The sequence below is a fragment of the Gambusia affinis genome, linkage group LG11 (assembly GCF_019740435.1).
Source record: "Gambusia affinis linkage group LG11, SWU_Gaff_1.0, whole genome shotgun sequence".
Classification (NCBI taxonomy): domain Eukaryota; kingdom Metazoa; phylum Chordata; class Actinopteri; order Cyprinodontiformes; family Poeciliidae; genus Gambusia; species Gambusia affinis.
The window spans coordinates 4,242,810-4,353,277 of NC_057878.1; the positions used below are offsets into that span (position 1 = coordinate 4,242,810).

A 110,468-nucleotide genomic window follows, 5' to 3' on the forward strand; every position below is an offset into this window, starting at 1 on the left:
GGTGCTCAGGCATGTCTCATTAATGAAGAATGGAGACAATTACACTTACCACACCAGCGAGTTAGACCTCTGAATGAACTACTGGAGGTGGATACACTTATTGGGCTTGCAGCAAATCAGACACAAATTCCTTTTCTGGGCTGGGTGGAAGTGGAATTTAGACTGAGTAAAGATTCCCTCTCAGCAGAACCCCTGTTGGTACCAGTACTTGTGTCAAGTGACTCCAGTGTGGCACAACAGCCAATAATTGGCTACAATGTTATAGAGGAAGTGCTAGGAGACAACACACTTAAACACCGGAAACCTGAAGTCATCCAAAATGTGTGTGAAGCCTTTGCTGTCACTGTCCAAACTGCACAGACAATTGTCAAACTAATTCAGACATCAGATAGTCAGGTTGATGTGGGTCTTGTGCACACAGGGAGAAGTCGAATCAAATTAGCAGCTGAACAAATCACCATCATCCATGTTAAAGTTAATACTGGAACTCAGTTCAGAGGAGAGGACCTTCTTTTTGTTCCCAGGGAGGACTCGGTGCTGCCAGAAGGTGTCAGTGTTGAGGAGGGTCTCATGACAGTTCCTACAGAAAGCTCAGGATTCGTATCAATCCCAATTTCCAACACCAATAAGTATAATGTTACTCTACATCAGCGTGCAGTCCTGGGGCACCTAGAAGCAGTAAAGACAGCTTATACTGTAATTTCACATCAGTTGAACATCACTGTTGGTGAACAACAACAAGATGACCCTTCACCCAGAACAAAGCCAGCTGCAGCTCAGTCCCTGATTATCAACAGCAAAGCAGAAAAACAGAAGCCAACACAGTGGGATCCTCCAGTTGACCTCAGCCACTTAACGGAAAGCCAAAGACAGACTGTGAGACAGATACTGAGAGAAGAGTGTCATGCATTCGCCTATGATGAAGATGACATAGGTTTAATTCCTTCTTTGAAACTTCAAATCACTCTGCATGACACCACTCCAGTGAAGAAAACATATATGTCAGTTCCCAAGCCATTACATCAGGAAGTTAAAGAATACCTTCAAGATCTACTGAATAGAGGCTGGATAACTCAGTCACGTTCTCCATATGCATCACCAGTGGTGTGTGTGAGAAAGAAAGATGGGGTCTGAGGTTGTGCTGTGACTACTGGAATTAAACAAAAAATCTGTCCCTGACCGCCACCCTATTCCCCGAATCCAAGACATGCTTGATTCTCTAACTGGCAGCTCCTGGTTCTCTGTATTAGATCAGGGGAAGGCGTACCATCAAGGGTTTCTGGATGAAAAAAGTCAGCCCTTAACTGCTTTCATAACACCATGGGGTTTGTACCAGTGGATCAGAATCCCCTTCGGTTTGAGTGCTGCCCCAGCAGAGTTCCAAAGAAGTATGGAGGAATGTCTGATTGGTTTAAGGGATGTGATATGCCAGCCCTATCTGGATGACAACTTAGTTCACAGCCCAAGTTTTGAGGATCATCTCAACCACATGAGAACTGTGTTGCAAAGATATCAGAAGCATGCAGTGAAGCTGAGCCCAAAGAAATGTGAGGTGTTCAAAAGAAGAGTGAGATTTCTGGGACGTCTTGTCTCTGGTGAGGGCTACACGATGGATCCAGCAGAAGTGGCACCGGTTCAAGCTTTGAAGGAGAGAACCCCCAGAACTGTAGGAGATCTGAGAAAAATGCTGGGATTTCTCTCCTATTATCGAACATATATACCAAATTTCTCCAGAATAGCTAAGCCCCTCTACCAGCTTCTGGCTAGTCCACTGGAAAATCAACCTCAAAATCCACCATCAGGAAGGCAAAAAGACAGACGGAACACCAACACTGCAAGAAATAAAGGTAACCTCCCATCAAACACTCCCATTCACTGGACACAGAACCATCAAGAGACAATAAACACACTTATTGACAAACTCACTGAGCCTCCCATCCTTGGGTATCCAGATCTCACCCAACCATTTATTCTGCATGTTGATGCTTCCCAGGAAGGGTTGGGAGCAGTTCTGTATCAGAGACAGAATAACAAAATGGTTGTCATCGGGTATGGATCTAGAACACTGACCCCACCTGAGAAAAATTATCACATGCATTCAGGAAAATTGGAATTTCTAGCACTCAAGTGGGCAATATGTGAAAGGTTTAGAGATTATTTGTACCATGCACCTCACTTCACTGTATATACAGATAATAACCCCCTGACCTACATTCTCACCACAGCCAAGTTGAATGCCACGGGTCACAGGTGGGTTGCCCAACTTGCAGATTTCAATTTCACCATTAAATATCGACCAGGCAAACACAATACAGACGCAGATGGCCTCTCTCGCATGCCACTGGATATAAATGACTTATTGCAGCAATGTACAGAAGAAATGACTCAGGATGTGATTAGTGCTTCAATTCAGGAAGTGACTGTGCTTCAAGATGCCCCATCTGTCTGGATAACCACAGCTCACATCAACACACTGGACTTAGTAAGGGATGCTTCTTCACCTTCATTACCTGCCCCACTAACACCAGAACAAATCAGAGAAAGTCAAAAGAAAGACCCTCTCATCAAGCAAGTCATGCATTATAAAAGCCAATTCCCCCCCAGAGGAGTGGTGAAAACCGAGCCTGCAGATGTCAAAGTGCTCTTGAGGCAGTGGCGAAAACTGTATATGCAGCAGGATACAGAACATTTTGTGACCCAAGTGTGTGAGTGTCTAAAGTCAAAACGACCACAGAGAGCAGCCAGAGCACCACTGATGCCAATTGTGACAACACGTCCATTCGAACTGGTTTCAATTGATTTTCTGCATCTAGAGGCCTGTAAGCAAGGCTATGAGTATATTCTGGTTATAATGGATCACTACACTCGCTTTGCACAGGCCTACCCCACAAAAAACAAATCCGCAAAAACAGTTGTGGAAAAGCTATTTGATGACTTTGCCCTTCGCTTTGGCTTCCCGGAGAAAATCCACCACGACATGGGGAAGGAGTTTGAAAACCAGTTGATGGCTCAACTGCAGAGGTGTTGTCACGTGCGAGGGTCCCACACTACCTGCTACCACCCACAGGGTAACGGACAAGTGGAGCGATTTAACAGAACCCTGCTGTCTATGCTCCGTACGCTCACAAGTGCCCAAAAGTCTGACTGGAAAAAGTCGTTATGTAAGATGGTGCACGCATATAATTGCACCCGCAGTGACACCACTGGCTTTGCTCCATACTATCTACTCTATGGGCGATCCCCACGTCTGCCGATAGATCTCCTGTTTAACATACAGCCAAATGAAACACAGCAAAGCTATGCTGAGTATGTCAAGGATTGGCAAAGCAGGATGCAGCAAGCCTACAAGATCGCAACCAAAACTGCCACCCGTGAATCGAACAGAGGAAAAAAAGGATATGACAAAAGAGTTTATGGAGCTGACCTGCAGCCGGGGGGGCGTGTGCTTGTACGCAACTTATCAGAGAGAGGAGGTCCTGGTAAGCTCAGATCCTTCTGGGAAGATAAAGTGCACATCATCATGAAGAAGAAGTGATATCAGCCCAGTATATGAAGTAGTACCAGAAGGAGGTGGCAAAAGACGTGTGCTGCATAGGAACCTCCTGCTCCCTTGTGACAGTCTGCCAATCGACAACCCAGAAATAGACTCAAAAATGACAAGAAGGACTAAAAAGACTAAGTCTAATACATCTCCATGTCATCTTTGTCAACGAGAAGAATCTTCAGACAGTGAGAGGGATGAGGAAATGGAGCTGGTGTGCCATTTTCCTCCTGCTCAGCACAGTGGTCACCGAGCTGTCAGCTTAAACCCAGATGCTGAACCATTTACACCAGACCTTCCTGACCAAGACAAGGCACCGAAAGTGAATGAATCTCAGGCTAATTGGATGGACAACATACTAGAAGAAGAAGATGGAGGCCAAGACAGGGAGCTACACCAGGATCTTCCTGAGCCATCTGCAGAAACAGCTTCTGAGGAAGAAGAGGATGCAGCTGTTCCACCACCTGCATCCAGCTACCCAAAGAGAGAGCGTCGCCGTCCGAGGATGCTGACCTATTGTGCTTTGGGTGAGCCAACCATGGTGGAATTAGACATTAAAGAACTACCTGTGAGTATGATTCCAACCTGTAAAGAACTTTGGCGACCCTGGGTAGTTCCAGGTGTTAAAGTACAGAGTTAAAGACACACTGTATATAGGTTTAAGAACTACATTCAAAAGAAAAAGACTATACATGAATTCTCAAAAGACAGTGTATTGACTGTGCTGTCAAGACAAAAGACTGGTATCAGAAAAAAACTGTGGCTGAAAGTAAGGTTCTGTTACACTAGAGAGATGATCTGAACATATTTAGAAGTATTTGTAACTGGACATTTGTAATCTAAAGTGACAATATCCTCTTAGTGGTGGACACTATTACAATAATATGTAATGTATGTATGTAATGAATGTCATGTTAAGTACCTTACTTATAACATCACTTCCAGTAATAGGTATTTAAAAATGTCATAGGACATTTTTTTTTTTTTATGAGGAGGAGAGTGTGGCACACAGGCCATTTTGATGGAATAGTCGAGGTAAATTGATACTGTTTTGTGTTTCGTTGTGTGTTATTTACTAGTGGTGTCGCAGTTTGACGTGGTTGCGGAGGGGGGTGAATATCACTCCGCCGTTGCTAGGAAACGAAGGTTGTGGAACGGAAGTGGATGTGTTCTTTTTTTTTTTTTTTTTTTTTTAAACAATGGCGTGAGCGACAACTGTGTAAACTAGTACTCCAGCTCTGGACCCAAGGCTCTCGCTGGGCACAATTAGTGCAAACAAATGGTTAGACCATCAAAGGTAAAAGTACGACCTCATCTCAGCATTCTTAATGCGGTATGCAGGCCGGCCAAACAACAAAACAGCAACCCCGCACACAGTGCAACAATCCCCTCCCTTACAAACCTCCTCTGCCAGCTCCCATCAGTCCTCCTGACTAGGCATAATTGGGGACTCGAGACTCCCGATGTCCCTCCAGCGATGCCACTTCTATAGCTATGCTCGGGTGGTTCGCAACCGCGGTCCGACATTCCTCGAATGCCGCCTGCTCCTCCTCAGTCCTGGGCCCATGGACATGGCTGTCATCCTCCATCACCGCCGTGTAAGCAGCTATCAGCCGATCAATCAACCCTTCTCGTCGAGAGTCAGGTGTGACCCCACGGTAGCCAGCAAGATCACGGTCTCCGAGCTGCACCAGGAGTCGGTGGGCTACCCAGGTGATGGACCGGAAACGTGTTGCTCGCACAGCTCCTAAATCGTTCCGGAAGCCGTAATAAATCCGGCCGTCCACCTCTCGGAATGCTTGTTGCACATTGTCCCACTGGTCGGGATATAACCGCCTAATGGCCACCCACTCAAAGTTGGGATGAATATGAATGGCACGGGCCACTAGGTCAAGGGCGGTTATCCCGGACCCGGCAGCCTGAGCTAACAGGACCCGCAGTCGGATAGCCGCTTGGGGGACCTCCCTAAGCCACCGGGCCATGATGAGATGCGCATTCTCTTCATGGATAAGGTGTCCAAAATTCTGGTATGTCAGGGCCACGTCTGAATACTGGAACATTTGGACGACCGTGGGCATTAGCTGTCTCAATTCTCCCATTATACGGTCAGCCTTCCGATTGCTGATGGTCCCCCTAGTGGCGAATGCAATCAGCATGATGAACACGCCATAGAGGCATCGCTGCCGCTCTCGGCACTCGGGATGTAATATCAGCCGCCGTATAAGCTGTAGTTTTCCCTCCAAGGTTGCTTTTGGGTCCCAAGCCCCAGTCGCCTTGTCATAGACTCCAGCGAGGTCCCCGTCAGCTAGTCTAGCTATCCCGTCGGAGAACCAGCCGGCATCCCGCAATCGCTGAGTGTCTAGCAGCACCCGTTCCAATTCAGCACGGGCTTCGGCCTCAGCCAGAAACTTATTTCTTATTCATTTTATATTGAGAATTTGTGAATTTTATCTTATTCAGTTATTTTTATGTATTTTGTTGTTTTTTGCCTGCGGGGGTCGCTCTTCTGAACTCCGTCTCGTTTGTGTTTCCTGGGCTTCCGTAGTTGGTTCCAGCCCCCCACCCCCCTCACACTGACCTACCAGACTGGGTGTCAAACATTTGTGAGGAGAGCAGGACACGCACTGCAGCTAATGGGAATAGGGATAACATCCATTTCCTCCCTGAGATTGTGCCACAAATTAGAAGACTTGTAAGTTACTTACCACTGTGGACAGGAATAATGGTTTCACTCTTCAAAAGCACCGGCCTCACAGCGAACTCAGCCATTGTTGAAGCTGAATTCAAAAATGTAAAACATGGCCTGTTCAAACACGAGAACTTACCCATGCGAGTCGATGGCTTCATTTTGCAGAGCAATGCGAAAGATGCCGCATTGCTCAGCAAATCCGTAGAGCAATGTGTATTTGCTCTGCAAAAGCAAAAAAAAGAGGAGGAACGTGTTGCATCAGCAGTCCATAATTACCCACAATGCTGAAGGTAACAGAAAAATGGATTCTAGGTATTTAATGGAATCTGATGCCACTATAAACTTTTCCACAGCAGATGAAAACGTGGTTGAAAACTGGAGAGGACAAATTCTTCCATCCAAAAAGAGGAAGAGGACTTCATACCTGAGTTTCTGCACTGAATGGCTCCATGCAGATTCATCATCTGGGGCCAAAAGAGTGAAAGTGGGACTATTAAAAAATGGAAACATGCATCAGCCTGTTAAAGTTGGGAAACTGTCACTCTCTGTGTTAAACACATGCTCCTTTGATGCCTTTTGTGCTTATGCTGTGTTTTCTGTGATAGCTCCGCATTTCAACATGTTGCCATGAATGACAGTGATAACCCACTCTTGCAGCTGGTGAGATCCATAACTACAGATGGTGTGACCCCAAAGACATACTGACAGAGGACAGATCTGCCTAGTTCAATGTTTGCAAAAACACAGTTGAGGTCTGGCACCCACCAAATTGCTGCCCAGTGCAATATTGCCACTGTTATTGAGAAATGTATCAAGCGTTTACCTCTCAAAACACTGCTCTTCACAGTACAGCCACGCAAACAAAGGAAGTACCAGGGAAGTACCATTTGTTTCACCTGAATCCTGGCATGGCTCAGTTTGACACTTCAATAGAAAAATGACTCTTCCTTCCAGTCTCCCTGCTTCCGATCACTGCAGAATGAATCAGAATGTCCATCTGATTTCAAAACAGGAGCCAGTACCTCAGGAAATGTTCTCTGCACAGGAACTGTTACTCTCAGCTACAGCATTGGAGAAATAGCATGGATTGACACTGACCTTCCAAATCCAACTGAATTTGCCTTGAGTGAATTTCCCTCCATGATGGTTCTCCAAGGAAAAACACTTACTTTGAGAGCAGTCTTTGCTTTCAGGGGAAGCTTGACCAAAGATGGCCTGGGACATTATTCTGCATATTGCCAGAGAGCTCCATCTCTGTGGAAGCTTTATGATGTCCTACCAAATGTTGTGAAGACAGAGTTTGAAAAGCCATGCCATGTTTACATACACCTGACCAGAATTTATTTTTTCCTTTTTGAAAGTTCTGATATGGCAAAGCATTCCATATTTTGACTTTCAGTTGGGTAAATGTTTTGATATTTGAAAGAAGTTTTCTATTTAAGACGAGATAAATTAATTTCCAATTATCAAGACACTGCTTGTTGTTTTTATTGTTTGATAAGTTCATTGTTTAAATCAACACCGTTTCTTATTTGACTGTCAAATTATATTGGATTTTCAAAACAGTCCCTTTCATGGTTCATTAGTTTTCAAATAGGATAGAAACCCTTGGTCTCACAATACAGATATTTGGGTGTGTCAATAGCAAACCATAAGGCACATGTATGCAAGTTCATACATCACCAAAAAAGAAAAAAATTACCAGAGATTGTCCTACTATAACTGTATTGATTATGCCACGATTTCTTGCAAATAGTCCCTTTTCTACAAAAATAGAGGAACCTGAATTGCATAAAAACGACACTGAAAATAAGAATTACTGTCATGTTTAAAGAGAGAGAGAGGGAGACAGAGAAAGGAAAAAAGAGAAACTCCTATCCTGTCCCACAGCTATCTTAAAAATCCTAATATAAAAATTAAAAACTTTAAAACTAACTAACCAATCCTATTTGTAATAGTGAGATTATTAGTAAAAAGTTCAAATTAAATAAAGAACCCAATTATAAGTCCTGAAATAATAAAGTCTAAAATCATTAAATATTAATCCCAGAAAAATAAATAAATAAATAAATAAAGGGGGAAGGGAAAAAAATAATTTAGATCAATACCTTGCTTATATCAGAGCAAATCTGCTTATGATGTGTGATGATGGTATTGGAGTTCAATATAACTCGAGTTAAATCAGGTGGTGAAAACTCACGTATCCTTAATATTACAATTAAAATTAAAAATAGGATAGCTGTGGGACAGGATAGAATTTTCTCTTTTTTTCTTTCTCTGTGTCTCCCTCTCTCTCTCTGTGTGTGTGTATGTATGTATATATATAACTTTTAAGTCTTTCTAGACTTTAACATCAACTTCTTCAATATCTATAAATATTATTTATTTGTTTTTATTATTAGAATATTTTAATATTTGTCTTTGAGTTAACATCTATATGTATGTTCATGTTATTTGTTTGTAATAATAATCATATTTTTTTTAAAACTCAACCGATGCTCGTCACAGTCGTTCCTGTCTTCCCAAACTACAGGAGTTTTCTAGTTGTTCTGCTGACGAAGTGACATCAGTTTGTGACATCACGCAAATTGATGTCACAAATTGATGTCACAAACTGATGTCACAAAGGGCCAGGATGTGTCACAAAGCTGCACTCCTGAATTCTAGTCATAACCGCAGCAGAAGAGAGAGAGAGAGGACGTGAAACGATTGACTCCAAGAGAGATTTTCAGCGCCATAAAGATTCATCGTCAGAGTATCAACAATGAGTAACAGCAACACAGCATCCTTTTCCGATTCAGAGGATGAGACAACTGTATGGACCTTGGCAAGAGAGACACAGGATATTGATGAAATATTGGAACAAGTAAACACAATGACCATTGAAAGACAGTCGCTAATCAGAACAATCGAGGAACTGAAAATTAAAGTTACAGAAACGGAAAAGGCTTCACAAGAAAAAGATGAAGAATTAAAAAAACTGTTTGATGAAAACAAAAATTTAAAAGAATGTAATACCACCCTGGAAGAAGAAAAAAGTGCCCTAGAGCAGAAAAACACCAACCTGGAGAATGAAAACATCCTTTTTAAAGAGATAAATACCTTCTTGGAGGAGGAAAACCTGTCCTTCGAGCAGACAAGTGAGGGACTGCAAAGAGAAAAGACTGCCTTGGAACAGAGAACGTCCAGATTAGAAAATGAAAACACAGCACAGAGAGAAAGAATATCCGAATTAGAACACGAAGTCAGAGATAGGATAGAAACAATATACACAATGGAAAATCAAAACATGGCTCTGAGGGAGAGAATTTCTGAAGCAGTGAGGGCAAATGGCCTCCTGCAGAACAGAATAGATGTTTTGGAACCGGATAATATTACTCTTGACCGCGAGAACAGAGATCTTCATTACATTCTAAATTTGAGAAGACGGGAACGGGAGGGAGAAAGAAACACCTGGATGGTAACGGTCAGTGCTCTGGAGGTGACATGCATTGAGCTGGGGCAGAAAAACATTAACCTGGAGGAGGAAAAGACCGCTCTAGAAAAGAAAAACACAGCTCTGGAACTTGTAAACAAGGTCTTTGAGAAAGTAAATAGTAACCTGCAGCTTGAAATGGAACAGCTGAACAAAAGGTCGAGGGACAAAGTGGAACAACAGAACCAGCTGACTATAGTCACTGCCCTGGAGGAGGAAAAGTCTGCCCTGGAGGAGGAAAAGACCGTCCTGGAGGAGGAAAAGACCGCCCTGGAGGAGGAAAAGACCGTCCTGGAGAAGGAAAAGACCGCCCTGGAGGAGGAAAAGACTGCCCTGGAGCAAAAAAGTGCTGCCCTGAAGCAGAGGATAACCAACTTGGACCAGGAAAACAAGAGTTTGGAGCTGAAAAAGGCCTTCCTGGAGCAGGAGAACAGCTCTCTGGAGCTGAAAAGCATCTCTCTGGAGGTTATAAATACTGTGTTTGAGCAGGTAAACACCAACCTGCAGGTTGAAATGGAACAGCTGAGCGAAAGGTTGAGGGACAGAGAGGAACAGCAGAACCAGCAGCCATCTGGAGAGGAAACACACAGCCAGTCGGATTCAGACCAGCTCCAGAATCAGCCAAATGTTTTCAGACGTGTGATTGGAGGCGTCTCCAACATACTTCTGAAAATGCACCAAACAGGCACTCTGAGGTACTGGATTGATTTATAAATAAAAACATAACATGAGGGCTCCAAGCTTTATGCTTGATTATCGGTGCCCTCCAGGACTGACTGCCTCCAGGACTGACTGCCTCCAGGACTGACTGCCTCCAGGACTGCTTCCCTCCAGGACTGCCTCCAGGACTGACTGCCTCCAGGACTGACTGCCTCCAGGACTGCCTCCAGGACTGACTGCCTCCAGGACTGACTGCCTCCAGGACTGCTTCCCTCCAGGACTGCCTCCAGGACTGACTGCCTCCAGGACTGACTGCCTCCAGGACTGCCTCCAGGACTGCCCCCCTCCAGGACTGCCTCCAGGACTGACTGCCTCCAGGACTGACTGCCTCCAGGACTGACTGCCTCCAGGACTGCCCCCCTCCAGGACGGCCCCCCTCCAGGACTGCCTCCAGGACTGCCCCCCTCCAGGACTGCCTCCAGGACTGCCCCCCTCCAGGACTGCTTCCCTCCAGGACTGCCTCCCTCCAGGACTGCCTCCCTCCAGGACTGCCCCCCTCCAGGACGGCCCCCCTCCAGGACTGCCTCCAGGACTGCCTCCCTCCAGGACTGCCTCCCTGCAGGACTGCTTCCCTCCAGGACTGCCTCCCTGCAGGACTGCCTCCCTCCAGGACTGCCTCCCTCCAGGACTGTCCCCCTCCAGGACGGCCCCCCTCCAGGACTGCCTCCAGGACTGCCTCCCTCCAGGACTGCCTCCCTCCAGGACTGCCTCCAGGACTGACTGCCTCCAGGACTGCCCCCCTCCAGGACTGCTTCCGTCCAGGACTGCCTCCAGGACTGCCTCCCTCCAGGACTGCCTCCAGGACTGCCTCCCTCCAGGACTGCCTCCAGGACTGCCTCCAGGACTGACTGCCTCCAGGACTGCACCCTCCAGGACTGCCCCCTCCAGGACTGCCCCCCTCCAGGACTGCCTCCAGGACTGCCCCCCTCCAGGACTGCTTCCGTCCAGGACTGCCTCCAGGACTGCCTCCCTCCAGGACTGCCTCCAGGACTGACTGCCTCCAGGACTGCCTCCAGGACTGCCCCCCTCCAGGACTGACTGCCTCCAGGACTGCCTCCAGGACTGCCTCCAGGACTGCCTCCAGGACTGCCCCCCTCCAGGACTGCCTCCAGGACTGCCCCCCTCCAGGACTGCCTCCAGGACTGCCTCCGGGGCTTCGTGGCGAGTCCTTCCGGTCTCCGGGCTGTAGTGATGTTACGTGATGTAGCGAGGCTTCGAGGCGTGTCGAGTAATGGAGGGGGCGTTTCCGTAAAGCGTGTATCGAAGCTTGCTTCATTTAGGGGAGGAGCCAAAACGTCCGAAGCCTCGCTGCCCGGCTGTACCACGTGACTGCTTCAGGAAGTGGCTCAGATTTTGGCGCGGGGTTTAGAAACCACACAGGCTCCATTCAAAATGTGGGTTGTTGTAGGTGAGTTGCGGTCAGTTGAGAGAGTGGACAGAGTTTTGATAGTTTGGATTGTGGTTATTTAGTTTGAGACAGGTAGGGAGAATATATATATATAAATAAATATATCTACATACATATATATTACTAATATATATATATATATGTAACGTTGATATATATATATATATATATATATATATATATATATATATATATATGTATATATATGTATATATATACATATATGTATATGTATATATATACATATACATATATACATATATATATATATATATATATAACGTTGATATATATATATATATATATATGTATATATATGTATATATATACATATATATATGTATATATATGTATATACATATACATACATATATGTATATGTATATATATATATACATATACATATATACATATATATATATATATATATATAGAGAGAGAGAGAGAGAGATATCAACGTTACTAAATGGTCTACAAAAAAAAAATCATTTATCAGTGACTTCATACACCCATTTAAACAGAAAATGGTGGGCCGGCCCTTTATGAGTAGCTTTTCAGCAAGATATAAAAGCTTGTTTTACGTCAATAATTCCTTAACATTCACGAAGAAGTACTTGCTCCTTTGTCAGATAATTTCACTTATATAAAAGACATTTTTCCTATGTGGTAAGTGAAATAATTTGCCCTTGGAACTAGAACATTTTCATCAATATTAAGGAATTCCAGAAGGTACAGAATATTAGAGTTGCAAAAGCGGCGACTAACACTGGAGCAAAAGTCTTAACAGAAGATGTACAAATATCTTCAATGAACCTGAATATCGGAGAGATTAAAATGGATTTTCCTCAGCCAATAATAGCCTCTTTCAAGAGATTTTAAGTCATTTATCCCTCACTCCATCACTTGGATCTCCTGGTTCATGCAGACAAGCACTCTTGTACAAAAAAAAAGCCAAGTGGAGCCATGTTCTACCTGCAGGAGTGCTGGTGGAAGACCGTGAGGATCTAAACATGTAGCATGAAAAGAAATGCTTCAAAACGTAGCAGGTTTAATAGAGATTCCTGATGTAACTTGCAGAGAGCCAGATATGTCTCTAGTGTTCAAAGATTCAATAGCAAATACACATCATCAGCTCATCTTTGCTTTGATATAACAAAAAAATATTGTACATGAAAATGTCAAGATCTGACCTGAATCAGTCAAAGGCAGGGTGTGAAGGGAAGCTAAAGGACGAGTCACACTTCCCTTAGATGTAGATATTCAGGAACCTGAAGCAGTCTGTTGGCTCACAGTATGTTTTACTGTTGCTATTTGCATACTTTTTGACAGAGGAAAAGCTGGTGCCTATCTCCTGGACAATAAACTCTACTGAACTCCAAGGGATATTCAGAGCCTTAGAGATGAATTTTCTATCCATCCCCTGACTTATACTTTTCAGTAACCTTATCTCTGGTTTGTTTGGAGTGTTCTCTTTCTCTTCGTGGTGCACTTATCAGGAATACTGATTAACCAGGGACTGGGCCTCTGCTTTGAGTCTGGCGCCACCTTCTGACTGGGACTATTATTATTATCCTTTCCGGCACATACAGTTATGCTCACAGGTCTGTGCTGGCTGTAGCAGAACCTATTGGGGACGGATGGACAAATTTACATCAGACAGACTTTGTGAATTAAACTTTATTTTGACGACAAATTTAAAGGGGCAGCATTATGGAAAATCACAATTTTTCAGCTTTACTCCATGTCGTACTGTTATTCCCTCATCAAAAACATAGCTGAAGTGTTCCATGCATGAAAAACCATTTACTTTCCTGCCTCTCAGAGCAGTCGCCCCCTGCAGCAAACCCACTCTGCTCCTTCAGACTAGCCAGCTGTAATTAGCAAACACCCGATGGAACTGAGCGTTTGCTGAGCTGATTATAGGAGCTGCTTCTCAGTGAAATGGTACTAAAAACGTTAAAGGATTTATAGAGGAGCCATGTTGTGATGACTTTCTGAAAGCGGACTTTCAGAAAGAACAGGAGCTTCTTAAAGAGACAGAGACCCAATTTTAAGGCGTTAAATTAAGAAGTCAAATTTATTTTAAGTCACATTTCATGTAGACTGCATATTTGTGACAACTGAAGGTAACAAGGTATTTGATTGTGCTATAAAATGCCACTATGTTCCTAGAAAGCATCTAATGGACCCATGGCAATTTTGAAAAACTCATGTTTTTGGATTAAAAGTTTTGGCATTAGGATGGTGTGGGGGTTCTTTTTTTTTTTTGGCTGCATCAAACTTACTGCAATTTGCAAAACTGCAATGGAAACACTTCTTTGAGCATCATAAATGGAAAAGACGAAGACGACAGGAAGCAGTAGGAGGACGATGCTTTTTAGCAACTTATCACATAAACAAACTGATTCATGTGTGATTTTTATTTGCTTTTCTTGTTTAATGGAAACACCGCCGTTGCGAAATTGTTTTTCGACATTAGCGGGAAATCAAGAGTTTTTTATGCACATTTGGAATGGAAATGCATCCAGCGAGAGGGTAAAAGCAGCAACTGAAGCCTGACGCCTCTGAAAGTAAAACGGGAGTATCTACCCTGAGGTATCTACCCGTTTTCAAAAACCAGACTTGAAACGCTCTCAGCTGCTCTTCCTTTGCACTTTGTTGTCATAACTGTTGTGTTTCACTCTGCTGAACGTCTGGGGAGCTTTATTCTTGCGGAAGAGGCCAAAAGTCAAAGTGCATCAACTCTTTGTTGCATCGTCTGTGTTTTCGTCTGCATGGACAGTTTTCTGGAGGATTGTGTTGTTTGTGTGTTACGGATAACGGCTCCTGTTTTCCTTTTCATTCTCAGTCCTCCCCCACCCTCTCATGTCCATCTGTCACCAAAGTCTCGCATCATCTTTATTTTCTCTCTTATCTTTGTCGTGCTGCTCTCTAAATGCTAAACAAACACTTTGCTCCAGTGTGCATCTGTCCGTCCTGGATATCTAACATACATGTTTTTGCAATATGTTAGCGATGGGACCCTCTTATTGTCCCCACACAACACAGAAGGAGCCCGGCGGCACCGTTTCTACCTGGAAGTTAGAGCTGTCAAATCCAAGTTTTTAACTTTGAATTGGGTTTGGGTTTTCACAGCAACCCCCCCTCCATTCGCCAAAGCCAAATTTTATTATTCATTAAATGTGCCTTCTAGAGACTTTTCATGGCACTGATTCCTGCTGTCGCTGCAAAACAGAGACGGGCAGCAAACAAATGAGAGAAAGGCAATGCGGCATGGAGTTGACAGTCAGTCAGCCAGGAAGAGAATGAAAGGGAGTAAATGATGGAAAGTGAAAGAGACACTTGAAGAGTCAGCAAGTGGACGAAGGCGACTGTAATTACCCCTCTGACTGAGAGGGAGCATAAGGGAGCGAAAAAGATGATGATTTAGACGGACTGGATGAAAAGTGAAGTCTGACGGCGGAGGCTTTGATGTAGTTCTCGAGGAAAAGCATCCCGAGTGGATTGGAAATCATTTACATGGAGAGAGACGACAATGATGTTTTAAGGCAGAGGGAAAAGTAAACTTTAAATACCGCTTCAAGTCCCGATTAGTGAGGCAGTCGACTAATCTGTGAAGGATTATTTTAATCCATGTCTGATTCCCCCTAGTTTGCACCTACTGTTCTCAGTACACCTACTCAAACCTGCACTCCGGATTATTGTACACATAGACACGATAACTTACGAAGGATGTATTTGAAACAAAAGCTCAACGTTTTCCTCCTCTGATCAGCTCTACTTGAACTGGATCATTCCCTACTGCCTCCTTAAGAGACGATCCATCCTGACTAAATGCCTAAACCATCTTATTGACTCCATTCGACGTTGAGGCATAGTGAGTAAATTTAGAGCTTTACTTTCTTCAACATTGTGCAAGTGCAACACTTGCTCTGCAACAGACAAGATATTAATTCATTAACTTGTTCTATGCTATATCTTTTTGTCACCTGTGAATGAGACACTGAGAGACTTAAACTCCTCAGCTTAAAGCAAATATTGACCCCCAAGCCAGAGAGAGCAATGCACCGTTTTCCGGTTCAGAGCCACAGTATTACTCTTACATGAGCTGACTCTTCACACCTACCTACCATAAATCATTCTCCATCACCTCACCAAATTGCTTCAACACCCCAGGTTTTGTCTAATTGTTGCTAAGTAGCTTAGCAATCTCCCATCTTCTCTGGCTTCCACCAGCTGGTGTCTTCCTTGCAGCCATAATACACAACAATGTTCTTAAAGTCACAGCTCCTCAAAGCTGCATCTGCGATGGAAGACCTCAATATCGAGTCCATGTATTCCTTTTTCTTTTCCTTGGAAAATGAGAGCAAATCTCCTGGAGCTGTAAGTTGAACCACTGTTTTGGGTTCCCAAGGTCTCTCTAGTAGTGAATCTAACTAGTTATTTGCAAGTATCAGTTGACAACTCCTGGCCCTTTCTTCACTAGAGAGGCAGATACAGTTACAGGATTGACCATCCAATTCTGACCCAAGGTGGCCTGGTCCCAAGTACACTTAAGAACCACCCTGTGTTCGAACAAAATGATTAAATATGAGAAGGTTTGCTACTGACCAAACCTTCTCAGATTTAGTGGGATTGGGCCATTCCTCCTAATCCCACTCCTCCTCTGGGTAGCACCATCATTGCCCACAAGGGGATGAACTGGGGTGTCCTCGATGGCCCCCCTTCCAGACCACCAATTACTGACTAAAAAAAAAATCACATAACCTGAACTGCAGTTCAGTCCATAAGCACAGAGTCAGAACCTTCCCTCTTGGAACTTGTAGTCCAAATATGATGACCCACCTGGGACAGCTCTGACACTAAGGTTCTTAGCCGGGTATTTGTCAGTATCCTCACACCTGTTTGTCACCCATTTGATGGACAAATAGGAAAAGTAAAAACCGAATTGTGAGCCCAGCTAGTCCATCACCTGACCCACAGCTCAAACTGCGCCCAGCATCTTTCTCACATGAAGTAAAGCCTCCTGTTGCCTTTTCAGGCCGCACTAAGTGAGCCTCAGGATTCTGTTTGACAACTAGATGTCCTCCTGGTTTCCTTAGTTTGGACAAATGCAACCTCATTATAGGGATCATGGTTCATCAAATTCTGAATCACTCCTCGTCTGTCCCTCCCCAAAGACCAGTTCACCAGGATACACTCCACCTTATGCCAAAGTCCTGGACGACATAGCCCCTAAAGGACCACAGTGGTTTGCAAAGCCCTCCGTCGCATGAAGGTGATCATTCTCAGAAGGGCTATCTGCTTCCTAAATAGAATAAAATATGTGATTGATGTGACTTTGCTTTGAAGAGTAAAGAGTTAAACTGAAAAGGGAAATTGTTTCCAACCTCGCATCTGTCCTTTCACTCAAAGGAAAGCAATTTTGAATCACAATGTAAAAATGAGGCAAACAAGGCAGACTATTAAGTAATTAATTTTGATTCACCACATGTATGTGCCATTGTCAGAACTCAATTACCAACTAATGGGAAAACGATGCCTATCAGAAGCAGTTTTTACACAAAAACACAACGAACCAACAAATCTGAAGCTCCATCTATGAAAGCCTTTTCTTCCATAAATGACTGTGTGATTGTTATTAAGAATGGCCTTTTCTTTAGCAATACTACAAAAAAACCCAACAAAAAAAACATGATGAAAAAGAGATGAATTATGCCAGCGCACATCAGGTCCATTAAGTAGACGTGAGTCATAGTGGGAGAAATCAGAAAAGGAGGGGGGAAGAAAAAAAAGAAGCATATGAGCCACACAGACACAGAGAGAAAATGTTTTTACAATTCTCATTTTGATTTTACTCTAACAGCATCTGCTTGCCGACTGATTCTACTTCACCCGAAGGAAATGAAAGGAAAACATCGGGAGCACCTAGCAACGAGGCGGAGAGCGACTTCACCTATCCATTTGGAGCCGAAACAACAGCTGCTGCTGCTTTCACTTCAATTAGTTGCCGGTACTATACATCCCTAACACAAAAAGGAGGCGAATTTGAACAAAGACAAAAATGAACAAATAATGGCAGGTTGCTAAGCGCATTGGGGTAGCAGTGTATAAATTACCAGGTTGGAGACTCGCATTCAGAGCTGCCTCCCTGTTGCCTCCCAGCTCAGGGTCTGTCAGAGAGCACACCTACGTGCACAGCAGTGTCCCCGCTCTGTTATCCTGGACACAGACCTATTAACGTCTCAACGCTCGGGGCTATTCTTTTTCTTTTTTGAATTTCCACCTGAACATACACCGGAGTTTGAGTCAATAACAGCTCGACGTGTGTGAGGCTAAAACGGACCAAGAAGATCAAAATTTTCACAAACAATACGTCTGTCCGTCACCAGCAAACAGGACAGTAGGCTGCTTGACAGCTAAAGCAAAAATAACACGCTCCGGATCTGCTGTTCTCCCTGTTGTGAAAGGGGTTAAAAGTGGCTCATGTTTTAACTATCTCGGTATCTTCCTTTAAGTACATATAAACTCAGACGAACTAGTCCGAAAAGAGTCAAAAATGGAAACAGACTTCCTAACTCTAGTCTCATAAAAAGTAATTCAAATTTGTCTAAATGGGATCTTTTTCTCTTTTTTTTTTTAAAGCTGCTGCTACATTTGGATTGGGAGGAAAAATCAGTGGAAAGACACAAGTACGTAGTTTTAAGAAGTATAGCTGAAGTTTTGTCAGTCAGTCCTTTTTAAATGTCTTAATTCAAACCCACCTCTTTTGTTTGGGCTTTTGGCCAGTAAAAGTGATCACAAAGAAACGCTGTGGTTGAGATATTTCTTCATTTAGTTTTCTTATGTCAGGTCAAGTTAGGTTTCACCGTAGAGCTGGGAGCCTAAATGAAAAAATGGTAAATGGCCTGTAATTGTATAGTGCTTTATTAAGTCCAGGGAATCCCAAAGTGCCTTACACCAGTGTTTCCCAGAGGTTTTTCTGTTGTTTCCTTCAGTAGTTCTTGCTGCAGCGCCACCACAGGCCAGGAGGTCAACAGGTTTTTCAGTTAGTTTGGATCGTTTGACACAGAGCAGTGTGAAAGTGAACCGCACCAGCTGAAAATATAACCAATGTTGCAGTTTTGGTTCTCAATTGAACCAGATTATCAGGTGTGAAAACACTCTAAGGAAACAGCTGTTTGAAGTTTAATAAAACTGTTTACATGGTCGGCTGCAATGTTTTAGAGACTGAAGTTGTTTTTAGATGGAAATCTGCTTTGGACCGGTACCATCTCTGTCTAGTTATCAGCCTCGGCCTCTGGGACCAACTAACCTGGATTTATGCCGAATGAAGACACCAAAAGAGTTACATTCTGCATTACGAATATTACAAACTAAACTAAAAAGTAATATTACAATTGTAAATATACAGATGTATTTTTCCTTCAGACGGAAGGAAAAATACATAAAGGAAAGAGCAGCTCACTTGTGGTCTGTAAACAAACCCCACCCATGATTTAAAAATGAATATGAACTCCTCGTGTAAAGTGGAAAAGTGCTTCATGATGACTAAATAAACTGTTCAGTTGTGTGCGAGAGCATTATTAAAATTTAACCTGCATCACGGCTTTCCTGACTTACAGTCTGCACGGCTCAACTTCTCTGAAATCATCGGGGATTTTTATTATTAGCCTTAAAAGACGACTTTAAAGAAAATGAACCTTTTTTTTCCTAAGAGGATTTAGTAAAATAAAGGGTACAAACAGTGGCCTCAAGGCGAGGATGAGTTGACTTTCGCCATCCATGTGCAACACGATTTTAGGTCTGTGATTTAAAATCTGCAATGCAAACAGCGTGGGCCGGTCTAGCTAAAATATGCATACAAACGTGTGAGGGAACACAATTATTTTATGATCAATTTGACTAGAGCGACACGCCGGGGACCAAAACGCGCTGCAGTGCTGACGCATCTGACCAATCAACATGTTTTTTGCTGGAACTGAGCAAACAGCCAGGAGGATCGTTAGCATAATTTATTTTGTTTATGTTTTACAACAGTGCGATAAAACAAGATGGACGCCAGTGGGCGGTAAATAAATATTAATGACATAAAGATGATAAAAGGGACACAAAAGGCAAAGAGGACGAATGTGTTATATGTTGGACATGGCATTCCTCATTTAGGTAATCCTTTTTTTTTTTTATAATATACTTTGTTAAAATTTCAGAAGCTGTTTGTTTTTCCAATTGAGACGTGAGTCGCTCATTTGTTGCTCTGTGACAAATCTACACTTTAGATCAGGATGGAGATCCTCATTATCGCATTGACTTTGCTACAGTTGTTACTAGACCAGTCACAATAATCAATAAATCAATTAATTGCATGATGATTTAAAACAAAATCAATTATTTCCGTTGGCATGATTTATTGTTTGTCTCTTTTTTTCAGTCTATTTTTACTAAAAACTGGATGATAAAAGTCTTCAGTTTGCTGCTTTGGTCTCAACTATCCCATTTTTAAAGGACAACTATGTTTACAAAGACTTCAAAATTCTTTTTGTTTCTTGTTGTGTTTATTTATTTTATATATTTAAAATGTCTTTCAGTCCCAGTGTTAAATATTTATTAGAATTTAAAGTTTACTGATCTCTTAGGATATTCTCTTGCATTATTGTTTTGCCATTACTAGTATGTCACTTCAAAATGGTCTCTAAACAACAATATTATTGCTCACCATTATAACTTCTGGAACAATTTATTGTCCAGCATAATTTGTCGTGGTGACTAGCTGTGATAATATCAGAACTTCTGAATCAAGTACACAACAGAATCCAAGTCTGTAATTCCAGACCACGCCGTTATCTGACTGCTGGTGGGAGTTGCACCAATACTTTTATTTTTCTTCCTGCAGAAATCTAAATCCAGCGGAAACATTATAAATAGATCCGAGGCAGACAGTTTATGTGAGAAAACCCTCCATCTTGCCAGAGTTGAGGCTGTTCTGGAGAGAGCAAATGGAATAAATTCTTCCGAGAAGTCTGTGCAAGACTGGTCAGGACTTACTGGAAACATTACAACCAGCAGACACCACATATTGAGAGCAAATGTGTGCAATCTGTCTCCTGAATGATATGCAATACTGCAGTGTACGGGCTCTTAATTCCTTATCTGTTTTTATACCTGGAAGTGGCATTTCTTTCTGTCACGCTTTAATGAAAGTTATCCATTCTCTAATAGGTAACGGAAGGACATCTAGGCATATAGTACCTGCACAGTGACACTAACCAGCTCATTATGGGGGACAGAAACCCGTTACCAGGGCAGAAGGGATACATAGTCCCTCCAGTGTTTCCTACGTCGTACCCACAAAACTTCTAAAGGAAAATGCCCAGGAGGCATCCTGATCTGAAGATTAAACCACCTCAACCGACTCCTGTTGAGGCTGAGAAGCTCCTACAATAGCTTCCATCAGAGGATTGAGATTTCATCCGATCTTCAGCAGAGCCAGGTGACTTTACAAAGCAAGCTGATGTCCACCACCGGTATCTGAGATCTCATTCTTTTTGGTAATGTCATTAACCTTGGTCAGGGTTGGAGAGGTAAACAGGCTGGTAAATTGAGACCTTTGCTCTCGATGTGTTTTTACTGTCTCTTTTGGCTGCTGATACAGTGCTCTACACACCTTTGAGTCCATGACAAATTTCCCCCTAGGGGACGACAAAGTATATGATCTTCTATTCATTGCCTGCAGTGCTGCAGATGAACACCAGTCCATTGGTCCTTCTTCTACTCCATTCTGCCATCGTCCATGAACAACATTTTCCCGTAAGGCAAAGACTACGTGGAGGGAGCAATCAACATTTTTCCATCAGTAAACCATGAATTCAGACATCATCTGCAAAAACTGAAGATAAGAACCGAAGTTTCCCTGACCAGAAACCCTTCTCTCCATGACTACACCTTGAGACAATGTCTACACCCGAAACAAACCTGGTATAGGGGATTGCTTCTGTTCGGCCATGCTGGACCCTTCGGTTCTTCATCAGGCATAGCAACAACTTTCTTTACTGCTGTTAAATTCAGAAATCACTTTTGTTTTTATTTAGGCTGTCACATAAAATCCTCCTCAAAAAATGCTTAGAAGTTTGAGATTGTACCATTACAAAACATGAGATATTCAAGGGGTGCCAATACTTGCAAGGCAATTATTGCAAGGCAAGGAGTGCCTTGCAATACTTGCGATACTCCTGCTTAGTATCGCAGTCTGACCATGTCAGTAAAGCCTGTTGACCTAAGAGGAAACAAATCAAATTCATTTACATACTGGACACGATGAGGGGAAGGGGGGGAGGGAGAAAGGCACAATAGAAGAGAGAACAAGACACATCAGAGAGAATGGGGGCCAGCCAATACAATTCAAGGGAAAGACATCCTGGGTAGAGAGAGAGAGAGAGAGAAGGAGCGAGTGAAAGACTCAGAGAGTGAGAGAAAGGAGATCCCCGCTGAGAGGAAGAGAGGCTGCATGTGGAAAGCTGAGAGCAGAGCAAAAGCGGAGAAGCATTCAGCTCTTGGCCACCACGGAAGACGACTAACAACACTCTTCTGGAGAATCGAGAGCTCTTCAGTCAGCCGCGTGGTTCTTTGCCTTCTTCCTCCACTTCTTTGAAATTGTTCTAGGAAAGTGACGAGACATGGGAATGTGCCACGTGGGAAACATGAAGGTTCGCGCAGGAACGTTCAGGTTGTTGGCGGACGTGGATGGAGAGTGAGAGTGACTGACATTTTTCCATCGAGGTATGGATCTGGAAATGAGTAGGAAAAACATGGAATACTTCAGATTCCTTGGAGGGCTGACATTCACTCTGGTTAAAAAGAAGCAGTGAAATGTTTTGTTCGTCTTAAGGGAGAGGGGAAAGTTAGTGATGCACGGACAAAGCCATGTTGAATGTAGTCATGACCACCGTCCATCCCGGTCAGCTGCTCATGCCATCTCACAGGTGTGGGGACAAGTTGGGGTGAGGAAGCTTTTTAGGAAATTCCACCCAGCTTTTTAAGTTCTTTTCTCCAAAGTGCAAATATTGTCCTCAGGAAGCAACATATTTGCCGGAAAATTCTGTCAAGACAGAAAATTAAATTTTTTAAAACACAGAGCTAATATTTTTAACATGAGCTCTGCTTTAACAAGCTCAGGCTTCAAGGATGTGAAACCTGCGACTTCCGTTCAAACACCTTTCATAAGGTTCTTCTTTTTCTTCTCTCTTTTCCCAGGTTTGGATTTGGTTTTTTTTCAGTACCTGAAGCACTTCTGTCTTCTTTGTTTTTGCTCATTTTTCCAGACCCTTGAGACACACGGTGACGGTATCACCCAAGCAATTACATTTTTAGGAACGCCCTATTGTCCTTTAAGATCAAACAGCTGCTCTTTTCTGTCGCTCTCAATTCAGTAGTCTGCTATTTTTGTTTCCCTCTGTGGAGGATCATCTGCTAATCCTGACAGACATTTCAAGGTTTCAGTTCCCTCAGAGGTGCTGGAATACCCAACACACGTGTTGCATTGAAGGGTACTTCATAAATGAAGAGACGCTTTGCAATGCTTTACGGTATTTTAAAAGAAAATGCTTCTTCAAATTTGAATTCCCTTACTCCAGTCTGGGCTGTTCATCGTTAGAGGCACTGGGGTGAAACCATGAACCTGCGAGGCGGCAACATGTCTGAGTTGATCTCTAACACCATCAGGACCTTCAGTGCTCTGGAGTCCAACCCTTGGCCTTCGCCTTTGCCCGATAACTTGACGCGCTTCAAGTGTCAGGGGAGCAACCTCGCCCGCAACGGCATCGAGACGCAAGCGGCAAACTGGTCCCAGCACGGTGGCGTGGCGGACTTCGGATCTCGCTGCCTCCACGCCGCCTCGCGGGTGGAGAAGAACTGGCCGGCGCTTCTGATTTTGGTCGCCATCGCCGTCACGGTCATGGGCAACATCCTGGTGATCCTGGCGGTTTCCCTGGAGAAAAAGCTGCAGAATGCCACTAACTACTTCTTGATGTCACTGGCGGTGGCTGACATGCTCCTCGGCATCTTGGTGATGCCGGTCTCCATGGTGACCATTCTCTACGGTAAGGCGCGCATGTCACTCACATTGGGCTTTTATTAAGTTGACATTTGGTGTGTTGCTGACTCCACTCCAAAGTGCCTCCCACAGTCTTTGGATGGAATATCTTTAGGACTAAACAGATTACACCTGTCTGCATGCTGAACGCTTCAGTCACTCTTTTCTGGTTCAAATCAGCCTTCCTCTGGGTTTAGGTTTACCTCTAACCCTGTGTTTGGAAGTGTGGTAAATAAAAAGAAAGAAAAGAAAGGCTTTAGAAAGCATGCCTGGCTCTGTGGTGATGGTGGAGGACAGATGGAGAGCAGCAGTGTTGGAGGTGGTCAGCCCTGTTGTTGACAGTGATGTGTTTATTTGGCGTGCCGCTTCAACGGAAAAAGAAAGTGGCACAACTTGCCTCCGCAGAGAGATGAATGAAAAGGCTCACAGGGCCATGTTTCTGCCGCACAGACACAAACTCCTACAGGTAGACTCTGTTAATACAGCATGCATTATATAAGCTGTCAGAACTGCAGAGCCTGGTGAAAGTATTCACACTCCTGGAAGGTCTGATCGTCTTTCTTTGTCAAATTTGAATGTATTCTATCAAGATTTTATGTGACAGATGATCACAAGTGGAGCACAACTGCTACAGATGTGTTTCCATTGAACTTAAATTTGGAATTCCCAAAAAAAATCCAACTAATGGAAACAAGGCAATTTCGACAAAACTGAGTTTTTGTGTAAAGGTTTTGTGTAAAGTTTTTGCGCGTGGATGAGGTGTTATGGGGTTTTTTTCCCGGCCGTATCAAATTTGGTGTATTTTGCATATTTTCATATCGTGTCACATGATCAAGAACCAGATGTTACTACTGGCGGAAATGCTGAAGAAGACTACAGGAAGTGGTAGGAGGAAGATGGCGCAGCATAATTTTTAAGGACTTATCGCATGAACAAACTGATTTTAATTCCATTTCCTACTCACGGTAAATAAAACAATTGCAAATTGTGTTATTTACAGTTTGTTTTTTTTGACAACTTTGTAATGACACAGCTTTTGATATTGCCAAAAATATAGCATAAGGTGGATTACATCCTGGTGAACTGGTCTTTGGGGAGGGACAGACGAGGAGTGATTCAGAATCACCAGATTCCCTGTACATGTGGACTTCACTGCAAAACACACAAAATACCCCAAATCTAAACCATCCTGTCCCAGCTGGATCAGGTTTTACCACTAGATCAGGTTTCAGGTGTTCGTTTTTTGCATGTGAAGAACAAATAATTCCCCGCTGAAAAGGCGACGTCGCAGTCTGCCATTTCACAACCTGCTCACTTTCTTCACATTTCACAGAAATACAAATATAACACGGTGTACTCTGACACCAACACCAGTGATTAGTGTGAGTTAGACAGAGAAACATTTCTAGAAGGTGGTGATGAGAGAAATTTGGTGGCTGCTTGGAAAAAGGTGAACTGAAAATGTCAGGAAGAAGATGGGCTGCGTTCTTAAAACGCTGGTTAAAATATCCTCGTCATTTATGTGAACTTTTTCTTTTAGACATTTTTTTTTTTTCGTGAGTCTTTCAGATGTTGTGATTGGAGAATGTCATCTGACTACTTCAGCTGGAATGTGAGGTTAGACCTGTGAGTATTGGCAGGAGGCAAAAAACGCTGAAATAACTCAACATTTTGTGAACAGACTGCAGGTTGGCTAATGGTGTATCCACATGCAAAATCAGGTTGGGAATTGTCGCAGTTTGAATCCCAAAGAATTGGACTGCCTTCCTTAAAAAGCAGTATTGTAATGTATTTAAATTACAGAGAGTTCCTCTGGGCTTTATTCTGGAATGACCTCCTGCTGTCTCAGCCTTGTGGTCGTGGTTGACGGCTGTCATTCAGAGCAGGATGGAGTCACAGATCAGAGCTGGTATTGTTTCATCAGACATATCCTCAGGCTTCCACTTTGAAGTGGAAGCCTGACTATTAGGTTTTCAAATGGGAAAGAATAGAGAAGGCTTAATGTTACAATGTAATCAATTATTAAAGATAAAATTTGATCTCTACTTTGCTGTATCCCGTTTTTTGCGATGATTACTAAAAGATTATGTCTTCTAGGAGGACGAGGCTTGTTTTGCAGGGATAGACACGTCCACTGTGTTGGTATGCAAAGTTGACTGAGTTTGATCTTGACTTTCTCCGTTTTGTCCTCAACTCTCCAAAAGGCTTTGCTGAACCAGAAGGTGGTGGAAACGCACCAGAAAACAAAACGATTAACCAAAAGAAAAGACAAAGAAGTTGCTTCAAGATCCACATAAAATGGAAAACGTTGCATAATTTATGTGTTTTCTTCGTGGTTTCTGATCAGTTTGTCAGCAGTGAACATTATCTAAATACATTTCAAAGAGGATTTTTTTTGTCTTATTTTAATATGTTCCATTTAAATCATGTTTTACTTGATATGTTTTATGTACCATTCAAGTCAGACTTGGGAAGGACGTCATAGTGGAACTCTTGAAGCATTTGCTAGTTTTTAAGATGAGTTTCCAGAGTAACTACTGTAAGCAATAGAAACTGCATCATGGTGTCTGTACATCTACACAGAGATGCATGTGTGTAATTTACTGAGACACAAACATTTAGAAGGGTAAAAAACCCAATGTGGCAGCGGCCATATTGGAATTTGACAACTCCGCCATGAGGAACTTTGGTTTTTAAGAACAGAATTGTGATTTCAGGTGGTTTTTTAATTCATTTCTCTGACATTGAAGTGAAATCTTCCATCCAATACAAATGGAGTGAAGTATTACTGAAAGTACGGGAGCAATATTTACGTTTTAGTGTTTTTTTCAACTTCTGTTATGTCACTGCTGGGATATGAAAGGGGAAGCACGGAGATGTAGCAAGCTGCCTTAAAGAAAACAATTTCCCCCACTTGTCTGCAGTTCATTCAAGCTGCGGGACAGTGAGAAAGAGCAAGACCTGTTCTGCAGCTAACAGCAAGGCTGAACGCATCACAAGTTGCTCTGGTTTTTTATGTTGAGCTATTAAGTGTCGTCTGGTACGTTGGACATGGAAATGTTAGAGTTCAGAAACGTTCTCTGCATTCTACATGCTGCTGGAAATACATGAAGAGGCTGCTGATGTTAGCAATGCTAGGTGTGCTGATATTGCTAATCAATGATAAAAGCTGCCAGTTTAATATCTGCACTTTATAATTATTTCATTTGGAAATATGAAAATCTAGTTTTTTTACCAGCTTTGACTAGGCCTGTCGCAACACATCATTACCATGATATATCAGTTTTCTCTTCTCTCTCTCTCTTTTCCTACCAAAGCTGGATGATGAGACTCTTCAGTCTGGTGTTTGGTCTCGACTAACCATTTTTTTGAGGGATAATTGTGTTTAGAGAAACTCCATAATTTCTTTGTTTTGTTGTTTTTGTTCATTTGCTTTGGATTTTTAAAATGTTCCAGTGTGAAATGTTTACTGATCTCTGAGGATGAGTTCTTACATTATTATGCAACTACCATTGTATTATTTGAAAATGGTCTCAAAGTAACAATATAATCGTTTATCGTGATATCCTCTGGAACAACTTATCACGTTATTGTCCTGTCTCTTGATCTGTCACTCTCCCGTCACACAAGCTGAAGCACGCACACACACACGCACACGCACGCACACACGCATACCTACTAAAATGTATTCTTTGTTGTTGCCCTTTCACCAGTGGGGCCTTTTCTCCTCCATCGCTCAGGATTCTGCTGCTCACGCAGGAAACCTTTAAAAACCCAAACAGCAAATTCATTTGCATGAGAAGGAGAGCGGTAAATAAGCAAAAACTAAAAAATAAATGAAAAAATGGAAGAGTGCTTTCAACAGGACGACCTACAGCACTTCAGAAGTCACTTTTTCCCCCCGGCTCTTAATGAGATGACAAAAGGACTAATTAGCTATGCTAACTCAAGACAAACAGCGCTGTAATTATTTTTACCGATGTTCCTACACAGCCTCAGATTTGTTTACTGATTCAGGGAGCGAACGCAACACTGTTTTCAAGTGCCGGGCCGCACTGATTATTGAGGCATAGAGACGATCTTACAAATTCAGATGATGGGCCTGATGTGAAAAAGATGATTGGGAAGCGGGATTAATGAGGCCACAGATTAGATTATCACCGGGGTCATCCCCGACGTTTAGGGAGGCCCTGTTATGTTCATAACATATAGAAAGATCAAACACATGGTGAACATTTTCACTTTAGTCATATCTACAACGGATTTTATTGGGTTTTTGTTTGACCGACACACAGTCAGTCAATCAATCAATCAATCAATCAATCAATCAATCAAATTTTATTTGTATAGCACATTTCAGCAGCAAGGCATTTTAAAGTGCTTCACATCAAATCAAACACAGAAACACAATGCAACACAGAATCAACAATGAAAACACAACATTAAGTCAGATTCCGTCAATAAATTTGTAATTGATTATGTTTCAAATACAATCCTAAACAGGCTGGTTTTAATTCAAGATTTAAAGGACATCAGTGTTTCAGCAGCAGCACGATTTCAACGGCGGCACAGGGGGAAACCGGCTGTCACAGGTTCGATTCCTGTGACAGCCTGGTGACCTTTGTCGCATATTTTCCCTCTCATTACCTCCTTTTCTGTCTGCGTGCTTTCAAATAAAGGCCAGTAGAGCCAAAAAACCTTTCAAGAAAGGAGACAGAATTTTTTAAAAACGGGAATCATATTTTCAGATGAGGCCTATTTTTTTTTGTGAACAAAATTACCTTTAGCAAATAACCTTTAAGCAGGTATTAAGCACACTTTTCATTTAGCACACGTTTCTGTATTAAATGTTTTATTGATCTGGAAACATTTTCATTGCCCTGCAAGCAGAAAAATCATCGTAATTAACAGAAATAAAGGCTTTAATTACATCAATTTGAATCTATTTAACATGTTTCTCTTAGTGATGAAGTTTCTGAAATAAATGGACTTTTGTGCAATATTCTAATTTATTGATTAGTTCTGTATGTGTGAAAAGAAAACAACAACAATGCGCACCATGCTGAACAGTACAACGCAGCACAGTGGTGGCAGCATCATGGTGTGGGGATTATTTTAGTCCTCAGTAATGTTTAATAACGTTATAAAATACCTGAAAGTGTCAACGCAGAGCCGACTGGCTGTGGAATAATTAAACTTAATGGCTGAAAACAGGAAGGAACAACATTCTTGACGCGTTAATTGTTTTAAAAAAATCCTTTAGTCTTTTAAGGCGTGAAAAGGTTTAACAAACTAATAAACTGTTGTTATCGTTTCCAGCTGATTACACAAAGTGATATAGGGACTCAGCAGAGGTCTCTGTTTATCAATCCCTCAAAGCCACGTTTTTAAAATATTCATAATTCTGTGTGAAGTGTTTTGAAGAGTTTTCTTTCCTATCTGCTTATTTCTCCTGAGATGATCCATGAATCCCTGTAAAGATTATCTTTGTACCAGAAGTGCTTTGTTATCCTCTTTAAGTAGCGTTGATTCCATTGACCATAAAACTGGACAATTTTACATTTCAAAAGTACATTTGCATAATGGAATTGCGTCAGTTTCTCATTTGCTGGGACGACGCGTCGTATTGAAGTTGTTGTATTTTTTTTTTCTTCTTTTTGTAAAACTGCAACAGAAACACTTTTCTGGCTTCGTACGAGTCACTCGATCAGAAACCGTTTGTTTCCACTGGCCCAAAAAACGAGGAGGATGAAAGAAAGCAGGATGTTTTGATTTTATTTTATTCTATTTTTAGTAGGAGAATGACGGCGAGGAACAAATGGAAACTCAACAATTGTTAAACTGTGTTTCTTCGACATGCGGGATATCGACCAAGTTTTTGTCATTCATTGGAGCCAACGCCTGCATCCACCGTTTCTACATTTGAATGGGATTCTTTTTTGTTTGTTTTTATTTATTTATTTTTACCACAAAACCATCTAATTTGTCATTACCAAGACAGGTGTGTATAATCATCCGACATGTTTTGTAAGTTAGCTTATCGACTATGAAGAAACAGAACAATGGCTGTTTTTTGTTACATATATTAGATACTTCCAGTAATTTCCGTTTTTTCTACTCTAAAATAAAATATAAACATTCCTGGTAGATATTCCCTTAAAGAGAAAGAACTCACTGGTGTGAAAACAATAATGTGTTTTTAATTAAAGTTGTCCTATTCAGTCAGCACTACTCCTTATTAATTTACATTTCGGTTGTTATAATTCCAGCTTTGTCTTTTTTCCTTCGTTCTTTTTGTTCTTGTCTTTTATTTAACGTTTTGGGTCTGACAGGTGGCTCCGTGTGGAGCTCGGCCACCGTTGCCGTGGAGACGTAGAATCCATCAGTCAAAGCTCCTGCAAAGTCACTGAAGTGATTTACTGTAAGTGGTGGATTTTTGAAATTAGTTTCCATTGAAGCGTAATCTTTGGCTTCTGCCTAAATGAAGCCATGTGACTGGAGATGAACTGCTACTGGAGGGCTGCGCAGTCTAACCTCACCTTTTTTTTTTTTTATTGAGAGGGCGAATTACCGCTGGAGGAGCCTGAAGGGGACTCTCAGCTGGGGAAGTTTAGTTCTAACAAAAAACGAGATTAAGAGTGCTGAGGTAGGCGCACACTGTCTGGAAGGAGATAAAAAATGTTGTAATAAAACGAAAAATTAGGAAAAAAAAAAGAGAAATAGACATTTGTGTTTGCGGAAAGACGGCTTAAAAAAAAATCACATTTTTTTTTTTCTTTTATAAGTGGAGATGCTAAGAAAAGTGTAGCGAAATAAAGCTGTAATTCAAATTTCCTTCTTCCTCTGATGTGATAGTAAGAGTAACGCAGCCGGTCCTGAGGCAGCAGAACGCTGTGAATCCCCGCCGTGATCCCAGCAGACAGAGAGGAAGACGTCACCAGTAACACACACCGGACAGCAGAGACACTTTCATTTCTCCACATCAAGAAATAAGCAACGCCCAGTTACAGTTGCACTTCCATTGACCATATGATTGCGCAATTCAACTTTTCCTAAATACATTTGGTAAATGGAAACGTGCCAAGTTTGAAAAACTGGATTTTTGATCAAACATTTTGACCCTAGGATGAGGTATCGATTCATTTTGCAAAACTGCAACAGAAACCCTTTTCTCTCATCACACCTGTCACACCATCAACAACAGGACGTTTCCGCAAACCGAAGAAGACGACCCCAGGATGGAGTCGGAGGATGTTTTTTTTTTAAAACAATTTATCGCACAAACAAACTTAACAATTCTTGTTTAATGGAAACAATTGAGAAATCGTTTTAGCAGAATACTGACAAAGTTTTGCTCACATTTGGAATGTAAACTCAGTTGGGGTTTTCGTCAGTAAACAGAAACAGATTTTAAAAAAGGAGAAAATAGTTTTTCATTTCAATTAGTCGAGGTCTGGTAGATCAAAAAGGAATCTTTTCCGTCTTTATGACATTTAAGTAACACCCAGCAACATTTTGGGTGCCTGTTGTAAATAATAATAATAATAATAGTTTGTGTGTATCTACGGAACCAGTCGGGCCATCTCTTCTTTCACGGTGGAACACTTTTATATCTCAGTGAGCTTTAACACATATTCTCTCCAGTGTCAGCTGTAAAAATGTAATATTTTTGATCTGATATGAATCAGTGTGCACAGCTTGGGGGGCTTATGAGGCAGTCCAACCGGCTAACGACTGATCTGTTTCAGCTCATGCCTCGTCCGTCGTGTCTATTGACAGACGGCCTAGCAGTGAGATTTAGCTCAGTTGGTCAAAGCCGTTTGCCTGAAACAAACATTCGACGTCCACTGGGCAGCCTGGAGATCGAACCTCACACTCTGTCCCTGCAGCCGCGGTGGGGACGGGCTCGGAATCAGGAAACACAAATCCGTTTCTTAACGTGCTTTTTGCCTTTTATTTCTCCGTGTTTTTCGTCGTGGCGTTCCCCCTGGGACGAGCCGTCACAGCACAGCTGACAGACTGATGCGCTTTCTCACCTCACATAATCCTCCTGATACCCTCTGCAACGCTTAAAACAGCTTCAGTAACTCAACTTGACTACATAATGGTTAAGTATGCAGTGCTGTCTCCTCTACGCTGACGGGTTCTACATGTTTTCGTGGAGAAATTAAGGAACTTCAGTGATTTTTTCCCCCATGAGGTCGACTGCGTTCTGAAATCAAGCCGCTAATTAAACGGTGACGGTAAACAGTTTACTGTTCAGGCTGCGACAGAGTTCAGCAGTCGGTGCATTCATGTGTCACATTTTGAATTTTTGCAGCTCATCTAATGTCATGATTTGTAAATATCAGGGCTGCATGGGAAGCAATAATAATGTCACTGCAAACCATTTACGAACCGCTAAACTTTCTGAGTCCTTCCATCTAATTGGCAAACTTAGGGAGTGAAGTCAGAAATAGAAATTGGGGTAATTATCTTTATTATTATTTTCCTGGGTTGGGAAGGTCAACCACTCCCAATCAGACACAGTTAACATTTTGGTATTTAATGGTGACGAGGGACGCACGATATATCGGCACTAAAATCGATATAAACCAATGTTAGTCATTTTTTAACATATCGTTATCAGCCAGATAAAACTGATATTAAGAACTGATATTTATTTCTATCTTGCTGCCATATGTTTCTGGTTGTTGTTTTTTTTTTCTTTTCTAAGATGTTAAAACAGTAGAGAAATAGATATAGTATTGGTTATCGGCCAGAACAGCAATATAAATATCAGATATTGATATCGGCCCACGTTTTCATATTGGTGCACCCCTAATGTGTTTTCATAGTAAGTTAAATGGATTGTTGGATTTATTTTGAATGAGGTTCAATGAAGCAGTTACTCTAGAGCAGGGATGTCAAAAGTGCAGCCCGAGGGCCATTTGTTTCTTCCTCCACACCGAAGCTGAAACCGATGATGGAGGCATAGAAACCTCTCTTTAGGGAAATCCTTCAAATCAGCTCTTCAGACACTGGGTCGTTTTCTGGTCCTTCTGTTGTTGCTCCTTGCTTTCATGGCAACAAAACAGATTCGTGGTCTAGTAAATACCCAATTTTGAAACTCAATTTTCTGACAATTATTCCTTTCAATCTCTCTGGACAGAAAAGCAGACATGTAATGCTCCCTTCATGAACCTGACACACTGTTTGGACTGAGCTAACTTTGACTGACCACCAGCAGCTGGCGCTATTTCACGCTGCCAAAGAATTGTTCATTTTGGACGAGGCGGAGGATTATCAAGTCCTCTAAGCGGCCGGCTCAAATCTTTGCTCTAGTTTAGTTTTCTCTGCGAATTCAATTCCGAAGTCGCGACATCAACCACATAACTACATTACTTTATCTCATGCTACGTAAAGCAGATGCTCTGTCTGCGATCATGAAAGTTTACACACTTAGGCATTCTGGATGGATGGTGTGGCTTTCACTAACTGCACACTGACTTACCTACAGATTATTTTAGCTAATCAAACTGTCGTGAGAGGCCTGTGCACCGATTCCCAAAATGTTTCACCAACGGCCATTCAGTGTAATGGCAGTTTCACCAAAACATCTAAAAATGACTGAATTAAAGAAAGTTAAAACGTTAGTCCCCTCACAATGTTCTGGTATTTTGCAAATAGTCAACATTTTGGCAATCCAAAGTGGCCTGAAACAGGAAACGTTTGGATGGTTTGATGGTTTGGTTTCCGACAGTTACACAAAAATTGTTGTTTGGTTTCAGAGATATTAGAGGGGAAGGAATCGACCATCTGTTGTGAAAGCTTCAGAGATTTGTCCTCATTCTTTGGACAGACAGCTGTACAGGATGAGGCTCACCCTGACGGATTATTCACTGTCTTTTGTTGATCCTGCAATGTTTCACTCTAGAACCGAGTCAACACTCTGGAACCAAACATGTTTCAACAGGAGTGCTTGTTTCAGACAAGTTTTACCTCCCGAATAAAGAGAAAAATAAATAACTTGTTGTTTATCAAAGATGCAGCTTTGATAAATGGTCAAAATCAGTTTTTGCATTGCTCTCTGTTTTTTTTGTTTTTTTTTTTTTGTTTGCTGATTACGTTGCGCATTAGAAAGTAGATAGAATCATAGAATAATACATGTATGTTTTAGAAATTTTCTTGCTTCAACACAGCTATTATACATACCCCCACTCCCCAAAAAAATGTTGTTTAATGTCTTCACTTATCTTTGTGGTTTTCTCTGATGTTCATCTGTGAAAAAACGGTGCCAAGGTTTCCATTAATGATGTAAATGAGCGTACAGGGAGAACAAGATCTACAGCTAGAAAAACAGGGAGAGGAAACCCAAGTCATGCCTCCACATGAGATTCTGTATGCGGGAAATGCTTCGTGTTCCCAGGAGCATCAAACATTCATGAAAGGGAAGGATTACCAATGACCTTTGTGAGCCACGAAAATGAAAATGAAGATCTGAGAAGTTAGTCTTTAAATGTGGAACAGATTGTTTTTATAGATCCAATTCAGAATACTTTACAGAAATTAGAAGCTAATCTAACTCTTTTAATTAAAACTCTTCTGTGACGGCTGTGGGCAGGACGGATCTCCTGTAGCCGTCAGTATCACAACGGCTTTGAAGAAGCCGATTCATGCGAAACCCAGACACATTTCTTGGAAATGCTGGGTCAAGACATTATGATAAGGCTGGTGGATTGAGTATTTTTAACATTTATTTTGACTGATGGTTTGTGTCCAGATGTTCACTGATGAGCTCCCAAAAAGTGATTCTCTCTAAGACAGACTTTAAATAGGTGATGGGAAAAAACATCAGAGAGCTGCATGCAGAGAGAATCGTGGCTCAGATGAGCGATTATAGGAGGTGAAATCCAGACAGACAAAATCTGGGACTGAATGGTTTTGAGAAAAGTTATGACAGCAAATGGAAACGAAAACATGTTCACAAAATTAGCATAATTAGCATGTTAGTTCACGTTATTCGAACACCGTTATTTATTTTGTTAAATGTGCATTTAACACAACTTTGCTGCCATGGCGCCGCCACTCTGAGAGCATAAAAAGAACCCCAAAATTATTTTACTGTTGTAGACAAAACAACGCAGCAAAACCTCATTTCACATGAAGCGAGTCACAGCTGATGCAACAAAACCTAAAAAACACAAACACTATTAGATACATGAGAAACAATTTCATATTTTGCCTGTTTTAATCAATTAACAGCCCTAATAAAAATGTGTAGTACTAATATAGTAACTCATTGTCTATTTTTTAACTATGAATTGTAATTAAATGTGATTAATTATGTTATGAGCTGACATTTTTCTTCTTGCCCAACCGGTTTTATCTGTTCTCTAGGTCCAGTTATCTAAAGAACGACGATCGAGGATTTAAAGGTTAAACCAAAGAATAAAAAAAAATAAAAAATAGAAGGCGCAACATCCATAGAGTGCAGCAGATGTCAGATTAATTCTCCGTGAAAATGTTGTGTATTTTGTCACTTCCAGACAGTCTGAGGCCAATCTCAGCCTTTTTACGTTTTCCACAAACCCAACTGAGTTCCATGAAAGACGTAACTCTGCAGGAAGACCAAGGCCTCTTTAACAACACGCCTCCGATCGCCGGGGAAACTCTTCAACAACCTCAGGCTGCCGTGCATGAGTCAGTCCTTCAGAATCAAACAAAAAGCAGTCATGGAGTGCGGTCTCACCCTCGTCCTCTCTCCACATATATTTATATATATAAAGAATGTAAAGAAAGCTCAAAATCCTCCATGATTTCCTGATTCCACTCACACCATCTGTGACCTTAGAATCCCAGGAAACACTTTAATCTGCTGCTCTGCTGCGTCTTTCCAGCATCACTTGACAGATTTTGAGCCGTCTTCAGTCAACACACTAAAATATGAATCGAAAGCCTCCATTTGGAGTGTTTGCGGCGTTATTGGTGTTGAAGGGGTTCTCAGAGGGTTTTTCATCTACGTCAGCTAAACACTTTTTTTTTTTTTTTTTTTTTTTTACCAGTTTAGTTGTGGAGGCTGGTTCTGTTATGTAACTTGAATGTGTCAAAAAAACAAAAAAAAACATTCTGTTAGTTAGCAAAGCTCCAAAAAAATTTTTCTAAATGAGCAAAAAATATTTTGTTGTGTAAAGTTGATTATTTTCTTGAATGTTTTCCACTAGATTGTATTTTGACCAACTTTACTCTGAGCTGTAAAACTCTGTTGTACTCTACATTACACACAGTAGTCCCAAAATTATTAGGATCAGATTAACTACAGGGTTGCTGTGAATTAATGACGACTAATTGATCGTTTAAAAAAAGAAATAAACTGAATTACTAAATGGGTTCTAATTTTTTATTTTAGGACAGTCAGTTTATTAAAATAGGATGCAAAAGGCAAAAATATTTCTTTTGTTGTTCATAGCAGTTCAGTTGTGAACAGCTGCGACTGAAAGTTGTTTTGTCTACAACAGTAAAATAATTTTGAGGCTCTAGTTGTGCTCTGAGCGCCATGGCAACCCCACAGAGCAGCGCCGAGTGAATGGAGAGGTGGAGAGGAGAGAGTGTGGAGCTTTCATGTTTTTATGGTAGAGGAGGGCGGGTCAATTGAAAATATTGATCATATCGATATTAAATCGGTATGATTATGGGATCGACACTAATGTGAATATGTATACTGTGCTTTCAGATTGCCTCTTGAAAGTTAATATTCTTTTTGTTTTGGAATCTCCCAACCACAGAAAAGACTTTGTTTTGATTTGCTGTTAATTTAATTGATGGATTCGTTTTCTATTATTTCTCTTTATTATCTGAATATGTGATTAAAGTCCAAATTCTTGAAAGAAAGACGAAAAAAAACACAAAAACTCTTGAGTACATAAAGCTTAAATAACAAACGGTTATTGGTGATTCTGGGTCTATATTGACCCGGCGTTGGATCAATACCAACATGTGTAGTATCACACATTGTTCTGGGGGTGGCAGATGAGGGGTTAAACATTTTTGCAACTTTATGATTATGTCAATAATGAATTTGCAAAACATGTTTTTGATTTTCTAGTTGTTTCATTTTGTTGTATTGTGAAAACCAATTACACATTCACACGTTTAAACATCTGTACGTCAGAAAAACATGAAGTGCCCATAATCTTTTTTCTTATTCACTTGACTAAAGCTTTGTTGCATCACTGTAAAAAAAGAAAACTAGTAATAAGCTGAAACGTGGACCTCTGAAGACACTGGACCCATTCAGAAACCTCACTCTGACTGAACAAACCTTATCAGTCAACCAGAGTGTCACCGACTCCCTTCGCTGATGCTGGATGGCAGCTGAATGTCCTCAAATCTCTGCTGCAGATTTCTTATTTCCAACAAAACATTGAAAGCAGAAGACGGAGAGGCTGTTTCAGCAGCAGAATAATGATTTTATTGTCATTTCACACAATCTCTGTCGATGTCATTCAGACAGCAGTAATGACTGCAGCTCTCCTCGTCTCCATTCCCCGGCCTGTTTTATATGATATCTCCCTGTTGCCGCTGTCTTAATGGGTTTTTTATTTTTCATTTTTCTCTTACCTCATTTAAGTGAATGTCGACTGTTTACATTGCATCATCAAGCAAAAGACCTAAAAAAAAAATAAAAAGTAAAATAAGGCAGCAGTTAGGGAGTCGTTTCTCCTTTAGCTCCTAAGATTGTGACTGCAATGAGAAGGGGCTTAGACATCCGCCATGAGGTCACACACACAGTTACATCTTATTGGTCATCATCTTTGATTCTTCCATGCATGCTTGAGAAATCCTATAATCTCCCACCAAAGAGCTGTGCAATACACCTGCGTGGACCTAGCCCCGCCTTCAAGGACGAAGCTCCTCCTCGTTTGTGCTGCAGTTTTCATTCTTCTGAGCTTCTGCCTCACAAAGCAGCCCTACCCCGCTGCTGCCCCACTCAACTCCTTCAGACTAGCCAGCAGCAATTAGCAAACACCTGGTGGAGCTGAGCATCAGCTGAGCTCAACATAGGAGCTACGTCTCATTGAAACGTTGGTAAAAAACGTTGCTAAAGGAATAATAGAGGAGCCATGTTGTGACGACTTCCTGAAGACGGAGTTTCTGAAAGAGGAGGAGCTTCTTAAACAGACAGAGGCCCAATTTCGAGGCGTTAAATTTTGAAGTTGAATATCTTTTATTTAATGTAAATATCATTTTAATAACAACTGAAGGTGACATAGTTACTTTAGATTGCTACAATATATTGCTGTAAAGTACATAATGCTGTCTCTTTAAAGATAATTTTTTAATTAATAAAAACAGCAAAAGCAACATTTTTATGTTGTTTCCTTGGCTACATAAACATCCAGTCATAAAAACTGAACATCTGGACATAATGTGCTCAAACTGGATGAACTTCAGCACAGAATAACATCAACTGGGGTTAACCGAGGCTTCATCCCGAGGTTCATTGCTAAGATGGAGATACTCCAGGGAGTTTCTCTCTTGCCTCCGGGATCTCGGTTCATAATGACACCAAAGAATATTTAAAGTGTCTGTTTTCCACCCGAGCGCCTAAATACGCCCCACTTCTGATCTTCTCCCAGGGGATCTGGAATCCCTGCACGCTCTGCCGTCATGCAGTTTCTATTCTATCTTTCTGCAACACCTGATGACTTAAGGAGCGTCGGAAGCTCAAGCCGTCTCGACTGAAGTGCCAGCGGCGCTGAGAAAGAACGGCGTGAATCAGAAGCGGGACCCGAACAAAACGGCCGAGGCTGGAAAAGGTTAAACAGATTAAAACATGGCTGAGGAAACGGTTTTCTGTCGCTCCGGAGTCTTTTCTCCAGTACAGATAAAGACTCGGGCTTTGATTATTTTAGCCCGACAAGTAGGGCGGCTGTAACGAGGGTTACACAACAACAGGAACACTTCTCGGACGCTCGGTTAGGGATCGCTTGATGTAGCAGCGGATCGCCTGGAGCAAGAAAAAATAAACTCTAATTCCTCCTCTTGATATCGGCGGTGTGGGGAGGAGGAGGGGAAAATAAGCAAGAAAGTGACACGTAGGGGGTGAGATAGTAAAGTCCCCCGAGTTGGGGGGAGGAAATCCCTGTGTTGTGCTCATCCAATTTTGAGAAACTGGGTGAGATGGAAGAGATTCTGATTTTTATGATTCCAGAGCCTCGAGCCTCTCAGCGGCTCGGGGGACAAAAAAATAAAACATAAAACGGCGGCAGCAGCAGGCAGGCGTTAGGCTCATCCCTCTCCTCCGCTGCTCGCACAGCCAGGCGGAACAAAACGAAGCGGAGGCAAACGACAAGGGCAGCGGCCATCATCGGGCTCTGCTGGCCAGATCTGAGACAATGAGAGATGTCAACAGGAAGGGGAAGAAAAAAAACAAAACAGGGAAAACACAAGCACAGACAGACTGGACGGTGGAGAGCTGGGAACTGAAGCTCCTTCCTACATGTTGAGATACATTCAGGCAGTCAGAGTGGACTGATGGACCTTTTGTAGCATCTACCAATCAACTCACCTTTCCAATCGTTTCTGTTCCTTCTTGGCCATGAGACGCTTGAGTTGGAACGTCTTGTTATGGATGAACCATCAGTTCATCACTGGTCCAATAGAGAAACACAACCATACAAACTTACAGTTTTATCTAAGGTAGAGATATCAATGCCTGTATCTGGGGTTTAGTGTCAGCCAATAGTGATCCAGTACAGAATGCTGAAACATCAATTCTACATTTTATCATGTGAATTTCACGTTTTTAAATTTGACGTTATGTTATGTTACTCCCCTGTTAAAAACATACATGGAGTGTTTGGGAAGTCCTTTTAATCTCCCGTGGCAACCATTCAGATGTGCAAAACGCCTGGGTGGATGTAGCCCCGCCTCCTCGCAGCTGCTGCTTCCAAGCTACCAAGCTTCCACCTCACAGAGGGAGACTTCCCTCCCTCACTCTGCTCCTTCAGACTAGCCATCAACAATTAGCAAACACCTGGTGGAACTGAGCATCTGCTGAGCTCAGGAGCTGCTTGTCAGCTGATAAAGGGTTAATAGATGTCGTGATGACTTCCTGAAGGCGGAGCTTTAGAAAGAGTAGGAGTTTCTTAAAGAGACAGAGACCCAATTTTAAGACGTTAAATTGCAAATTCCAATGTCTTTTAAGTAAAATTATATATATATAACATTTTTATGACAACTAAAAGTTATGTAGTTACTTGATTGTGTTCTAAAATGGCGCTACGTCCATAATTCTGCCCCTTTAAACAACTGAAAACCATACAGCTTTTTTTTTTTCCACATTGTCGAAATTAGAAAACAAAACATTATCAGTGGTCAAATGTTTCTCGATTCATCAAAGATTTTGAGAAGAAAGTAATAAAGATGTAATTACTTCATATTTCAAAGCAAATATGGATCAAGCAAAACAATGAAATTATTTATCTTATTTATCTTAATGCACAATGTGACGTGAAATCCCTTCTGAGTGGAGTCATCTAAAAGTTTTCTCATTAGTCCAGACAGAGGCGAATAAATAGTGTTGAATAATTAGAGCTTCTGATGAAGCTCTGCTGTGGCGTCGACTTCAGCCGCTTCAGTCCCCGAGGAGTGATGTCACTTCCTGAGGACCCGACTCACCACCCACGTTGTCACGTGTGCAGGTGTGTCACAGCGACGGTGTTGGGGAAAAAAGGTTGAAAGTTTCAAATTATTGACATTATTAAATTTTTTTTTTACGTCTCGGACGCATTACACAACATTTGTCTGATTTTTATCGCTATTATTATTCAATTTGTAACTCATGTCTGCTCTGAGAATTTGTTTTTATTCTCTGTGCAGAGAACAATCATTTTTATCTTGTGGACAGCAAAACAAAATAAATAAATAAAATTATGACCACAGTGTTGCTCCTCCAGGATCATTTCACCTTCTTGCCGTCTTGTATCCATAAATTAAAACATGACATTTAATTACAGATGAATAAACAAACAACTATGGAGTTATTTTAGCCTCATTCATGTTATTCACCCTTAATTGAATTTCATTAATGAGTTAATAATCAGTGCGGCTCAAGATTCATGAAGAACGTCTGCAGCGTTTAGCATTGATTGGAGTCTGAGTCACATTAGGACCAGGAGTATTTATTTATTTATTTATTTGTTTGTTTATGTATTTATTTATTTTAGATCAAAAGCAGATGGCCGCTCAGCGTAAAGCAGAGTGCTGGAGTTTCTGAAGTGAACACAACATAAAAACACAATGTGAGACCAATAAGTTATCAATTTTTCTTTACCTTGACTTGTTAAATACTCATAAATATAGACACGGCATGAAGGATTTATTACAAAAATCCTTACAAAATCAAGAGGATTTTCTGTTACATCAGTCAAGTCAAACATTTTCCAGAAAAAAGCTCAACTTTTTAAAAATTCATTTATTTATTTTTTTGAAGAAATTGACCCCTCCTTTCCTCCCTCTTGTATGTACAGTGGCTCTATGCAGTATAATGCTTACATCACACCTCAGTGACACTGACATCGTCATATTGAGGTGTCTCAGTACAACAGATCACATCATTTAAATGAGTTTGAAAAGAAAAAATAAAATCTCTGGCATGGATACAGAAGCTGGATGGTTTTTTTTTTAAAGTTAGTTCCTTTTTTCTCTCAGAATTGTTATGATTTTTATATATTAGGATTTGTAACTCTTCCTTTAAAGTTGCAATATGTAACTTTTGTAAAGAATATGTTTTTTGTTTACTTGTTAAAACTGTCACCGTGTTGTGACACGTTGCTATGAGACGGATAATCGGTGAAAAGATAAATCTCCTCCTCTTCCTCCCTGAGTTACTGTTGCAGGTCTGAAGAAATACACCGCGCACCGTCAAAAGCAACCAATCAGAGGCAGGAGGAGGCGCTTAGTGCCGTCAATCAACATCATGTACAAGGAAACAGTTTTTCGGTGGCTATGCTAGCTAGCCTCAAATTCCCAAGAGGCGCTGCAGCATAGCAGAGAGCAAGACAGCGATAAGCCCCTCCTTCTGGCTCTGATTGGCTGTTTCTGGTTAGAACTACAAGAGGTTTGATTCTTGTTTCACATATTATCTGTGTCCTAAACTATCACAACATAGGAACAGTTTCAACAAAAATGTAAAACAATACTTTTTATAAAAATACATTGTTCAGGTTTAATAACAAAAAGGATTTTTATATATTAATAGGCTCTAAATAATGTCAGAGAAAACTCTGCTCTCTGTTCAGAACCAGAACTCCTCACTGTGTCATCGCACCGCGCTTGCAGCTAAACCGAGCTAACGTTCAGAGTGTTATCATCCCTCTGCACATTTCCTGCATGAACATAAACTCACCGGCCACTTTATCAGGGACACACCTGGATAAAACCAGGCTGGATCCCCCTTTTCCTTCAGCTTCAGATGAATCCTTCTCATCACAGATTCTACAAGGTCCCAGAAACGTTCCGCTGATACTTCGCTCCATGTTGGCAGCAACATAGCATCTCAATATTCCTGCAGATTCAGTGGCTGCGTATCCATGATGCTACTCTGCTATTCCACAGCATCCCTAAGGCGCCGGATTAGGATTTAGTGACGGTGAAGGCCGCCGATTTACAGAGAGCTCATCGTCACGTTTTAGAAACCAGTTTTACATGATATGGTGCATCATCTCAGTGGAATCAATCACAAGACTAAAAGTGGCACAACTAAAAAAAACAAAACAAAAATAGTCATGAATAACACAATTTAAAATGTGTTATTTCGTAAGTTGTGCAATAATACAGTTTTTACTTAATACAATTTAATTAGACTAAATGAATAAGCATTTCCACTTACAGAAATGGGCAAATTGAAATTCCAACAATAAATTTGCTTAACATGTCAGTTTTAAAAAACAAAAACATGTTTTTCCACTAAAATGAGGAGGTTTTCTGCCGTACTAAAATAGATGCATTCTTGCAAAACTGAAATGGAAACACTTTTCTTGACTCACATGATCAACAGCTGGATGTTGCTACTGGTGGAAACGCCAAATAAGACAACAGGAAGCGGCAGGAGGATGATGGTTTGTTGATGAACAAGCTGAGTCACGAGTGACTTTAATTTCATTTCTTAGTTAGTGAAAACACAACAATTGCAAAATTGTGTTTTTGGATTTTTTTCTACTTTAGAAGAATATCGACAAAGTTTTGTGCATATTTGTAATGGAAACAGCCACTGTGAATGTGAGCTCATTAGAATCCAGGGCTGCAGGTTCGACATCCTGCAGCTTTTATGTAGCTTCCTGGTTTAACACACCTGACCCACATCACTGGATCACCACACATTTTGGTCTTTGGTGTAGTTTTCTGTCATAATTTATTTCTTTTTTTCCGAAAGAATCTTGATCTGTTCAAGACAGAGTTTATCTCAGAACACCATGTTACAAGTTTGGATGCATTTTGTTTCTGCGAAGCATTCCTCCTCCGCTGGTTCAACTATTCCAAGCAATTTCTAACGTTTACTTGACTTCCATATTGGGACATAAAGACTAAAGATGAAACAGTTATTCTGAAAGCCGTCGTGCCTCCAGGTTGAGTTTCTGCCTCACAAGTTGATGCTCTGCTCCAGTTAAGGCTGTCCTGGACGAATGTTTAAAGTAATATGTGACAATAATCAGACGTTCCTGTTGTTAAAACCAAATGAGTCTGAAATTCGTCCAGCCTGCTGAGTGGATCCCTGTTTGGATCCGAAGCGGCCCGGGGCGGGACCAGAACGTGCTGCATGGATTATCGCTCCCATCTGGCCTCTGAGTCCCAGGAGGAGGAGGAGGAAGAGGAGGAGGAAGAGGAGGGCCGCGCATCCTGATGTGACCGCAAACCCGACAGAGAGAGACAGAGGGTGAGATTAACGGCAGACAATAGACGACAGGCTGATATAGCAGCTGTACTCTGACCCGTCGCTAGAGAGCAACTACAAAACATCAAACACTGAGAGCCACTGGATGTAAATCAATTGGTTGTTTTGCTACCCTACGTTGCTTCACTTTATTTTATTTTATTTTTTTAAAGAAGAAAATCAGGATCCCTGCGACAGACTGGCGACCTGTCCAGGGTGAACCCCGCCTCTCGCCCGGAACGTAGCTGGAGATGGGAACCAACAACCCTCCTGACCCCATTAGGGACAAGAGTGAACAGAAAATGGATGGATGGATGAAAATCAGGATCAGATGTTAGTAGTTTATTTTAAATGGAAACGAGCCTTTCCTTTTTTTTGACTAGTAGCGTTTGAATTCGTTCACGCTCTGATCTCTCGGTTTGCAGTAAAACATGTTCTGAGATAATGAACCGTCTGTTTACTTCCAGGTCCCACTGGATGATTTGTTTCTATAAAACCTGTGTTCAATCTGAAAAATTCCTGTCCATTTAAATGAACTGCATCAGAACGCTGTGGAACACAATAAAGACCATTAATGTCATGTTTTAAATACCTAAAATCAATAGAGAAAGGAGTTTAATATGATAAGGTGATTCTGTTGGTGTCCATTCACAGCTGAAACTGAAACCTGGAGACGGAGCTATTATTACTATTATTACTATTATTACGCCACAGCTTTCTTCAAAAGAGAAAAAGATGCAACTTCGTCTCCAACTGACCTGTTGTTGAGAGTAAAAACAAAATGTTTCCAGGATTTGTTATTCTTTTACTCGTTGATACGTTCTCAAGAAACCTCTTTGAAAACTTCCAGCCGCCCAGTTAATCCCCAATCTTGAATTCCTGGAGATTGTTGAAAACCTCCTGGGCTCTGAGGAACCGCAGATTGATTGAAGTCGATGTTTGCGTCACTTTACCTGAAGCTCTGAGCGAACGGCGCGATCTGGAAAGCGTTTGGAGCAAAAGGAGAAAAACCTAAACGGTACCGACAATTTGACAAACACGAGACTAAAAGCTGGAACGTAATTGTGTTTGACATAATCCAACAAATTTTGCACACGCACACACACACACACACACACACACACACACACACGCCTGTAGGCTTGGTGTGTGACGGCCCGCAGAGTATAAACACCTCACATTACAAACGTGCAAACTGACAAACTCTTGTCCTGTGTGATGTGACTCAGACTGCAGCCTGGTGCTCTGAAAACACACAACACCCTACCAAGTATTTTGGGTCTAGTTTCTGTTTCTAGCACCTTTAAAATAAGGCCAAAGTATTTTTTCAGCAATAAACAGGAGCTTGTTTGAGTCAATAATCCTTAAAATTGGATTATTGACTTCCGTAGAAGTATTTCACTTATAACGTGGGGAAAATAAGTTTACTTGGACGTTCAAAGTGCTTTACATGATTAAAACAAAAATAAAAAGTCAAAACCAGCATGTGGTCGACAATTGAGGAACCAACATAACATTTTGATGGGAGCATCATCAAAATCATCAATGCACGTCCAACATATGGGTCAATATTCCATTTATTATCAAAATCACCTTTAAGCAGGTCCGTTTTTAGGACAGAACTCAGTGTTTCAGCTGGTTTGCAGTTTTCTGGTAGTTTGTTGGCTCTTTTTATAAGGAGAATAACCTGCCAATTGAACTAGTATTTTTTCATTAATATTAAAGATTTATTTACTCCATAGCAGCTCCTATTTCTAGCTGAAAAGTTCCTTGTAAGTTATTTCTGTTTCATTTCCAGTGTACTAAGATATTCGCAGTAGAAACTAAACACAAAATCACTTCTGCGGTTTAGAACAGAGCACATCCGTGAAAACGTCCTCTAACCTCAGCGTCACGTCGGCTCAGGGTCAGAGCAGAGATGTAAAAGTTAAGCTACATGCTGAAAACCGTTGATAAAATCAAACTGAGACGAGACGACAGAAATGAGAAGGACGACAACGGGCACCTCTGAGGACAGCTGAGGAGAAACACAACAAAGATGTTACAGGAAGTCTGTCTGACTCAGACGTACCGACGGATCAATGGTATGAGTCGGCGTGGCAACAATGGGTCTGATGATGGCTTTCATGCTGTTTTCATTACAGAAAGTCACCTTTTAGCAGTGAGTCAGTAACGGTAATACGTTTTTTATTTTTTTAATTCTTGTTATCTGCCCATCGGCGCCGCCGCCGGTCACATCCCCGGCAACCAGCTTCCACCCGGCTGACCCCGGCGAACGACAAGTCCCGACTAGGAGCTGATTCCCAATTTCCTGACGTCTGTTTTGTGGCAAGCTGGAAACTCTGAAAAGTTCTCTGCTGAGAAAGTTCCCAGAAGGCGACATTAATCCGAACGGCGAGGGAGGAAGAGGAGGGGAGCAATAAGCCCTCTGCAATAAGATGTCATGTGAAAAAACTCACTGTAACTCAGATTTTCCCCCCTTCAATAAATCCCAAATCAGTGTTGTTGTTTTTTTTTTATCGTAAGTCTTGTTCTCCTTGATGTTTGTGTCCAGAATTGTGACGTCGTTTGGAAAGGATTGAAGGTGGAAGACAGTAATTACAGACACATATTCAGAAGACAGGATCTGAGCCTCGCTCTGTGCTGACAGAATCAATTTTTAATGCGCATTGGAATGCAATGTTGTCAAATTTGTGACCTTTATTTTCCCTTTCAAGATGTAGAGCGTAATAAGCACCAGTGAATAAAACCCTTTATGCAGTTTTAATGCTGCATACATATCTGGCACGCCTCCCTTCGTCCCAAGCAGGGTTTTACCTTAAAGTTTAGCTTTTGCAACAAATCTCAAGCTGAATGTTTCACCCAGAGCTGGGCAGAAATCTAGCAAACCGATATACATGAGACATAAAGTTTTTGCTTTTAATACCATCTTAAAAACCTCCTGAATCTTTGGCCAAAAGCAGTAAAACTGGAATGTTTATGAATGGACGGTGTGGTTATTGTAGGAGTCATTTTTTACATGGCCGGGTTCTCTTTTCTCTTGCAATGAAATCGTTTTAAAGGAGCAGCGTTATGTAAACATACCTGGTGTGTTGGCTTGATTCTTTAATTTAAGTATTTCTTGACGTCTAAGAAATACTTTTATCTCCCATGGCAACCATTCAGCTGTAGAAAATTCCTGGGTGGACCTGGCTGCCCAGCGACTCCCGGTCTCAGCTCCTTCAGACTAGCCAGCAGCAATTAGCAAACACCTGGTGGAGCTGGACATCTGCTGAGCTCATTATAAGAAATACTTCTCAGTATAACATTGGTAAAAATGTTGTTAAAGGGTTAATGGAGGAGCCATGTTGTGATGACTTGCTGAAGATGGCGTTTGCATTTATCGTATTAATTATCATTTATCGTGCACCATTTCTTATGATAAAAAATATATATATACTCATCACTGTTACGATAAAATTTCAGGTAATGTTAAAAAAACTGACTCAAATGTTATTTTGATGATTTTCTGCTTTAATTTCCCTCTAGAGCTTCAATAAATATAAGTACATTTGAAAACATAATTAAATAAAGTCTCTGTGTTCAGGTTAGTGGCATTAATCACATAGTTTGTGTGACTGGAAGAAGCAGTATTTGTGTTTGTGTGAATGCCATTTTTACCAGTTTTATCATCATAGTAGTACTTCAAAGTGTGGTGATAAGAGTCCATGTCGCCTCGGTGCATCTCTAATATTTGGCTCTGAGGTTTTTCACACTGAGACACATTCAAGTCTTGTGTGATTTTTTTGTTTGTTTTGTTTTGGAGGTTTAAGAGGTGAAAATTACTGTCTGACTGAAAAAAACTAAATAACTTGCATAATTTCATTGTTGTCATGGCCGGTTATCTAGCTGAGCACGTCTGTTTTCCTTTCTGTTCTGCTCGGCTCCTTTTGTTTATCGTCATCCGCTGTCAGAAGGTTACGCGCAGTTAGCCCGATTTCCCTGTCCTGACTCGACGCCCGCTGCTCTCATGGTTAACAATCCTCTCAGAGGTTTGGCTGAATGTGCAGCTGATTAGGTCAGATTGATCGTTGGCTCAGATGACGATCTCTAACACGTTTAACACAAAGCCTGTTCCGGTTTCTTTTTTCTTTCCTCTGATTGAAACTGTCAGCCAAACTAACAGTTCGTTTAATATAATTTCTCCCCGAATTTCTGCTGCTTGTTTCATTTTTTATTTTATTTTCCCACTTCTTCGAATTTTGCTGTTTTGTTTTTGTTTTCTGTCATATTCAAGATTCTTCTTGTTGAGTTTCCTTTAAATTAATGTTTTATTCTACTGTTCTTTTTAAACCCTAACCCTAACCCTAACCCTTGGGGGAAATAAATAATAAAATTATAATTATTTACTTAATTTTATTTATTTGAAGTATACTGGTTTGTCAATGCAATGTTCACTAATGGCTACCCTCTAAAAACATGAACGACTTTATGTTGGTAATAGAATTTAAGTGAAGATGTTCAATCAGCCGGTAATCTAATTTGGTGTGAAGTTGTTTTTTGTGGATTCCTTGATTTAATTTACAGCCTAAAGCTGCAGTGTGTAACTTTCATTAATATTTTTCTCATGTTTTTAAATCTGTCACAATCCTGTGACAGTCTGGTACAGGATAGATAATCCGTGAAAAAAAATCAAACTCCTCCGCCTCCTCCCAGTTCTACGATTGTCATCTGTAGAAAACTACCACTGCCCGGTCAAAGATAATCAATTAGAGTCAGGAGGAGGATCTTAGCGCCGTCAATGAAGCACATGCATGCGCTGCTCTGTGTGCTGATGGTGCAGAAACAACTTACTGTAAACCTGAGGATTCACACCAGGCTCTGCTGTCGGGACAAAGCCGTCGGCTAGCAGTCTGTGATCAACAGAAACATGTTGCTACTGGTGGAAACCACAAAGAAGACGACAGGAAGTGGTAGGAGGATAATGATTTGTTTTTGTTGTTTTCAGACAACGTGCAGCTGGCTCCACCAGAGCTGTCACAGCTTCACACAGTTCATAAAAAGTTGTCATGTTGAAGGTGTTGAATCCATGACTACAATTTCCTCAAAACGCTGCAAACCCAGCTGCTTCCCAGCATCAGGAGCTTGTTTCTCCAACGGCTGAATATAGACGCTGAGGTCTCCTCTGATTGGCTGATGGATGATGAGCAGCAATGCCATTAGCGCTGAATTATGAATATATTTAATCTGTTTACATCCGTCGCTGCCATGAATTTGAACACCTGGACAAACGTATTAACATGTGATTTTCATTTTGTTTCTTATTTAATGGGAACACCACAATTGCAAAATTGTGTTTTTTCAACATTAGAGGAATATAGACGAAGATTTACCCACATTGGAAATGGAAACGCAGCTAACGGCTCTCATTTTACCTGTTCAGTCGTCTTTATTGGCCATTACCTTCCTGCTGCCTAAATCAAACTCAGCATGATTTCTCTGTTCCTTCATTTCTTCTCTCACTGCGCTCTCAGTTGTCTGTCTCCTCTCCTCTCCTCTCCTCTCCTCTCCTCTCCTCTCCTCTCCTCTCCTCTCCTCTCCTCTCCTCTCCTCTCCTCTCCTCTCCTCTCCTCTCCTCTGCCTTCCTTCCCTCCTGCCTCTGCAGAAAGAGAGAGCTCAGTGAATGTACTTTTCACTATAAACATATTTGGATTGAACTGTGGTGCAATTACTGTCACCTTTCACCTGCATGATGAAATGATAGTTCTCCACCCAGGCTGGCTGATGTTACTCTCTGGGAACAAACAACGGGAGGATTTTATTTGCAGTGCAGCTTCTTGCTGTCTGACTTACGTGTGCTGAGAATGATGGGAGTAAATAAAAATAAGTCTATATTGACAAACTATTCTTTCAGTTTTGCATCAAAAGCACTAAAGAGGACAGGGTGAACCCCAAGTTCTTGTTCACTGGCTGCAGTTTTGCTGCGACAGACTGGCGACCTGTCCAGGGTGACCCCGCCTCTCGCCCAGAACGTAGCAGGAGAGGAACCAGCAATCCTCCTGACCCCATTAGGGAAAAGGGTGGACAGAAAATGGATGGATGGATGGATGGATGGAGTTTTGGTGGATTCTGTGTTTATTTTTGTTGCCAGCGTACTACAGCTGCTGACAATTTTAAGTATTTCTGGTCTAGTTTATACTGCAAGTATCTTAGTATTCTTGAATTAAGACAAAACTAACTCAGAAGTAAGATATAATTCCTTGATATTGATGAAAATATGTCATCAATATTTTCCATTGGGAGGAAAATTGTCTTGTTTTATGTAAATTTATCATGCAGGGTTTTGTATGTAACAGCGTGAACCACTTTCTGTCGATCCACCGCCATCCCTTAAAAACAAGAGTCTTTTTTTTTTTTCCTTTCTCTTCTTATCTGATGTCTGACTGATCCAGACTTTGAAGGGGGGATGCTGCTGTCAGTGTTACTCCTCAGAGTCACCAAAATGTAGGCCAAATGTGTGCCGACGTTTGTGGACCATCCCGGTGGGCAACAGTGAGCAGCTACAGCAAAAACATTTTCAAAAATGCCATGTAGTTTTGACAATCAATCAGCCTTGAAGGTGTACATTTGTCTGTGTTATGTAAAATATTACTATTCCCTGGCCACAGTTGAGTTTTTTTTAATTATCAAGACCTGACATTCAAAGCTCCCTTAAGGTTAGGAATGTATTTTCTGGAGTGGCAGAAATCCCCGAGATGAAAGAAGTCGACAGAGTCCCCACAATCCCAACAAGCAGCGGATGCGTGGGTGTGTGTGTGCGTGTGGGTGCGTGTGTGTGTGTGGGTGTGTATGTGTGTGTGTGTTCTCAGCCTCATCCTTTGAGACGTGGAAGATCTAGCAGACAAATCCAATTTGGTGGTAAACAGGTGTGTTACGCCGAGCCAAGCCTGGTTTTGGAGTGTGGGAATCTGGAGTATTCAGGTGTGTGCATGTGTGTGTGTGCGTGTGTGTGCTTCCTGTGGGTGAGCCGCTGCGATGTGCGTCGTCTTCATCGTCAGTGTGTTTCTGTTTGTTTCATCCTCCTTGCTCTCCTTGCTCCTCTGCTCTCCATATCTCGGTGGTTTCGGAGCCTATTTCTGATCAAACCTTCCTGCCCCCTGGGGAGCTCATTTCCCTGCTTCCAGTTTTCACTCCTCCTCCATCAGTTATTTCCATATTTCTTTGCTTTTCAAATGCGGAACACTTCGTCGCAAACAAGGTCATCCCAAGCCTTCGCTCTTTATTCTACCTTCGTTTCCATTGTTTTGTTTACGAAAAGTGGCACTAAGTATAATCTTAGTTTGATCACGACTGATAATTCTCTTTAGATCAGAGCTGAATTGACTTAAAGGGGCAGTATTATGTAAATTTACGAGCTTTGTGATGTTAAAATGTTATTCCCTCATCAAAAACAAACCTGGAGTGTTGCTTTGATTTCTTTGAAAAATCCTCTCATCTCCACAGCAACCATTCAGCTTAACGCCATGGTGGACGTAGCTCCGCCTTCGAGGACGCAGTCAGCTTCCAATCTTCTTTGTCACAAAGCAGCTCTCCCTCCACTCTGCTCCTTCAGACTAGCCAGCAACAATTAGCAAATCTGCATGTTGGAGCTCATTATAGAAGCTACTTAGGAGTGAAACGCTGGTAAAAACATTAAAGGGTTAACAGAGGAGCCATGTTGGGATGACTTCATGAGGGCGGAGTTTCAGAAAGAGCAGGAGCTTCTTAAAGAGACAGAGGTTCATATTAAAGGCGTTAAATTACAAAGTAAAATGTGAAAAAGTCATATTTGATATATATAGCCTTTTTATAACAACTGAAATTTACAGGTTTTTTTTGGTGCTATAATATGGCTGGGAAACCCATTATACTTCAAACACTTTTAGGATTTTTTTTGTCTGTTTTTGTGCCTCGACAGATTTCACAGTTGCAGCTTAAATCTCCAGGCTCCAGTGTCTGAGTCTATTTTGTTCTAGTTCCTTCAGACTCACCTCAGGGGAAGAACAAGGATCTTCTAGGTTTGGCTCACATTCCCTTTTCTCTTTATGGAGGAGATCTGCGAGCACATTGTGTGGCCTTTGGTCACCTGGAGGCAGTCCAGGATATGTGTGTCAGCCGGGCTGGTGACTTTCATGCCGCCTCACTCCCAGAGAGCATTCATAAATGTTAAAAAGTGAAAGCCCGGAGGGCAGCAGGAGCCAATATGGACAGATATGAGAAATATTGGACCTGATCTAAAATGAGAAAATTGCAGAACGGAGCCGAAACTGAGACGTCTCACACACACACACACGCACACACGCACGCACACGCACACACACACACAGCAACCAGCTGCAGAATGGTTTCCGCTATGGAAGAACTGTGGCATAATGTGAATGATTTTCAAAACTAAACACACTAACTGAGCCTGTCCAATGTTGATCACTAAGGTAAGCATTCGGTTCCTTAGCTAAACCATGGAAAAGTGAAAAAAGTACAACAACAACACAGTCAAATGTGTTACCAAAATGCTTATTAGCAAGTCATACAGTGACTGGTTAGCAGTGAATGGAGGCATCATAAAGTCTTTATTTTCTACACATAATCATTTGTCTCTCTTGCTACTTTTTTCCACAATTAGAGTTTCCACATGTTTGAACCCTAAAGTCACTCAAAGCTGCTGCTACACGAGACGATTACCAATGTGCTATTATCCATTTAGCTCACGCACTGAGGAAGATGTGAATCCCTGTGGAGTTTGCAGAGAGCAGTTATTCATTTAATTCACTTGCAAAATCTGTGGAAACTTTAGGCTCACAAATAACTCCCACAGTCTCCTTGATGACCTGTTATCTACATAATGTCACCGTCCATATATTCATACTGTAATGGTTGTTCTGTTGAAGAGGTTTTTCTCTAAAGGCTCTTATTTTGGATTAAAACAGTTTTGAAAAGATGTGTTTCAGAAATAGCTGTCTACCTTGAAAAAGGCTCTTTTCTCATTTCTACCTTCAACATCCTGGTCTCTGCTTTTACAAGTTCTATGAACTTACCTTCGTATTTATGTCCATGTAGATATTAATGTAACTTGCAGCCTGTATAGCACTCTTGTGTTCCTATTGTCCCTCAAAGGCTTTCCCCCCTACATATAATGTTTATTTATACACATCTAAATTTATGCTGCAGTTCTTATTCTGTTTACGAAACACTTTCCTGCTTATACACACACTTAAACATTTATGACAGGGGATTCAGTACATTATGCTGCAACAATTGGATTCTGGATCAAGGCACCACATCAGACTGCTGCCCGTAGGCTTGTATGCATATTGTGCAACTTAAAATATGTTTTTTCCTTAAAGAATGTCCACCAAGAGTACAGTCAGTGCATGTTTAGGTTAACATTATCAGTATGCTTTGCTGCTGAAACACAACAGCTTAGAAAATTATGTCTTATACAAGAGACTTTTCACCAACATTGTAGTTTGACATTTGTTTCAAAACTTTGAGAAGCTGCTGAAGTTTTTGGCTAACACTAGCATTGACTCGTTCCAGTTGACCATGTGTGGACAAGTCTGACAGAAAAAACTTGGCCTCCTGTTTTATAAAATGTCCACATTGCTATAAAATGCCATTTGATTTAATGATCAAGTCATACAGCCACTTCAGACTCACCTCTACTGTCGACGTCCCTTTAAAATTGGAAAATTGTACCGTTTTGAAAACTATGAATGCTGAAATGAGCTGCTTTTTATCTTAACTGCCTTTCAGATTGCAGCTGGATACATTTCTGAGAGTGAAACCGAACAGAAAACCAGGGTTTGAGTTATTTAACTGGAACTTGTTTTTTGTCTGTGTATATCCAACCTGCACTGAAAAGCGGTCCCAAACATTAGGTGCAAATTCAACCCTAAAGATTCTCCTTTGCTATTATTAAACTTCATACTGTTTCTATTAGGCTTCCAGATGGAGCTTATCAAGAGTTTAATATAAAAAAAAATAATAATAATAATTAGCTCGCTCTAAACTGAATCTGCATTGTTGACTTTTGTGACTTTATGAATTATTTTACATAAACCAGCTGTAAGCAAGCAGTGTTTACAGTAACAATATAACCATTTGGGTCAGATTTTAAACAGTCATGCATTAAGAAGTCAACTTGTATTTCAATCAGCCTATATATGGTAATGTACGTTCTTAAAGGGGCAGTACAATATTTTTTCTAGCCACATAGTGCCATGTTATGGCACAATCAAGAAGTCATGTCAACTTCAGTTGCTATAAAAATGCTGCATATGTCATTTGACTTTGTAAAGTCAAATTTCTTTACTTAATTCCTTGAAATTGGACCTCTGTGTCTTTAAGAAGTTCCTGTTCTTTCTGAAACTCCGCCTTCAGGAAGTCATCACAAAAATATTCCAACGTTTTTACCAGCGTTGCACTGACAACCAGCTCTAACACGTGTTTGCTAATTGCTGCTGGCTAGTCTGAAGGAGCTAAGTGAGAGTGAGGTGGAACTGCAGCTCAGGGGAGGAGCTTTGTCTGTGAAGGCGGAGCTACGTTCATCCAGGAGTTTTGTACAGACAAATGGTTTCCATGGACATTAAAGGATTTCTCAAACATTCATAAAAGAACCAAAGCAACTGTCCAGGTGTGTTATTGATGAAGGTAAAAAGGTAAAAAAAAAGTCAACTTTACATAATACTGTCCCTTTAAGAACGTCTGAGATGCAAAATTGGCCATTTAAAAACAAAAAAACAACAACAACAATAATAATAATAATAATAATAATAATAATAATAATAATAATAATAATAATAATAATAATAATAATAATAATAATAATACGCTTTTCCTTTTTTATTTGATAACTTCAAAGTAATTATTTTCACATATATAAAATGTAAAACAAAATGTAATTTCTGCTAAATCAGTAAGCCTGTGTGAGCTGGAGGGCAAATTTCCTTTTAAAGTCAGGTAATCACATCACACCAGCAGTACATTAGAGGAGGATGTGTTGTGAATTTGTTGTTGAATAATGTCCTGGTTGTTCCATTTAGAACAGTAAAAGAACAATGTTAGAACATTTATGCTTCACACTCCCCATTTTAATTTTGAACTTTAATGCTTCGATTATGCCACCACAAAAAAACCAGACACTGTTCCGTCTCCGGTCAGACTCCATCATCCTCTGTTTTGTTTCCGGAACCTTAAAAATAAATTAATGAGTTTAGTTTGTCTGTGTGTGAAGATCCTAATGAGGCGCTGTTTGGCTCATACACAGGGTGAGATTCATGGAAAACGAAACAATTCATTCAAAATAAATACATTCCGGTGTAATAATGAGCTATCTGTTAAACACAGAGCCGAGTGTGCGGATAAACTGAATCAGTAGTGCTGCTTTTCTCTGTCGAACCGTCTTCAAGCTCCTAACATGACACCTGTTATGTTACTGTTGGTTATGCCACATAAACGCTTTTGATTTACAGCCTGCAGCTTTCAGATGGTGCAGCCACCCAGATTTAACCTCCCTGAGAGACTTTTCAAGTGATCGAATCTCTTTCTGCCTCTGTCCATTTGCAAATCGATGCCCTGCGCTCGGCTGGCTGCCATTCCTTTCTCCAGCCGCATCAAATACTGAAGATGTTTGATTCACTGTTGGCCCTGAGGGTTACACAATGAAAACACAATCATCCTGCACTTCCACTGTGGACGTCTGACTTGTCTGCTTCACCCAATAAAGGGTAAAACAAGAAGAAAAAAACCCAAAGTGTCAGTCAACAAGCATTTATCACACTGGCTGCATCTGCAACTGAGAGACAGTTGATAGGTGGACAGATTTTTCTTTTCTTATCGCAAGTAAATGTTTAAGATCATCAAAGGACTATAAATTTAAAACCAAATGTATAAAACACAAGTGCCCACTAAAACTAACAAGCCATATGTGACTTAGTGACATATGACTTGTTAGTTTTTTACATGTCTGTTCTTCGCAACGTAGTTTCAATTCAGCCATATTATATTGGCTATAAAGGTGCCAATAACTGTTATGTAACTGTTATAAAAAATAGATTTATCTTTTTACATATTTGTTAAAACTGTCACCACATCATGTCAGTTTGCTATGAGACAGATAACATGTGAAAAGATGGATCTCCTCCACCTCCTAGTTGCCGTCTGAAGAAATGCACCAAAAACAACCAATCAGATCCAGGAGGCGGGGCTTAGCAATAAAGTTGGTAAGTTGGAAAAAACAGCTTATGATCTCCTGGCAACAAGTGAAGTTAAGTCAACTCTTGTTCACTGGAATGAAAAAGGATCAAAGTGATGTAACTCGTTCCCCTACAGTCACCGTCTCAGTGTCCTGATCGTAGGTTATGTTGTGCCAACAGTTTCCAGAACAAATGTCCCAAAACTTTGTCAATATTCTGCTAATGTCAGAAAACACAATTATTTGTTCACTGTTTGAAGTGAAGACACGCCTCGCCATCATCCTCCTACCACTTCCTGTCGTCTTCTTCATCGTTTCTGCCAGTAGTAACATCTGGCTGACTTCACATGACTTGTGTGATACAAAAAAGTGCTTCCCATGCAGCTTTGCAAAAAACACTAATCCTAATATATTGGAGAAACCCTTTCCATCCAGTGCATAAACATTTTAACAAAAAACATGTTTGTTTTTTTCCCCGAAATCTGGGCGTTCCTATTAAGGAAAGTTAGTTTCATAATTCCAATTTGTGGAATTACTTGGTCAATGGAAACACAACTAGTGTCTCACAATAGGGAAGAGTGGCTAGACAAGTCTGAACACTCACTAAAGATAGCAATAAAGTTGCCAAGTTGGTTAAAAAAAAACAGCCTATGATGATCTGGCAACCAGTGCAGTTAAATCCACTCTCATTCTTTGGAATAAAATAAGAACAAAATGATGTAACTGCACCACCTACAGCCACCATTTCAGTGTCATGATTACAGCAAAGCATCTTGTTAAATTATACTATCTATGACACACAGGCACATGCAGTCAAAGGCAGAGCTGTGTCACCTAGAGCAGAGAAAATCCCACTTTCTTCTCCTGGACCTCTTGTGCAGCTCTCACTGTGTGTCGAATGTTTGAGGCTGGCAGTAAAAACGCCACGGCTGCTGTGGCCTCCCTCCCCGCGCTCTCACCCCTCTGAGGCGGCCGCAGCGCCGCACACCGAGGGAACTCCCGGCAGCTCTCTTCAGACGAGCGAGGCAGAGGTGACAGCGCTGAGCAGGAGCCGCAGAATCTCCAGGTCGGCTGACGGCCATTGTGAGTGGAGGGTCACGTCCCGGCGGGTCTGCAGGGAATTTACCGGGACTTTCTGGATTGAAAGTGAAGGAAATCTCCTCGTGGAGGATAAATCACTATAGATCTGGGTCATGGCCGTCAGAGACTGTGGAGCCTGGAATAATGTGATACTATCAGTCCCTGAGGGGGGAATTGTGTTTTCTCCTCAGTCTTTGTTGGGAAGTGAGAATGGCAGGTCGGAGCGTCTCTCCTCTTATTCAGATGTAAACGGAAAAGGGAACAAATAATTAAAATAAATCTGTAGATTTTGTTTAGATTTTTATAGTCGTGTAGCGTCCATCACAAATGGATGTTTCCAAATAGGTACAGTTTGTTTCCTCTTAATCTTAACAAGTCTTGCAAATTCGCGTTTAAATTTGTCAGTTCTTATCCACCTTATAAGGTTTTGACTCCTTCTCTGCGTGAATTTTTCTTCATATTCAGTTTATTGTTGCAAGCAATTAATCGATTTATAATCAGTTGTCAATTAATGGTTTATTAGATTAAAAATATCTTAGACCTTCTTTCAGTGTTGTAGTTTGGCCTCCACCCAGAAGAGGGCACTGCTGGTCATCTTTAAGCAGATTAAGTTGATACAGAAACAAAGATGGGGGAACCATGCCAGGCAAATAACAGTTTTTGCAGTTCGGTTTTGGAATATTAATACTTGACTTGCTTAATAATTTGAGAAGTTTAAAAATGTGGAAAAAATAAAACATATTTCTTTCTGTTTATTCAGTATTTAACACAGCTGACACAAAATATTATTAAAATTGAAAGATTTTTTTGTTCGGTACAACATTTTTTTACATAGAAAAGCGGTCAACCCTGTTGATGTAAAAGGGATCTCGGGTTTTTAAGAAAATTGCCGTTTGTCAATTAATCGTCAGGTGATCATTAACATCAATCAACTCCAGAGAAACTCCAGAAGTTTTTAGATTAACCACAAATGTTTTTTAGGAAAAGAAATTGGAAGTTGTCAAAAGTAAAACCTTTTTGAATCCGACTTTCCAACACTTCGATGTCGTGAGTGTTGTAGTGGTCTGAGGTTTGGGACCCACGACGCCATGACTTATGACAAAATGACACATTCTGCTGAGTCATAAAATATAATATAACATTTGACTCTATTATGCCACATCACAAATAATAATACAATAGACATTCAAGGACTGTTGTATTATTTAGATTCAGTAACTAAAGGAATATGTCACTGACATCTCAGCAAAAGGAATATATCATTGACTTGCTCCTGTTTTTTAAGAAGGGGTTTTATAATGCAATTTTTTTTACTTTCATTTGTTATGGAAATGACTAAAATATGGCCGCCCGCAAAGCAGAGCAAAAACAAAATGAGTGAAATTAGGGGAAGTATTCTGGTTTCACGATGACATCCAAACAGAATCTGAGACAGGAAAGAAGAAAATGGAGAGGAAGAATAACAGTGTAATGGACTGGTTTGAGAATGACGACAAGTAGAGAAAATGATAATAATAATAATAAAAATCAATCATCTTACAAAAACAGCTTAGAGAAACAGTGAGGGGAAAAAAAACAAGATAGAGGAGAACAGCAACAATGACGATGATGAGGAGGTGATTGTAGAGAGACTGGCGGTGACCATGGCGACAGCGAGCTGCGTGGATGAGTCATCTCCTCCCCAATAATGAGGGCCAGCGTCGGGTCGACTCTCACCTGTCGGTTTGGGGGAACCACACAGTCCTCCATGACCTGAAGGCAGAGACCTTCATGATGATCTGGATCCGAGGCCCTGAATTACATCTAGTTCTGTCAGAACACATCACCTCATCCACACACACACACCCACACACACACACACAGGAAACACCTCCAATGAAAACAAATATTTTATTTTAAATTTTGACACTAAAAATCCCTTTCCGTTGGCTAACATGGCCGAATTTCTTAAAACAATGTTAACGTCTCAATTAGAAAATGTGTATTGAAGTTCTTGTTGAAATTCAGTTCCAAATGTGATTGAAAGGTTTTTTTTTATTTCTAAAGGTTCTATTTTTGTTGGAATGCAAAAAAAAGAGAGAGAGAGAGAGAGAGAGAGAGAATTATTTTTAATATAAGGTCAGGTGATACAATAATTGGTGTCCTGATAATACTTCTCAGAAATTTGAAAGAAGAGAAAAATTATTATGAAACGTAACATAGGCTCCCTTGATATTCTGTGTAAGAAAGTTTTCACTCTTTGCTGCTATTTTTTATTTTTAGGTTGTTACAACCACTGTACAAGGCACAGTGGTGAAACATGAAACTGTTGCTGCGCAAGTTACTCAGCAGGTTGTTGCTAGGTTACCAGAATGAGTGAGTTAGTTGATGCTAACAGCCTTGTTTAGGTCTTAGAGGTTGGCAGCTAAAGCCTTTCCTCTGCCTACATCCCCCAGAATGCCAAGCAGTTTTGGATCAGAGTTCGGGAAAATTATTGAACATTACATCAGACATAATATCTATTGTTATTATCTATGGTGGTGGATATTGTTATTGACTTATTGTTCAGCCCTAGCTGAAAGAACTGCAGCTGGAGATTAGATTCCCTGTTGAAACACATCAGTCAGAACCTCCATTCAGGTTTTGAGTAAGTGGTGGAAACAAAGCAGCTCAGCTTACCTGACTGCTTTTAAACTTGGACATTGATGTGGAAGAACCACAAATAATATGATCTAAACTTTAAATAATGAAGTGTTTTCTTTTTCTATTGTCTTTTCTGTATTGCACCTTTCCATATTCAGTCCCTGTGCTGCGCAGCTTGAATGACTGTAATAGAACTGGCCCCTAAAAATAGACTCCCCATGATGTATTTACTTTGAACACGTGTCACATTCACTTTTCAGTATTGTACCGTATCAGCATCTGAGTGGTTCCAACAACAACATCTATAGTGACAGCTGCTATAGAGGCAGCCATGAGTGTGTGTGTGTGTGTTTAGGAGCAGAAGTGTAGTCCAGGCCTCACCTGCAGTGGCGTGTTCACAGTTTGTCAAAGATTTGGAAGAATTTGGAAGAATTTGGTTACGTTTCGTTTGATTCACTCATTACCAAAGCAATTATTCATGATTTTCTTCGAGGTATTCCTGTAGCGTACCACAAATGTTCAGCAGCTTTTGTTTTCCTTTTTCCCCGTCCCTCCTCTGCAGATTACAAGTGGCCCCTTCCCTCTGACCTCTGTCCGATCTGGATCTACCTGGACGTCCTGTTCTCCACGGCGTCCATCATGCATCTCTGCGCTATTTCACTGGACCGCTACATCGCCATAAGGAACCCCATCCACCACAGCCGCTTCAACTCCCACACCAAGGCTCGCATCAAGATCATGGCCGTCTGGACCATTTCAGTGGGTAAGCGCACTGGGGGAAAAAAAAAAAATCTAATCAGATCAAACCTACTCAGACTTACGAAAAGGTCAGATCTCACACTTCTCCTCAGAACTTCTTGGATCAGAAAATAAATGTGATTGGGAGGGAGTTTCTAAGGTCCAGCCTTAGCTGATTTGGTGTAGTTGGAGGAAATGTTTGTTGGGGAGAAAAAAAAACCTTCTCAAGAAGAGACATGCTGAGGAATGGATAAATACTAAAATCAAAAATCAAAGGAGCCACTGGGTGTTTTCACACCTGATAGTCCAGTAGATTTAATTCAGTTAAATCTAACTGAGAACCAAAATTGCAACATTTGTTACATTTTCAGCTGCTGCGCTTCTCTTTCATACTCTGTGCCAAACGAAACAAACCCTTTGAAAAACCTGTTCCCCTCCTCACCAGTGGTGGCGCTGCACCAAGAACTGCTGAAGGAAGAAATGACTCAAAACCCTCTGAAGAAGACACTGAGCGCAACTGAATGTAAACAGAAATGGAGCAGCGTCTCATTTTAGCGGTTGTACGATTTCTCTTTTGTCTTTGGTAAAGAACTACGAACGATTTCTCCTGCTAGCGTTAGACTGTCACGTTTGTCTTGGCTGTATTTACCCAGAATGCCTTGCGCCGTTGTCCATTTCATGCTTTTGTAGGGGTCTTCGGTCTGCTTTTGTACCATATGCATTCCAACCACGCCGGAGTTCACATGAACCAACCTGAGACCTGGGCTTTTAGACGGACCAGAGTTCATTGTTTTGGTCCACATCATAGTTCACATCTCCCAAATACACTGGACTTTCTAGACAAACAAGTCTGAGTTCAATTAAAGCAGGCTAACCAGGGCTGGTGTGACTGAATCAGAATCTTTACTTTGTCCAGAATCCAAACTGCAGCACAATTTTTTTGTCCCAGTCTAAGAATAAAAAAACAAACAGGTTGGGTTCCATGGGATCCGCCATCGCTGCCTCATTTGAATTCAGCGAATTTCTCAAAGTCGTCCCAAAGCTGCGGACGTAATCTGGGCTTGCAGAAAACCCTCCTGAACAAACTTGCTTCAAACAGTCTGGACCCAAACAGGCTAAAACAGATAATTCAACCCGACCGTCGCTGCTGACGGACGGCCTCAAGCAAGAGATAGAGAACGAGAGAAAGAAAGAGAAAGTGTCAACGCCGGCAGCAGAGTCAGGAACTGTCAGGACACGGAGCATCGAGCAAAACACTGCGGACGGCAGATAAGTTCAGGCAGACAGAGCGGGAAAGTGAGCAGGGAGGAGGCCAGGGGAGTTATTTAGACATCAAAAATCTCTGTCACATGGCTGTTTGAGGAATAATTACAACATTTTAATTGCAGCTATTATTCATTTTGATCAACAGACTTAAAGCTGCAGTATGTCACTTTTGTAAAGAATCCATTTTTTAGGGTGACCAGATTTGGGTTTCTGAAAAGGAGGACACTTTTTTTGTTGGGGGGAGGGGGTGTCGAGAATCGGCGGACACACACACACACACTCGCACACATAATGCAACATGATTGGATTTGGGGAGAAGGGCGGGACTAATTTACCATACAAAGAAACCTGGAATGGAGTAGTGGAACGGAGTGGCAATGTAATCACAATGCACTGTAAGCTATGCAATGTGTTTTGAGGCAGTTGACCAAAATCCCGGACGATTTTGAAATTCCCCCCGGACATTTTTTTAGGTCTGAAAAGTAGGACATGTCCGGGAAAAAGAGGACGTCTGGTCACCCTACCATTTTTCCATTTGTTTTTGGTTTTACACTAAAGATGATGTTGCTTCCTGGTTCATTATCAAAATGGCTCCATGTGAAGCACACGATGCAAAATAAAACGTATTTAGTGCAATCTGAAAAAGCAGTGACGTTTTCATAAAAACAGCAAATAGAAAGCAAACATTAATCAAAAATAATTTGACAGAATCGTGCAGACACTGTCTGTTTGCTCAGAGTAGATTCCACTTTGAAATATATTTCATGTTACTATATATCACGTTACAGACTCAGTTAGCGTCACACAAACGTCTCTGAATTTTTTTACTCTGAATTGTGAACTTTTATTTATTTTTTTACAGAGGACAATCAGGTCCTGATAAATAGATGTTGCCTGTGTTTCCAGCTTTACAACTTTTACTCTGCTGCTCTTCTTTTATTGACTGCTGAGTCTCAGAGAAGTAAATTTGACCATTTGCAGTCAAATTTTTATGAGCGCATTGCAGCTGTAAACCTCCTGTGTGAAAGGTGGCGCCAAACACACGAGTTGAAGAAAACAAAAGAAAAAGAATAATGGAAAAGTGTGGAAATACATCTCTTTTTTTCCCCCATTTAAACTTTCTATGTCCCAACAATTACAAGACACACTTCTAACATTTGAAGCCCCAGAGCAGAAAAAATAAAAATTCAAACATTAAGACATAAAGCAGACCTGTGACATCCTTTTTCTAAAGGGATGTGTTGATCCCTTTTCCTACAAAATGTATCTCCATTGAAGTACTGCGGGTTTCATAAACTGCTGAACAGGTAAATGAAAAAAAAAATCACAAAATATTTTGATATTTTTATTTTCTTTAATTGTTGCCCAGAAGTACTTTGTCAAAATTGTCCCACAAGACCAAAACTGTAGCTACCGCTGATCTCGAGATTTTATTAAAAGACTCTCTTTATCAGGAAATAGATAGAAAACTTTAGAGGGTAAAACAAAAAAAAAAAGGCATTTATATTGATGGAGCCCATTTAAAATAGAAGAGTGATAATGAGAGGAACTTCCTGCACTGACAATAAATTAATGAATTTAATTGCTGCCCTCCTCTAACACTGTCCAATAAAGAAACGGCTGCTTTACAAATGCTTGTCACGTTTTGTCCTACTTTTGAAGGACAAAAAGGTAATTTGATTCAATGGCTCTGTTCCTGTTGCAGCTTCCTGCAATAGACTAACTGATGAAGATGGATGGCACTTCTTGTCCACCTAACACGCTACAAAAATGGCTTTTTAAATAGGTTTCTTTGACCTAACAGTGTCAAAAAGTCTAACAGTGTTGTTCATGAAATACAAAAGTTTGTTTTGTTGCCGTGTTGTGAAACATGTTACATTAATCTCAATAGATTTGCATTGAAAAGTGAATTTATTTTGGCAGTTAACATCCAATAACAATAATATAATTCAAGTTTGTCGTCGTCAGTTAAAAGTTATTAAAGTATATTGTATATTTGCTGAATATCTTGCTTTGAGCTCCTTTTGCATGAGTTCAGTTTCCAACCAATCAGTTCTAGTCACACTGTCGGCATCAATACATCGAGGTTAAAGTCCTGCTGGAAAATAAAACCAGCATCTACATAAACTTTGCACGAAGCACGATGAGCTGCTCTACAACTGGTTGCTAGCTGTTGCTAGGCGATGACACGGCTGCATCACTGACTATAGGAACTTCACACAGGACCTGAAGTATCTTGGATTCTGTGCCTCTCTACTCTCTCTCAAAAAAAAACAAAAAAAATCTTTCATCTGAAAAGAAGATTTTGGACGTCTGAGCAACAGTCTGCCTTTTTTTTGTCTCCACCCTAGTAAGATATTTCTGACGTTATATATCGTGATAAGTCACATGATTATCATCAGTAGTTAAAATGTCTGATCGGATTTTTTTATAATTTCACTGAACTCCGATTCGGGACCGCACGGCATTCTGGGGGATGCAAGTCTTTAGCCGCTCAAATTCCCGCAGCTAGCTAAGAAAAATTGGTGGCATCAACTAACTCACTTACTGTTTGGTTACCTAGCAACAACCTGCTGTGTAGGGTGCGTCGCAGCAGTTTCATGTTGCTCCAAACGTAGCCGATCGTAATTCTCATCCTGGTGTTCTAGAGGTAGAACAATGAGGACGTCTGCTGGACAAGTTCTCTCTGCTTCACGATTCACACAGGAAACATTTCAGCGCCAAACGGTGTTTGCGTCAAACTGTTTCTACTCAGACCTCGTCGCAAACCGTTGCAAGAATGTGTAACGTGACTGCCGCCCTAACAGCGCTAACAGGTGTGCGGCGGCTGCTCTGGTGGAGAAGAAACCAGACTAGACGCCCAACTAGCTCGTCAGATTTCCTGTCATCCATTCGGCTTGTGGAAATGAAGGAATTTTAAGAAATGTGGAAAATCTGACTATAAAACCTCAGCTGTCTGCAGTTTCCCACATTTTAAAGCCGCAGTGCTTCACAACTGCTTAAAAATATAATAAAAAAAGAACAGGGTTAGAGTGGAAGGAGAAAAGGAGCGCAGCAATTCAGGAAGAAATTGTGCATAAACGACAAAAGGTCACGTCGCTAGTTTGGCGGTACTTTGGATATTTGAAACAAAAAAAAAAAGAAAATAGAATTATTTATATCGACTGACATGATATCAGTTTTTCAGCCACATCACTCGGCCCTAACAGAGTGAAGGAGACGGCGGTGGCTCAGGATGCCCCTCCAGGCCACATTCTTGAATCAGCTTTCCTTCAACAGTCCTTTAAAGGTCGGAGTCATCATTGTTGCTTGTGCACCTGTTTCAAACACACTTCACTCCCACTCACCTTTTTATTAATGTAATTGGAAACAGCACATGAGCAGCCGGCTTTTTTTGAGCAGCGACCTTTAGTGGCTGCGGTCTCCTCACGGAGGAAACTGTCTGCTGAACAACTTTCAAGTCGGCACTCTTCCTCCTGGCTTTGTAGATTATGACATTGTCATGAGATAACATTTCAGTGTGAAGAGTCAGTTGTTGTTGTTTTTTTCTTGGTCTCCAGGCAACATTTGAATTTTCTGAGGATCTCAATAAAGTTTTATTACCTGTAGGACACAACATCATGAAAAGAAAACGATATTTGCCTTTAAAGATCCTATTATTGGTTTTATGTAACATTTCAATCTTCAAAGAAACTACATTTCGGGGCTTTATTAGCTGTAGGCTATCATCATGTAAGTGAACAGAAATAGACACCTAAAAAAATCTACAAATACTTGTGCTTGTGCCACCCCAAATTTACTCTGTCAACACAAACTCTTATGAAGTATTTATGGTCTAGTTTCCAGTGCAAGTATCCAAATCCACTTGAAATGAGACAAAACTAACTTACAAGTAACTTTTCAGCAAGATATAGGAACTTGTTTTAAGTCAACAATTCCTTAAAGTTCTGATTCCATCTGCAGATTATTTCACTGAAAACACAACAAATGTCTCGTGAAATAATCTGCCAGTGGAGCCAGAACCTTTTCATCGATATCAATGAATTGTTGACTTAAAACAAGTTCCTCTATCCTACGTTATCTTGGCTCATGTCAAGTGCACTGAGACGTTTGCTCTAGAAAGCTGACCAAAAATATTTGATAAGATTTTGTTTTTCTGCAGAATGCAGAAAGTTTCTCTTCCAGAGGAATTCATCAGATGAATACTTCAACATGTAATTCTGACACACAGTCCAGCAGCGGTGGGGGAGAAATTAATTCTCCAAAGTATGTCAATTTGGCAGCTCTATTATAAGTCCAATTAAATAAGTTCAAAGAAATAATTGTGCATGAATAAGTTAAACAGTGGCTCGTCACACTGATCACCACTAAGGGGTCCAGGTGGGAAGGAAGACGGGGCCAAAGCCGAAGATAGAAAAACGGCCAGCGACCTTTGAGCAAAACCGCCGCCAGAGACGGTTTCCCTCTGAACCCCGGCGCTCATTAGACCTGACAATCCCCATTTCATTCGTCGTGTTTCCTCTAAACTTTATCGACCAGATGCACGGGGACTAATTCTTGGGAGTCGGTTGTCAGCCTCAGTTTAATTCCCGCGCTCTCCCCTAGGCTCCGGGGTCTGCTCTGCGTCGCCTTCGCTTCATTACCGCCGTCACTCGGAGCTGCTGGGACTGCTAATGACCGACTCCTGGCCCAGACAAACGGGTTGGAATTAGGCCTTCCTTCCTGGTTCTGATCCAGATAAGAGAGTGACAGCTGGAACATGTTCATCATCCTCACTCTCCTCATGAAACAATTTCAAACTTTTTGTTCACTTTGGGGATCATTTTTGACTGTCGACCAGCATTTAATTTAATTCATCTTAAATTCAATTTCACACCCTAAAAATGAACAAAGGTTCTTCTAGACACGCTGCATGTTATTGTTTACACCCAGAAGTTTTGCACATTTGCACAAAGCTGGGGGGTAAAAAACTATTCTTATACTTCCTGTCCTTATTGAAGAGGTAGAACAACCTCATCATCTGAATGAAACCTGGACATGTCGGTATTATTAGTTTAGCATCACAGAAGACGGGAAAATATTGCAGAAAAACCATTGAAAAACAACTCAAATCTAAAAGGGTTCTTTTCTCTCTCTCTGTGTCGGCTACGCTACACTCAGACGCGTTGCCGTAGCAACTGACTGACAACAGCTCCGCTAATATTTCGGGATTGAACATCAAAACTCACACAGACGTTTCCCAAACGAAGAACAGAACATTCAGTCTGTTACAGTTTTATGTTGATGCTGATAAGTGAGCGTCTGGAAGCAGCGCTGGTTCGTTAGCTAATTTCAAACACCTGCTCTACTGATGATCTGTCAGCGCTGGTGTGTTGGTCACCTGTTTTTTCTTTTACTGAACTGAAACACAATAAATTCTACAGCATATCTACATGTCAAAGTTGTCAAAGTCAAGCTAGCCTAACTGTTGCCTGTCCATTTCTATTCTTTTGAAAATGAAACCTTGTTACTAACCTGTGAAATGTGATAACTTTTAGACTTTGTTCTCTAGTTGTCATAGTGATGAAAGCACTGCATCCTGTTTTACATGCATTTAAGATTTAGCTCGTTATGTTGACAACGTAACAACTAACCGATGGTAGTCATCGTCGGCGAGGCTAAAATGACTTAACCACACAGATCTTGACAACAAACACACACACAAAAAAAATAGCACAAACAGTAAATAAAAAACAAGGAAGCTGGAACAAAGTTATTATAAAATGTATAAGAAGTAATTAAAATCAATCAAGCCTTCGTTTAGATGTCAGAACACATTGCGACTAAGTGGAGGTATTTATTTTTGAATAATAAATTGATGTTATGAGCCGAATTTATCCAATTTCACTTCAGCTGGTGAGACATGGACTGGTTTTAATGAGGAAGCAGCTCACATCTACCATATATATTTAAAAAAAGAAACAAGTTCTGCTCTGTTTTGGCTCTCATCTCCTCTACTTTGTGCTCTCCAGCCCTGACAAAGTGACTCAGATACAACGCGGTGTAGATGATGCAAGAACAGACTGTAGGAACTTTACTCCTCCTGCCTCGCACACAAATATTTTATGTGTGCCTTAGCTTCATGCCTTAGTGACTCACTAACAGAATCTAAAGAGACTCTAGAGAAAGCAGTGCGTTTTAGTTGGAGCACCGTCTGCATGTTAACACGGTGAATATTTACAACCACGTCTTGTTGGAACATTTTCACCGAAAATCTGCACACCGGAGTGGTTATATTGTCTAACCCTACCTGATTAATAACTCAAGAAAATGCAAAATTTTCAATAATTAAATAGCAACGGTACGTGCCAGATTCCAGTTCGCTCCTTTCCAGGAGACCTAGAAACACATTGGGGTTGTGTTCAGTGTGTTCAGCTTCATTTTTCTGCTGAAAATGAAGCTGGTTTAGTTTTAGTTCAGTTCTGTAGAAAAACCTGTAAATCTGCGAACATTGGTGTTAAAAGTGCCGACTTCTCAGTCTGTTTATAGAACCTGAGTGGCATTTGACCATTTCAATCCAATTTTTAAAGAAATTGGTTCCACTTTGCTCTCAATTATTTAGAATACAAACAAATAAAGAAAACCCCCAAAATAAACAAATGTCTCTGTTGCTAAGGTGTTTACATGCAGCGTTTTTCCTACAGAGGAAGAAAATGTTTCATCCATGGAAAGAAACTGTCTCTTTGGCTGTTTTATTTTTTCTTAAATAGCCCTTTGATTCGCTAACCTGAGGCTAAAAGCCTGAATAGTTTATGTCCAGGATGTGTGGGGTCTGCAGAGTTATGAGCACAAGTCCTGGATGGAGGGAAGGTCACCATGATGATCTGATGTGCAGATTTAATTGTAGCTCTGTTTGGATTGAGAGCTAGCAACAGGGGGCTAGCTTCTTTATCTTAATGTTGAACTCTGTTTCAACAAACACCTGGACAGTAGTGGATTCCACTCACTTTATTTTTCAGATTTACTCACTTCAACCATACAAAACCTACGAAGGCAGTTCTGGAAAAAAATAAATAAGGGACCACTGCAAAATGATCAGTTTCTCTGAGTTTACTCTTTATAGGTAAATATTTGAGTAAAATGAAAATGGTTATTTTATTCTATGAACTACTGGCAACATGTCTGTAAAATTCCAAGAAAAAAAAAACGTAGTTTATTTTCAGAAAATGAGAAATGGTCAAAGAATTGAAAACGATGCAGTGCTCTCAGACCTCAAATAATGCAAAGAAACATTCATATTCCTTAATAAACAATTATATTAATGTTTTAACTAAGTAAGAGTTCAGTAATCAGTATTTGGTGGGGGAACCAGGAGGTTCAGTGCAGGGGTCTCTTCTTTTTCTATAGAGCTGTAACTATATATAGATAGTGTTTTTCTGTCCTGGATAAAACATGAATACAACACAATAGTGAGGATATGTACAACCATCTCCTCCAGAATACCAATGAAACAGACGCAGCATGTCTTACAGGGCACTATGGGGGGAAAAAAGGGACCCACACGGGGACCCAATCAGCAAGCTGTAGCAGCTGCAGAGTGAATACAGACTTTAATAACATCCTGGTGGAAGAGAAAACACAGGACCATACATAAGACAACAGAAATGGGACAGGAAGTGGCAACGATCCAGAAGAGAGCAAAGGAAAATAGGCTCAACACACAGCATGAATTCTGGGAAATGACGAGGAGGTGTGGCACGATTAGGAGTTAAACTGACTGAACTGAACAAAGTCCAATAATTTAAAATGAAACACATAAAGCACAGGAAAACCTAACGAATAGAGAACTCCAGATGTTTGGTTTTTTGTCTGCTTTAGTTTCATTACCCGCCTGACTTTTGTTGTTACCAGGACATTTTAAATGATATCAAATCATGTCTGTTATTTTAGCTTTTAAAGGAAAATCTTTCCCAAGATCAAGAACTGTATAAATAGACGTGTCCTGTCATTTACTGCTCACGTTATTCGGGTTTAAATGAATATTTGTACCTCAAAAATAGAACAGTTATCTGAGAGCTTTCTAATTCACCATGTGATCAGCTGTGGCTCTGCTCTGCTCCGCATAACGGAGGAAAACATCAACTCTGTTCCTTAAATAGCTCTCGGTCCAACGCCTTCTTTAATTTGCTGAGCTTTGATATTTCTGGCTTTATTTAGCAGAATAAGTCAAGTTGCGTTGACATGTTCATTCATTTATCTCCCTTTTATTCTCTTGTCTTTATACTGGGTTGTTTTTTTTTTTAGTTGATTATTGTTCTTTTGCGTCGTGTTTTATTTTGTCTTTAATAAGACAAAAAATACTGTTTTCATGTCATGGTGCGAAACAAGTCCATTAACTTCCTGTTATAGGTGATTATTTCTGTGGATTCCTAGAAACAAAAGTGTCCTGTCTAATATAGAACATTAACACCACATCGCTGCCAAAGCAAAGAAAGCACTGACACTGAAAACGTTGATGTATTCGTCTTCATATTTTCATAACAACAAAAACTCTAAAGGTTAAACTCAGCACCTTGTAGACCAATGACACGTTGTTAAAAAATATTCAATTCTATTGTTGTTGATCATCATAGCCTTTGTTTCACAGAGAGTGGAAAAGTAACATGTCAACTTATAAAATAGCGTATCTGTTTTTCAGTTTTTTATATCATCCAAAATAACTTTTGGCAAAAAATGACTTGAGCTATTTTTTTAATGAAGGTGGGGAATTAGTGAGCTAATTTAGTGATTTAGTTTGTATAATATATTGTATGTGGTTGTTAAAATGAGGTCTGAGTCTGAGGTTTCTGGCATATTCTGTGATTGTGTGACTAAAACAATTTCTTCTGTATCTTCTGCATTAGAATGGATGAAATGCTGATTCATCCACTCACCAAAACTCTGGACACAATTACACCGTGAGCGAAAGCAGCTACGATCATGTGGTGACACAAACGTTATGTATCATCATTAACATCAGTGTAGTAAACACTCTGCAATCTGAGCTGAAGAAATAAATATGGACTAGCAGTGGTCTGAATAGAGAGCCCTGGGGAACCCCACATGATTTTATCTTACCTAAATGTTATTCCAATGTGAAAGTCAGTTAGAAAACTCTTAGTAATGGCGCAGGTGTGCAGTTCCACCAGGTGTTTGCTAATTGCTGCTGGCTAGTCTGAAGGAGCTGAGTGGGTGCAGATGGCTGCTCTGTGCATTGGAAGCATGGAAACTGCAGCTTGAGGGAGGAGCTTTGGTCTCGAAGGCGGAGCTAGGTCCACCCAGGCGTTTTGCACAACTGAATGGTCGCCATGGCGATTAAGGGATTTCTCAAACATGCATGAAAGAATCAAATCAACACTCCAGGTATGTTTCTGATTGGGGAATAACATGACAACATGATGTAAAGCTAATAAAAAGTTCATTTTAAATGACACTTCCCACGTAAAACCACTGTGGTATCAAGTCTCCTTTCATTATTCTGCTGTTTTTGGCTCTGTAAATAATTGGCAATCCTTTCAAAGATAAACCTTGATAAACATGCAATGTGAAATTGTTTTTATAGTGTTATTACACTAAACAAGCGAATGTGACTCGATGAACACTGAGGCATAAAAAATACAAGTTAGTCGTGACTATTTAGTTTTATTTCTGAGCACCGTAAGATTACTTCAGGGTGTTAAACTTTTTTTTAATTAAAAAAAAGTCTCTTGCAGACACGTTGGGCGTTAGAACCAGGGTGCAGAAATGAGGCTGCTCTGTGACACAACAGCTGTGAAGTTGCGCGGAGTCGACAAGGAGGCCTTGCTGAATAATGTAATGTCGCGATTCCAGGCTGCAGGTCCCACCCTGCAGGTCTGAACACGCCTGAGTGCCGTCCACACGCCCAGCGGGATTATGTCACGGTCCTTACTGAGCCCAGCTCTGCTTTCAGACTCACTCTTACGTTGTCTCTTTGGGTTCGTCAGGAGGAGGCTGAACGGAGAGAGCGTCCGTGGGAGTGTTGTGGATGTCAAACCATGCCTTGCTAATGTCTCCCTGGGGGAGCTGAGTCTCGCTCTAACCCGATTGGCCCAAACATCGGCACTTGTGCACGCCTCTACAAGCAATGGGACACATCGTGACCATGCGATCACAAATGCTCGCATGAAAACACGTGTTGTGCAGGCGTGTGCGGGGGTGTGTGTGCGTGCGTGTGTGTGTGTTTATGTGAGAACATCTTTAAAAATGCATAAATTACATGAATTAGAAATGTTAAAGTCCCACACAGCCTCTGGCTTATTGCGTGTTGTAAAAGAGATAAGTCATTTTGAAATCGGTCACAATTTTACTTGTTTTGGAAACGATGAAACAAGCTGAAAAAATGCTGGTTTCGTGTTTTTGTTGTGATGGCACAGTAACTTCCAGCAGCAAGACTTAGAAATAACAAATTTCAAAGAAAACCACACGACCAAAGTCACCTCAGATCTTTATCACTCGAGAAACTCTTTTATTCATACGATCATCGTAATTTTTTTGGTAAAATTGTATATTTATTCTGCTAATATTATGACTTTATTTTTATAATTACACAGATATTCCCATAGCCTGGCCCTGATACTCTGTTGTACAACTCAGAGAAGGGATTGTTGGAATAAAAGTCACTTTTTGAAAAATATTTTCTCTTTGCAATTTAGAAAAAGAAATAATAAAATTGTATTGGGTACGTAAAAAAAAAAATGCAGGTTTTATTTCTGAAGGGGCAGTTATTGTATGAAATCAATTTTGGAGCTTAATGTCATGATGATGATGTCCCCTCATCAAAAACACACCTGGAGTGTTGCCTTGATTCTTTCATATTTGTCTGAGAAATCCTTCAATCTCCATGGCAACCACTCAGCTGTGCAAAATACCTGGGTGGACATGGCTCCGCCTTCCAGGATGAAGCTCCTCCTCTTAGCTGCAGTTTCCAAGCTTCCGAGCTCCCGCTTCTGAGAGCAGCCCACCCATGGACTCCCCCACTCAGCTCCTTCAGACTAGCCATCAGCAATTAGCCTGGTGGTGCTGAGCATCGGCTGGGAGCTACTTCTCAGAGCAACGCTGGTTCAAACGTTGTTAAAGGGTTCACAGAGGAGCGATGACTTCCTGAAGGCGGAGTTTCAGAAATCGCAGGAGATTCTTAAAGAGACAGAGGCCCAATTTTAAGATTTAAAATTATAAAGTCAACTTTATTTTAAGTCATGTTTGACAAATGGTATATATGATTTTTATAAAACTGAAGTTAACATAGTTACTTGATTTTGCTAAAAAAAAAAAAAAAGAAGTTGGTAAATACATAACCCTGCCCCTTTAAGTGCAAGAATAATCACATAAAAGTTCCTACTGTAGCAAAGTTCTTTAAAACTTGATGTAGCAGGAAAACTACAAGATGTTAGAATGAAACCATGAACTAAATGTGCCTGGGAAATAAGACAGTACTGGCCCTTTAAACTTCTAAATAGCTCATCGTTTCATGAGAATGTTTCATCTGATGAATAAATATTGCTCCAGCTCAGAGATCTCTGCGGTCAACATACACACACGCACACGCAGCGCAGAGTGTGTGTTACTGTATAGAGGGGGATTAGGCTGCAGCAAGCCAGACAGACTGGTTTATCAGCTGGTCTGCTTCCAGTTCCTGGTCGGCCCACCGTAGCACTCCCACCGGGCCCAACACAGAGCCGTCTGCCTTCCAGCGGAGACACACTTTACGTCCGTGTGTGTGTGTGTGGGTGTGTGTGTTCATGCTCAGCTCACGCCTTCTGCTGCGACTCACACACAGATGGTTATTATTTTCTATAACGAGGTGAAAATGTTGCTGCTTGTGTCTGGATTGAACAGGCTAACAGACCCCCGTCCTCGCTCCGGCGGTGGCGGCAGAATTAGACCAAAAATTGGATCTGAATGAATCAAATAACTTCATACATTTTACACCATTTTTTTTCCCCTTCCATATGTGAAAACGATTTAATGAAGACTGACCGGTGAGAAATGAGAGCGATAATGTAATGCAGCCTCGGTCTGATACCATCTTTATTTAATTAAGGTTTTAATTCAGATCCCTCTGACACTTTAGCCTGAGGTCTCAGCTGCATAATGAGTTATTACAAAAGGACAGGCTGGAATTGCTGATTATTAGACATTGATCTGTAGCTCTTAGTGCAAGATTTTAACAATCCTGGACCTCGAATAAGAACTGCAGCACTTTGAACCTCTTCTAAAGGAAAGCAAAACTTTTGATAATTACTTGTTAGACTCACAATGATACAAAATATAAAGATAAGAGGACATCAACTCAAAGTTTCACACACTTTGTAGATCATAGAGAAATAATTTGTTTCTGTTGTTCTGATGTGTTAACTTGCTAATATAGTTGGAAGTGAGAACAAAGTGGAGAGATTTTAGATATTAACGTTTTGAGCAAACTTGACAATTAAAAAAATCAATGGATGGATGGATGGATGAGTGGATGGATGGATGGATGGATGGATGGGTGGTGAGTTCTGAATTTTACTCTGTAAAATCAATAAAAGGTGATCTTGGTTTAAAAAAATCTAATTCTTGAGACACAATATCATGATGCGATAAAAACACACGAAGTCAGTAAAACTGATGCCTAAATGGACATTTTGAAATAAGCGATTGAGTTTGTCCTGATGGAACAGGACAGACTTTACTTAAATGAGGAATTGTGAAGAGAAAGCTTGGAAGAAGTATTGTGGAATATTGTGGAAATATTCACAAATTTTTAAGGTTGTTAGCTTCTTTATTAGTTGGTTCCACCCTTTGCTTTGTCTTTACCTTAAAGCTGCAGCATGTAACTTAAAAAAAAATCTTGTTTTTGCATATTTGTTCAAATTGTCTCTATGAGGAGAGACAGGAAAAAATCCATCTCTGTCTTCTCCCAGTGCTAACTAGAAACAACCAATCAGAACCAGGAGGCGGGTCTTAGCGCTGTCAACCATGCCTGTGTACACACCGCTCACCAGTTCCCCTCCCCCTCTCTTGCTCTCTGCTACAATACATTTTTCCCCATTGGCCTGTTATGAATGCTAAGGCTAGTTAGCATAACCACTGATGACGCCGGATAAGCAGTTTTCCTGTAACAGTAAGTAGTTTCTCTGCCTTTAGCAGCAGTTGCATGAGGTGATTGACAGCGCTAAGCCCCTCCTCCTGGCTCTGATTGGTTGTTTTTGGTGCATATCTTCAGACAGCAGCTCAGGGAGGAGATGGATCTCTTCTCAGATCGTACCGCACCGTCGCGACATGGTGACAGTTTTAACAAATACGTAAAAAACAAAAGTTACAGACTGCAGGTTTAATGTTCCTCAACTTTCACTGTCGGAAACAAATAAGAGGAGAACTTAAATTTAAAAGACACAACTTTTTTCAGAGCAAACGAGTCTGACATGAATGTTAAACGTAACAATATATAACAGTTAATGATGGAGTTACACATAAGAAATAATAAACATTAAATAGGATTTAACTTCAGATAATTTAATTTTATTTACCGAAGCAAAATCTTGGTGTGTATATTTATTTTTCTTCACATTGTTGTCTTTTAGCAAAAATAATAAGAAACAGTTTATCTGTGACCATAAACCAACACACTATGATTCATTTTGCGTAATTTTCTTTTTTTTTCTGTAACTGGCATGATGATACAGTCAGTTATTTCACATTTCCTTTGCATCTCAGAATATTGAACCAACACTGCTGCCGCTTTCCTATAAAGCAGCTTTTCTTGGAGAAGTGAGTCAGACGCTGCCAGCTCTTTGCTCCTGTAGGAATGACATCTGGCAGAAATGAAAAGACAGAAAAAACCCCTGCAGTGCCGACTCTCTGTCATTAGAAGAGCATTTGTCAATTTTGCAGCCACTTGTGATCCACGTTTGTTCTTGTGCTGGGAATCAGGACAATGCAGCAGGATTTCAACGCTGTAATCCGACCACAGCTGCTGGTTATAAAGTGAACAGACAGTGATGTTCTTTTAAGTTTTTTTATTTTCCTTTCCTTTTTTTGTGGGCTCTAGTGTCCCTTATATGACAGTAGGCTGACAGGAACGGGGAAGAGAGAAGGTGGGAAGACATGCGGCAAATGTCGCCGGGTGCGGGAATCGAACCCGCGACGGCCGCGTCGAGGACTCAAGGCCTCCAAATGTGGGTCGTGCTATCCCCTACGCCACCACAGCACGCCCAACAGAGAGTGATGTTACGCACACATCTGGACAGACACGTTACACAGCGAAAGGTTAATAAAGAGAGAGGGAAAACAAAGGGCTGTGTGTGTGTGTGTGTGTGTGTGTGTGTGTGTGTGTGTGTGTGTGTGTGTGTGTGTGTGGATAACAAATAATGGCTATGTGTGGGTAAAAATAAAAATCTCTTTTTATTGTGTACTTAAAATATTCTTGTCATAACACTGAGACGAGGCTTGAACTGGGTGATTCATCTCTGTAATTATCTCTTGTTTTTTTGTGTAACTTTACATTTAATGACTCTTCATGTCTTGGTGAGATGTAAGCTGTGTCTTCACAGAAAAACATGAGAAAATAGACACTGCTTTTAAAAAGTAGTACACCACGGTTCACTGTATCTATTATACATTCTGGATTATTTTCTTTGGCCCGTTGATCACAGATCATCAGATGAAAACTGAAGAATTTTGTCAATTTTGAAAGGTATATTGTTTGTTTAACATGAACTCTGTGGGATGAGTTTGGTACCTTTTGGTTCTGATTGCAAGTCTCCTGTGATTACCAGAGTTTAAATATGGGCCATCGCAACGTATTGGCGCTCATACAACAATGTTAAAACAAAAACATTTATTTCTAAATGTCAGAATTAAATGTTTCAGATCATTTGATTATATAATCAAACAGGAATAACCTGACTAAATTACAGGGTGTGTTTTTATATGTTGATTTCTTTTATTAAGGGAAAAACAATCTGGCCTTACATAGAAAAGTAATTACGCCCTTGTTAAATCATGAATTAACTTTTAGCTATATTTTTTTTAAAGTTAGGTTAGATTGATTTTTCCTAGCGGCGGCGAGAAACGATTATTACCCAACATGTGGATTGATGCTGTTTCTTCTTAAAGGGGCAGTATCGTGTAAAATCATCGTTTCTGAGCTTTACATCATACTGTAATGTTACTACCTTGTCAAAAACATACCTGAAGCGCTTTAAATATTTCATGCATGTTGGAGAAATCCTTTAGTCTCCCATGGCAACCATTCAGGGGGCGGAAAACGAGTGGTGCTGAGTTCATCAAGACGTTGCTGAACGTTTGACAGAGGAAAGTTGTTGTGACCACTTCCTGAAGGCAGAGTGTCAGAAACAACAGCAGCTTCTTAAAGAGACGGAGGTCCAATTTTAAGGCGCCAAATTTCAAAGTTTGATTTGTACAACATTTTTATAACAAGGTTATATAACATAGTTACTGTGGCTGGAAAATACATAACACTGTCCCTTTAAGTACAAAAATATCCATGTAAATCTTCACTCAGTCGTAAAGTTCTATAAAACAGAATACAGAATAGAAAGAGTACTACATGTTGTTGAAAAGGAACCAACATAGACCAGAAAACGTACGTGCTGTCATAGCAACAGGAAGCGTATGACGGCAGGTGCAAGCTGTCACAGGGGAACCGTACCCTTTGGCTAAACTGAACGTCGCCTCAGGCTCTCAGTCTTCAGAGGAATCATCGCCTCTCCGCTCGTCGCTTCGTCAGCGGCTGGCAGAGCCGAGCGCTGGATTTCCTCTGTTGGAATTGTCTCATGCCTACAGTGTGTGTCCTCATCCTGAAAAAACACTGGAAAAAAGAGCAAAAAGATGATTCACTCTGGATATTCTACAGCTGGTAAAAGGTCGTCCATGTTGCTGTGGACCAGAGAAACTCTGTAAACGTTCTGCATGCTGCAGCAGATCATTGGATATTTAAAAATAAATTTTAGCCACTGAAAGAATTCAAAGTGGTCATGAAGGAAGATTTATTTTTACACCAAATGTGCCAAATTCTGTCACAGATAATATTTTTGGTGTCAACTCAGACATGCTTGGACCAATAAAATGATATTTACTGATAATATTTTGATTTTCAGAGACAATCACCATGGTTTCCTGGAAAATTAGGTTTCTGCATGTCCTTTGGTGTCAAATCGTAGTTTACTTGTCTTGAACTGTAGAAAACATATTTTCTTGAACTCGGGTTTTCCCTTTGTGGTGGACATTTTTCAAAATGGCTGCCATGGTTGTAGTTGTGTGCACAAAATTAGGCAGTTGTTCACGCCAGTGGTGGCCACAGCAAACCAAAAAGTTACGTTCACTGACCACTAAACAAGAATCTGAGCTCAACTACTGATAAACTCCTAAACATAGACGCGTTAGCACAAGAAGAAGGTAATGCTAAACCGTTAAATGCATAAAAAAATTAGCTCTGCTAACGCTAAACCACGAAACTCATAAATTCATTAGCAGATGCTAACGCTAACCACCATTCAGTGTCACACAATTTTATCTCCTTCCTACCAACGACTGGTGTGAGACACACAAGGTCCAGAATTTCAGTTTTGGCGTCTGATTTTGCTTCATATTATCACTTTAAGGTTGCATGAAACATGATAACCAATGATAATGTAAAAAAAAATCAAACATAATCTCTCTTTTGACTGTTAAATCTCAAAAAGCAGCACATCGTCTAACTCTTGAAATTGTTCCAAACCATTTCTAGTCATTTGTGATGTAATGAGTCAAAGTGATAGCCACAATCCGGAGCACTTTGTCACCTTCTTACATCACTAAGTGCATCACGTTGGTGTTGTACAGACTTTTCTGCTCGAAAATATGTGGAGGCTTGATATTACTTTCCTCTGTGAAACATTTGTTGTTGAGGCGTAATATTTAAAACCCCTTTATGTTTCCTTAAGCAGCAGTGTTCTTTGATAAATTATCTAATAACTTCCAACTTCCACGGGCTTGTAGAAACGTCACATGAGACCCAGTAAAGACAAATGTCCAGGCAAAATATCCCCGCGCTTTATTACCGTGACCATAATCACACCGCGAAGCAACATTCACATGTTTATGAAAATATGATCAGGCCATTAAGCAGCGCGGACGGAGCTACGACAAGATCAGCACTTCAGACACAAATTCTGCTTTTCATTCCAACGGCATCATAAGTAGTGATAATAAGCATTGTTCTCACACTTCACATGCGCTAGCTGGCATTTACTCTAGAGCTGGGATTTCCTCTAAATGGCTCTTCAGTTTACAGATTTCCTACAAAAGAAAATATACGATCAAGGAAAAGAGAGGAAAACATGAACGTCTTCAGGTTTTCACTTGTTATTCACCTCTTTGCTCCGTCAGTCCAGATGAAATTAACGCTGCCATTTTATGACTCACCAGTTGATCATTTATTATTAAGGAATCTGAATCTTTTTTTGTTGCTTGATTTGGTCAAACTTTCACCAAATGCAACAAAAGCCATTTTTTGGTATAGATAAAACATTTTATATTAATTGGTTGTAATTTTTTCTTTTTGCTTTGTGGTGAGCTGGTTATCTAATTGTAGTATCCTTTTTCAAATAATTGAGCATAATTTTTACTGCTGGTTCAATTCAGATGATATTTTAGCTCTTCATCTCAGAGTTTCTTCCAGGCACAGCTGAAGCAGATTGATGCTTTTCTAAAATATTAAATATATTTTTCAAATTGTCCACTTTTAAAATGACCTTTCCCTGTTACTGAGTGTTATGTTAGCTTACAGAGTGTTGCCTGATCAGTTTTCAGGCTGCTAAATCCTCTTCCCCTTCGTCTTCTTCGTGACTCTCCCTCCTCTTCCTCCTGCCACTTGATCTCTTTTCATCTTCTCCTTCACTTCTGTCAGGTTTTCTGCCGTCTTGTGTTCAGAGAATATTAAGTGGAGGGTTTTGCCATCCAGGGGACTTTGGGGAAAACAGAAAACACAGAAAGTAGCTTTAGGGTGTTTGTTTTTTTTTATGATTCCAGTGAGATACACCGAAAGGGTTTTTGACGAATCAAAAAACGTGTATATAAATAATGCCACTGTTACCAATGACATCAATCATTGTTGGTCGACATGCAGGTTTTGCTCTCCCTCAAGATTCCTGAGGATTTGTTTTCTCATTAAAACCTTTTCCTGGCATTTCTTAAAACCATCTCTGACATGAAGTAGAGACATCCTGGTGTCCCTTCTGCAGGCGAGTGTAAAACACTAAGACAAAAATAAGAAGAAAAACAGAACAAACAGAATAATTATTTCTCTAAAGCTGTCTATAGATGCATGTTTCAGACAAATAAGTTAATCGGAAACATCTACAAATGCTGCCTCTCCACAGTACAAAGCAATGCTAAATCGGGGATGTTTGTCATTATCTTGAATGGACTCTGTGGCTAAATAATTACAGCCCAAAATGTCAGAACACACACACACACACACACACACACACATGCCAGTTCTCCAGTGTTGATGGTGAGCAGTCGAACATTTGCAACTGAAAGTCATAAATGCTGCTCTTGAACTCAAAAAGTAAATGTTTAGAACATTTGCACCATGTTCAGGTGAAATCTTTGCTAAATTTACTGTTAAAGTTGCTGCTGAACTCTTTCGTATCACGCCACATTTGGTGGGACAATAAAAATCTTTTTAAGCAGCCTGAAGATCTGCAGTATATATGATGTGTGTGAGTGTCATTGAATGAATGTGTTTTGGGACTGACAACCTGCTGTCAAGGCAAAGTAAATTACTTTTAATTATCTGGAGATGAAGGTTTTAATGGTTTCTACAGTCTGAATGCCCCAAAGTTGTGAAGTAATTGTTTACTAAATTGGTCAGAAAATAATGATTCTATTATAATGTCAGCTTCATATAACCGTCGGCATGTGAAAGTGACAGGTGTGTGACAGGTTGCTCCATTGAGTCAACAACTCGATGCAATCTGCTGGGTTTCCTTACATAGAAACGTTTCTTAAAGGGACAGTATTATGTATTTTCCACACATCTAGCACCATTTCACACCACAAACTTCAGCTGTAAACAACATAAAATATTCCAGCAAATATGACTTTAAAAAAAGGACTTCTGTCTCTTTAAGAAGCTCCTGCTCTTTCTGAAACTCCGCCTTCAGGAAGTCGTCACAACATGTCTCCTCTATTAACCCTTTAACAGCGTTTTTAGAAGTAGTTCCTATAATGACCTCAGCAGATGCTCAGTTCCATCAGATGTTTGCTAACTGCTGCTGGCTAGTCTGAAGGAGCTGAGTAGGGGAGTCACGCCAGAGGGCTGCTCTGTGAGGCAGAAGCTTGGAACCGGCAGCTTTGAGGAGGAGCTTCATCCTCTAAAGCAGAGCTATATACAAATCTATACAGTGTGCAGATCAACTATGTGTGCTGTAGAAATACATGATGGGAGGATCTACATTCCTGTTGGGAGAAAACAGTGAACCAGACACTGACAACAAACAATGGAGTCACAAGGATCAAAACAGCTGAATGTGATTTCAGAAAGATGGGAAAAGGCAATAAGAGGTCCAGTGAAACAACATAGTGATGGCAAATAACTTAATAAAGCAGCAGAACGAGGGCTAAAATGGCAGCAAATGCACATATGGAGAGAGGCACACGAACAGAATCTGATAAAAGGCTGCAGGGCTTACAAAACCCAAACAAATTACTGCACCTTTTCATACAATAATTGCTCGAAGGTTGATCCGTTTAAGTGGAAAAAATGACAAGCTGTCCTCCCACTTACTCTGAACCATTTCCCACAACAGAGAAATTCTGCTTTATGATTCCAAATTACACATAAAAATGCTGCGTTATTTCACTGTCAGTTATTGCTTCCTGTAGACTTTGATTCCTGGGCTCATACAGATGACAAAACATGCTGAAAGTGAGCCGTCGTTGACCGTCTTGTTGTGAGTCACAGTTTTAGTCTGCCAGAGCTGATGATCTCCAGCCTCCACCGCAAAATACTTCCATTCCCTTTATTCTCCACTCGGGTGTTTTCTATGTTATGGATCTGGTAATGAGAACACACCAGGGGGGGGAAATTGCTCAGTTTATGTTCTTCAGTCCTAATCCTGTTGATGTCATGTACAAATTCTTCACCATCATACAAAACCTCTTGGCTAAACAATATTTATTAGGTTTACCCAAACTGATCTGCTGATGTGGGAGTTTTGGTATAGGAAAGCAAATAACACTGAAATAATTAATCGACACCATAACAAAAAACTGGAGGTATCCAGTCTAGTTTTACTTTAGGAAAACAAAATGGAAGGTCAAAGAAATGGTAGGCAGTGGACAGAAATGAAAAGGGAACTGCAGTGGTCACCTGATCCCTCAAAGGAAAAGTCAATAAAAAACAAACAAATCTTGAAAGGGAAATTTGATACAAATTGCTGTCCTTGTCAGGAGATTTTAAGCGATGATGACTCAATGGCTACTCTCCCATAGGTAGATTGTTTTTGCTGTGTGAGTAAAAAATGTAATACCGCAAAATTGTCAATCTTTCTTAGCAGGGTTGCTAAGGATCCCATTTACAGCTGCAAGTATTTTTGGGTCTGTCTCTGTCAGCATTCAGGACATTGTCTTTAAGAAATGGCTCAGTTTCAATCAGATTGGATAGAGTGGACATCTGTTTCCACGTCTTGCTACATATCAGTTAGATTTAGGTCTGGGCTTTGAATGGCTCACTTGAACCCGTCAATATGTTTTGATCTAAACCCTTCCACATCAATTCATTTAACTCCATTCATCTTCCCGTTAACACTAACTATTTTCCCATCCTTCCTGATGCAAGGAATTAGTTTTCTGCCAAACGTAACTTTGTGAAAACTAGGTCAACAATGTCTATTTAGGTCTCATCTGACTAGAGCAACTTTCTTCCACATTTGCTTTCACCCCAACTTGACATGTGCAAAACTGCCTCGAATCGGCAAGACTTTCTTTCAAAAATCATTGCTTTTCCCACCTGAGTATTGACGCTTGAATTGAAGCTTTCTGACATTCTCTTCTGCTTCCTTCCCTCTCTGCAGGCATCTCAATGCCGATTCCCGTGCTGGGACTCCGAGACCACTCCAAAGTCTTTAAAAACGGAAACTGCCTGCTGACAGACGACAACTTTGTTCTGGTGGGTTCCTTCATCGCCTTCTTCGTCCCGCTAACCATCATGATCGTCACCTACTTCCTGACCATCCACGCCCTGCAGAACGAAGCCACGCTCTGCTTGGACCAGCTCGTCCCGCGGCCCAAATGGAGCACCACGTTCACGCTGAGCTTCTTCCCTCAGAGCTCCCTGTCCTCCGAGAAACTCTTCAGGCGCTCCATTAGCCGAGAGGCCGGTGGGAGAGGAAGCGGCGGCGGTCTCGGCGGCGCCCGCGGGAGCATCTCCGGGTCGATGTTCGGACGACGCACCATGCAGTCCATCAGCAATGAGCAGAAGGCGTCCAAAGTGCTGGGAGTCGTGTTTTTCCTCTTCGTGGTGATGTGGTGCCCGTTCTTCATCACCAACGTGCTGATGGTCGTGTGCCACCACAACATTTGCCACCCGGAGGTCATGGAGGGCCTGTTGAACATCTTCGTCTGGGTCGGGTACTTGTCTTCGGCCGTCAACCCGCTGGTCTACACACTTTTCAACAAGACGTACCGCACAGCTTTCATGCGGTACATCCGCTGCCAGTACCAGCCAGAGAAGAAGCCTCTCCAGCTCATACTGGTGAACACCATCCCGCCTCTGGCCTTCAGCTCCACCCAGCTGCCCCTGGGCGACATGGGGAGGTTACGCAACGGAATGACGTACGGTGAGACGGAAGGAAGGGAATTCTCTCTGCCGGGGAAGGAAACGGAGAAGAGCAAACAGGGCAAAAGCCAAAGAGACAAAGATGAGAGTAGTGTGTAAGGAACATCAAAGAAAAGCCTTTGTTGAAGGTAGATGAACACACATCAGATAAAGGCCTACACTTCATCTGTTTGGTCTTTTTGAGTGAAGTGTTTGGTACAGAGACTGTCCCTACCGATTTAAAGTGTAGAGAGTTGAAATCTTGTTGTTGTACCAATCAAAAAGGCACAAGGTACTTATTGCATTACAAAAACGCTCTGAGCAGCTTCAGTTGTAAGTGCACAGTTCAGATTAATCCAGCATTTGATCAATTGACAAGACCTGGAGCAACTGAAGTAAAAGTTAATTTTCCAAAGTGACAATTGCAGATTTAAAATTTAGATTTTAAATCTAACTGGTTTCTAATTACAAGCTTCCACTTAAAGGAAGAAATTTACTCTCAGCCACACCAAAAGATGTCACTTTTACTAAAGAAATTTTTTTTTATTTTTGTATAATTTCTCTTCCCTTGGGCAGTAAACCCTCACCTGCAGTAAACCCAGCAGCCTGTTAACTCTGCCAGCTGCCTGGCATCCCACCTTCCATCAAACCATACCTCTGGGTGGATCAGAGGGGATTATGTTGGATTTGCTCCCACTTTGTGGAACGAAGGTGTCAGAAAGGGAAAACCTGGCAAACCTTGACTCAAAACACTCACAAAGGTCAGCTTAAGCTGCCAAAAAAGAAGAAGAAAGAAACTTTCTGCCTCTGTTTTGTTGAAACTCTGTATGAATAACTTTTAAAGGTTTATATTTTCAAGCGTGAAGATGATTGTTGCATTGCAATGCTGATATGAAGACTGCAAAATGAGATTATATAACAGCAGGAAATGAAGAGGGTTTAAATGTTGATGTATCCCCTTGTAAAAGTCCCAGCTCATATTGTGTTCTTACCAAACTATGGGTGCACATTTGGAGTCGTTCCAGTCATAACACATTGTGTTCAGTGCTCTGATAGGTGGCTACCACATGTTAAAACTTCTGTATGAAAATCTGTGAATGTGGAACTGCAGTGACAGACTGAATTAAATGACTTGTTGATGCAGGACGGGTGTCCAGGCCAGAGTTGGACATTGTACGTCATCTTCTGGGACTTGAAGCTACGACAGCGTAGCAGGGCTGTTGTACAGAGAAGAAAAAGAAAGAGTGAATTTCCACCAAAACAAACTGAGAAATTTCGAGATTGATTTCAGAAATCTTCTAGAAAAAGCTCTAAAATTTAAGTAAAAAAAAAAAAAAAAAGAAAATTGACTGAGAAAAAAATCTCAGAAATGTTGAGATTAATTTCAGATTTTTTTGGGGGAAAAACCAAGAAAATATGTATGTTTGAAAATTTGCTAGAAAAAGCTAAAATTTTCAAATTAATAATAATATATAAAAAAAAAAATCTGTTTTCCCCCCAAAATAGGAAAACAAACATGGAACTTTTTTACTATCAAAAGTCGAAAATTTTCAACTTTTCAAACCATTTCCAAGTTTTTCCTTGAAAATTTATGAAATTGATTCTAAAATTCTTGAGCTATTTGGCAGAAATTGACTCTTTTATCTTTTTATCACCAATGGCCCTAACATGCCACAGAAACATGTAATTTTTATGTTATTAACATTGTCAGAATGTGGTGGAAGCACTAAAGGTTTAGTATAATATGGGAAAGTGAAATCAAGTCCTTTAGTTTAATCTTCTTCTTGTGAAATAAAGAGCAGGAGTCCACAATGTGAGACCAACCAGTGGCAGGAAGGACCTCTTTGTAACCAGTAGCGATCACTGCCATTTGTACAATTGCTATGGTTACTTGCCCACTTGTGAATGACAGCCCTCTCCACTGAGAGGGTCTTAATAGGCACAGATGAGAGGAGAGGGTTCAGGGACATAAAAGCTATCATTTTTGTAAAACATTTTAAAGATTTCATGCTCTGCTGTTTTTTGCCACTTAGCAGACAGATGTCATATCACAGTGAGTTTGTGGAAAAGTGAATAAATCCTAAGAGATGTAAAAGGCTGACGGCTAGTCCGACTCTCACAGCTGATTTTAACAATTTAAAACAAATGAAACTGTTCCTAGCTCTGAGATAAAATACTATACTGCCAGATATTTACCGCCTGCACTTTATTAAGACAATAATGTCAGGATTGAGGCTGTTTTCTCAGCTTAACAACTTCCATGTTACTATGTTAAAGTTACGTCAATAGCAGCTTCAAAATATGTCAATCATTAGGTCTGCCGGCGGAACAAGCCACCAAACATTCAAGCTAACGTGGCAGATTGTTAGCGTAGCAACAGGGATGTTGTTTGGCAGAGGAAACAAAACCTTTTTTTTTTTTTTTTTTTTTCAAATAACTGTCTAAGAAATGGTAGACGGTTATTAACTCTAATGTAAAATCAAATTCAGTGGGACTGGACATCTTCAGTTCGAGTTGCTTCACTTTGCTAGCATGAAAGTGAAAGCAGCTTCCACCACTCAATGATTTCTTTAATTTTCCACTGACTATTTCTGAAATAAACACAAGAAATCCCATTTCAGAAATTCTCTATTCCGATAAGATGTGACCAAAGTTTAATGCTAGATATTTAGCATTAAATATCTAGCCAGATGTTTAATGTGAGGTGAGCAAACAACCTGCCCACCTCACAGACGCTAGCTAGCTACCAGCAGTTGCACCATCCGACCTCTTTGACTGTTCACATGTAAAATTCACATCCGTTGAAGGCGACATCTCAGCTTTTGATTCACTTTGCCTCAACAAAAATGTGTTACGTTTTCTTTTGTTTGCTTCTTTGCAAGTTACAGGGTGATGAATGGGCATGAAGTCGTTTAATCATAGATAAATGAAAGACCTTTCTACACGTCAGGGATTGAGTTTGTTAAAAATCATTTACTGTCAACTGATCACTTCACTCTGTGTCCAGCTCTCAATTCAACCGGGACTTGAAGACGGGCCGCCATAACCTTACAGACTGGAAGATAAAAGCAGAAAAGACCATTTTTAGATATATTAAAACATCTCTTAAAGAATGTGAAAACCACATAACTTTAAATTTTGGAACAAATTTGCACAAATTGTTTGTTCAGAAATGACCAAATTACCGCAGTAGGTTGTGTCGAATGGCTAACATCTGGAAGAAGAAAGGCTGTGAAAACTAATATGTTACAGTGAAACGTATAAATAAAATTCATTCTTAAATATATACTTTCATCTAAATAGTTAGAAAATATTTTCTCCAAATGAAGACCTTTTAATTCATGACTGAAAGTTTATGGAAGTTTTGTTTTTATATAGAGAGTTTTATATTTTATATATATATATATATATATATATATATATATATATATATATATATATATATATATATATATATATATATATATATATATATATATATATATATATATATATATATATAGTCAGTATATAAAAACAAAACTTCCATAAACTTTCAGTCATGAATTAAAAGGTCTTCATTTGGAGAAAATATTTTATATTTGATATATATATATATCAAATATATATATATATATATATATATATATTTGATATATTTTTTCTTTTAAAAAGAAACAAAAAAAACATGTTTATGATGGTATACTGAAATCAACTATAAATAGTCTCATAATAGTCTCAATACACTAAAATGACACAAAATGTAAGCAAGATCACATTTTTTCCCCTAATTTTTTCGGTAGACTATCAGAATCTGAGCCATATCCTAAACTGTGATGCATTCTTGTCTAAACACTAATTACAGGTTGTTAAAATATTATTTTCCTTTCATGGAATCAAGAGTTTGGGCATGTCCGAGCCACTGATCAGCCCCAGAGCCACATATCACATTTTCCTTTCTGGCATTTGATCTTATGACTCTTCATAACAACCTTAACTTTCTGCATGTTGATATGTTAGTGTCAAAGCTTTTTGCCATGATAATAGAAATCAACAAGCATTTATGTCTTGTTAAATGAAAGAAATCTGTCTATTTTAAAGGCAGAGAGGCTTAAATTCTTATGAACTCATTAAACATAAAGGTAGCTCAGCAAATCTCTGTAACCAAAAAAAAATAAAAAATAAAAAATGAAACTCTTGTTACACTAAATTTCATGCTGTCACAGTAAAGTGTTATTTGAAAACTGCCAAAAGCATGATGTATACAAATTATTTATTGTCAGCACAGGTGTTATTACCACAGCAGGTTGGGAGCTTTTTTCACGTCAGCAAAGGATTTGGTTTTTAAAATAGCCCAAATCTGTCGTAAATAACAACAATAAAGCTCAGCGGGTGTTTTGCTTTTTGCTCAGTGGAGAACAGACACAAACATTTCATTATTTTGCCAATAAGTACAGGTTGCCGTGTGAGTCAGCAACAACGATGAGGTTTTAATTGCTGCGATCACAAACAGAAATGCTAGACTCTGTGCACTTCTGAGGAAAAATCTGTTCTGTGGCATTACAGAACTTAGTCACTATTCAGATATTTTATTCAGATTCATTTCCAAGTGAAATGTTCCCCACTGAGACCTGGAGAGTTTCGCCCTGAAAAGAAGCGAGGGTTATAAATTACCAAGCGACAAAGTGTCACAAAGTAATTCCTGTGATTCTAGTTCCTGTTGGGTCGGGCCCATGCTGTGGTGGTGTATTCAAAGTACCGTCGTAATCAGTCAGAATGGCCATTTCCTTTCCTCTGAAAAAAGAAAAATTCTGGTTTCAAAGCCTTTTTTTTTTTTTTACATATTTGTTAAAGTTATCACTGTGTTGTGTAAGTTTAATATGAGACAGATAATCTGTAAAATGATCAATCTCCTCCACCTCCCCCCTGAGCTGCTATTGCTATCTGAGGAAAATGCAGCAAAAACAACCAATCAGAGCCAGGAGGAGGGGCTTAGCGCTGCCAATCATCCTCTTGTACTCGCTGATAAATGTGCCAATGGCAGAGAAAAAAGCTTATAGTTACAGGGAAACCGTTTATCTCACATGAGAACAAAAGATACTCTTGATCGGTGCACTTCACCCAAAGCTAACTAGCTTTAGCATTCACTACAGGAAAAAGCTACTTTGTAGCAGAGAGAAAGGGGGAAGACGGCCATTTCCAATACTGCTCCTATTGGTGGCAAACAAAACAAGTTTTAGTTCAAATGAAGCTGGACCCAGTGTGACGACGTGACCAGCCTCTTTGTGTTGATGTGAAGATCATAAAAACTCTCTACTGATGTAACTCTGCATCTACAATGTGACTCTGGCTTGGAGGAGATGTTTCTTTCTAATTTATTTTTCACTAGTGTCTATTTTGGGACTTGATGTTTAATGGTGACATTTATTTTTGCTATTTTGTTTTAAAGTAAAAGTAAAGAGGAAAAAGTGGGAGAAATGTGTGAGATCCTTCTTCCTTAAACGGATTTAAAAAGAGTTAATGATGAAAAATTTCAGGGGGGAAAAAATAAATAAAAATAAAACTAATACTCAAAATTCAAAACTAATACTGTTTACGTTACGAAAGAGAAATCAATATCTTGAACACCAAGAGCCCAAACAATCTAAGCCCTTTGGGCTGTTTGCTGAAGGTTTTTTTCAGTTAACTTAAAATTTTCAAATCTGTTTTCATGTAAAACTTCCTGCACACAGTATCCTCAAACGCTCACTACTTAAAAATTCACCAAAAAAGAAACTGGGTCACTGAAAGAAACCAGGCAGGGAGAAGGAATCAGAGATCGCTGTGGAACGAAAACCAATCTTTACATTCATCTACCAGGGATTTCTCTCCAATCCCTGAACTTTACCTTTTTATTATATATGTATATATATTTTTTTAGCAAAACCACCACGTCTAGAGCATTAATAATGGATAATACATTTGCACAATAAATGTTGTTTTCCTTTCATCCTTTAACCTTTTACAGAACCTGAACTGAACTATTAGGAAAAACGCCAAAGCTGTTTAACGAGTTTTATTCCTGCAGTGGAAAATACCAGATGAGATCATAATGTCTTTATGTGACCTGTAACCCTTTAGCTATTAAAAAAGGGATCACAATCTTGTAAAATATCAAGAACAGTTTAGGGATTTTAGCTTGAAACGTGAGAATCAGAATTAAAATGTTCAAATTTATTATTCTTGGTGTGAAAAGATGAACATTTAACATTTTATTGTTCTCCCAGAGATTGAATGGAGACAGATTTGTTTTGCAGAAAATACATGAGATTAGAAGATATTCTTTTGTATACTTAACCCAGGAGGCAACGACTAGATAAACCTGCTGTAGCTTTGTCAATTATTTTATTTTTCTGTGAGTTCCTCATTTTATTAATGATCGATCACAATATATTTCTAAACATAATCCACTTTTCTTCAGTATTCATCAGCATTTGAATTTGACTTGCTTTAAACAGACTAACATGAGTAAAATAAAGGGGATGCTCCAGGCCTTAATGCAGCTCAGATTCCTATTGATGCATATTCAACACATACCTTTGAGACACTTTATCTAACACTTTGTAGTTGTTTTACAAAATTGAATAAACAGTTTTAAAACTTATGATGTAATATCATTTCACAGTAGCGGCTTCAAAAACGTATTCCTGTCTTGAACATTTGCTGTTTAATTTGACAGCAAAATCAATGTATTTCTTATATGATAAGAATATATGAGGGCAGCAATAGGTTCACAAATAGCATCAACATTCATGCAGACATTTCCTTCTGGGACTTCATGGTTGAAAGTCTACAATTTATACACATTTAATGGTTCTTCGCACCTTAAACTGTCTTCAATCTTTTTTAAGAAACATTCAATATTCGCATAACGACAACGACTGAGAATGGAAACACTCAAGTTGTCATGTCGGCCATATTGAGAGTTGCTCCTGATGACTCAGACATAAAACCTCTATAATCATGTTTTGCTATGCAGACACAGGTAGAAGTAACAGATGTTAAGACGAGGATCTTCTTCCAAACTATTAGAGGAGCAGGACTGCCCCCGCTGAGGAGTTCTCCAGCAGCGTAATCCTTTTACTCTCTGATTCATTAGTGATGATTTCCTTTCAGACAGAACCAAATTTGGAACATTACAAGTATTATGCTGGAACCAGTGATTTAAGAAGAAAGAGAGGTTGTCATATTGAACTAATCTGTTTCGCCCCGAGCAAGAGCTGCCCAACCGTCCAATTTATCTTTATAAAACAGTGGTGGGCAGCCCACTCCATCTGTCTTCTGTTCAAAATAGCACCAGCCGAGAGCGTTTGTCCGCTCAAATGAGCACACAGAGAGTGTCATTTCAAAGAGAACTACAAAGTACCGGTTTTAAATGACCGATGGGAATTATAAACAAGACCACCTTCATTTTAACATAATTAATTACAAGGCCTCTTTAACATTTTTGTTTACAAAACCCCAACAATAGAAAAATAACCCCATTAAAGTTTGTTTTTACAAAGACATCTATTTGTGTGTGTGCCGTTCACTCTGTGCATAGCCTTTGTTATCTGGCTGCTTAATGTTCTTACACACACATGCTAGCAAAGGATTTTCCTGGCCACATGCATAAACAGGTTTTAGGGGTAGTAATTCAAAAATAACTTTCTGTAAACCCAGGAAGCAGAATGCATTTGGGAAAGGAAGAGAAGTTAGAGAAGTTAGCAGGAAGGTGAGTATTTTCAGGTGATGTTTATGGAGCCGTTTCAACGCCAGAATTAAGACTGTTGTGGACCCAGAAATGATTACTTCCTTATTGTGACTATATCCACTCAAGCCAGCTACCAATCTGAATAATGATAAACTGGGACTGGTAACTGAGCAGAAGCCTACTCACTGTCGTTAGCTTTCACTAGCATGCTAGCCACTAGCCTATGCTAGTCACCCACTGATGTGGTGTTTTCCTCTGCTGGCTATTAGCATAAATAGGTTCACATTGGAGAGGCTGTGAACTGACCTGCCTGGGCTGGTCACCCACAACTTGTACTTTCTTCTCTAAAGAAAACTTAATTAAGAAATAGTTAGCATACAACACCTGTAAGCGACATCCACTGGATGTGTTAACATGTGGATCTATTAGGGGAAAATGAACCACATTTAGCCTCATACAATAATCTGACTCACCAAAAACATTTCAAAACATTTGCTTGTTAAAGATCGTTGACAAGAATAAATAAGTTTGGGGTGTTTCCTAAAGAGTGAAAGGAACTGTCTGAAATACATTCTAAATGTTGCTTATTTGTTAACTGTGTCTCTAACAGGAGAGTTTAGTTTTTCCTTTGGGAACAAAGCTGCTGAAAAACTGAAGAACCTGCATGGGTTTTGTCCTCCGATCTCCTCACAGATGGCGCATTACATAACCGTCCTGGGGGGAGAGCCCCTTTCCAGAGGACCGAATTAAAATTTTGATGACCAGGTGACTGCTCCGCTGCTGACCAGTTCTCTTCTCCAGCTCATCAAACGGGACCCAGCAGCTTTCTTCTAAAAACCAGCATCTCTTTGAAGTGGCTCCCAATTTACTAGAGAAAGAGCTCAAATACTTAAGCACACATGTTGAGCACAGAAAAACTAATGAGAAGCAACGTTTAGCCATCACAAGAGGTCAGATTGGACCCTCCAGCTCAGACTGCTAAGGCAGAAACAGAAACTTTCACAGCTGTATTTTCTCTGTCGGTCCGAACAGAGTTTTCGCAAAATAAATAAAAGAGCTTAAGCTTTGTTTTTGCAATAAGGAGAAACAAGAAGGAAAATGAGAGTTGCAAAAAATTAAAAAATAAATAAAATAGAGTAAGTAGTACACGGCTGTCGGCGTGTAGGGAAACGGTTCGCCCACACGTGTTTATTTTCTATCGTACCACCTGGGTGGCAGCATTGTAGACTTTCATATGTTGGGTTTGAAAGCTTTGCATCTCAGTCCCAGAATATGTCAATCATGACAACTCCTGCTGGATCTCGTTGAAACTGGGGGACTGAGAAGCAGCAGGGGTCGTGTGGGAAACAAGGATTCTCAGCGGTTTACACCTGAAAGATGAGAACATTGGCTCTGCAAATATAGATTGGTGAAATGTGGAAAGAGTAGAATAATTTTCTAAAAAAAAATAAATAAATACCCCAGAGAAGTCACTTGAATTTAAACCTCAGATTAGTTGCAAAGTTGTATCCACTTGGTCTCTATAGTTGGTTTTGGTTTCAGTTTAGACCTCAGACAACTCTTTAAAGGTGACAGTTTGACCAGCTGCTCTTTTTTTTTTTTTTGTCTACTCATCGGTTCCACCTCTGGGACGCTGGGCCCTTCTGCCTGTGCAAACCTTTTACTTCTTAGTGTCTCGCTGGCATCACAAAGCCTGCTGAAGAACGTATTCTTCAGAGCCACGCTTAGAGGAGATGGGAAGTACTTTGAACCTGCAGAGGAAAAGAAAAGAAAGTCCGACGCCTTTAAAGTCTCACGTTAAAGGTCAGTGCTGGAATGTCAGAAAGGAAATATGTGAAAAACTCTTAGCAAAAAAGGAAAGGGACAGAGATGTTAAATATTAATCACATTCAAGCTTTTAGATTTTCTTGACTCAGCTCATTGATCTTGCCGTTGTTTTGTTGCAGGTTTAATCTTTCAGAGGTTCCTCCAAATCATCTCTCCTGGGTTTGAGGCGTCCTTTAAAATGTCCTGATGTGAGCAGAAGGCAGCTTTGCTTTCCATACTGTTGAGCAGTATAGGGTCAGTAACGAGATACTATATATATATATATATATATATATATATATATATATATATATATATATATATATATATATATATATATATATATATATATATATATTATGAAGTTCCCCCCCTACCTCCCCGCCCGCCAACAAAAAAAAAAAGTGTCCTCCTTTTCAGAAACCCAAATCTGGTCACCCTATACTGTAGACTCTGTTCAATTTGGGACCAAAATTGCAACATTTGTTACATTTTTAGCTGGTGTAATTTGCATTCACACTGTACTTGTGTCTAACTAAAACTGTTCCCCTCCTCGCCTGTGGTGGCGCTACATCATAGGCAACACATAAACTTCTAAAGAAGACAAGAGCGCAACTTCCTTCTTCACAAAATGTAAAGAAAAATGGAGTAGCGTGGGAATTTAGTGGTTATAGGATTTCTGTTTTGTCTTTGGTATAAGACCACAAACCATTTCTCTCGCTAATATTAGACTGGCATGTTTGTTTTGGTTGTATTTATCCAGAATGCCCTGCGTTGTAGTTCACTTCCTGCTTTTGGGGCGTTCTCTGTCCACTTGGCTAGCTTTCAGATTTGGTTTAGGGGTAAGTTGTGAATTGTGTTTAGTTAGGCTTAGGGTTTGGTATCTTCTGACAATAGTTAGGTTTAGCACTAGGGTCAGGATTAGGCTACAGAAATGAATCAAAGTCAACGGCAAGCCCTTGTGAATATAGAAAAACATGCTGTGTGTGTGTAGGTGCGTCTGCGTGCGTGTGTGTGTGTGTGTGTGTGTGTGTGTGCGTGCAAATTACGGTGGTGGAAATGTCAGTCAGCATGGCTGCTCTGATTGGTGTACCTGTTACTGCATGCACACACAGCCCCATCATCCCACCGTTACCCTTTGAACAAACACTTCCACTTTCTTTTTTTTAAGGCTTGTTCCTGTTTGAGCCATAAATTATTCAAACAGGCAATCACTTGAATATTCTCCTTTCCAACAGGCGAATACATATGAGCGATCCAGATTAATTCACAGAGAAACACACAGTTTCACTGAGGAGCAGAAATCAGTTTTTGTGACATAAGACTGTAAAATGATGAGTCCAATTTAAAATAGATTTAGTAGCCATGGATTAATTAAAGAATTGCTCACAAATTTACTTCATAGATATGAGAGGGAAGATTGATTGTAAACCAGAGACCTAGAAGAATACAGAAAGAGGTAGAAATGTAAAAAAAAATGTAAAAGTGGATCAAACATAAAATGCAGAAAAGTTGGAAAAATAAGAAATGGGGAGATGAGAAGAGATTTAAGGTGAATTAAATCAGAATATGATGAAAACTACTGTCAAGAATATAAATCAAAAGTAGCAAAAGAAGGATGTGGAATACGAATAGAATACGTTCTCTGCAAAAACCACAAAATCTTACAAAGTATTTTGGATTTATTTTGTAGTGCAAATATCTTGAAATAAGAAAAGAACTCAGAAGTAACTTTCCAGCATGATGTAGGAGCTCTTTTTAAGTAAATAATCCCTTAATATTGATGAAAACGTTCCAGTTCCACTGGCAGATTATTTCACTGGTAACATGGGAAAAATATATTGTGATGAGTGAATTAATCTGCCAGTGAAACTAGAACATTTTCATCAATATTCAGGGATTCTTTACTTAAACCAAGCACCTGAATCCTGCTGAAAAGTTACTTGTAAATTAGTTTTGTCTTATTTCAATTATACTAAGATATTTGCACTATAAACTAGGCCAAAAAATCTTAAGATTTCGTATGTTTTAGTGTAGAAAACAGCAGTAGCAAAGAAACAAGGAAAACTAGCAGAAGAAAAATCAGGGGGGGAAAAGTACATTTGAATTTAGAAATACAACAATTATTATATTGAACAATGATTGGGAGGCTTTATTTGTTATACTTGCCATAAATATCCTCTTCCTGCCTTAGACAGGGTTTGTAGTCCCACGGTTCTCTCTCTCTCTCTCTCTCTCTCTCTCTCTCTCTCTCTCTCTCTCTCTGAATAAAGTGAATAGACATCAGAGAGAAAAACAAGCATGGTGTTCCCTCAAGTCTCACACATGAAAAAAAACGTAACATTTATAGCGATGTAAATCCATCCACAGATGCATAAAAATAAATGTTGTTGCCGGGTTTGGATTTAATTTTGCTGGTCTCGGCCGCTTTTTAGTCTAAGTAGGCTAAATATATTTCTGAACCCACCCAGGCGAGATTTATCGAGCATTTAATGCCCACACCAGGAACACAGCTAGGAAAAACAACTTTCTTTGCATTTTTAGTTTACAAATAAAAATATAACATTTAATTTTAGCAACCTAACAGGAAAAGTAGAATTATTATAAGAGGATCTGTTAACTCCTACAGACTAAAATCAGAAAGGTTGTTTATTGTGATTTTGTTTTGATTTATTTTATGGTTTTTAGCTTCTTCTTCTTTTTTTTATCACATTCTTATATGTTCTCAGTATGACGAGTTTGGTGGAACAAAGCTGAGGAAAGTTTGTCAGATCATTTTGTGCCTTTAGATCTCAAACATAATCCTAAAACACTTTAATTTGCTTCTGTTGACAAATTAGCATCCCTGCCTCCTCCTGTAGATTCAATTTAATTGGAGAATGCTAATGCTAGACGTTTGCCCTCCTCTAAAATGGAAAAATATTTACAATGACACAAACTATATCAAAAACAGAGTTACTAGGTTTAAATCCCAAAGTTCTTTCCAATTTCATGACTGAATATGAAATAATCCTAGCCCTTCATGTCAAGAAACATGGATTAGTGAAGATCCTCTCGGATGTGCAGGTGCACCGTTAGCCTGTGTTGATGTTTGTGTAAATTATTGGTTATCTGCAGAGATGTTTAAGACGTGACAGGTGTGTTGGGAAGTGTAGACAAACCAACTGTGTTTCCATTATAGGAATACCTTTGCAAAACACTACATAATAATCTGGATTAAAATTTGATTCCCAGATCTTTAGTTCTTTCCATGTTTTTCAGCCGTGACCTTCTAGCCTTTTCTTTCAGTTTTCGTTCAACTTTTTCCTCAAACAACAATTTTTTTGTGTGTGTTCATAAAACAAATAATGGCTCAAACGTTTAAGAAGCTTTTGTTTCCGTTCCCATGGTAACTCATATTGTATGCAGGGCTCCGTGTTCATCAGAATCTCCTTTAGGTTGTTGACATCGAGGAACGCAGCCAGCAAGTTTCCCCAGGCAGCCATTTTGAGTGTTTGCGACATAACGGGACAAGCAGATATAGGTGAGCCAGAGGCTGTGCTGGCAGGAGATGAAATCACGAAACGGATCCGAAGAGTTTGACTCCTTTACCGGCTCCTCATCCTTCGCCTGGTTCTTCCCCCCGGAGAGCTGAGCTGGATTATGTTTAATCTCCGCCTCTCCCTGTGGGTTAAACAATCATCATCATGCAGCTTGTTTCATTTTTTCCTTTAAACTCACAGAGCAACCTCACTGATCTGCATCATGTCCACATTGGTCAAAATGTTTTTACAAGACATATTTTGGTGTGTAGAGATCACAGAGGACTGTAAAGTGTTTTTGGGGATAATGTGCTGAACTGGAGCAAATAAACCCGGTAAAAATTATCAAAAAAATTTTTTTTGGTTCTTGTCACATTTAAATGTTTCAGATTAATGAGAAAATTTCAAATTTAGTTAAAGATGATAGGAGTAAAAAACAAAATGCAGTGTTTGAAAAAAATTTATAAAAAATATTTATTAATATTAAGAATATGTAACCAGAAATACCTGGCTTATGGAATATGTTTTTCTCATTATTTTTCTAAATACAGATTTATTTTTAATTCAGTCCCCCTGCACCATTTTTTTCACCTTGAACAGCCTGCTTAAGGAAATGCCAAACCAATCAAATTTAAATCTAGATTTTAACTAGGCCACTTCAAATCCTTCTCTTTTTTTCAGCCAATCAACATCAGACCGTCTGTTGTGCTTTTGATCGCCATCCTGCCTCATTCATCAAAGTGATTGTTTGAATTTCTATATTATGTGACGAGATGCAGAAGAACACAGACGGCTGGATTTAAGTTTGAAAACCGTTTTCTTTGAGATTGTAAGTATCACATGTCAGAACTTTTCTTTGTCACAACATCATTCCCCAGAGCAAACGTCCTCTTCATAACGCCGAAGTTTTATCATTGTTGGACAAAGAGTAAAGAATAATGAGAGGGAGGCGGAGGAGGAGGAGGAGGAAAGACTCGTGTGTTTCAAACAGAATAAAAACTATTCTCTTCTCCTAATCTCCCACAAACTCACTCCCACATGCAAACATGTGAGTACAGAACATTGTAAACCTGAATATTTGTGAGTCGGAGACATAAAAGAAAACCAGGTACAAATGTGTCCATGTGGCTGTAAGAGCATTGTAACAACCCTGTTGGCCCGTTTGGGAACGGCCTAGCCAAAGTACAGTTTCTTTTAACATCCACTAAACATGGCTAGGTGAACTTTTTAGATTCTCGAACATTTTGAGCTTTGAGATGTAAAAATTAAAGGTAGCAGAATTCACACTGTATTATGTAGTTTCATGTAAACTGATTAAATACAAGGTCGGAGCTTAACCATTTTAATGCAGCCCTGCTGTGATTTAAGCATTTGTTCGATCCTCAATATAAAACCTAACTTTAACTGGGTTAAATATTTGCCATTGAAACTCAAACTGGAGATTATTCTAGTGAGTCATTACTTTTAATCACTGAGAGCAGCTTCTCCGCTCACTGGACAGGAAACGTCCTGTTTTCATTCAGGATTCACATCCTCACTCACAGCCTCTCTGCCTCCTGTTTTAGATTTTTTATTTTAAATTAACTCTTATTAATGATGTTGATTTTTTTAGTCTGAGTTTTTATTACCATTACTAGTCAGATTAATATATATATTTTTTATTTTAAGAACCAATCAGAGATGGAATCTGGGACACAGAAACAATGTCACATTAGGCAGCCAACAGTAGGAAAGTTGTTTATTTTGTCAGGCAGAGAGATAATGAATGGAACTATGTACTACAATACATAGTTATATAATATAACGTGTGAATATTTACTATAAACTAATCATGCATTTTTTTTTTTACAAAAAAAACTTAAACAAAAATATATATACTCTAAAAATCAAATAAATAAGTTGAAATCAAATCATTTCCAAAGCATAAAAAAATAAAGTATTCACTGGAAAGATGATCAACAAAGACAGAGATCAAACTGAACATATTCTAATAATAACAGCTTTAATAAAAAAATAACAAAAAAAATCATGTTTTGAAGACTTTGGGACCTCCTACGTAAAATAAGATTTAGATTTGGCAAGAGTTAAAGTCATTTTTAAAAGATTTGGTGCAAGTACATGATCAAGTGTGAGAGGATCTGAAGCTCTATATGCCAAAAATACAGAATCCCACAAATCAAAGATAAAGACCAAAAAAAAAAAAAAAAAAAAAGGCCGATAACGTATTTTTTCCCAAAAAATATATCTCCTTATGCATTAAGCTCAATAAAACATCAAAGAATCTGATAAGCTGCTGATTTTAAAGCAATCCGCTCTCTGTTTTCCTCCCATCTTTTTAATGATTCATCTGGAGTTGGATGGGGGAAAGCAGGGTGAATCATTCCCTGTGTAATAAAAACTCCGATTGAAGTGGTTACTTATCGCCTCAGAGCCCTGCTGGGCTTTTGTCTCATTCAGACAGAAAAACTGAGCATTTCCTCCTCCTCTCTGCCCCCTGCTGAGCTCAGGCTGCAGTTTTACCACCAGATTATATGAATCCAACATCCTTCTCCCCCTTTTTAATCCAGAGCTTTCGTCTCCGTGTCGCCCGACTGATGTCCGGATGAATAAGGCCACACGCTGGCTAATAAACTTAAAGCAACACTTCTAATAAAAACAGAGAGATGGAAGTGCTGAGTGATAGTGAGTCATTTCTTACTATTGTTAGCTTGTTTACAATTACAAATTATTAAAGGATTTTAAAAAAAACTGTTTTGTGACTAGCAGAATGGTGAGGACAACAATCTCAGAATATTGTGAATATTATCATTCCCACGAACTCCTTTGTGGAGAATTGGAGAACAGCCAACTCGTTTCCTTGGAGATGTGACTGTAGATTCAAGCAGGTTGTCTGTCTACCGGGGATTGTTTCGCCGGCGGCCCGTGGCGCCATTCCCTTGTGGTTTTACTTTTGTTTCTGTACTTGAAGATGACTCCTGTCAATGCAGATCCTGTTGCTGATTGGCTGCCTCCCTCTACTGGTGGACTCCTAATAAGGACATTTAACAGCAGCAGCCAATGAGGAGGCCAGATGGACAGAGAAGGGTCAGCCATTGTTGTACTGAGCTTTGTGGACAGAGCTTGTTTGTGTATCTTATGTGGCTAACTTAGCCGAAGTTTGATGGAGGTTTTCATGTTTTGAGCCACTGGTATTGGTTTGTCAGTTTTGGATTGTGTATTGTAATGTCTTTTGGTTCTAAAAGGGTGTTTTCACCCCTGATAGTCCGATAGACTCGGTTCGATCAGGGACCAAAACTGAAACGTTTGTTCCATTTTCAGTTGGTGTGGTTCTCTTTCACGCTGCTCTGTGTCAAACAATCCAAAGCCTTTGAAAAGCCTGTTCACCCCGTCACCTGTGATGGCGCTGCACCAAGAACCACTGAAGGAAGTGACACAAAATCCTCAGAAGAAGACATGATATGTTCCTTCTTTATGAAATGTAAGCAAATGTGGAGCAGTGTCAGACTTTAGCCGTTGTAGGATTTCTCTTTTGTCTTTGGTAAAAGACCACAAACCATTTCTCCCTCTAGTGCGTTTGTTTTGGTTGTATTTACTCAGAATGCCCTGTGCAATAGTCTACTTCCTGCTTTTGGAGCGGTCTCTGGTCCTTTTAGCATTCACATATAAAGTACAGACCAAAAGTTTGGACACAACTGTGTGTCCAAACTTTTGGTTTGTACTGTACATTCATATCACATCAAAGTTCACTTTAACCAAACCAAGACCTAGGCTTTTAGGTGGGCCAGAATTTGCTTCCTTGATCAATCAATTTGATTCCACACCTCCACAAACGAACTGACCTTTATAGGCGAATGGACTAGAGTTTCATTAAAGCGGACCAAATAAGGCCGGTGTGAATGCACCCTAGCTTTGTGTTCCCTGAGTTGAAAGCTTTAATTTTAGTATTTCAGTTCCTTCTTGAGAAGAAGTGTGTATTGCTGTTTTGTATTTTTAGAAGTCTGGCTTCAGAAGTCAATCAATGAATCTTCATGGAGTACCAGAGTGAAAAGGACTGAAAATCCCCACCACACTTTTGAGTTTTCAGTTGATAAATTCCTCGACAGCCATATATTCGTCTTGGCATATCACTCACTATTAGATTTTGCTTATGTGACAAAATATGAAAAGGTTCAAGGGGTGTGAAAACATCAACTGAGTGACAAGTCTGTCTTTTCCAGCTCTTCTCATTCATTCACTCTATGAATCGCTTCAAACCACATAACTGCCACAGTTAATTTCCCCACTGTGTGTTTCATTCTCTTCTCTTCATGCCATAAATGTCAGACCCGCCGCCACCTGATCCTCCGTTTTCACATCGACATGAACGTGAAGGAAGACGTTCCGTCTGAGCCGAGAGACGGAAAGACGCGGCGACGCACCGCCGAGCTTAACGACCCGTACCGCCGCACCGCCTGATAACGCCTCCCACCGAGCGGCAAGAATGATGAACGGTGGAGGATAATGGGTAAAAAAAATAAAACTATTTTGGCGCGGTGACATTTCCACCTTGTTTGCGACAAAGTGGGATCAGAGCAATGTGTGCGGGAGAGCAACTTTCCTGTCAATTAGCCAGCAGTGAAGAAGTGGCAAAGAACACGTCAGGAAGACGGGCTAAAAATAAACCGGACACACGTCATCAAAAGCCCGTTAACCCTAATGATCGTGAACGCCAACAGAGGAAGGTTAACACAACTGAGAGATGCTTGGGAATCAGATTAATACTGCTAAACTATAAAGATTTTTTATTGATATATCCAAATCTAAATTGTGGAAATGTCTGGGAACAAAGGCAACTTTAAAGTTCTCCTAAAACATTAAAAGTCCAAATTGTGGAAGAGAACTAGTTGAAGTTAGTTGAGCTAAGTTGTCAAGAGAGACTGATTTATCTTCCTGGAAAGTTGTTCGAAAATACAAAATATATTATTTGACTGCTAATTAAAATGATTATAATCAAAGATATCCTGGGTTGTGTTTTGGTTTCACAGCAGGTTTAATGTGAACCTGGAACTTTGTCACATTAAAACTACAAACATTAATGGATTTTATTGAGATTCTTTTGTGATAGATCAACAAAAACATTGTTGATCTATCAACAATTGTTAAATGAAAGGGGGAAAAAACTATTTTTTATTCTTTTCTTCCTCCTCAGTGTAGCTGCATTTTTTTTTACTAATGTTCTCAAAACACCTGTATTTATTCAGTAATGAAAAGATGCACTGATCTGATATTAATATTTGTATTGCTCCTGATATTTAAAGTAACATGGGTGTCGGTGGAAAGGTGACCTTTTCATACGGCCAGAACAAATGAAAGGTGTGTTTCCATGTTTGACCAGGCTTGTGAAGCTATTTATGTTAGCATGTTGTGCTGGAACAGAGTTATCAGATACATATGTAATTCAGTACATTTAGATTTGTGTTTTTTAAAAATAAACATTTTAAGTCGATTCAGTGCTATTTTTCTGGTTTGGCTCAGTATCGATCAGAGATCTCCTGATCTGGAGTGAAAACAGTGAATCGGTGCATTCCTATAAATTATAAGCTTCTTTATTTAGGTTTCTCAGTGTAAAAGGGGCTGATGACAAACTCACAAAACACTTGTAATATAAAAAAACCAAGTGGTCATCATTTCCTTCCACTTTGCAAATTATGCCAATAAAATGTGTTGTAGTTCAGTTGCAGCTTTCGCTCTACAAATATTTGATTTTAACATTAAAATTTCTAATTGAGCAGGTGATTGTTTGAAGACAGATATTTAATAATTAAGGAATCAGCCCCATTGGGGGGCCCTTTAACTGGCTGAGCTGGGGCCGAAGTTTCAAAAGACTGTAACGCAGAAGCAGTTTAGCACAGCAGGATCTGTTATTGATCCATCCAATCATCGATCAAACCTGCCAAAAATGAAGAAAATTAAATAAAAAGGAATAAAGGTATCATCTCCTAAATAACCATCACTCTTAGTTACCAAACAGAAGCTGGTGATTTTCACTCGAATAGATCTTTATTTAGTCTTGCAAGAATATGAACAGAAAAAAAAAGAAACTGAATAAGAACAAAATATGAGACAATCTGTTCTTTCATTACTTTAGCCTTTCACAAATCCAAAGATCATTCATAGAGATATAATATTGTAATTATGTATTTGGTCTCACAGGTGATGCCAAGTTCATATGTTTGACAAAAAAATACTAACTGAAAAAAATTTCACATGCCAAAAAACACAAGAAACGATTTTAAAAAGCAAATGTCAACCCTGGAAAATTACTTAATTACAACAGTTTAAATAGTTTAAACTGCATAAGTAGACCTCCAATAATCCAAGGACACGTGGCCTTCTACCACTTCCTGCTTTTGAAACGATCCACAGCTGGTGAAGGTATTTACTTTTTACTGATACTCTTCTAAGCTCCTATCAAAGTGAGCTGTGCAGCAGTTTACCAAGCTGCCTTTAGAGTGTCCCTTTTCCGCAGTAATGTGATCAATCTCAGGTGCAAATGCAAATAAAAGCAACATTTTTGTGTACTTTCATTCCTCCAGGTCATTATAAAAACATTGTACAGAAATCAGTCAGATACCTCCACATGTTACTGGTATATTTTATGCTAATTTATATTAAGGCTGTCAGAGTCTAATGTTTAATGTTTTATGTGTAAGACTATTACCTAACCTTACTTGGCTGTAAAACTTGGGCGTCGCCATGTTGCAATCACGACTTCTCCAACTACGTTAACTCAAGTGTGATGTTATTTACAGCATCCACGGTAAATAAAACGTAGCGCCACAGCACATAGACAAAAATGCGGTGTGTATCTGCCCAAACTGATCTGAAGGAAAAGACAACCAATGTCCATAAAAAGCTCATGATATCTGATCAAGTTTCCTAAGGAGATTAATACAACCCTCCTCACATCCCATGAAGAACTTTCTCTCCAGCAACTACTGCTGTAAAAGCTCAACACTCCCAGCATCTGATCCACCGCCATGTTGTTGTGAGAACATGTCAGTAATCCTGGCACGCTCTCGTGGAAGAGAACATGAACGCTGGAGACGACGTTGGGATAGACGTCTGCCCAGTCCGTTCCGGCCGTGGAGTAGCTGGGATCTCTGGTGTGGTGCATCAGGACCAGAATCACCTTTTGATCTCCTGTTCACAGAAGAAGAAACAGAAAACAGAACATGAGATGAATAAAAGTAGCGGAACAAGTCAGAAAATCATTTGAAAGTTCAATATTTTTGCTGACTGTCGCAACAGTTCAATGTTGTGTTGATGTTAATGTTGTGTTATAATACACTTGCGGAAAGCCTGACTCCGGTAAGCAAGCCACAACATTTTGTTGCCCAATTCACTGTTGTGTCTTTGTGTGCTGACAATAAACTAAGTCTAAGTTGGAGCTTTCTGTGGTTAAAAGTAGCAGAAAAACCTTTTACTCCGAAAAGAAAAAAAAGCTACACAGTAAGTTCGTAGAACATGTGAAAATCTTTACACGTTACCTGACAGAGAGCTCAGGGCTGCTTCCACATCAGACCCGACTCGAGAGGTGATTGGACAGAAGAGCATGATGATGCTGTTTCTGTCCCGGTCCGTATGAAGCAGCTTTAACTTCCTCCCCAGCTGGTTCAGCAGCTCATCATGAGCTCCAAAGGTTTGACCAGAAGTGACCACGCGGATCTTAACTGTATTATTGAAATTCACTGCAAAAACACAAATTCTTACCAAGTATTTTTTGTTCCAGTTTCTAATGCAAATATCTTTGTGTAGTTAAAATAAGTCAGAACTAACTTACAGGTCATTTTATTAGCAAGATATAAGAGCTTGTTTTGAGTAAATAATTTCTTATTATTGATTAACAAAAAATACTAAAAATAAATAAAAAAAAATAAAAAAAAACCCATCTGACAAAAACACCAAGGACTGCCGGAGAATAACATCTTAGATGTTCTTCTGATTTTAAATCATTTCGAGGTGTGAAGCTAATCTGACTATTTTGACACCTTTATTTCAGTTTTGGGTATTTTTGAGCAGCGATCTCAAACTTTGGATCAGCTGGTGAACAGTTTGAGGTTAAGTTTTAAATATTGTTTAATATTTGTAACTTGATAACAATCTAGAAGTGAGAAGCACAAACACTTTCATACAGTTTTTTCCCTCTGGCTTCAAATTCAGATCAGAATCGAGCATTTAGTGAAGCTGACTTTGAAATATGATTATTTCAACTATTCTTGTTACTAGTAAGCATTGGGAAGCTTCCTGTAAATATCATCTGCTCTTGGTAATCTTGTTGCTACAGCATTAGAACAACTTATCACAGCCAATAAACGTTTCTAAAATACTATTAACAAAAAAAATCTGTGAACACAATGAAAAACAGAAGCGGATAAATACAGACCTCTCCACAATCTGTCCATTACATCACACATGATCACTGAAATTGAAAAACAATCATTAAAATTAGTAACATTTTTGTTGTGTGTGATACAACTGTTACGATAAGACATTTTGCTAAAAGATAAATTGTCCCAGAAATTGTTGCGATAAACGATAATATTGCCGTTTTGATACAATTTTCAACAAATATAATGATTATGAGCTTTCAAAGACCATTGTACAGGACACTCCGTACTGGAACTGGAAGACATTTTAAATATCCAAAGTAAAACACAATAACCAAAAACAAAAACTAAATAATAATAATAATAATAATAATAATAATAATAATAATAATAATAAACGCAAACAACTGAAACCATAAATAAAAATAGATTCTGATGTCTCTTTAAATAAAATTGCCCTTCAAAAAATATTGATCATCAAAATGGAAATTATTGAGCTCATTTTAATTTATTATGCTAATATGAATTGCCTTTTGCGACAGGCTTAACATGATCTCGTGTTGTAATTCGGGGTAAATCGAGTCCACAGATTAATATTCACTTATCCAATATTTTTATTGCTTTTATCTTATATATTCTTGGAATTTGTTTCTTTCCAGGTAAATGTTTAAAATCCAGGTTTATTATTAAACAGTTTCCCAGCGATGTTAGTGAGAGACTAGCTAATTAATATGTGCTATATTAGCTATAGCTGACCTTACTCATGTGAAACAAGGTCAACATGTAAACAAACGTAAAAACACCATGAATACTAGAGCTGTTTGGGTTCATATCTGCTTCCTGCTCGACTTCGTTTAAGACAAGATGCTGCAGTAGGTGTAAAATCAACAGTCCAACAAGTTAATGTGACCAGGACTTAGTTAGTAGCAGCTCTGAACAGTGTGGAGTTCTTACCTTTGCTGTAGCTGCTGCTGTCTGAAACACGGTGACCGCCGAATGAGAGAAAGAGAACTCAGCTGCTTTCACTTTCATTTTTAGAAGCAGATAAACCTTGTCGTGATTATTTGAAAGTCAAGTCCTTCCAGGTAATAAACTCTGCTGCTGCCTGTAGAGAAAGATAACGGAAGATAACAGAGTCTGTGTATCATGAATTACAAAAACAGTCAAGAAACATAAAGTTAACATTTTCAGCGCCGCTTAACCTGTGACATTAACATTAACACTTAAAATAAATACTTTGGATTCGACTTAAGAGTTATGCCCTTGGGAATTGACTTGGACTCAATAAGTGAGGATTAGTAGCTTTTTAGAGTCACCTTGCCTTCTCTGAACTTTTAAATATTTAATGGAAAGTAGCGTAGACACAAATTTTAAGCACTGGTTTCCTCTTCTCCTTTAAATGTGTCTGGTACATTTCTGCAAAATATCCAGATTTTGAAATGTTAATTCTGAACACATATGTAAGGCTGGTTGACAGAGAAGCACACAAACTCATATCCATGTGCTTGGCCATGTAAAAATGATGACTTAATATAGATAAAAGACTAAAGAAGAAAAAATGGAGGATCAGAGGAAGATCAGAGAATCAGAGCAGATCAGAAGAGAATACATTCATGAGTTGAAGCAATTTTTTAAACGCTGCTTTGATCTTAATGCAAATATCATAAACTTAAGAGTGATCAGAGGTTCAACGTTAATATTGTAGATTGTATCCCAGAGGCAAAGCAGACATCTTAACCCCGTTTTATTCATCTTAGTACAAACAAGAGCTGCTGTCCTGATCTAAGCATAAAATGTTTCAACTGAAGCTCAGGAGACACTCACACGGGTTTGCAGATTCATCTGCAGGTTAATACGTTTTCATCATAATAACCTACAAATTGTGTATTCCAAGATTAATAAGTATGTTTTGTTGCCACATTCTCAAGGTTATTTTTGTTTCTGCTTCAAAATATATACTCCTTTACATTCTTTCCAGCAGAAGCTGCGTCTCTACTGACCATATGATTACATAATTTGATATTTTGAAAATAAATTTGCTTAATGGAAACACAGGAATCTCGAAAAAGTTCTGGTTTTTGATTAAAAAAAAGTTTTGTCACTAGAATTAGGTATTTCTTTCTATTTTTTTTTCTTTCTTTTTTTTTAGCCAAATAGAAGGTTTGGTTTATTTTGCCAAATTGTAAAGCGGACGCTTTATTGGCATCAAACGAGTCACATGATCAACGACAGGACGTTGAAGAAGACGACAGGAAGTGGTAGGAGGACGACGACGCGGCACGTTTTTGTTGAACAAGCTTATTCACGTGTGACTTTAATCACTTTTCTCAATTAATGCAAACTCTGCAGTTGTGAATATTGAGAACATTTTGTGCACATTGGTTATAGGAATGCAGTTAGTGACTCTCTTTTCAATCACAACCAACCAGGGAAGATTTTTCTTTACAAAACATTTTTCACTCACCCTGGATATGAAGCATTTCCTGTTGGAATGTTTCTAAATCATCAATTTGATTAATAAAAACCCCCAACAGAGTGTTTTTTTGACAATGTGTTTGTAGGTTATGGACTACATAAGACCGATGTGGACAGAGAAATTCCCCCATGTTTGTTGTGATAATCAACCTTATATGTTCGAAATCTGTATTTTTATTTTATTCTATTAGAGTCAGCATGCTACATTTTGTTTTGCTGCTTTGCTTTCTCATAAAATCCCAGTGGTTATCAGTCTTAATGTTAAAAATGACTTGGCGTCATAAACAAATGCTGATATTTACTTCTGCTTGTAAGATGCATATTTAATCTGCTCTAGATTAAAAAACTAAAATACTTTTAATGACTTAATTATAATTTTGTCAGTTTCGGTCCTCCATATTCACCCACCTTCTCTCCAAAGGGAAAATAAAAACAAAAAATCTCATTTTTATATATGGTGGTGGGAGGTTTACTTGTTTTATTAGATATTCTCATCACTAAACTGGCACTTCAGGGGTTAAAAAGTCATAAAACATATATTTACCATCTATGGTGAGGACCGTTGCATTCATAAAAAAATAAAAAAAACACCCTGCCAATCTATTAAAAGCATTTTTTGCATCTGAAGGACACAGGTGGAGCAATTTAGTTACAAACAACTTTGCACAAAAGCTCCTAATGGATCAGGCTGTCAATTTTAACAACTCCAGGTATTCATAATAACCCGGCACCACCTGCACACCCCCACAATGAAAACACATTTGCATAGTTGGGATGGGAAAGTAATCATCTTTTGAAGAGTTTTATTTATTTTTCTGGAGAAGCAGTTTATTGGCCATTGATTTAACGCTGAAAGGTTACAAATGTAACAAAGTTGAAAATAGCAATCATGACATAAAGCAAAAGAATAAAAGAATATATATATATATATATATATATATATATATATATATATATATATATATATATATATATATATATATATATATATATATATATATATGGCAATCTTTAAAGGATCATGTTTTGGTGTCTTAAGAAACACGAGAACAGCGGAAAATGAAGGAGCCCTGTACAAATCACTACAACAAATCACTAAACACAACTAAATTTAAAAATACAACATTAAATTTGCATAATTTTAAATTAAGAGAACACAATGACATTAATAAAAAAGATGAGGCGGGTCTCTGTGGGAAACCTGAGACTTTGCTGATTGGACGACACCATCTTGATGTAGGATCGTAGATTATTCTGCTCTCTCTTTCTTTAGACAGGTAAGAAGACAGTCGCAGACCTATGGATTGCCCAAAGTGCCAAAAAGAACTGAGCTGAGCATCGGATTATGTCCTAACTCAAAACATTCTTGGATAGCAGTAGCTACATTTCCATCACTGATGTCATTTATATTTTCAACAAACACGCTAAAGCCAAAATAACTTCTGCTTCTAAAGCCAAAACTGGTGTCGTCCATTCAGCAATTTCTTTGGTTTCCCACCGGAGCCAATCCTCTTCCTATTTTTTAAAGTTGTTTTGTAATTTCTAGTTGTGTTTAGTGATTTGTTGGAAAAACCAGCCCTCGTTTTCTACGCTTCATTTCATCCTGAGTCTGAACTCTAGGTTATTGAGAAGCAATTGCTTCCTGGAGGCGAGGAGTTTTAAATTTTACCCAGTCACTAATGTTTTCCTGTGACTTGTGTAACGCGCCAATTCAACCCTATGAAGCTTACCAGAAATTGCCCGTGATGAAGACAAGCGTTCTCCGCTGTAAAGAGAGAAGAGCCGAGACATTCATGTCAATTCAACATTTGGACGGTCTTCATTCACTTCCTCCGCTGCCATTACTAAAACTAGCTAAAACAGAGCATCATCGTTCACAAATTCTCCTTCTGTTATCTGATTGGCCCGCTAAAAATCCAACTGCAGGGAATCTTAGTAAGCAGGAGAAAGCCCAGGCTGAACTGTAAGCGAGATTTGAATAGAGCGGAATAGTGCAGGAAGGCAGTGGCCAGGCTAGTGAATTGTTGACGTGGTTTGCACTTCAGGGCCACCATACATGAGAGTTAACTGTGTAATAATGTGTTCAGAAAAGACCAAGTACATGGGACACTGCTGGCTTAGTGACAACCTTCATTAAGGGTAATTCAAGCAGCGGACGTTTTTATTAACCATCAGAAAAAGTGAAATTAAGTGCGACACACATGGCGGCGCAGCGGGCGACAACGTCATGTATCGTCTGTCACGCTGAGAGGACGAGGTGAAAACAGTGACTCCTGAGCGCCAGGCACAGCAGAGAGACTGTGACTGTGGGTTCACGTCTCAGCGTCTGCCGCTGCGCTGATGGATGTGTTTACCAACTCGACAGTGGGGCGACCTCACAAAATGCCTGCGTCCTCCGCTGATAAAAATGAAACCATCCTCTCAGCCTAATGCCACAGCAGATACGATCGAGCCACACAAAGCGCCTGTGGGGAACGGGAGGGAGCCGCCGAGCCACAGAAAGTGGGTGGAGAGGTTCTGATCAATGTTCTTTTCTTCTCATCATTTCTCACACTTGCTTGCCAAAGAAATATCTCCTGAGCCGAGGTGTTTCTTTCTACCTTCCTTCCTTTTTCTTTTCTCTCTCCACCGTGTACCTTTAGGAAAAGCAACTTGCTAGTTTGGAAAAATTCAGACTGTTTAAAGCACCTGGAAGCAGAACAAATATGCCGTGCAGCTGCTGGGGAAGTTGTGTATTGTCAGTTTTTGACAGTCGACCGGCATCGTTATTGTAGCAAAAAAAAAAAGACAGAAAATACATTTTCTACCAGAGTGTTGCCAAACATTTAACTTTCTAAAGGTTTCACCAATCAGGTATGACATTATGACTCATAGGGGGGATACAGCAATTGAATTTGCAATAATATTGTGCAAAATCAACTTTTTTGTACTCAATAACTTGTTACAGCATCATAGAACGACAAGCTGACTGAGGGAGTCTGGCTCTTTG

At 39.9% G+C, this 110,468-nt stretch overlaps 3 protein-coding genes and 2 long non-coding RNA genes across 6 annotated transcripts in view; 4 read left to right on the forward strand and 1 right to left on the reverse strand.

Annotated features, from left to right (window-relative positions):
- The first annotated feature begins 8,952 nt into the window (after positions 1 to 8,952).
- Positions 8,953 to 11,218, forward strand: LOC122839811 (myosin-J heavy chain-like). Its single transcript, XM_044131780.1, has 2 exons — positions 8,953 to 10,400; positions 11,112 to 11,218. Exons 1-2 carry the CDS (start codon positions 8,995 to 8,997, stop codon positions 11,143 to 11,145), a joined length of 1,440 nt encoding a protein of 479 aa, XP_043987715.1. The 5' UTR covers positions 8,953 to 8,994; the 3' UTR covers positions 11,146 to 11,218.
- Positions 11,219 to 19,817: 8,599 nt separating this feature from the next.
- LOC122839912 lies at positions 19,818 to 22,093 on the forward strand. The gene is made up of 3 exons (XR_006372140.1): positions 19,818 to 19,999; positions 20,727 to 20,961; positions 21,053 to 22,093. It is a non-coding gene; the product is annotated as an uncharacterized LOC122839912 (long non-coding RNA).
- A 167-nt stretch (positions 22,094 to 22,260) lies between these two features.
- Positions 22,261 to 84,892, forward strand: htr2aa (5-hydroxytryptamine (serotonin) receptor 2A, genome duplicate a). The gene is made up of 3 exons (XM_044132426.1): positions 22,261 to 23,928; positions 60,312 to 60,512; positions 82,855 to 84,892. The coding sequence occupies exons 1-3, from the start codon at positions 23,502 to 23,504 to the stop codon at positions 83,715 to 83,717; spliced, it is 1,491 nt and encodes a 496-aa protein (XP_043988361.1). The 5' UTR covers positions 22,261 to 23,501; the 3' UTR covers positions 83,718 to 84,892.
- LOC122840192 lies at positions 30,273 to 31,095 on the forward strand. The gene is made up of 3 exons (XR_006372181.1): positions 30,273 to 30,342; positions 30,481 to 30,567; positions 30,777 to 31,095. It is a non-coding gene; the product is annotated as an uncharacterized LOC122840192 (long non-coding RNA).
- Positions 84,893 to 103,182: 18,290 nt separating the features above from the next.
- LOC122839579 overlaps positions 103,183 to 110,468 on the reverse strand; it is a 7,587-nt gene continuing 301 nt past the window's right edge. Inside the window, exons 2-6 of one of the 2 annotated variants that reach the window (XR_006372065.1) lie at positions 109,210 to 109,244; positions 105,959 to 106,109; positions 105,061 to 105,096; positions 104,165 to 104,365; positions 103,183 to 103,817 (exon numbers count right to left, since the gene is read on the reverse strand). Coding sequence is in view for 1 of the 2 variants with exons in the window: in XM_044131304.1 (XP_043987239.1) it covers positions 103,417 to 103,817; positions 104,165 to 104,365; positions 105,061 to 105,091 (633 nt within the window). In the remaining variant the exon portion in view is untranslated. Of the gene's footprint in view, positions 103,818 to 104,164; positions 104,366 to 105,060; positions 105,097 to 105,958; positions 106,110 to 109,209; positions 109,245 to 110,468 lie in introns of those variants that run through there. The other variant, XM_044131304.1, reaches the window with a different exon arrangement.

Bases quoted from the DNA above. Each gene is read 5' to 3' on its own strand.
- htr2aa (XM_044132426.1), top strand. From the start codon at position 23,502: ATGAACCTGCGAGGCGGCAACATGTCTGAGTTGATCTCTAACACCATC. The intron at 23,929-60,311 runs GTAAGGCGCGCA...CCTCCTCTGCAG, and splicing joins CATGGTGACCATTCTCTACG to ATTACAAGTGGCCCCTTCCC. The intron at 60,513-82,854 runs GTAAGCGCACTG...CCCTCTCTGCAG, and splicing joins CGTCTGGACCATTTCAGTGG to GCATCTCAATGCCGATTCCC.
- LOC122839811 (XM_044131780.1), top strand. From the start codon at position 8,995: ATGAGTAACAGCAACACAGCATCCTTTTCCGATTCAGAGGATGAGACA. The intron at 10,401-11,111 runs GTACTGGATTGA...GCCTCCCTCCAG, and splicing joins CACCAAACAGGCACTCTGAG to GACTGCCTCCCTCCAGGACT.